This window comes from Mytilus trossulus, chromosome 13 (assembly GCF_036588685.1).
Source record: "Mytilus trossulus isolate FHL-02 chromosome 13, PNRI_Mtr1.1.1.hap1, whole genome shotgun sequence".
Lineage (NCBI taxonomy): Eukaryota > Metazoa > Mollusca > Bivalvia > Mytilida > Mytilidae > Mytilus > Mytilus trossulus.
Genome location: NC_086385.1, coordinates 37,159,232 through 37,303,410, shown reverse-complemented (window position 1 = coordinate 37,303,410; position 144,179 = coordinate 37,159,232). Strand labels below are relative to the sequence as shown.

Sequence of the window (144,179 nt, the reverse complement as noted above, 5' to 3'; positions counted from 1 at the left end):
AATGGGGACTAACTGTGCACCACTTATTGCGGACATCTTTTTGTATTGTTATGAGTTACAATTTATGACAAAGATAAGCAAAGACCCATCAAAACAACATCTGATAAACAAATTTAATAATACTTTTAGATATTTGGATGATATGTTGGCTCTCAATAATAACGACTTCAGTATGTATATTAATGAAATTTATCCTGGTGAACTTACTTTAAATAAAGCTAATACTAACAATGACCACTGTCCTCTCCTCGATCTTGATATCTATATCACTAACGGAAAGCTGAATACTAAAATTTATGATAAAAGGGATGATTTTTCATTTCCTATCGTTAATTATCCGTTTTTAGATGGTGACGTTCCCTTGTCACCATCTTACGGTGTTTATATATCTCAACTTGTACGATTCGCTCGTGTATGTAACAATGTTTTAGATTTTAACGAGAGAAATTTATGTATTACTGAAAAATTATTACACCAGGGTTTTCGATATCACAAACTAGTCAAAACATTTACTAAATTTTATCATCGGTATAAAGACATCATTCGTAAATATAGCTCAACATGCAGACTTCTTATACGTTCAGGTATTTCACATCCAATATTTTATGGAAATATTCTTTATAAAGCACAAAGGTGTCAGTATTCACCTCAGAAACTAACAAAACCTTTGAATAGACTTATTAAGAAGGGATATAATTACGATACTGTTGTCAAGTCATTAAAGATTGCATATGTTGGCGTTAATATTGAGTCACTGATAAGGTCTTTGCGTCGGAACTAAACACATTTATTCTAAAAACAGTTGTTGGCATGACACGGGTTATGTTCTTCTCATATATGTTATGATGGTATGATACTAAACCCCTAACGAGAAGGATTGTGCCTGATGTTCATATGATGAAATCATAATCTTTCAGTCAGTTTAATTGAAGTCTGGAGCTGGCATGTCAGTTAACTGCTAGTAGTCTGTTGTTATTTATGTGTTATTGTCATTTTGTCTATTTTCTTTGGTTACATCTTCTAACATCAGACTCGGACTTCTCTTGAATTGAATTTTAATGTGCGTATTGTTATGCGTTTACTTTTCTACATTGATTAGAGGTATAGGGGGAGGGTTGAGATCTCACAAACATGTTTAACCCCGCCGCATGTTTGCGCCTGTCCCAAGTCAGGAGCCTCTGGCCTTTGTTAGTCTTGTATCTTTTCAATTTTAGTTTCTTGTGTACAATTTGAAATTATTATGGCGTTCATTATCACTGAACTAGTATATATTTGTTTAGGGGCCAGCTGAAGGACGCCTCCGGGTGTGGGAATTTCTCGCTACATTGAAGACCTGTTGGTGACCTTCTGCTGTTGTTTCTTTGTTTGGTCGGGTTGTTGTCTCTTTGACACATTCCCCATTTCCATTCTCAATTGTATGTATGTTGGCTTCTAGATGAATTTCTGTTGTTTTTGTCGTTCGGTTGCTTTCTCATTATTGTCATTTTTTTCAAATCTCTTTCTATTTGTTTGAAAATCATTTATGGTGTCGTATTAATATCGAAGATCATTTGCTATAATTAACTATTGTTGCTTAAAGTCCGATGGCAAATATTTGCGTGTCCAGAACGAATCACTCAATGTTAATTTGTGCATTCGTAATTTGATATATATTTGTACAGTTACAGGTTTTCCATATTTCTTTTTAAAACACATGCATAATATAAATCATAAATGAAGGAGGATTTGAATCGGAGTCCTTCATTTTTGTATTTTTAACTATCTTAGCTATTTATCTGTTCTAAAAATGCATGAAATTATTGTGTACGTAAATGCAAACAAAAATCTATATTGTAAACTTTACTCTTCTCTGTTTTGTTTGTTATGAACATATCCACGTAAGAAGCCTGTGATTGTCGTTTGTTGCTGTATATCATATTATTTTTTTCATTCATTGTCATTCGTTAGTTCTCTTGTTTGAATTGTTTACTGGCATCTGTCCTTTTATTATTTTGTTATTTGATTTTGCCATGTAATTATGGACTTTCCTAATTGATTTTCCTCTGAGTTCAGTATTTTTGTGATTTTACTTTTTTTTCATATATGAATGGGGTATGCGTGTTGTTTATTGTTATAGGTACTTTGGTGACCTATATTCGTTAGCTTGTAATTCATTTTGTCTCTGAAAATAAGTTATCTTATTGGCCATCATACCACATTTTTTTAATTTTTATAAGTTATGTTTCATGTATGCAGTAACCAAACAATCTTAAAACACATGTCAATTCTGTACTATATTATTTTAACATCAAGTTAATTATCCTTGAACCCGATGCATCTTAAAATATGATTTACGGTTAGTTATTCTTCTTTCGTCAATATACATTTTTTCAAGGTCAATAGCTGAAAAACATCTTTTTTTTTTTGGTTTGGGTTTTTTTAACTTGAGACGTTTTACCGAACATTTAACTGTTTTGTACCGAATACAAACAGAAATATGGCCAAATATGGTTTTGATACTGCAGCTCAAATCCTTATATTATGGAGCCCAATTATTCTCTTTTATTTTGTCTTCATAAATTTCTCAATTCTTTGGACTTTTGGTCCATTTTTCATTAAGGTCAAGTAGGTTTCTCTTTTATCGTTGTATCATTGCTACATGAAGTGCTTTAGATATTTGCTTGATACCTGCTTAACGAATAAGTGTATTATTTTATGTCTATAAAAAAGAAAATATAAAAAACGCTGTGCCAAAAAAAGACGTGGTATGATTGCCAATGAGACTATCTACTAAGATTCAAATGAAGTGGATGTTAGCAATTGTAGGCAACCATTTGGCAACATTTAAGAACAACATATACCGTTCACTATCCAAGGCATCGAAATCAAAAAGGTTATACAATAGTTATCAAAGGTACCAGAATATTAATTTAGTACGTCAGACTCGCGTTTCGAATACATAAGACTCATTAATGACGCTCATATCAAAAACAAAATAAAGCCAAACAAGTACAAAGTTAAAGAGCATTGAAGATCCAAAATTCCAAGAAGTTGTGCCAAATACGGCTTAGGTAATTTATGCCTGGGATAAGAACATCCTAAGTTTTTCGAAAAAATCAAAGTTTTGTAAACAGGAAAATTATAAAATGACCATATTATTGATATTCATGTCAACATCGAAAAGATGACCAGTTGACTACTGGGCTGGTGATTCCCTCGTGGACAAAACGTCCACCAGCAGTGGCATTGACCCAGTGGTGTAAATAGTTATCAAAGGTACCGGAATTATAATTTAGTACGCCAGATGCGCGTTTCGTCTACAATAGACTCATCAATGACGCTCATATCAAAATATTTATAAGGCCAAACAAGAACAAAGTTGAAGGGCATTGAGGATCCAAAATTCCAAAAAGTCGTGCCAAATACGGCTATGGTAATCTATGCCTGGGATAAGAAAATCCTAAGTTTTGCGAAAAAATCAAAAGTTTTGTTAACAGGAAATTTATAAAATGACCACATTATTGATATTCATGTCAACGCCGAAGCGTTGACTACTGGGCTAATGATTCTATTGCAAAAACTCATGGCCTTACTTATAACAAAACAAAATCTGTATATCTATACTTTGTACAGTTTATTCAAGCATATAAAGCAGACGGGATAAATATAACTGCAGTTACAATTCAAAATGAGCCTCGTTATCAAACAAGTGACTATCAAACCATGAAAATGTCTTGGGAGATACATAGGGATCTTACTAAGTGGCATATGGGACCACAGTTTCGACAAAATAATATTAACACTAAAATTCTAATTCATGACCATAAATGGGATCTTCACGAGTATCAGGAATGCTTTCTTCGAGATAATGATGCGAAACAATAGGTAGAGGGCATGGCCTAGCATTGCTACGCTTGACACAAATCAGAACCGGAAAGTCTTTATTCAAAATATTCGAACATTGACCAGTATTTTACAGAATGTTCAGTTTATGCGGGATCTCCTGATTTAAAAGGCATTTTGAATTTGGACAATATTTTCCTTCATCAACCACGAAAATGGGCTAAAGCAGTTTAATTCTGGAATACCGCCCTTGATTAAAACCATGGACCTAGAGTCCAAGTTCAATGCTGCAAGAACAGAAGTGGTGTTGAAACAGTTTATTCCGGGTTTGAACGGTACCAAAAAGAGGTTAAATACTATATCATAGGTCATTTGACAAAGGTAGACAAAACTCAAGTAGTCAGAATCGATTCAACTGATAACGTAAATAGATTGCGATCGGTTGCGTTCGAAAATCCACTTGGAACCATTGCCGTTGTTGTCTTGCATACCTAAGATCAAAACAATCAATTTGTACTAAATTTCAATGGAGTCAGTTATTCGTACAAGTTGCCCGGAAAGTCAGTAGCATCTTTCCTTTATTATTCCTAATAAAATATATGATTAATGAATTGATGGATTTCGTTACCACTAACTTGTGAAAACCTTGGCCAAACTTGTTTCATAGGTACAGAGATTAGGTTTGAAAAGTTTGTCCATACTGGAGATTTCTTATAAAACATGGGGTATTGCATCCTAATAATTACGATTCTACTGTTTTTAATGTTTCTGTCTCTACCTTTTTATTGCATATAGTTAATATAATCTGATTTTACAGTTTGTACATTTGTTGTATTTTATGTGCTGTCTCAAGTGTAGTTTAGTGGGTATCCTTGATGCACGTCTGTCATATTTGTCATAAATTATGCACTTAGTTATGTCTTGAATTGGTTTACATTTAGTGTGTGTTGTCCAGTTATTGCAAACTATATTCTTATTTAATTTATCTCTAATTGCATACATTGCAAAGTACCATTTTAATAAGGAATGTTTAATGTCGTCATGTGTGCTTTTTGTGCTAAAGAACTCAACGTGTATCGAAACTCTTAGTTTGCAACTATACCTTTAACTAAAAGGTGACACTTAAAATAAACAGTTCTAAGAAAACAGACCACATTATTGCAAAAAGACTAAGGAAAAAGATTATTTCGTTTAATTGATCAACGAAGTATTCATCTCTTGCATACATATGATGTAATTGCAATCTAGCAACTATGTTTTATTTTGTTGCGGAAGCCTGATACAGTTGAGATGCGTGTATTATGTTTATTTTGACTGATACTTTTTTTTACCTGGCTATATAACGGCTAAAATAAGAACTAAGATAAAGTATACTGCCGACGCTTTTTCTTAATTTACCTTTGTCAAAATCATTAATCTGTTTCAGGAACGCGCACAATCAACAATCTACTTTAGAGAAGTTCAAAAGCAAAAATCAGCAATCACCGAATGATACATTCAAATAATACAAGATAGACAGTTGTTTTAAAAAAAAATGTACACCACATCTATGAATACTACGGCTGTATGCTCGATTCTCTGTTTGTTCAAGAAATTGGAATATGCGAGTGATTTTTTGATACAGCATATTTGTCCTTCAAGACCAAAATGCACCAAATAATCTGTCAAATGCCTTAATTTTTTTTTCATCTATATTGCTGTAAGACGTAAAAAAAAATATTGAACATCGTCTTGAGTATGTATTAAATATTTTACATGAAATTTACTTCATTCAAATCTCAGTTTATAACATTGTTAAGTACCACCTGTTTTCATATGACAATTAATAAAGTAAGAATGATTCGGTTTAACACACACATCATATGCTTATTTTTTTCTAATATTTCTCACAAAATATTGTAAACGAAAGCAATTAGCGAAGTATTTGCGACAAGTAGTTTCTTATTCTCTCCATCAAGGAAAATAGCAGAAGGAGAAGATAGACCATCATCTTCGGTCAGAAGTTCTTTGTGATGCTTTCCATCGCTCGATATAAGGACAACATTCGACGATGTTTCTCCAACAACATACACGTTACCATTATTATCAACAGCGATGCCTTCCGGTTCTTTCAAAACCAATTCATCTTTAAAAGCCCAAACACGTGATCCATTACTATTACAACAAACTACACTGTTATCTATGTAATTAGTGTAATATATCTTGTCTTTATATACAGCTACGTAGGGACATGACGGTAGGCTACAACTGATCACGCGTGATGTAGTATAGTCCAAAGTATTAATTTTGTATATACCACGTTCTTCTACACAAACAAACAGCGAGTTGTGACCTCTTGTGATTCCCCATGCTCGACCAGGAAGTTTGATGAACTTTATTTTGCTTCGTTTTTTAACATCTATGATATCAATACCGATATTCACTTGTGAACCTCCAGTTGTAATAGCAACCCTTTTCCCGTCAATGAGTGTTATGTCAAACCCCCAACTAGGACCTAGTGGCAATTTATATTTGAGTTTATTTTTTGATGCAACTACTGTTAGGCATCCATTATCCATTAGATTATCTGTGTATAAAATATCCCCCTCTTCTGACATACAACAACCTCTAATATCGCTCCCGTTTATTGTTATCTCCTGTTGTGAAATCAATTTCACATCGTCAATTGTCTTCTTCGTCTTCACTACTTGTAACTGTGCTTGTGTATCTTTCGCTCTAATGAACTCGAGGCTGTTAGTTTTAATTGTCATTTCAATTGAGCCAAAATTCTTTAAACTGTTTAACATAATTTTCAAAACTGGGTCTACATTAAACGCTAGGTCAAGCTGCTCCAAACTCTTTGCTTCTTTCAATGACTGCAGATATTGTTCATCTTCGTAAACTTTTACCTCAATTTCGTTCATTCCAAGAAATGTTTGAAGATCGGATGCATATTGTTTGATGCTTTTGAAATTGGTCTGACATTGAGTTACCATGGTTTCTTTTTCTATGACAGATGATAAAACCATCTGAATACTCCCTTTACTTTCACATTCCTTCTTTTCTAGATCTTTAATAATTTGTTTCTTAAGATTGTCTAAGAGTTTATTTATTTCCGCTTTTTTCTGTTGAATTTCTTTAACAATTCGCGTTTTTGTTTCTTCAATGCTACTCACATTAGCATTTCGGTCCTTTTTAATTTTATCGATGTTTTTTAATAAGTCGTTAAGCCTTGCCTCCAAATCTAGAAACTGTTCAGATGTCTTGACATTATCGATGACTTTCTCAAGAGTAGTGACGTTACATTTACGATGGTCAGTGATACATTTGTAACAAATAGGTAACGCATGTTCAAGGCAGTATTGTTGGTATTGTTCATTGTGATAGATACACGATTGCTGTATGTCAGATATAAATGACGGAATTGACTTGTAATCCAAAATTGGTATAGGTTTATGACTTTGTGTGACTTTTAGTAATTTATGATGATCTCTGCACTCATCACAAAGAGCTTCTTCACATTGCGGGCACCAATGGTTAGATGTGTTTGTTATCTTTCGAAGTGAACATATGCCACATATATTGGTGTTAGCGGCCATTCGGATTTCTGGAAATAAAAGAAAAAGCATGACAATCACTATTCCATTGTTTTGCAATTCTTATCAAGTATCTTGCTCTTTTCTTATTTCTCATATTTATAAATTTGTTTACTGGCTTTTGAAATCCTTTTGGAAGTCGTTTGTTTTTTAGGGTGTATACATTAATTTTAAATCGCTGTTCTGGTATGTTTAGTTATCTTATTTTCTTGAGGTTTTTGGTACTTAAAGATTGGGGTTTTATTTGGCAGAATTTCTTAAATTGCATCTCCATGTAAAATTCAAACCGTTATTTATTGTATCATCATCTAAATGCCAGTGATTTAACCGATGATGTACGTATTTTGTTTACAACGCTTAAGCAATCCCCTGGTTGTCTTCATACCATATTTGACTTTAGTTTAAAAATTTGAATCAATCGCACTTCCTTCTACGGAAGGGAAGAAAAGCATATGTATGAGATATATGTAACTTTAACATAATGATTTATAATATTTTTATAATTAACTACATATACGCCTTCAAAGAGGTACTATGTGGTATGTGCTTTACTTACTGTTGAAGGCCGTAGAGTGACTTATGTTTATTTATTTCTGTTTCAATTCGTTTCTTGTGAAGATTTGTCTCATATCATGAGTTTCACCCATGTCCGTCAGTAATTTAGTCGTCACGAATTTGGTTTCCATTTTCTAATTTTAGTTTGCCTCAACCAAATGTTATGAAACATATACATCATTTTGTACATAATGCTTATTACTACAAAACAGAGCTCAATTTGAATTTAGTTGGCGTCACTTTAACTGTTCCCGAGTAGTGCCCGTTTTGCATTACTTTTCTTTGTTTGATACTTTAGTACTTTAGTCGTCACGAAGTTGGTTTCCATTTTCTAATTTTAGTTTGCCTCAACCAAATGCTAAGAAACATATACAAAATACTTATTACCACAAAACAGAGATCAAGTTTGAATTTACTTAGCTGGCGTCACTTTAACTGTTCCCGAGTCATGCCCGTTTAACGTTACTTTTCTTTGTTTGATACTTTCAAAATTGTTAAAACTGAGAACCAGATCAGTTTCATAGGCGGATCTTGGGTGGATATCCCCCCCCCCTTTTCGTGGGAAAAATATGGTTGATCATAAAGGTAATCACTGAAGTGTAACTGGAGCAACCCTCCCTTTTTACACAAAGTTCAGGATCTGCCACTGAGTTTAAAACTGTATAGTTTACCTTTAATGACCTGGAAAAGTGAAGAAATATCTAAGTGACCATTTGATATTTAAGAAAACCTTTCTGAACCCTTTTTTCTGTCATACATACCATATAATATTTTTTCGACTTTCATGAATTTATTTTTTTATCATTTCGGTTGAAATAAAAAAAAAATTGTAAGGGTTCCGCGGAACCCAGTGTCTCGCCTACTTTTGCTGAAATTCACAGGCTCAACAAAATGAGGAAAAAAATCAATAAAAATATTCCTCTTGATACTATCTTTTGATTTTAAGTAGCTTCTGTCCAAGTTTAGAAAAAATCCAGGATAGTTTATGAATCTAATAAATGTTTAAAAACTTTAACTGCAAACTGTATGTAATGTTAACTGGAAGAAAACTTAGTCCATTTATAAGTAAAATACAGATACACAGGTACAAAATATTATCAAAATTTCCTTCTAAATACTAGCTTATGATCTTAAACAAGCTTCTGTCTAAGTTTGGTACAAATTAAAAGTAGCAAAAGAAAGGTTTTTTTTTTTAATTTAACCACAGAGTGAACATGTTATCTCCTGGCAGAAAATCTAAGTCCATTTAAAAGTAAAATACGGAAAAAATGGATTTATTTTTTTACAAAATTTCCTTATGCATATTATCTTTTCATCATAAACTAGCTTCTGTCTTAGTTTGGTACAAACCCAGGATAGTTTAAGAAAGTTATTAAAATTTCAAAAACTTTAACCACAGAGTGAATATTTGTGGACGCCGCCGACGACGACGCCGACGACGGAATGTAGGATCGCTTAGTCTCGCTTTTTCGACAAAAGTCGAAGGCTCGACAAAAAGAAAGATGTGGTATAATTGCCAAATTGAAACAAATCTTCACAAGAGACCAAAATGACACAGAAATTAACAACTATAGGTTATCATAAGGCCTTCAACATTGGGCAAAGCCCATGCCGCATAGTCAGCTATGGAAGGTCCCGAAATGACAATGTAAATCAATTCAAACAAGAAAACCTATTTATTAACAAACAAGGAACGAAAAACAAATATGTAACACATAAACAAACAAAATCCACTGAATTACAGGCTCCTGACTTGGGACAGGCACATACAAAGAGAAGGTGGCAGGGTTAAATATGTTAGCAGGATCCCAACTATATATAAATTAATCCTCAAGAAAATCTTTATATAGATAAATCAGTAATAATTAAGAATTTGACATAATGTGTAGACACCTATAACTTCTAGTATTGTTGAAATCTTTATGTTGCCTATTTAATGTCATTAGTTGGGGTTTTTTTTCGTTTGATTGCTGTGTAATTGACGTATAACCTACATCTCCTACTGTTTTAGTTCCATTTTGGTGTACTTACAAAAAGCTGTATGCAAAATCATAACCAAACATAGATGTATTGCTTTTCGTCCCTTAGGATATATGCTAAGAGAAAGATGAACCAATGAGAAATGTACCTCAATTAAGAAAGTTAAATAAACTGAAAAAAAAAATTCACTTTGCAATCTCAAACTATCCCCATTTTTCGTTCAATAAATTGTTTATATTTATTGACGGAAGTTCACTTTTAATTTGAGGTCACGGATAAATGTGATTTTAATCATAAAAAGGGGGAATATGCCAGTTTTCAGACAATGCTTTGAGCAGTTATGAAACTTTGGTGACGCCAGGTTTACATCTATCAACATAACCTCCCATTAGTTTTTCATGAATTTGTGATATAACATTGAGAAAATATTAATTTTTTTTAATATTCTTTGAAAAAGCGACGGGCGTAAAATGTGCTCATGGCGCAGCTGTTTATTTTTATTTTATGGAATTATACCCTTTCAAAGTCTAGGATCAGTTAAGAGCACATTTGAACTTTGCAGTATATCTGAGGTAGTTAATGCACACCTTAGCCGTGCATGATCCTGATTTATGAAAGATTCAAACAAAAACTACCCAACCTCCACTCCTCCTCCAAAATGCAAAAGTGTATATATTAAAATTTGTTAAGTCTTTTCAATGAGCAAAGACAGTCATGACAGTACTGAGAGTGAAACAAAGCAAAACATGCAGTTATATTCCCATTAGAAAAAAATGAACATTACTAACATAATTATATGTAATTTTTTACATAAACTATATCATACATCATTTGATTGACTGTTATGGGTGATATTTGTCACCATGGCAACTGTTGTAATAATACATCACGATTGCAGTTTAAGGCTCATATATATGCTTCAATGCATGTCTTTTCATAAGGGTTTGGAATTAATTGAGAACATTGAATTCCCCATACCGCAGAATTCAAATTAATAATAACTCTGTTTCCAAGGGGAAAATACGTTAACATGGTGATAAAATTCATGAGAGCCGCACGCAATGTTTTATTTATTTTTGTCAGGTAGTATTCATACTTTGATATTACAATGCTAGAAAGATTTACATATTCTCAATTTTTGGAAAAACACAGGAGAAAATTTGATAATTTCACAATACTTCATAATTTCGAAAAAATTTAATGTTTTTTTAAGTATTTTTAACAAAAAATCTAAACGTTGGGGTTGAACTGCAATACTAACTAAGCTCTGAAGCTAAAACCAAGTTATATCGATGTTATACATGTATATGAAATTTCTGAAAATAAAATTGATTCTATTCATTATCATTATTCTATTCATAATCAGGCTCTCCGACCAAACGTTATCTTTTCAAGAATCTACATGTATGATTTTTTTTTCAAAATAAACCTACCCCCCCCCCCCCCCTTTTCCCTAACCTTCGGTTCTTACCTCAATGTTTCATTATATATTATATACGGACAAGACTGTGAGTGAAGCAAAGCATGCAGTCATATTCCAATTTGAATATAAACACCGTCTATATATAATATATGTATTTTTTTTACATAAATTTCAATTGATACATTTAAAATAGATGTTACTATGGGAAATATGTATTTCCATGGTAACTATTTAGGTCAGCAACTATTAACGATGGTAATTTTGAGTAAGCTTATGCTTAAATGTATTTTTGTTTATCAAGTATGGACCAATTCAGTACATTAAGGCTCTAAAACTGCAAAATTCTGGAAATAATAACTCCGTTTCCAAGGAAAAAATCGGTTGCTATGGAGATAAAACTAAGAAAAGTCCCAAGCCTTTTTCTATTTAATTTGGTAAAGTAGTATCCAAACTTCATCACTAAAGTGATAACTATGCTATACACAGTTGCTCTTTTTCTGAAAATAACCACAGAAAAGGAGTAGGGGCAATAAGGCCCTTATTTGGCCCAAAATTACTGCAACTTTTAAAGTTATCATACATATTCTTAAATTACTGAAAACTTGTCTAAGTTATAAGGTACAAACAAAAACACCAAAAAATTGACATCAAACAAGTTACCATGGCAATAAATCATAACCTAATTTGCATGTTTTGTTAAATTTCGTGATTTTCCTTGTTTTTTCATCAAATTTTAAGTATATTTTAGACTGAAAAAGTATGTGCGCACCCAAGAAACAACTTTATATTTGATGAGATAATGCCAATAGTTATAATAAAGCTTTTGTTAAATTATTTTGTTGTTTCTCGGCTGCGCAGGATGTTTCCACAACGGAAATAAAGTCAGAAAACGGCATAAATTCTGTATTTTTCATGGTTTTTGTGAAAACAGTACATATTATGACGTAATTGTGACGTCATCAGATAAAATTTTTATTGTTTTTCATTTGTACTTCTTGACCCTGTGCATTTCTAAACATTATGTGCCAATTTGAAATAGTTATCAAACATTTTTATTTTCTTGGGCCAAAACTAGGCCTTAATGCCCCTACTCCTTTGATAATTTCGCAAAAATCCCAAATTCAGAAAAGTCGAAAATATGCATTTTTTTAGCAAAATTTTTCAAAAAAATTACAAATTTGGTTTACATGCAATCTAAACTAAAATGATGCTAAAACCAAGTTGTATCAATGTTACATATGAAAATTAATGAAAAATGCTTAATTCTATTCCTAATCAGGCTCTGAATTGTAGTGATTTAGCTGATTTTTGGAAGATTTTACCATGCTTCACAACCAAAAAATAGAGTGACCGTTACCATAGCAACCACTTGTATTTTCCCACTCATAATTATTTTTTGAGCAGTATTCAGTGACTGCTTCTTCTAGGCCATTTATAGATAAAATCTGAAACCCTCATAAATCACATGTATATGGCACCCTGCCTGGTTCTTACGAAGAGCTGTACTTAAACCATATTGCACTGTCATCAACGTTATCATTGTAATGCAATTTTATGCGACTGTATAAAATATATAAAATATAATCCACCATTTTCAACATAAGAATGTGTCTATACCAAGTCAGGGATGGATGACACTTGTAATTATGGACCGGCACTAAGTCGGTTCATTATATGATAAGGGTTGGAGATTGTTACATGAGTTTCTAAGGATCTACGTCATTATTTTCCGTGGTATATGAAAATAACAGATTTTTGATAATTGAAATAAATACATTATTTTATTAATTTTTATATAGGAAGAAGAGAAGAAAATGCAAATATTTATAACAATGCATGTTCATTGTTTTATTATGCTCAGAATGCGTGACCCGTATTTGGGGATTTCCCAAACCAGGTTATTTTTAGAAATGTAAACAAGATACAATTTTAAAGTCCCTACCATGTACTGGTAACCAAAATTACACACAAAAAGACATTTAAATTCCGTTTCATCTCCGCTTCGAAAAAGTGTTTTACTACTAATTTATCAGTGCTTCTACACTACCTCCCTTACTACTATCAAAGAACTGGATATTAACTTTTGTAATAAAGCTTATGAAAATAATGGAATTTGTTATTTTTGGAGTGTTAAAAATTCTTTAGAGGTTTTAGATAAAATACAAGCTTTCGATAGTCTTTACAAATCTGTTGACAGATATGATTTTACTGCTCTGTACACTACACTTCCACACAATCTTATAAAGAAAAAATGTTTTGTATCTGATAAAATGGTCTTTCGAAAAATCCCATTGTAATTTTATTTGCTGTAACTCGTTTAAAGCCTTTATCTGTAACGAAAAAGGAAAGTATGCTAGATACACTTACTGGAAATGTGAGGATATGATTGAAGCTTTCTGCTAGATAACATTCATGTAAGTTTCGGCGATAAAGTGTATCGTCAGGTAGTAGGTATTCCTATGGGCACTAACTGTGCCCCTTAAATAGCAGATTTATTTCTATATTACTACGAATCTCAGTAAAAGTGCACACACTGAAATGTCTCGCCTTCTTTACTAATCATCGATATTATGTTGATAGTCCAAATTAGTATAAAGCTTTATTACAACCGTCACATAAACTCAACATTAACCAAGATAACTAAACAGAGACCAATGAACCACGAAAATGGGGTCAAGGTCAGATGAACCATGCCAGGCTGACATGTACAGCTAACAATGCTTCCATGAAACAAATATAGTTGACCTAATACTTATACATGTAGTTTAATAAAAATAGACCAAAACACAAAAACTTAACACTGAGCAATGAACTGTGAAAATGAGGTCAAGGTCAAATAAAACCTGCGCGACTAATATATAGATCATATAATATTTCATATGCTTAATATAGTTGACCTATGGCGTATAGTATTTGATAAAAAGACCAAAAATGAAACTAGAGGCTCCAAAGAGCCTGTGTCGCTCACCTTGGTCTATGTGAATATTCAACAAAGGACGCATTTGAATTCATGACAAAATTGTGATTTGGTGATGGTGATGTGTTTGTATATCTTACTTTACTGAACATTATTGCTGCTTACAATCATTCTATCTATATTGAACTTGGCCTAAGAGCTTCAGTGGAAAATGTTAGTTAAAATTTACAAATTTTATGAAAATTGTTAAAAATTGACTATAAAGGGCAATAACTCCTTATGGGGTCAATTGACCATTTAGGTCATGTTGACTTATTTTTAGGTGTTACTTTGCTGTACATTGTTTCCCTTTACAGTTTATCTCTATCTATAATAATATTCAAGATAATAACAAAAAACGGCAAAATTTCCTTAAAATGACTAATTCAGGGGCAGCAACCTAACAGCAGTTTGTCAAATCCATCTGAAAATTTCATGGCAAATAGATCTTGACTCGATTAACAAATTTACTCCCTGTTAGATTTGCTCTAAATGCTTTGGTTTTTGAGTTATAAGCAAAAAACTGCATTTTACCCCTATGTTCTATTTTTAGCCATGGCGGCCATCTTTGTTGGTTGGCCGGGTCACGCCACACAATTTTTAAACTAGATACCCCAATGATGATTGCGGCCAAGTTTGTTTAAATTTGGCCTGGTAGTTTCAGAGGAGAAGATTTTTGTAAAAGATTACCAAGATTTACGAAAAATGGTTAAAAATTGACTATAAAGGACAATAACTCCTAAAGTGGTCAACTGACCATTTTGGTTATGTTGACTTATTTGTAGATTTAACTTTGCTGAACATTATTGCTGTTTACAGTTTATCTCTATCTATAATAATATTCAAGATAATAACAAAAAACAGCAAAATTTCCCTAAAATTACCAATTCAGGGGCAGCAACCCAACAACAGGTTGTCCGATTCATCTGAAAATTTCAGGGCAGTTAGATCTTGACCTGATGAACATTTTTACCCCATGTCAGATTTGCGTTACCATAGCAACCACTTGTATTTTCCCACTCATAATTATTTTTTGAGCAGTATTCAGTGACTGCTTCTTCTAGGCCATTTATAGATAAAATCTGAAACCCTCATAAATCACATGTATATGGCACCCTGCCTGGTTCTTACGAAGAGCTGTACTTAAACCATATTGCACTGTCATCAACGTTATCATTGTAATGCAATTTTATGCGACTGTATAAAATATATAAAATATAATCCACCATTTTCAACATAAGAATGTGTCTATACCAAGTCAGGGATGGATGACACTTGTAATTATGGACCGGCACTAAGTCGGTTCATTATATGATAAGGGTTGGAGATTGTTACATGAGTTTCTAAGGATCTACGTCATTATTTTCCGTGGTATATGAAAATAACAGATTTTTGATAATTGAAATAAATACATTATTTTATTAATTTTTATATAGGAAGAAGAGAAGAAAATGCAAATATTTATAACAATGCATGTTCATTGTTTTATTATGCTCAGAATGCGTGACCCGTATTTGGGGATTTCCCAAACCAGGTTATTTTTAGAAATGTAAACAAGATACAATTTTAAAGTCCCTACCATGTACTGGTAACCAAAATTACACACAAAAAGACATTTAAATTCCGTTTCATCTCCGCTTCGAAAAAGTGTTTTACTACTAATTTATCAGTGCTTCTACACTACCTCCCTTACTACTATCAAAGAACTGGATATTAACTTTTGTAATAAAGCTTATGAAAATAATGGAATTTGTTATTTTTGGAGTGTTAAAAATTCTTTAGAGGTTTTAGATAAAATACAAGCTTTCGATAGTCTTTACAAATCTGTTGACAGATATGATTTTACTGCTCTGTACACTACACTTCCACACAATCTTATAAAGAAAAAATGTTTTGTATCTGATAAAATGGTCTTTCGAAAAATCCCATTGTAATTTTATTTGCTGTAACTCGTTTAAAGCCTTTATCTGTAACGAAAAAGGAAAGTATGCTAGATACACTTACTGGAAATGTGAGGATATGATTGAAGCTTTCTGCTAGATAACATTCATGTAAGTTTCGGCGATAAAGTGTATCGTCAGGTAGTAGGTATTCCTATGGGCACTAACTGTGCCCCTTAAATAGCAGATTTATTTCTATATTACTACGAATCTCAGTAAAAGTGCACACACTGAAATGTCTCGCCTTCTTTACTAATCATCGATATTATGTTGATAGTCCAAATTAGTATAAAGCTTTATTACAACCGTCACATAAACTCAACATTAACCAAGATAACTAAACAGAGACCAATGAACCACGAAAATGGGGTCAAGGTCAGATGAACCATGCCAGGCTGACATGTACAGCTAACAATGCTTCCATGAAACAAATATAGTTGACCTAATACTTATACATGTAGTTTAATAAAAATAGACCAAAACACAAAAACTTAACACTGAGCAATGAACTGTGAAAATGAGGTCAAGGTCAAATAAAACCTGCGCGACTAATATATAGATCATATAATATTTCATATGCTTAATATAGTTGACCTATGGCGTATAGTATTTGATAAAAAGACCAAAAATGAAACTAGAGGCTCCAAAGAGCCTGTGTCGCTCACCTTGGTCTATGTGAATATTCAACAAAGGACGCATTTGAATTCATGACAAAATTGTGATTTGGTGATGGTGATGTGTTTGTATATCTTACTTTACTGAACATTATTGCTGCTTACAATCATTCTATCTATATTGAACTTGGCCTAAGAGCTTCAGTGGAAAATGTTAGTTAAAATTTACAAATTTTATGAAAATTGTTAAAAATTGACTATAAAGGGCAATAACTCCTTATGGGGTCAATTGACCATTTAGGTCATGTTGACTTATTTTTAGGTGTTACTTTGCTGTACATTGTTTCCCTTTACAGTTTATCTCTATCTATAATAATATTCAAGATAATAACAAAAAACGGCAAAATTTCCTTAAAATGACTAATTCAGGGGCAGCAACCTAACAGCAGTTTGTCAAATCCATCTGAAAATTTCATGGCAAATAGATCTTGACTCGATTAACAAATTTACTCCCTGTTAGATTTGCTCTAAATGCTTTGGTTTTTGAGTTATAAGCAAAAAACTGCATTTTACCCCTATGTTCTATTTTTAGCCATGGCGGCCATCTTTGTTGGTTGGCCGGGTCACGCCACACAATTTTTAAACTAGATACCCCAATGATGATTGCGGCCAAGTTTGTTTAAATTTGGCCTGGTAGTTTCAGAGGAGAAGATTTTTGTAAAAGATTACCAAGATTTACGAAAAATGGTTAAAAATTGACTATAAAGGACAATAACTCCTAAAGTGGTCAACTGACCATTTTGGTTATGTTGACTTATTTGTAGATTTAACTTTGCTGAACATTATTGCTGTTTACAGTTTATCTCTATCTATAATAATATTCAAGATAATAACAAAAAACAGCAAAATTTCCCTAAAATTACCAATTCAGGGGCAGCAACCCAACAACAGGTTGTCCGATTCATCTGAAAATTTCAGGGCAGTTAGATCTTGACCTGATGAACATTTTTACCCCATGTCAGATTTGCTCTTAATGCTTTGGTTTTTGAGTTATAAGCCAAAAACTGCATTTTACCCCTATGTTCTATTTTTAGCCGTGGCGGCCATCTTGGTTGGTTGGCGGGGTCACCGGACACAATTTCTAAACTAGATACCCCAATGATGATTATGGCCAAGTTTGGATTAATTTGGCCCAGCAGTTTCAGAGGAGAAGATTGTTGTAAAAGTTAACGACGACGGACGCAGGACGACGGACGACGGACGAAGACGGAAGACGACGGACGCCGGACGCCAAGTGATGAGAAAAGCTCACTTGGCCCTTCGGGCCAGGTGAGCTAAAAAATAAGTTTGACCACTGAACCATGAAAATGAGGTCAAGGTCAGATGAAATCTGTCCGCTAGACATGTTCACCTTACAATCATTCCATACAACAAATATAGTAGACCTATTGCTTAAAGTATGAGAAAAACCATCTTCGCTAGCCAAGGGTTACGATCCACTCCCGCTCTCTTCACCCTTGGCGGATTGAGATAAAATTTCGGAGACACAAGGTAAGGATTTGTATTGGTTGCAGTCAAAACTCGCTGCATCCAATCAAAATGCGCCTGTAACATGATCACGTGTAAATGTAGAAAGTGTTTGTAAACAATTGCCACGTGTTTTTTGTGCAACAAGCCTTTACATCCCTAAACATACGACTATATTTAGTGAACACTTGAATGTTTTTAATCAACAAATGGAAGTTCCTGTGTATGTTACATGCACAAATGCATGAATGTTGACGTATGCTTTCATTTCCGGCTTTACCAAGTGTGTAGCATCTAGACGCTACCGTGTTTTTACCTCCAAGCTGAAGAGTTCAAGTGCTACCATTGGTCAATACTAATGTATTCGGAATTGGCGTGGTTTTTATCTTCCGATAGATGGCGCAACATTGTTATCACAAATGTTGGCTCAATCCGCCAAGGGTGAAGAGAGCGGGAGTGGATCGTAACCCTTGGCTAGCGAAGATGGAGAAAAACAGACCAAAACACAAAAACTTAACTATAACCACTGAACCATGAAAATGAGGTCAAGTTCAGATGACACCTGCCAGTTAGACATGTACTCCTTCCAGTCCTTCCATACACTGAATATACTAGTCCTATTGCTTATATTATCTGAGATATGGACTTGACCACCAAAACTTAACTTTGTTCACTGAGCCATGAAATGAGGTCAAGGTAAAGTGAAAACTGTCTGACGGGCATGAGGACCTTGCAAGGTACGCACATACCAAATATAATTATCCTATTACTAAGTACTTATAATAAGAGAGAATTCAATTAACATTACAAAAAATCTGAACTTTTTTTTCAAGTTGTCACTGAACCATGAAAATGAGGTCAAGGACATTTGACATGTGACTGACGGAAACTTCGTAACATGAGGCATCTATATACAAAGTATGAAGCATCCAGGTCTTTCACCTTCTAAAATATAATGTTTTTAAGAAGTGAGCAACATGTAACACCGCCGCCACCGCCGCCGCCGTAGCCGCCGCCGGATCACTATTCATATGTCGAGCCTTCTGCAACAAAAGCTGCAGGTTCGACAAAAATACCTACCGTTATCTGGATGATATTTCTTCGTTGAATAATCCAGAGTTCTCTAAATATACTTCAGAAATGTACCCAAAAGAACTTACTTTAACTAAATCTAACATAAACAGCAACAGTTGTCCTTTTCTAGATTTAGACATTTCTATTTCAAACGGGAAACTTCAAACTAAAATTTACGACAAAAGAGACGATTTTTCATTTGTTAATTTTTCTTTTTTAGACGGTGATGTGCATTTGGCTCCTTCATACGGTGTATATATATCCCAACCCGTTCGGTTTGCCCGTGTGTGTTCTAATGTCATACATGTAGCTTTTAACGAACGGTATCAATGCACCACCGGGAAATTGTTGTGTCAGGGATTTCGATACCATAAATTACTTAAAACTTTTACTAAATTCTTTCATAGATTCAAAGATTTGATTAGTAAATTTGGCTAAACCTGTAAAAAAAAAAACTCATCAAAAATAGTACTTCACATCCTAAATTGTATGGTAATATTTTACTTAAAGCAATGAAATCCCTATGTAATCCGTGTAAACTCATCGAACCCCTAAACAAACTTATAAGTAAGGGTTATCGTACAAATATTGTAATTATATCTCTGAATATAGTTTACATTGGAACTAATATCGATTTTGTCATTAGTAAATTAAAACATAACTAAATTGTATATTCTTTTGAGGCGGGATGTATAGAGATATAGACACGTTAATTTTTATCTCTATAGAAGTCGCTCCTCACTATCCTACTACCTGTCGATACATTTTTTTTTGGCTTTGCACAAATCATGTCTTCTGTAACGGTTTTATGACGTTAAAATACTAAATCCCTGGGATGTGTTTTAGTTGATTTAAGTCTCTGATGCATGATTTTTTATTATTAATTTTGTTTAACTTTTAACTAGCTGTCAGTAACTGCGAGTACTCTCAAATCGTATTTTCTTGTTGATTCGACCGGTTGATACTGTTTGTAATGCTTTTTGTATTTTATATTTATATGGATCTTGTCTAAATACCAGCTTTGGAATATCTTCAAATTTTCACGTCTTCTTACTTCATTTGTATAAACTTCAAGATTTACCTGTATTATTAAAACCGGTTTCTTACTAAAGTGAATATTTTCGAAGGGTTAAATATTTCGCAGTGGTGTCTTGCCATGGCTTTGTTTGGACTTAGTTGGTTTGCTTTTTGGCCTTGAATGTTTGTCCCTAACATTTTATTAACTGTGAATTTGCATTCAAATATTGCCGATCAAATATATTCGTTCATAGTGTATTAATTTACGTTTTTGATTAAGTTAGGCCTGCCAATTGATATTTTATCGTGTGTTTTTCTATGATGTGATGTTATGCAATTGTCTCAGAAAAGGGGAGAAGGTTTGGATCCATTAAAACGTTTAATCCCGCTACAAATGTTTGCACCTGTCCTAAGCCAGGAGTTGTCGTTTGTTTATGTAATGTATACGTGTTTCTCGTTTCTCGTTTTTTTTTATATAGATATAGGAAGATGTGGTGTGAGTGCCAATGAGACAACTCTCCATCCAAATAACAATTTAAAAATTAAACCATTATAGGTTAAAGTACGGCCTTCAACACGGAGCCTTGGCTCACACCGAACAACAAGCTATAAAGGGCCCCAAAATTACTAGTGTAAAACCATTCAAACGGGAAAACCAACGGTCTAATCTATATAAACAAAACGAGAAACGAGAAACACGAATATATTACATAAACAAACGACAACTACTGTACATCAGATTCCTGACTTAGGACAGGTGCAAACATTTGCAGCGGGATTAAACGTTTTAATGGGCCCAAACCTTCTCCCTTTTTCTGAAACAATAGCATAACATCACAACATATAAAAACATACGATAAAATATCAATTGGCAGACTTAACTCAATCAAAAAACGTATGATTAAACAATGAAATAAATTTGATCTGCGATATCTGAATACAAATGCACAGTTAATTAAATTAGACCGTTGGTTGCCACGTTTGAATTGTTTTACACTAGTAATTTTGGTGCCCTTTATAGCTTGTTGTTCGGTGTGAGCCAAGGCTCCGTGTTGAAGGCCGTACATTGACCTATAATAGTTTACTTTTTTTAAATTGATATTTGGATGGAGAGTTGTCTCATTGGCACTCACACATCAAGATACAATGTTCTTACAACAACTCGTAGTCGGACCATGGACAATAATTTATGGATTGTGTTATTTTGTCATTTTATATTTTTTTTCATTATTATATATACAGTTTTTATCATTTAGAATAATAATCATTATAAAGATATTTTTACTTTCAACGTAAACGATCTCGGCAGTTTTTATAGGTAACATGTTTCAGTAACCATGGTAGCTGAAAGTGATTTCAACCTCTCAAATATGCACTTGGTGTTAGTTAATACTTTGCAATAATTATGCAACCATACAGATCGGAATGACACATTTTGTCAAGAATTTGCCAGTTGAAATAAAAACAATAATGTTCTATACTGTCTGAAGTTTTCTGATTTTGAGTTGTATATAGAAGCAGCTAGTCGTATACTAAACGAAAATATGTAGGAGAGTAAATGTACATGAGACAATATTGATATGGGGACGAAGTCCCTTATTACAGTAGAAAAATAAATAAAAATATTGTTTGACTAGTGGGTTGATCGACACATGTTTTAAACTAGATACCCTAATAATTTTGATCAAGTACGTCTTAATTCGACTCAGTAGTTTTAGAGGAGAAGATATTTGTAAGATAACAATAAAATTACAAAAAATTGGTAAAAATTTACAATAAAGGACAATAACTCCTTGAGCGGTCAATTGACAATTTTGGTCAGGCAGACTGATGTGTCATTTTGGTCTCTCGTGGCCAGTTGTTTCATTGGCAATCATACCACATCTTCTTTTTTATATTATATATACAGATCTTACTTTGCTGAACATTATTGCTTTTAACAGTTGATCTCTATCTTTAATAATATTCAAGATAATAACCAAAAACTGCAAAGGATTAAGACCCTTTTTGGCCCAAAAGCATAGCAGTTTTACAAAATTGTTAAAATGTAAATTTTTATATATTTATTGGGAAGTAAAATGCTTAAGCTACATAAACATGATAAATATTGGCTGTTTTTGACCATACAATGCATATATTTTGGGTACTAGCATCATTCAGTCAAGCTAAATTACTGAAATCTTCACAATTTGAGCATTTTAGTAAAATTTTAGACGGTTTCCGTCTTAAAAGGAAGTGGCCGCATTTTTGTTCATTCTTAATATTGAAAAGTCAGTTGTATTTGATGATAAGGTAGAAATACACAGTAAGGAAAAAAACTTAAAATTGACCCTCATAATTTTTAAACACCCTCTTTCCCCTCCTGTCTAACAAAGCAGACTTTATATGTGTGTTGTGCATGTATATACTTATAGAAAGAGAATCTTCCATATATTTGATTTCTAATGGTCATAAGGGTGAAATATAATCCCTTTTGGGTGTAACCATGGCAACAATCTGCATTTTGTAGATACAAAAAATAGCAAAAAAGGGGGGTGTACATGTCACAAAAGTCTACAAAATTTGGTCTAAAGGAAAATTTTAGACAATTACAGTGATACTTTTTCTGAATCCATAGGTTTATATCTTTTAAGTGGTAAAAAAATCATATGCATTTCTGCTCGTTTTTCTATAAAGTTAAATTGAAAAGACCAAGCGTAAAATCTTTGTTGATAAATATAAAAAAGAAGATGTGGTATGATTGCCAATGAGACAACTACCCACAAAAGACCAAAATGACACAAACATTAACAACTATAGGTCACCATAAGGCCTTCAACAATGAGCAAAGCCCACAACGCATAGTCAGCTATAAAAGGCCCTGATAAGACTATGTAAAACAATTCAAACTAGAAAACTATTAAACGGTCTTATTTATGTTAAAAAAATGAACGAAAAACAATTGTGTAACACATAAACAAACAACAAACACTGAATTACAGGCACATACATAAATAATGTGGCGGGGTTAAACATGTAAGCGGGATCCCAACCCTCCCCCTAACCTAGGACAATAATTTATGGACCTACATGTATGGACAGTATGGATAGGAAAATACTGACTGTCAAACATATAAATGGCCTATAAAACATGTTACAAACAATCTTAATGTTCATATAAACCCACTAAGAAGGCTATATTATTCTTCAATTCATATTTAAAAAATTCATAATGCGAAACTAAACTTATAACTGTGTATTGCTACCTAATACATAACATGTATAAAGGTTGAGGATGAACACAGATGCGGCCACTTTCATTTTGACCAATAAAAAATTTGAAAAGTGACATTTTTTGGCATATTTGATAGATTTTGAAGATTTAAACTAGAATCAGAGCGATTTTAGTGAGTAAATCAGTTAAAATCTTTCAAATAAACTAATTGTATGAACTGAAATAGACACTTTAAAAAGTGTTTAAAAGCATCCAAAATCTTTCGTCAGATGATGCTGCAATTTGAGGTCAAAATCTGCCCTTTAAGTTACCGGACCTACTCCTTTCGTTAAAATAATCAATCCAGGGGTAGCAACCCAACAACTGGTTGTTCGATTCGTCTGAAAATTTCAGGACAGATAGATTTTGACCTGATGAACAATTTTAGCTCGGTCAGATTCGCTCTAATTGCTTTGGTTTCAGAAATATAAACCAAAATCTACATTTCACCTCATATGTTCTATTTTTAGCCATGGCGGCCATCTTTGTTGGTTTGCCGGGTCATCGAACACATTACTTAAACTAGAGACACCAATGATAATTGTGGCCATGTTTAATTAAATTTGGCCAAGTAGTTTCAGAGGAGAAGATTTTTGTTAAAGTCATGATTTGATGAAAACAATAAACAAAACATGTGTTGCGTTTTTAAAGTCCGTCAGTATACTATCACAAAATTATTTATGACCGACTTTAACATAGACAATCTCTTGAAACGATTATCAATGGGGCATAGTTTTAAACAAATATACAAGGTGTACAGATAAAGAATAATTTTGTAAGTTTATTGGTTATTTCATTTCTTATTTCGTGCAATTTTTTACGGCATGTTATATGACCCGTTTTTATTTTGGTCATCTTGAGTATAAGTTTGAGACACATTCTTTGGAAGAAAACTGATAATGAATTAAAAATCTGTCCCAAATTATTTAAAAAAAAGCATATGTATAAAATATATGAACAATATTAAAGAGTGTGTACACCTTACCTAAATAATATGCTCAAAGAATCAGATGTAATCATCCATTCGTCTTTAACAAGGAAGAAAAAAGATCACATGATCACATGATACACATTGATATACTGACGGACCTTTAAAACGCGACACTAAAATTATTCGTTTAAAAATGTACTTTCAATGCCAGTAAAGTTATGCAAAACTTGAAAAATTTTATTTGATTATTGTTTAGATGAAGTTTGCAGATCAAAAAATGAATTGATTTCGTGATGATTAATATGTTTATCATGTTGTACAATGTACATGTTGTAAATTCAGACACTACATATATATAATATATAACATGTTTACACGGTACTATATTCATACAAGTACATCAAACATACATGCATAACAAGAAATTTTAAATAAACATTGTATGTGACATGCGCGTAAAAAATGTAACTACTTTTACGTCAAAACGCCCGGGCGTACACTTGAATTTGGTAAAAAAAAATCATCTAAATAGAAAAAAAAGAATTGCATTGTTAACAGTACATCAGCCTTCTAAGTCTTTCTTCATTGGCTTGTAATTGCGAATAAAAATGACGAAAATTAGTATCATATTATTTCTGTTCAATTCTAAATCTACCGTGAATTCCGGCACGGGACGTTTGCGCTTTTTCATAGGACAAATGCGCTCTTTTATTTGGACATTTGGACACTTGCGCTTCAAAACATATGACATTTGCGCTTTTACAATATTTGGTTGTTATGACTTCCATCCTCTTTTCCGGAGTTAGGTTCGGCAGGATTGTATCTTCCTCAGACTTCCCAGTCAACACAATAAATACATGGGGAATATGCATGTAAGTCTCTATAACTTTAATAAACTCTAAGTCTAAGACTTTGTTAATGTGAACTAACTAATGCCAAATATAAGTTGATTTTATTTACGTAATGCTTACTTCTCACTAAAATTACAGGTATACGACTATAGGTAAAAAGCGCAAATGTCCGGTCAATTTAATACAGGTGAATCAAAATTTAAACCGCAAATATACTCACTTTCACACCCTTTTTTTAAACCAATTCATTATGAGCTGAAATTCGATATTTGGTTTGCCTTTTTGTTCAAGCCATTGAAATTTATGTAGCGAAAGGAAGACATTTTGATCCTAAATTTCGTCGGCGGTGCCAATATTATAACTATGTACATGTAGGTTTCATAATGTAGTTTAAGTTTTAAGATGTCACTAACTTTGTCAAACCTTCGTAAAATTTTACGGTAGCTGGACAAAAACTGTTTATGGTCAAACGAGTATCCAGAGCATATTGAAGAAAATATATTAGTTTTCCCGTATTTTATGGATTGACGGAATTTCTTTCAGCATTTACTGTCTAGAATTAAAATTCATTACATATCAATTACTTTGTTAAACCTTCGTCGAATTTAATTAAAGGGATTAGGGGGGAGGGGGTAGTGCATCATTTCTATATTTCTATGTTCTGTTATTCTTTTGGTCATTCTAATCTATTTAGTAAGAAATATGCTTAGAATTATGTGTCCCTTTTGAATTTGCCACTGCACTACACAAAGTAAACCATTAATCAATTTTGATTTATATCGGATTGCAACATAACATGGAAAAATATAAATATTTCGATTTATTTGTGATAAGTTGGATATCGGAGGAATAACAATCAGTAAATTCAGCTGAAATTAGTCATGTCCCGCTTATCCACTACCAGCAGTTTCTTTGGCCTCACCGAGGTTTGGGCGTACACGTAGCAATGACCTAGCTATGCCAATAGCAGTGCCAATCTTATACGATTTATGCGAGACTGTACAAGCAATATCGAAAAACATTTCGAAAAAATGAATGTACATATCACTTACAATATGTATTTGATTAAGAATATCACTTAAATACATCATAAACAAAAATTCTGATCAAATGTTATAGCAGAATATGACGACACTTTCAAAAACTTCATTATTATTGAATAAAAAATATTTTTTTCATTATATGATAAAACGGTTAAATCCACATAAAAGTTTGCAGCTTCATGAAACAATATGTGTCTAAGATTTTCGTGTAGTAGCCATTGTAATAAAACATGTAGCTCATCTTTAATACTATTATCACAAAAAAAAACATATTCTTTCATGTATTTCTTTTCTTTCATATCTGATAATTTCTGCTTGTTTCTATTTTAACATGTATAAGACGAGCAACTCCGCATCTAAATTTAACAAAGCACACCTATATGTAAATTTGGGAACACTCCGACTTGCAATTTATTGGTTATACACTGTTTATGTATATATGTTAGCGGCAATAAGTGAAATTAGGCATTAAGCTTAAATCCTAGGCAATAAGCTAACGCCTAGGCATTAAGTTATTGCCTGAAATTTCCAGGCATTAAGCTTATTACCTGACATTTGGTGATGATTATTCATCCTATTGCCCAACATGATTTTAGGCAATAAGTGAAATTTTAGAATTTATGTGTTTTTAGTGATTTTTCTTGAAATAAAGTATTTTCTTAATTATATTCCTAATATTAATATACGTTTATCTGATAAATTTTCAAATTTAAGTACTTTTCGTATCTAAAACAGAATTAACTCATACTTTTTTGTGGAAGTACAAAAAAAAAAGATTTAAAAAGAGATTGTATCCCATAAAAAAGGGAGATTCTTATATATAATCCTTATAATAATTATTTGAAAATGTTTACACTTCACTGGAATGACTGGTCAAGCTGGTTTAAACTGGTCAAAAGAAGACAAAATTAAGATATGATTTTTTGCTCACACCATTTTATTGGATAAGTAAATTTTCTTTGTTAAAATATTTGTTAAATACTCTCAGGCCATCTTGTCTATTTCACTTCTTTATCTGGATTATTCGCATTGAGTGATACCATGTCTATCGAGGAAAACATTCTTGAATCTTTATAGTCTAAGTTCGAATCAGGAACAACAAAGGAGCATTTACCCTAGAGTAAAGTACCATGATCTTTTGGCAAAGATTAAACTTTTGGAATCATCAGAAAAGAAAGTGACAAAAGACTACTACAATTTAAGAAGGACATTTTTAACATTGGTGGTTTTGAGAGGTTGATACTAAAGTCAGCGAGAATGACGAGGGAAATTTCAAAATTTATGTCTTTCTAGAGGAAGTCTATATGGTATTTTGGAAAAGGCACATACAGAACAGGTCATGGCGGCAGATATCGCATGATACATGTATAACAACTAAATAATGGATATGCTAACATTTCTCGTGATGCAATTGAATTATTTCTGTCACTTTGTGAAAATTGCAATATGAAAAAAAAATATATATAGGGAAAGGAGTAGTAGTAAAACCCTTTTTATCTAAAAAAAAAACTTTAACAGTAGAGGACAAGTTGATTTGATCGATTTTCAATCAAACCAAGATGGGAACTATCAATGTATTATGATATTTTAAGACCACCTTACACAATTCTTTAACGTTAAAGCCCTTACCTCAAAATGTGCCTCAGAGTGGCGTTTATTCTAATTGATATTTTTACAATTTTTGGTGCGCCCCATGTACTGCAAAGTGACAATCATCGGAAATTCACAGCTTTGGTCATATCCGAGTTAAAATTAAAGTGGCCAGAACTTGTTATCGTGAATTAATTAATTAATTGTGAAACAACTTTAAGTGTACGTGAGGCAGCAACCCATCAGTCATTATCCGGAGGTCAAGGATATTTTAAAATATTCTTGTAAATCTAAATGTTTTTTTAGTTACCTGTGCAAATGTAAGAAAAACGAGAGAAAGTGCAATAGTCAGTGCCACATTTGTACAACCTGTGATAACAAATGATTTTAACATAAATATGTATCAAGTTTTCATGTTTTATATGTAATATCTGATGAGTTTTGATATAAAAAACATATTTTATCTGTGATTTTATTTCCAGTAGTTGACATTATAAACTTCAGTTTTCGTAATATTATTATGTAACACATGTTTAATTTTCATTTAATTGAATAAACGTCTTTTATTTACTCGCATTTATACTTTAGGCATTAAGCTTAATGCCTGGACACATTTTTCAGGATTTAAGCTTTAATCCTAGGATTTAAGACTAATGCCTAACATCATTTAGGCATTTTACTTAATGCCTAGGCATTAGCTTATTGCCTAGGATTTAAGCTTAATGCCTAATTTTACTTATTGCCGCTAACATATATATATATTTCTATAAGAGCAAAATATAAGGTAAATACACAAAAGATAATATATAAATAGTTTATGCAAGCAATGTTTAAAGTAAAAATGCAGTGACACATCATGTATTGACACATCTAACAACACTGTCTAAGAGATCGACTATATTCTGCTACACACTGGATAACATTTGCATGACACAGCTTGAGAAAATGATCGGATTCATCTATGCTTGAAAAAATTGTCAGTGGTTTTCGACCGAGTAAAATTTGAAACAGGATTTCGTCGTCATACATGCTTAATTCACAGTAAAGCTGCACTGAAAAATTGTTACTTAAAATGTCCCACCATACTTCGCGCTGTTCATTAGTACTTGGGCAATTGCAACAAGCGTGTACATAAACATCTTTAAAATTCCTTGTACATATATCACAAGTATTACTTGTTGTATTTGATATTTCAGTTAGTAATTTGGTGATTAAAAAGGAATTTTTAATCTCCTTAAAAGAACTTGAGTGTTTCCAAAATTCCGTAATTGTCACTGATGTGTGAATATTCCTGAAACGTGTGAAGTTGTCATCAGAATTGACACGGTTTAACCAATTGTTTAACTGTATACCATCAACTGCGCTATAAACGATAGACTTCCAAATTTGTTTTGACGGAAATGTTCCATCTTCAATATAGTCAAGAAGGTAACGCATAAGTCCATACTGTTTTAAAATCTCAATGATATCAGAAATAAATCCGTATTGCTTCCTTTGAGAGTCTATAAAGAAAGTAAACAACCTGGTAAGAAATATTTTCTTAGAAAGAGAGGAAATGTCTAAGGTACACAGTTTTTGTAGGAATATGAGTTTTCTTTTGTCAATATATCCTGTTATAGGATGAATACCAAGAATACTTTCGCACATATCAGATCGAGTCGATGTTTTCAAGTTGAGCATAATTATGTTTCAATATAAAATGTTGAAACCGGTTTAAAGTAGCTTTGTCATAAGATTTCATGTTATTCCACATATCACACCCGTATAATACACTGGGTAGTATCACAGTTTTATATAGTTTGAGTAATACACATGGATTCGTTGCGTTTGTCTTTATACCATTCAATGCGAAGTATGCGTTTCTGCCTTTTCTACATGAACTTTCAGTACTTTGATTTGATTTAAATCGAGAGTTTAGTTCTATACCTAAGTGTAGATAGTTATTTGCTATCGGGATACGTTCATTACCAATAAACCATGGAAAATTGACATTGATCTCTCTCGTATTCACAGAAAATTGAATGATACACGACTTATTTGCATTGAAACGAAAACGCCATTTCTTTGAATATTGGTTACACACATTAAGCATACGTTGCAAGGAAGCTGGAGACGTGGCAATACATGATATGTCATCTGCAAGAGCAGGTGCACAACAATTGGTATTGAAAATACCATTTGGATTAAATTTTCCCAGATCACAAATTAAATCATTTATAAAAACTAAATACAATAACCCTGAGAGCACACCTCCTTGTCGTACACCTTCTAATACAGGGAAAAAATCTGATTGACATTGATTGACAATAACTGCACTTTTCGTGTTATAATGACAGTCATTAATAATTTACCATAGTTTACCATTTACACCAAGTTTAAACAGATTGTACATTTAACCTAGCCTCCATACCGTATCAAGTGCTTTCCTGCTATCCAGGAATGCTACAAAAATTTTACTAAATAATTCAATATTATGAAATATAGTTTCATGTAAATTAAAAGATGCAGTGAGACATCCAAGATATTTCTGAAAACCTTGCTGCTGAGGGTTCGGAAAGACACTTCCATCGAAGACATATAACATCAATCTTGACTTAATGATATGCTCGAACTCTTTGAGAACACATGGAAGTAAGGTGATTGGTCGGTAACTGTCCGGTGAAGTCTTAGGTTTATTGTTGCCTTTAAATAATGGAACAAGAAGACCTAGTTTCCATCCATTAGGGATACGACCTTTACTCACAACTAGATTGAATAACGATGTTAAGCATCGGACTAAAGAATTTCCACCAAACAACAGATGTTCATGTTGAATTTTGTCATGACCACTAGCTTTTCTACGCTTCAAGAGTTTGATTATACCATCAACTTCACTTTCTTGGATAATACCACCGGGTAAATACACGTTTTGTTCATAACAAGATTTTAATATTTATTGTAATCAAGTTCAATCTGCTGTTTCGTGTCATTATCATACATTTCATCACTGTCAGGTTGGTAAAGTTTCGAAAAATAGTCCATAAATGCATTAGCGATGCTTTCGGGAGTGTTGCATATATAATCATCTTGGATTATTTCGGGATAAATTTTAGACGAGACAGTTTTATTACTCTTAATGAGTTTCCAAAAAAGACGGATATCGCATTCAGCTGCCTTATTAATGTCATCGTTAGTTTGTTGTATATATTGTTCATACGCAGCCTGTTGTATATTTCGGAATTCATGTTTTGCTCTCTTGTATAACTTATATGAATCGTGATGCATACCTCTAGGACGACCATTAATAACCCAGGCTTTTCGTAATGATCGTTCCTTCTCGTGGGCAATCTTAACACCAGATGTCCAATACGGTTTAGTAAAAGGATTAAATTCACACTTCGGGACTGTTTTATCAGCGGCAGCATGTAAAATAGTCACCATATCGTTGTATACAGTATCAATATCTGCATTATCTGAGTCCATTTTCTTAATCAAAATTTGTAAAGGTTCGTGTAAAAATTGTTTGTACTTTTCGATTTGATCGTCCGTTATTTTTCGCCATGCTGGTAGCTTATTAAATGAATTCAATATTTGATGAGGATTATGTTGCAACTCAATTTCGGCTAAAACTGGTAAATGATCGGATGTGCTACTGACCGAACCCTCGCTAAGTATTTCTTAAGACTTAAGCTGCCTATATATACTATCATTCATAAGAATATAATCAATCATTGATGTCTTATTAATAAATGTATAATCTGGCCCTTCATGTTTAATTTTTCCACCTGAAAATAGCAATTGATATCTTTTAGCTCCACTGATTTGTACCTGTTTGAACATAATTTATCTTTCTCAAGACAACTGGCATTTAAATCCCCTGCGATTATAACGTTTCCATAATTACTATAATGAGTATATAATGTATTTAATATATTACGTTCAGTTCTATAGTTATCTACAGATTCCTCAGATGGTAAATATGCACCAAAGATAAATAATGACCCTTTAGATGGGGTTTTGATCTCAAGACCAACAATTCTTTCTGAGTTCGTATCATGCATTTCATTAATTCAAAATTGAAGTGTGCTCTTATATAGGATGGCAATACCACCTTTACCATGATATGCGTTATAAAAATTAGGTAATGAATCAGCTTTACATACACAATTATATCCTTGTTCAATACTTGACAAATAATTTAAGGATCTGGTTTTAAGTTTATGTTCAGAGATAATACAAACATCACAGTCAGTACTTCTTAATAAATTACTCAAACATACAGTAGAAGACATAATACCTCTTACATTCCATGCTAAAAGTTTTAGACCAGGCATTATATGAATCAAGGTAACAAGGGAAAATAAAATTTTACACTGCATTTTAATTGTTTATTATGAGTCTGGTTCATGATGAACATCATCCGTAAAGCGTTGATTCCATTCACGGTTGCTTAACCATTTTCTACAATACACGCCTTTCGGCCAAAAGTTTTCTGTTTCAACAATTTCTGCACAATTTTCTGTGATGTTAAGCTTTGCAGCTATCCGACGATCATTGTTCCTTGTGCTAAACATACGTAAGTATGTTACGTGTACATTTTTATTTTCTAAGTAATTTAAAATTCCAACTCGTGTAGATTTTGAGTCAATTCCTGACATGTAATACCTAGCCGTTCTGTTCTTCGTAACAACCGTAAAAAAGTTTTCATTTGTCGTTTCAACATTGTTAGTGACTCCTTCAAGTCGAACAGGAATTTTATAAGTAATTTCATTGTTTTCCGTATTTTGTTTCGAAATGTTTCTGTTTCCTTCGCTTTGCGTTTCATGTTTCCTGTGCGGCAAACCTGTAACAATATCACTATTAGTATTAATACCGTTAGAAGAATTGTTTTCTATGTTTTGTTTATAAGTTACGGGTGATCGCCTTTCTGGTATTTCTATAGGTGATAACTGACCACTTCCCGTACGTAAGCTCATCTGTATACCGGTAGTATGCGGGCTACCTGGGGTTCCCGGTGGGGTTACTTTAGATGCATACGATTGTTTTGAATTCCATTTTAAATCGCTAATATTCTTTTGTAGACTAACGCACAATTTACTATGTCGTTCAAGTTCGGAGTCAAACCGTTTCATATTTACTGTATACGAATTAAAGTCAAATTCCCCAATAGCTTTGGATTGCTGATTTATTAGCTTGTGGTTTGCGTAATACTGTGTAAATTTACGTTCGCAATTGATTAGGTGTTGGTTTAATCGCTCATTCGTGCTCGAAAGTTCTGTTTTTAATTTGTCGTTTTCAGTTTTGACGTTTTTTATTATTCTTTTATTTTCGATTTCGTTTTTCTCTAATAGTACTACACTTTCAAGGAGAGTTTGGACAGTTACCCTCATTTCAATGATATAACATTCATGGGTCACAGTTTTGCTTTGTCACTAGTTGAATTATGGTCAACTTTTCTGAAAACATCATCAATGCTCGAATTGTCACCGTTAATGAACATATATATTATGTAGCAGTCTTTTGCATATTTTTGTGTAGAGGAACTTCTGTAAGTGCTTTTTCGGGTAAAAAAATTTCCTGTCGGACACCCCTGGATGGATTTCGCTCTACTTATTAAGATAGTACGATACCAAGTTATCGTATTCTCAGAATCATGGGTCAACTCAATGAGTTTTGATACATATGCATCTCTTGGAAGATCCGAGAGTTCTTGATTCGGTACAAAATCGGCTATTTGAAAGTTCTGAGTTTCTGTAGAATTTGTCAATGGCGTCATTGTTGTTTACATATGAACGACTGGGGGTGTTTATCTCGGTCAAAATTTGGACAATTTGGCTGTTTTGGGGTAAACACTCCCTGAAAGTATCATCGTGAACTTCTTGTAAACCATCGGGCTCATTTTCAATGTTTGTAGTTCTATTCAAATCAGACAATTCACTGTTGAAATCACCAGACGGTACAACACGACCATACACGTCGGCAGCCATCTTTTTCATTTAACTAGTCGAATCTGTAGTTTTCCCTTTTTGGCATTTTGAGTAAGTGTAAATTCGAATAGTGAATGATGCACGCATACCAGGACACGCTTACGATGTTGATGCGTCAATATATGTTCCTTTTGAAGTTATTGCCATTCCCACATTGTTTGTGTGCTAACTTGATTTTACATAAATACATAAACATAGGATATTTGATAATATGACAGGAATCAGCTAATAATAAAGTTATAAACTTATACGCATGGGTCTACATGTATGATATGAATCACTGATTAAAAATTGCATGCTTAAGAAGATCCTGCTGTAAACAGTTGAACAAATTGTCCTTAGTCATTCAATCTGAATTTCACTTGCTGGTCTATGCGATTTATGTAAAAGTACCAAAGGGACAATCAAAATTCATGATTAAAAAAAATTCATAGTGAAATCTTCATTTTTGCAACTAAAAGAAAATTCTGTCATTTTTTTTATATATCCCTGAACAACCTTAATATAAGATCATTTCAGGAATAGATTACTTTGACTGTAATTGGCAAAACTTTTAGGAATTTTTGTTCTCAATGATCTTAATCTTCGTACTTTATTTGGCTTTTCAAATTTTTGGGATTCAAACGTCACTGGTGAGTCTTTTACACATGAAACGCGCATCTGGCTTAATTACAAAAAATGCAATCCCGGTATATATGATAACTCTTTGAGTCCGATTTTCTGAATTCTTTCTCTTACATTTTTAATTGATCATTCGAAAACTTTTACTGATGTTTGAACATCTTGCCCAGTGTCTAAATAATCTTGTTCATAGTTTGACCGAAAGTGGTGTTTTAACTAATATCTCATTATATGGTAGTTTAGTTTAAACATATTTGTTTATAGTGGATTAGGAAACAAGTTTTGCAACTTATATTAATCCCTTTCCACTTTGCGGGTGCGAGTGCTGCCTTGTAGCGGCATTAGCCTACTCTTTTTCGAAATCTACAAGGGTGTCTTTAACGTGCAAGAGATATGGCTCTCTCTTAACACGGGTCAGCCATTTTTCGTCCCTTCCGACGGACTATCATCGTTTCCTCAAGACCATACTCGAAAATGGTGTCGAGGGAGAGCCGAAAATTGAGTTCCTGAAATTTTCATCCCGAACGGGAATCGAACCAGGAACCTTTGTGTTAGTAGTACGATGCTCTAACCACTACACCACTATACCATTATATGCTATCATTTGGATTATATTTACCGACACCCGTGAAAAGTCTAACGGATTTGTTTGGATAGAATTAATACTTGAGTAAACTCAATAACAAAGTAACGATGGTATGCCGACATATGAGCAATAAAGCAAGTAGTCGAATCTGTAGTTTTCCCTTTTTGGCATTTTGAGTAAGTGTAAATTCGAATAGTGAATGATGCACGCATACCAGGACACGCTTACGATGTTGATTTGTCAATATATGTTCCTTTTGAAGATATTGCCACACCCATATTGTTTGTGTGCTAACTTGATTTTACTTACTTTACTTACTGCCCTTGTACGCCATGGGCGTGTAGGGCAGTAACGAAGATTTTCCACTTTTGTCGGTCGTTGGCAGTTTTTTGTAGTGTGTCCCATGTCTGTTGGTATTTGTTAGATTCTGCCTCTACAGTTCTTCTCCATGTCATTTTGGGTCTTCCTCTCTTTCTTCTATCTTCCGGGGTCCAGAGGGGTGCTGTCTTTGTGATATCCTCCTGGTCTTTCCGTAGGACATGCCCAATCCACCTCCAGTGTCTTCTCATTTTTGTTGTGGCTATATCTTGTTGTTGGCATCTGATGAAAAGGTCCTTGTTTGAAATTTTATGTGTCCAAAAGATTCGCAGAATTCTTCTCAGACTTTTAGTATGAAATACAGACAGCTTGTTTTGGTCTTGTTCTGTCATCCTCCAAAAGTCAGAATCATACGAAAGTACAGGCAAGACACAGCTACTGTAACGTTTGAGTTTGGTCCGGATGTAGTATTGACCAGATCTCCATACAGCCTGCAGGTTGTAAAGAACTGTCCTTGCCTTTGATAGTCTTCTTTTGATGTCATTCTGCTTTTACATAAACACATAAACATAGAATATTTGATAATATGACCAGAATCAGGTAATAATAAAGTTATAAACTTATACGCATGGATCTACATGTATGATATGAATGACTGATTAGAAATTGCATGCTAAAAAGATTTTGGTGTAAATAGTTGAACAAATTATCCATAAACCTTTATTCTGAATTTTACTTGAGGTTCACGTGCAATTATTGTAAAAGAACCATAGGGACAATCAAATTCATAAATAAAAGCACAACCGACACATACATACATGGTAAGAGCTAAAATCAGACGAATACAAGTATTCTTTTATACAACACAGTACATAAAGAAGGAGGAACATTGACCCCAGAAAAAAACGTGGATATCTTGGATTATCAGGAAAGTTGAGCAGGTTATATGAGTTTTTCATGATAGGACAAAGTTCATTTTTTGCAAAGTATGCTCTGAATTCCATAAAATATCAAAGGACCGTAATCTTTATCTTAAATTGATCTATTTCAAAAACCTAACAAAACAAATATTTACATAACAATACTTTTAATGCTCATAATTCGGCATATTTGTTATCTTAAAGTTCGTTTTTGTGTGTGATGCATTGTCGGTTTTTTTTTGCACTTCAGTCTTTTTGTTGTTTAGTTGTTTTCCTCTTTTGGTTGGTGTGTTTCCCTTTGTGTTAATTTGTAACTCGGATTTGTTTTCTCTCAATCGATTTATGACTTGCAAACAGAAGTGAACTACTGTTGCTTTTATTTGTAGATTCTTTTGTGCATTCACAGACCTAAAGACTTTAGGAAAACCTTTGCCGCAACTTACGATTCAAAATAATGTGCAACAAAAATGTGTCAAGGTTGATACATGAATATGATCTTGATAAGGGATGTCGACCATAGTAGTTTACTATCAATCTTGTATAAATTATAAAAATGTTGAACCAAAATTGATCATTGTATAATTAAGGGGTCATATCTTTAGAATTGGTAGTGCGAGGTGACATAAGAAGTTTAAATATTAATATCACCGATAGTTCTTATTAAAATCTTTTACAATTTGGTCTAATGTAAAAAAAAAAAAAAAAAAAAAAAAAAAAAAATGTTATTGCAGATTTTATTTATTCGTGAACCTACACCTTAGGGCAGGTTGTTTTATTATCTCATTTCTGAAGATTTTACTTATTTTTATATATCAAAGTCGAAACAATGATAAATACATTGATAATTATAGATTGAATGTCCTCAATAATCTGGGTGAATATTTAGACTTAACATCATTTGAAATCATTGTCTAGATAACAAGGTGAAGAGATAGGATTGATTCAAGAAGTTAACACCAAGAACATGGACCCTTCACAATCTTTAAGTAAGTAAACAATTAGTTGTAATTAACTTCAAAATACAAATAAGAAGATGTGGTATAATTGTCAATAAGGCAATCCTCCTTAACAGACTCATTGGCAAGAGACAAAAGCAAATGACTAATCAATGAGTAAATCCCATACTGCATATTCAGCTTTAATAGGTTTCGAAATGATATTTAAGATTATAACAAAATTACCGAACTCTAAGGGAGCTAACATTTGATTTTTATGGGGGGCTAGGATAAAATTTGAAAAAAAAGGCAGGACAGGAGTTTTGAGTAAAAAAAAAAAGGCAGGATGAGACACTTGCCAAAAAAAAGAAGTCAGGATGACAATTTATGTAAGAATAGTCAGGATAAACTAAAAAAAAATAAGCAGGACCGGATAGAGAGATAAATAAAAATGCAGGACAGAGATTACAACTAAAAAAATGCAGGACAAAATTTTTCATCCTAGCCCCCCAACCCCCCCCCCCCCCCCTAAAAATCAAATGGTAGCTCCCTAATGCAAATTCAAACAGAGAAAATCTCCAATTTAGGCAGAGGAAGTCCACAAAAACTGGCGAAACCAAACGCTATCAAACACTGCCATATCCTTTTTTATATTGCATGTTTTGTTTGCAATTAAAAATGACAAAAAAATTTATTATATCCGTGTTGCTTTAATTTATTAGCAAACATGTACAAATGCCTTGCTTTTCAACTTGATTTTATCATATTTACTATAATATTATCAATACTATCTTTGGTATTTCGAGAAACCAAAGTTTTCAAAACAGTTAATTTATAATTAAGACCATATCATGCAATTATTATGCATGTCAACACACACGAGTACTGAATACTTGACTGGCGATACCCTCGGGGAGAAACGTTGATAAAATTGAGAATGGAAATGGGGAATGTGTCAAAGAGACAACTACCCGATCACAGAGTAGACAACAGCAGTAGGTCACCAACAGGTCTGCAATGCAGCGAGAAATTCCAGTACCCGAAAGCGTCCTTCAGTTGGCCCCAAACAAATATATATATACTAGTTCAGTGATAATGAATAGAATGTTGACATTCTTTGATTATTTATATATAGAATAATCATACATTGACTTGAAATATCCATGTTATTTGTACAAGGCTTAGAAACAGGTAGAAAGCGAGGCTGTGCTAAACTGTAATGAATGTTTATGTGTTTTATCACAAGATAATATCGCTTTAGATAATGTTGAAGTTAAAAAACTTCTCGGAATTCATATATATTGATAGAAACCTATCATGGTCAATTCAAATAGAAAATATGCTAAAGTATTTCAACCATAATATATTTATTAAAAAGGTTGAAACGTTATTTACCATTAAAGAGTCTTATTCTTTTTTTTACAATATCTATATATTACCCATTATTGACTACTGTATGGGGGCTTACCACACACATTAATCTGGAGAGGATACATAAGCTCCATAAACGTGCTGCAAGATTAGTTTTATATGTTTCTTTTGATTTTCCATCAACAGTAATGTTTAAAAAAAAACTTGCATGGATGACTATATTTACGAGGATACACACTATTGTCAAGCTGTGTTAATGTTTAAGTGTATGAATGGTCTAGCACCTGATTATCTATCTATTAAATTTACTGCTTGTGCTGATCTTGATAATTATTGTCTGAGGTCGACAACATCAGGACTTCGTCATCATGTTCATGTACCAAACCAAATTCTGATTTTTTAAAAAGAACATTTAAATATTCTGGTCTTATTACCTGGAACAATTTACCAAATAATATTAAAGAAATAGATAATTTTGATACATTTAAGACCAACTGTTCAAACTATTTTCTAACTGAACAGAATAAAGATGCACGAAACTGATGGGTTTTTTTTTCTTCTTCTGCTGAATACATATGTACTTATTCAATATTTAAGCTGCTATATTTTACTGTATTATGTATTTTATTTTGTATGTATTTTTGTCCCTTTTTTATTTTTATTAATAGTTTTGAAGGCCTTATAGAAGATTAACATGTTATAATGTGTTACCTTCGTTGAATAAAGATTTTTTTTTATTATTTATTATTTAATGAGCTATTATTTATAGTTACAAATAGTTGGACTATTATCTAGTCCTAGGTAATAATATTGAGATTTAACAAAAACCCAATTACATAAAATGGGAATAATTTTGAGTTGCATTTTGAAAATGTCTACCGAGCGAGTACTCGAGTATAGCTCGGTAAATCCAACGAGTAATCGATTAGTATTTCTTCACTGATTTGGCATCCCTAGTCTCGATTAATGGTAAGCAGGATACGGGATTCTGATAAAAACAATTAGCGGAAACTGTGATCAGACACCATCCCTAAATTAGACCCCCTTGTTTTCCAACAGTCACACTTTTAATGAAATCTAAACGAATTAAAAGAAGACCACAATTAGGACCTCAAAGTAATCTTGAATGCAACCATTCGCCCCGATAGAAGCAAGATACCAGTAGACTTTAAACGTATACTTCATCTATTTGTATAGCCACATGTTATGTGTAATACGGGTATTTAGAATTATCTTCCCTCCAAAACATTTCTAGTAATGTTATTGGTTTTAAGAAAATCACGAGGAGACCCTGTGTAACATGTTAACATAAGTTTAGTGGGCGCAATTTATTTAATATACTTACTGGAAGTTTGATGAGATAATTGAAGCTGTTAATTTTCTCCTTGATAATGTTTATGTACATTTCGGCAACACAGTTTATCGACAGGTTGCAGATTTCCCTATGGGCACTAATTGCACCCCTATTATAGTAGATTTGATTTTATACTGTTATGAATCACAGTGTTTGACTAAACTCAGTAAAGACCCATCGAAATTACATTTAATTGATTAATATTTGTTCGTTAAATAATCAGGAACTTTTTCAATATACTGCTGAAATTCACCCCAAGGAACTTTTAAACGGTGATAACTGTCCTTTTCTAGATTTAGATATTTTGGTTTTAAACAGGAAACTCCACACTTAATTTTGGATTTTTCGTTCCCTATTGTTAATTGTCAATTTTTAGATGGTGATGTTCCTTTGGCACCCTCTTACGATGTTTATATTTCACAGATCGTTCGCTATGTCCGTGTCTGTTGAGCCGTTTGTTAATATTAACGAACGTAATCTATGTAGTACTGGTAAATTATTAATCCAAGGATTTCATTACCATAAATTACTTAAAAACTTTTATCAAGTTTTCCATAAATATAAAGATTTTGTTTTGGAGTTAGGTTGTACATGTAGAAAAACTTATTTCAAACAGGATAGCACATCAGCAATTTTACGGAAATGTTGTTAACAGTGCGCGGAAATTTAGAAAGGATCCTGGTAAACTTATCGCTTCTTTGAATAAACTTCTTTTAAAAGGGTACCAGTGCAACCATGTAATAAAATCATTGAATATTGTTTTTATGGTGTAAATATTGATTTTGTTAATGAGAAATTAAAAGCAAACTAAATATTACAAGTATGTTATATACATATATACATTCATGGATCTACAATCTGTAGATACCTGTATCTTGGCATTGCACAATATCATGTTTATCTTTGACTGTTTTTGTCGTCTTTATACTAAATCCATTGGATGTTGGATGTGTACAGATTGATATTTTAGTCTGAGATGCATGATTTTTTGGTTAATTGAAAAAATATATTTGTAAATTGTAGTGCTAGCCATGATGATTAACCAGGTAATATCGTAAAGTATTATCACATATTTTGACGTATATACCGGTGTGTTTATATTTACAAATTCAGTAGATGTATTTAGTATATATTTTCTAAACCAATCGTATTTATTTTCAGCCTTTCTGCTTTTTATGGGTGCTTCATATTTGATTCTAGTTGATGCTCAAACTAAACATAAAGTACAGGTGTTACTTACTACAGGAGACCAATCAAAACTTCTGTCTCAAGAACCAGACTTACTTCCAAGTCCTACTAATGGCGACGGACCGGAAATAGTAGTAGATAAAAGTAAACAATATCAAAGAATGGAGGGATTTGGTGCAGCGATCTCAAATTCTGCCGCTTACGTCATTTATCATAGTCCAAAAAGACACGAGATTATGCGAGATCTTTTCAGTCCGGCAGACGGAATAGGTACATATTTTCTATAACTCTAAATGAATGAAAACAAAATTCACTAAACATAACTAGGACTATGGTATTTTTATCAATGAATTCATGATATCATGGGAGTTAATTTGAGATAAGACTCAATTAAAAATGTAAATTCTATAGAAAACAGTCAAGATACTCCTATGAAATAGCAGAAACAAATAAATATACATACATGTATTGTTAGATATACTGTTCCCAGGAAATAGCAACTAAACGAAAGAGGAACCCTTAAACATGTTAAATAATCTTATGTGATCTAGACGACATTAAGTGCATTCATCAGCTTCAATTTGGTGTCTATAAAATATATTTTAATATAAACCATCCAGAGTTTTTACATGTAACTAACTAGAAACTAAAAGGTCTGCCAACAACACCAATTATCCTTCAAACACCAAATTCATAGAGAATGGCATAAGACACCAATAAAACAGATTACTAATTTGAGACAGACCAATGATTATATGTCAGGTTAAACTATTTTTCATCACATCTCCTCATCTTTAATTACATTTAGCGAATTACAAAAATATTGCTCAATCCTACCCAATCTACTCGCGCTTTTCTCTGAAAATTAAAAAGAGAATTGTCATTTTTAAAGGATAGTTTAACTCTGCAGATATTTGATTAAACAAAATTTAGAACTCATCGGGTAGGGCTTGTCATACCAAGCCAAATTTCGTGGGGTGGTAATATGCACAAAATAAAACTGCTTAAAAGGTCAATCGCAAAATATTTACTGAACACCTTTCAGAGACTTAATGTGGGAGATGTTTTCCAATGTTTAGTTGATGAATATAGGATCAACAGATTCCTTATATCCTGCTTAAACTTGTTAAGTGAAATTTAAATGTTATTTGTAACCATTTTTCCCGTAACTACCTCAAAAATTAACAGTAACTCATTGTAGTTGACATGTACAAAATTCCTTTACCAATCTCACAATAACTGAACTTTTGTTGTAAAAAGCAGTTCAATAGCATTGACCTTTTTCAACCTTTATAAACAATCAAGCACATACCTTTATAAGTGATGGTTCTGGATGAAATTTGCAGAATACCGAAAAATGGCCAAATATTTCAGAGAATAGAGAAAAACAATCAAAAACACTATGAATAGAGCATAACGTGGTGCAAAAGTATAAGATACTAATATTTCCGGGGTTTTCGTGGGTATAGGTTAACCACGAATGCAAATGTTCTACGAATTACAAAGTTTCAAAAGGCTTTGTATGCAGAGATTGGCAAAACCAAAAAATCAAATATCCACGATAATTGGAACTTACAAAAATAAAGGAATCAACAGTATACCGGTATATCATACAGTCTCCCTTAAACAGTCAGACTCTCGAATATAAAACTGCAAATTATAACCGTCTATGAAAAACAATATAGAACGTTTATGTAATAACACATAACACATTTGAAAAGTTTTTGTTAACATTTTTTTTACGAATTTAAGACCCCTGGAGTCAGAAATTATTTTACAATTAACAGTTTCATTCCCATTTTGGCAATACAACGCGTGTGTTAAATATCGTGCTAATGTTGTATTGCAAAAATGGGAATAAAACTGTTAATTGCAAAACAATTTCCGCCTCAAGGGGGTCTTAAATTCGTAAAAAAAATAGTTAACAAAAACTTACGTTTCATTAATTTACCTAAATCTATTCTAAGAACAAATTAACGTCAACTATATCACATAAGATCACATAAAGGCTGAATACTAAGTAAAAATTAATGTGCATGTTGCCTAACCCTAGTTTTCTACGCAGATGCATTGTAAATATGTATTGTTTTGTTAGGTCAATGTCTAGTTTCAAACTCCGAAACAGCGGTAACGTCCTCTTTACTACGCTTCGTTGACTTTAATGATAGTATAGCGATGCAACGTCACCACTGTTTTGGATTTTGGTCTAGTTTTTGTCGGTGGCAATTATGTGTTTTAATGCACAGAAATAATCTTATTCTTTCCAAAGACATTCTGTCATTTATAAAATTGTGCTGCTGGTTTATATGTTGTAATACATTAAAGGTAGACAACACATTTGCATATACATTCAGCTAAATGTAGATTAAGATGTTTAAATTCTATTAAGTGGGATCACAAGAAACATAGTACAATATATAACATTAATAAAATAATAACAAAAAGAAACGTATATGCGCAGTCACTGGAATTTATAGCATTTAAGGACTTCATCATGAAAACACACGACTAGTTTTATGATCTTGGTATGGTCAATATTGCCCCCCAAAAAAGGGAAATCCGATTTTTACAAGCTGTATGTCAACTTGTAAATGTCATAAATCTAAAACAGACGCAAAGCATACCATGGGGACATTTAAAACTCGCACTGACAATACTGTAATGAAGTCGCACTTCACGTTGTAAATTTGGGTATGAAACTTCTTATATATATGAATATAAAATGTATGAATTTGAACGTGATGCGGATAGAAATCAGGGGAAGCAACGCAACGATATAAAACTTTTTTCTCACTGGCAATAATTATACATCTTCATGACTTCGGTGTACTATTTTTCTATAAAATAGAAATGATATCGAGGTGTTTAAACAAGTCATTTAATCATTACAGTTTATTAAACAAGACACAAATTTCTTTATACAATTAAACTATGCTTATAACAAAGAGTAAAGGTATTACTAAGTTTAATTGAAATTAGCAAATACTTACAAAGACCTGTCCGACATCATTCTTCTAAACGTCAAACAAAATGTATTTGATTATATGTCATAAATTTTTATGCCAGTATTTCACACATTATCGTGCTGCTTAGACTTCCGATTTTTGTTAGAAGTGTTTTGGGAACTTGTTTATTATTTCGTTTTTTATGAGTTTGGGATTGGGGTTTTTTTTTTTTTTTTGGGGGGGGGGGGGGGGGTTGTCATTGTCAATTTCTTACTGGACTTCTTCTCGATATCTTCCGTCTCTTTTAAATGCTGGCAGATAACTAATTGTTTTTTTTACATTTCAGGAGTATCTTTCGTCCGAATAACAATGGGTGGTTCTGACCTACAAGCTGTACCTCCGTACACCTATGATGATATGCCTAACGGCCAAACAGATTTTAATATGGACCATTTTAGTGTTGACAAAGATCGTGAATTCTTTATACCTATCATCAAGGAGGCATTGAGTCTAAATCCAAAGCTGAAAATACTTGGATCACCTTGAAGTCCCCCAGCTTGGATGAAGTCAAGTAATTCCCTTTACGGCGGTGATTTTCATGTGGATTATGACGGAAAATACCAACAGGCGTTATCCTTGTATTTCGTAAAATTCATTCAAGCGTATAAAGCAGAGGGTATAGAAATTCACGCCATTACGATCCAAAACGAACCCAGATACCAGACGACAGGTTACCCAACCATGACAATGTCTTGGCAAATACAAAGAGATTTAGTTAAATGGCATATGGGACCGTTATTTCTCAGTAATAATATTTATACTAGAATACTAATATTTGACCATAACTGGGACATTCATGCATATCCGGAAAACATTTTAAAGGACCATGATGCTGCCCAATACATTAGCGGTGTGGCTTGGCACTGCTATGGAGGAGACAAATCTGAGTCAGCAACATTTCACAGCAAATTTCCAAACGTTGATAATTACTTTACGGAATGCTCCGGTTTTGCGAGCGCACCTCATTTTAGTGATAATTTAGTATGGAATTTGGACGTTTTGTTTATTCATCAACCGACGGTCTGGGTTAAATCAGTCGTTCTTTGGAATATAGCCCTTGACGACCAATGGGGACCCCAAGTTCAGGTTTCTGGATGTAAGAACTGTAGAGGAGTAATCACTGTACCACGTGGAAGCAACGTTTACCGGAAGGAAGTAGAGTATTACGTCATCGGCCACCTATCCAAAGTAGCCCAGACCCAATCAATGAGAATAGACTCTACTGACAATGTTGACGGTTTACGTTCAGTTGCGTTCGAAAATCCTGACGGTACAATTGCAGTGGTCATACTAAATAAGCAAGATCAGACCAAATCGTTTAATGTAAATATTGAAGGCAATATTTATCATTTCTCCTTGAATGGAAAGTCAGTTGTTTCGATGTTATATTCCCCTTAAATTTCAACATAATACTGCAATAGTTATTAAATAGATAAGTATTTCGAAATTTTTGTGCAGTGTTTTATGTAACAAAACTATAAACCCCTTCTTTGTGATCAAGAACGAGCGTTAATAATGTGTTGAGGAATTATCTTGTCAAATCAATGAGTTTAGCTCCAAATGTAAGCTACAGCTATATTTCATTCCATATCGAAATTCCATGATTACAACTTATACTACTATTTATACAAAATAAGAACTCAAATACTTCGTCAATTGTGCCACAAGTGTGGCAGAATCAATCGTCTGAGTCTCCCGTAGCACATAAGATCATCTTGCTAGTTTAGTTTACTAGTAAAAGGCGCTCTTGTTAATGATGCTCTAGTTTTTTTAGTTTTGCTTATTGTGCTTTCAATTTTTTTAGTGAATGTTATGTATATACCGGGAACAGTCTTTTGTATCAAGTTTAATGTAGTTTCAATTTCAAAATTCCACATTCTGTTACTAGTAAGTTCCGGGGTTTAAAACTTTACATGACCGATGGTTTATGAATGTGATGTCTTATGGTTGGATAATAGTTGAGCGGTATAATCATGGTTAGCCCTTTAATACATTCATTTTGTATGCGCCTGTATACGGACTATATCTCAAAACTTGTATTCTCTGTCATGATTTCCTTGATAGAGGGTTGCTACTTATAAGGAAGCTATTAAACAAGAGTTCCAAATGACGAAGTTGAAATTATCCCTTCGTATAAGTTTTACGGACAACATCACGAGTTGGTTGGGCGTTTTGGAATATCCTTTTCACAGATGATATCGAATATGATCCTTATGTTTTAACTTCAACCCATTGCCTTTTTATGAATGTGACCTTCCGAATTATACTATTTACCGGGTTGTAATAATATGAGCAACAAGATGGATGCCACACGTAGAGAAGGATCTGTTTACCCTTCCGGAGCACATGCGATCAACACGAGTTTTTGGTGGGGTTGGTGTTGCGTAGTCTCTAGTTTACTATATGTTGTGTCGTTTGTACTATTATTTAATTGTTTGTTTTTCTTTTTGCCAAATATGTAGAAGGATCTGCTTACCCTTCCGGAGCACCTGGGATCACCTTTAGCTTTTTTTGTGGGGTTCTTATTGCTTAGTCTTAGTTTTCAGTGTTGTGTCTTCTGTACTACTGTTTGTCTGTTTGTCTTTATATTTTATAGCCATGGCGTTGTAAGTTTATTTTTCGATCGATGAGTTTGAATGTCCCTCTGGTATTTTTTGCCTTTCTTTGATACAAATCAGCAACATAACAAGATGAGTGAAGTTTGGTTTTTTTTTTATTTCTGTGTGTTTTAAATCCTCTTAAAAAGATTGACTGGACAGAAAAGAAATTTGAAAAAAGACACGGCCTTTCTATTCTTTGATCTTAGCACAAACAAAGGGTTGTATGGGATGACTGAGTACTGTGTATTTAATCCGAATAAGAAGCAATAGAAAAAAAAAGATTTCAAATAAGTTGATGTAAAACAAATTAAAGGTCAATGTATGGCTTTGGACAATGAGAAGTTTGTTTACTCCGATTGCAATACATTTTGTTCTTGTTTTTTTTTCTTACTGATATTTTGTTTTCTTTTTAGTACAATGTACATGCTTATATAAAATGTGCGGATACACATTCACAATTTTAGTCAATTTTTCATAGACTTCAATAGATCAGCTTTATAAACATACATAAAGATATGATCATCTTGCAAGAAAAAATGTCTGCCTTTATACTACAAAGTTACCTGTCTTCTGGCAGTAGAAGTTCCCTCCTTTTATCCTGTTCGACACCCACCTAATATAGATTAATTGTTTAAATACCATAGTATAGCATTATGGGGACAAAGTTTTTAACTGTCATGAATAAGCATGAAATATTTGCCACTGGATATATATAAAAAAAAAATCAACACAGCGGGCAATCCCGCACCCAGAGTCTCCAAAGTAAATCTATAAACTTACATAAAACAAAGTTGCATACCATTATTGAAGTCTTGAAACAGTAACAACGGCAAAGTCCATTAGAAAATCATTTAATGTGCTGTAACGGATCCTTAACTAGTCTAGAATGATTTTTTATTTTAGTTCATTAATATATTTCGGAGTCCATTCACCCTCTCAATCGCTCGCTCATTCACTATTTCACTAATGAGCTCATTTATTCGCTGGTTTACTCGCTCTACTTTTCCTTGCTAACACGCTTGCTCATCCTCGCTATATCTCAATCGATCGCTCATTCACTATTTCACTAATGAGCTCATCCGTTCGCTTGTTCACCTTCTCTACTTTTCCTTGCTAACACGCTTGCTCATCCTCGCTATATCTCAATCGATCGCTCATTCACTATTTCACTAATGAGCTCATCCATTCGCTTGTTCACCTTCTCTACTTTTCCTTGCTAACACGCTTGCTTATCCTCGCTATATCTCAATCGATCGCTCATTCACTATCTCACTAATGAGCTCATCCATTCGCTTGTTCACCTTCTCTACTTTTCCTTGCTAACACGCTTGCTCATCCTCGCTATATCTCAATCGATCGCTCATTCACTATCTCACTAATGAGCTCATCCATTCGCTTGTTCACCTTCTCTACATTTCGCGCTAACACGCTTGCTCATCCTCGCTATCTCTCATTCACTCGCTTATTCACTTTCTCACTAATGAGCTCATTCATTCTCTTGTTCACTAGCTCTTCTTTTTCTCGCTAACAAGCTTGCTCACCCTCCCTATCTCTCATTAACTCGCTTCCTCACAATCACTAACACATCAAATCCCTCTCTCTCATTCTCCTATTCACTAACTTACTCACTATTTCGCTCACTGATTCACTAACTTACTGGCTTGTCTATCCGCTGTCTCGTTCTTTCATACACTCGATCATTGTTGTACTTTCACTTGCTCGTCGCTCGCATGTCAACACACGCACTAGATTATCCATTCTCTCTTTCACTCATTCAGTAACTCGCTGTCTCACTCATCGATCAATCACTTGCTCGATCAATCCATTGAACTCATTCTAATACGCTTCCACATTGCCACCTATACGCTTACACACTCACCTTATCGCTCACTCCTCTTCTCTTTGGCTTGCTGGGTTATTCATCATCTATTCGCTTGCTCATTCGTCTACTCGTTCATTCATTAATTCGCCCACGCACATGCTTATGTATTGCTCATTTCATCAATGACATCATTCATCCACTCACATTTAACCTTTTCATTCACAACCCCATGGGCAATTTACAGCCCAACAGGACTTGCCAATGAGACAACTGTCCACATGAGTTGTATGGTGTCTGGGTATGACATTGTTATGTTTTCTCTGTCAAGTCTAGTATCACTTAACCCGATTCATCCAAGTCAACTTCAATGCCTACAAGTTTGTGAAAAGGGTGTTACATGTAGTTCAATCGTCAAGAAGGAATTTTGTGCTATGTTGCTGGCCTTCGGATGATAATTGTTTATCAATTTATGTAGTCTTCAAATACAAGTGAAGTATACGTAATAAGTGTTAATTGTTTAATGTGGTAACTGTCATCGGTTTTCTACTAAATTACAAGTTATTTAAGATAACATTTTTAAACACAGATCCATAAGTTGACACTTCGCAGAAAAAACAACCACATACATGAAAGATGTGACCTTTTCTTAAGAAAGAAAAGCAAAAGAAATTAAAGGGTCATTCAAACTCATAAATCGAATTATTGTTGAATCAATTTTACCCTCACCAACAAAGTCTAAAAAATAAACTCATTTTGTGTAATCAAATTCTTTTATACGTGTAGTTTATCCCGGTCATATCCAATTTAGTCTACGTTCCGAATAGTCAAAAACTGTTTTCTTACACCAAATATAGAAAGGAGGCCAGGAGGAAAAGGGAAAAAAACCAGCTCCAGATAGCATGAATTGGTAAAGCCACACGACAATTGTGGGAATGAACCTGTTTCATATCTAACTATCTAGACTATATGTTGTAAAATTGATGTAACTAATAAAAAAAATGTATCGTTCAACAACCAACACAATGAAAATGTATATGATAATAAAAAAAACAAGAATGTGTCCCAAGCACACGGATGCCCCATCCGCACTATCATTTTCTATGTTCAGTGGGCCGTAAAAATGGAGATAAAATCTCTTATTTGCCATTAAAATTAGAAAGGTCATATCATAGATAACATGTTAATTAAGTTTCAAGTTGATTGGACTTCAACTTCATCAACAACTACCTCGATCAAGAACTTTAACCTGAAGCGGTACAGACGAACGGACACACAGACCAGAAAACACAATGCCCATAAATTGGGCATACAAATGTACCGTTCAACAACTTGAGACAGGAAAACACAGAATGTGACAGGGCTTGCACCGAACCATCCGCCTATGCTAGACAGGTGGTGATAGTAAAGAACAACATAAGATCTAACTCTTCAATAAAAGAATTTACAAAGAGACTTACTCACCAGATCGATACAAAGCAGTAGGGCCCCCTCAAAGCACACAAAGGTTAATACTAAGCAGCAAAATTCTAATTAGAAACATTCCAGCAGCACCTGCATACAAGGTATTATATATATCTCCCAATTGATACGATATTCCCGTGCTTGCATTTCCTATCATGATTTTCTTGATAGAGGGTTGCTGCTTACAAGGAAGCTATTAAACCAAGAGTTCCAAATGGGGAGGTTGAAATCATTCCTTCGTAAATTTTATGGACGCCATCACGAGTTGGTTGACCGTTACGGAATTAACATTTCACAAATGATATCGGATATGTTCCTTACGTCGTAACTACAATCCCCTTCCCTTTCATGAATGTGACCTACCGATTTCTCACATAAGCAACACGACGGGTGTCACATGTGGAGCAGGATCTGCTTACCCTTCCGGATCACCTGAGATCACCCCCTAGTTTTTGGTGGGGTTCGTGTTTTTTATTCTTTAGTGTTCTATGTTGTGTCATGTGTAATATCGTTTATTCGTCTTTTTCATTTTTAAACATGGTTGTGTCAGTTTGTTTTAGATTTATGAGTTTGACTGTCCCTTTTGGTATCTTTCGTCCCTCTTTTAATGTAACAAAAATAAAAAAGTCACGAAGTACAGATCTGAGTGTACTCACAGTTAGTAAAAGCTAGTTCAAGGCCAATACCATCTGATTAAAATTATATTTTCAAGGCTAAGATACCAATCAGTACACATCAATCAACCAATGGCAATGGATTTAGTTTAAAGACGTCATTAACAGTTTGAGGAAAACTTGACCTTGTTTAAAGCCAAAATAGAGGTATCGATAAATTGTTTAACAATAATATGTAATTCATTGGTAACAACATTAGTTTTTATACAAATAACAATCTTCAACGATTTAATTACAATGTTTTAAAAATATAATTTAAAGGATTGGTAAGTTTTTTCCGGATCGTATCTACTTTGACGGGTTCGGTAAACCACATCACCGTAAACAAACAGATGAGCTTATAAGTTTAGTTCAAACATATTTATTTATAGTGGATTGGGAAACAAGTTTTGCAACTTATATTAATCCCTTTCCACTTTACGGGTGCGAGTGCTGCCTTGAAGCGGCATTAGCCTTCTCTTTTTTCGAAATCTACAAGGGTGTCTTTAACGTGCAAGAGATATGGCTCTCTCTCTCTTAACACGGGTCAGCCATTTATCGTCCCCTTCCGACGGACTATCGTCGTTTCCTCAAGACCATACTCGCAAATGGTGTCAAGGGAGAGCCGAAAATAAAGACCCTGAAATTTTCATTCCAGACGGGATTCGAACCAGAAACCTTTGTGATAGTAGTCCGATGTACTAACCACTACACCACGGCTTATAATTATTCTACTAATACCGTATAATAATAATAATAATATGTAAAACATGGTTACATCTTTTGGGAACTTTCAAGTTTGTTTTTTTTCTTGTCCCATTCAGAATTTTGCCGCCTCAACTTTTCCACACTGATAACGAACAAAGCTTTAACCAGAAAGCATGATTAGCTGTGTCAAAACACGTCGAAAAAGTTAAACACACAGTCAATAAAAAAAAGGTGCACCGTGCAACTACCAACACAAAAATCACTAATTAAAACAAGAAAATAATGAAGACACACCATTTGAGATTTTGATGCATTTCGTACTTTCTACATCAGGAAATAACTTATCTCTCATCGCTCCCGTTTCTGACATGTCGCGTGGGAGCGATATATTAGAAAAGGGAGCGATAAAAGATCGTTTTTTAATTAGATTGAACTAAAACACTACTAACACCTTCTTTTCAGTCTCCACATACAATTTATTTGACATCAGTAGTATTCGTAATTATCAAGATTGTTAGACAGTCGGAAGAAAAGTCAATTACTCAGTACATGTTTATCACACATGTTGCCCTTGTGGCTAAAAGATGTAAAAAATAAAATAAATACATACTTTAATAATTTCATGCGACGGATTTTTTTTTCTTCTGGAACTGTCTTCTTAAAGACAGCTAAAACCAAATCAAGTGGTGTATAAATACGCTGCAACGTCAGGAGCTAAAGCATCTCAAAAATCTTAATGGAATAGCATTTCTTCGATAAAAATTAAAATCTGCATTTTCATGTATTTGTACTATCTGTCAAATATCTAATGTGCTTCTTTGTAGAACAATTGTTTGTTTTTATAGTGATTATAACACAATGATGTACCTATATTTTTTATATGTTTACCTATTATGTATGTTTGTTTTGTTCACACATCCTTCTAAAAACGATGGCATTTGATGTGACTGCCATACAAGTGAGAGGTTAGCTAGCTATAAAACCAGATTTAATCCACCAATTTCTACATACGAAAATACCTGTACCATGTCAGGAATATGACAGTTGACTGTTATCTTTTCGTTTTACGTGTTTCAGCTTTTGATTTTGCCATTTGATTAGGGACTTTTTAACGGAGTGCAGTATTTTTGCGATTTTACTTTTTTCTGTAACAGCTATGATTCGACAAAAAAGTTTTAATATATTGTTTTTCTAGCATAGGAATGCAACATGAGAACGAAAATGTTGAAATTTTTCAAGAGTACAAAAAAAAATGATTTTTCGGGCAAAAGTCTCATTTCTGTTGTGAATTTGAATTCAACACGTAGCAGTTACAAATGTACGTTCGACTCCAATCTAATTTGACAAGGATTGATAGTTTTCCCGCTGAAGGTGTAAGTGGTGCTCTCCGAGCATTCTGCCTTCTTCGGCTTATATAAATAACACTGAACGCCACAATAAAGCCAAAAGACAACATTCGAGTTCGATGCATTTCCGTCAAAACCTTTGGTTTTTGTGAACGTCATTCGTGCGTTTAGGGGCGTCGTCACTTCCGTTCCAATGTTGAGCGAGTGGTTGGAAAACTATAATGCTATATTTAACGAATTAAACACCAATCAGTCAATGATGTCTGTCATATCTTTGTAAAATATCATACATCAGTCTGTTGGTTCTCTCGTTTGCACTGTTTCACATCCAGTCCCGTCTGACTACACAGTACCTTTTGCTCATTGTCGAATGTCGTACAGAGACCTGGAGTTAATTTTTCTTTCATGTTGTACATGCACGTCAATTTCATATTGGCTATCATACCAAATCTGCTTATTCTGATATAGTATTTGACACTTAAATTGTTTATCTTTTATTAGTTATGCATATCGATTCACTAGCAATATTCACGTACATTTCGATCAGTCCTAACGATTAAACAATACTTTCAGAGGAGAATTAACAAAAGAAAATCATAAAGAGGGCTTCTGACTGCATAAGAGGGGACCCGAAACAGTCATGCTTAAGTGAATCCTAAAATAATAAACCATTTTTATACACACAAAAAAATGTATGTGCTAAAATCCGCCTTTGATTTCACCAGTATTTTTTTACTTCTTTTTAGAAGCTGACTCGGAGTGTAAAAATACAACTTAATCAAATGAAAGGGGTTTAAAAAACAGATACAAAAGTGTGAAAAGAGCAAAACAAAGGATAAAACAGGCAAAAAAAGAGTAGTGAAAAATAGTATGCTGAAATGTAAGATGAGAAATGATTAAAAAGAAATAAGGATATAAGGGACTCTTAAATGTTTTTTTTCAATCCCTTTTCAAATTGATTGTTTGTATTTTTATTTGCTATGCTGTCTTATAAAATTAACGGTACCAATTTTCCCGCACCAGATGCGCACCTCGACAACACATGTCTCTCCAGCGACGCCCGCGGCCAAAATACCTGAAATCCAAAGCTTACACAAAAGACGAAGAGCTATAATCCAAAAGGTCCAAAAAGCATAGCCAAATCCGCGAAAGGAATTAGAGCTTTGCATTAGGGAGATACATTCCTTAATTTATAATAATTTCTAATATTTTGTAACAGCAAATTTTAATAACACAAAAAATCCGTATTTTCATGCCAGTACCGAAGTACTGGCTACTGGGCTGGTGATACCCTTGGTGATAATTTATACTGGCTTGTTAATGAACTTCACTTGAAGAGACGGGTTTTTTTGGTTTTTTTCCTAAAAAAAATATTCTGATTCCCTTTCAATTTGATTAAAAAGATATATTTCACCCACAAGTCATGATTGTTTAAAATTTAAAAAAAAATATTGATAGCGTCGAAAAACATTCAAAAAAAATGTGATTCGAACAAAAAACCAAACCCCCTCTCCCTTTGAACTTTTAATGGTTGCTGCCTTAGTAAATCTTTTAACACGTTGATTGTGTCTGACTGCTATTTGCCACAATGTGAATATATATTGTTTAGTTCATTTTATTTTATGATAAAATATTGTTAACATTAAACAGGTTGAAATTTGAAGAAACAAATTAACTGTCCTTTATAAGAAGACCAAAGGGTTTAATAGACAATACGTAATATAAACCTTAATTAAAAAAATCATATTTTCTACGCATACGAAGATGTTTTTGACGATTTTTGCTAGTTGAATGCCGCACAATACATATTGCATTTAACACAATATGTATTTTTATTCCATAATATGGCTGGTATTGTCAAGTGACCTTTTTGTTTGAAAGCAAGTGTTAATTTTAAAGACGTTTAAACGTTTCCATGGCAACATATTCAGTAGAGTTATCAAACCTGTAACTGAAAAAGATGTTATTTGAAGATGGGCAGTTCTTGCAGCAGTTCTGTCGGTGAGTTGAATTTAAATCATTTAAAATTTTGTGAAAGTGTCTATGACTTTGAATAACGAGTGTTTTCATAAAAAAAAAACGAATGATCCACTTGAAGGAATTAAGGTGAAGACTGTAAACATCTATCAATCTTTCAAAACAACAATTCAGTTCTGTTCAGTTTCTTGTATATATATGCCTCCATTAATTGTGGAGCACTACCCATAGGGTATAATTTTAACAACTATATGCACCTTAAAAAACATAAGGAAACATTTAATTATGTACAGATGAATTTAGGTAATAATTATTACTAGATAATTAATATCATAATCAATTCATAGGATATGAACTATCAATTTTATTGTTAAAGGCCATTGTTCCATAATAAAAGAAAAGTAGTTACCTCACATCTCTTTTTTTACTAAAATACTCTAGTACTGAAGATGGTTCGTAAAGGGTCGTTGCTGAATACATTTTTTTATCATGAAGATTCCACATATTTACAATTTCATATTAGAAAATATCGCTACTCAACATAAGACATGTTTGTTTGTTTCTTCAATTGGTGGAATTAAAACCCTTTAATAGTAATTCCGGTAGTTCTTTCATTAATAGAAATATTTGGATTTGAAATGTGACTGAACCTGTTGAATTCTTATAAAAAACGGGATATCATTGACCTATAACTGCTTAAGTTCGTGTCATTTTGGACTCTGTAGGATAGTGCCTTAATTTTACATCAAGACATGTAAGAAATGGCTGTGTTTACTTAGTTTTCATTATTTGCTTTTCCAACTAACATGTCGTGTATATGTTTCTTGTTTGTATAACATGCATATTGCCATATTTTCATATGGAAAAAATCCATTAATAAGTTTTTCATAATGAAAACATATCGCTATTCTACCTAAAATATATCGCATACACGTATTAAGAGAAAAAGGTATTTGAAAATTCTTCTTATTTCTCCTTACAAAAATATGATATTCGGCTGCAGTTTTCCCCACAGTGCCACTCATTTACAAAAGAAAATATTTTAATTCTATTTACACTTTCCATGACTGTTAATTTTCCTTCAGAGTTTATCGGTTATGAAAAGGGCAATCCCATAGTAATATACAGAGTATATAAATAAGACGTTTACACCATTCATCGACTGTCAGCTCATATTCAATTTGGTTTGTGAATAATAAAAAAATGTAGAATGTGTGTGCTAATAAGTACCGTGTAACGAATGGTTTCAAGAACACTGTGCTTTAACGGCCGTGGGTAACTTAAGTTACCCACAGCCCAAAATGGAGCCGCCTGGCTTCGGTTAGGAAGTTTGCTCGTATATAATTACAATACCATGAATACAAAAGAAATGTTCAGCAATTAAAAAGTTATATAAATCTTTTAGGGAAACTCTGCAATGAAAAACGTGGTTTGTTACAACAAAATAAACGATTACAGCACGATTTTCCAAAACACTTATGATGTCCGTAACTTCAAAACAGCTTGTCCGTAACTTTTTTCCTTATACCAATAGGGATGTCCGTAACTTTAGCATGATGTCAGTAACTTTCAAAGAATCTTTATTCATAGATGTTATTATAAAAAAAAGAAATGATAAATAACACAAATACCGAACTCCTAGGAATATTCAAACAGGAAGTCCTCTATGGAATGGCAAAGCCAAAAGCTCAATTTAACACACCAAACGAATGGAAAACAACGGTCATATTCCTGCCTTGGTACAGGCAATTAAAAAAAGTTAAATTACAAAAATGCTGAACTCTGAAGAAAATTCTAAAAGGAAAGTCCCTTATCAAATGAAAAAATCCAAAGCTCAACCGAATGGATAACCACTGCCATTTTCCTGACTTGGTACAGGCATTTTCTTATGTAAAAAATTGTATGGCAAAATTGATTTATCTTACATTCTACTGGCTTTATAGATTGTACTGCTTAAGTTTTAAATGATAAATCATGACATGCAGGTTATAGATCTCACCATTTCCAACTTTAGAAATTACATTAATGGTGAACATATGAAAATCACCTATAGTAAGGAGAACAAGTTCGGAGGTCAATCATTAGCAAAAATACATAGATGAATCAGTCCAAACCTCTAAAGAAGATATGTATGATTTGATACCCGATCTTATTGAATCCCTGAGGTCAATGAAACTTTCAGAAGATTTTAAATTTACTTTTATTTCTATAATAAACTGACATCTGTTCAACAATATAGCCTTCCATCTGTTCCTAGATATCGTCATTTCCCCCCTCACAATCAACAACACATCACACTAGATATAATGAAGAGACCATACTTTTTTGGCTAACAATTCAGAAATTATTTAAAGGAAAGGATATCAATTTTCCGCGGCTACACCGACTAAGAACTCGTCAATGAACAATCTATAAAGCTAGAAGAATGTTAGATAAATTTCGCCGTACCGTAAGATCCCGTTTTATCCCGGGAATAATTTTTAAAAATTTAACGGAAAATCCGTGACACTCTGGTTTGCTTTTTTCTCTTGTTTAGTTTGAAGCATATCGTTATTGTATAAATCTATGTAATAATTAAGGGGTTTGATAGTGTTTATTGTCCTTTAAGTGTTGAAATTGTTAATCTTAAAATTTGGAAAAAAAGTTACCCACATCCGAAAATAAAGTTACGGACAGTCTGATTATTTTTGACTTATAAGTTACGGACATCTTATGCATTTTTTAAAGTTGGCCTTGCGCTAAAGTGAAGTCAAAATTAACAAATTTGTAGTGATGGTAAGTGATTTCTTTATTCAAAAGTCCTTTCAATATTTACATAGATCAAGAAAAACGTTGCAAAAAGTAGATTTCGTATCAACTATAATCTCAACGAGTTTAGAGTCCGCAATCTTGGGCTGTGGGTAACTTAAAGTTACCCACGGCCGTTTAAGCACAGTGAAGAAGAAGCTTAACGTCACGTATTATTTGTTGAAACATATGAGTGAGATTTCTGTTTGCCAATATCAAAAGCCTCGTTGTCGTTGTTGTTGTTGTTTGTTGTTGTTGTTTGTTGTTGTGTGTTGTTGTTGTTGTTGTTGTTGTTTATTGTTTATTGTTGTTGTTGGAGTAAGTGGTGACAAATATCTACGAGAGCTACCATTTGATTTTATGGGGAGGGGTTAGGTCCAGGATGAAATTATGAGAAAAATACGCATCACACACAGGAGTTTTTAGTAAAAAAGGCAGGATGGCAATGTATGTGCAAAAGTTAGGCCATCTAATAAATCAAAAGGCAGGACAAAGATAACAAATAAACAAAAAATTCAACCTAATCCCCCCTCCCATAAAAATCAAATGGTAGCTCTGTTAATCAATCAATATCACCTTCTGTTTCTCAAGGTAATGATGTACAACAGACAACCAGTCCTCCTATTTCCTCATTGAAAAATTCTACTGCAGAAAACAGGATTGTGAGTAATTATCTTTTATTCATTTATAAAATGTACTGATTCATTTTTGTTTTGTTTACACATTTTCTAAACCATTATGATCACATTAAAAACTTCTAAGTATATTATTTAAATGATCAATGGTGAGATGATATGATACTAAACCCCTAACGGGAAGGATTGTGTCTGATGTTCATATGATGAAATCATCATCTGTCAGTCAGTTTAATTGAAGTCTGGAGCTGGCATGTCAGTTAACTGGTAGTAGTCTGTTGTTATTTATGTATTATTGTCATTTTGTTTATTTTCTTTGGTTAAATCTTCTGACATCAGACTCGGACTTCTCTTGAACTGAATTTTAATGTGCGTATTGTTATGCGTTTACTTTTCTACATTGGCTAGAGGTATAGGGGGAGGGTTGAGATCTCACAAACATGTTTAACCCCGCCGCATTTTTGCGCCTGTCCCAAGTCAGGAACATCCGGCCTTTGTTAGTCTTGTATTATTTTAATTTTAGTTTCTTGTGTACAATTTGGAAATTAGTATGGCGTTCATTATCACTGAACTAGTATAAATTTGTTTAGGGGCCAGCTGAAGGACGCCTCCTGATGAGGGAATTTCTCGCTTCATTGAAGACCTGTTGGTGACCTTCTGCTGTTGTTTTTTTTCTATGGTCAGATTGTTGTCTCTTTGACACATTCCCCATTTCCATTCTCAATGATGTTTCAATACATAAAATCCTCATAGATACATTTGTACCAGGATTAGGATTAAGTACGCCAGATGCGCTTTTTCTTCTCCAAAAGACTCATCAGACACGCTTAGCTACAAGGAAGATCAAAGTATTAAGTTGAGCATTCAATTTGAGAACCCATAAGTTTGCCAAATACAGCTAACTAAAGCTTAAGGTTATGTATTTCTAAGGAACAAAATTCTTAGTAAAAAAAAAGATTAATGTGTCTTTTTAAGGCTTTTCTACCTCAGGAATATATTACCTTCTCTGTATTTGGCAAATCTTTAAGGAATTTTGGTCATCAATGCTCTTCAAATTCGTACTTTATTTGGCATTCTTTTAAACTTTTCTTAATACGAGCGTCACTGATGAGTTTTTTGTAGACGAAACGCGCGTCTGGCGTAAAAACAAAATTTAATCCTGGTATCTATGATGAGTTTATTTAATCAAAGTTTGTATTACTAAACAGATAATTAAAAAGCATTACTGTATATATGATGATTATATTAACACGGAAGTGCTGACATTTTGGCTGGTCAAAGTAGACAGATTACTCATCATGAACAGAAAGTTGTGTTCTCCAAACAGCAGCGTCTGCATTAGGAGTATATATCTACCAGCTGAAACGATATTCAAGGGCTTGTATTTACTATCATATTTCCTGGAAAAAAGAGTGATACTCACAAGAAAGCTATTAAACCTAGACTTTCAAGTGGTGATGTTGATGTCACCCCTTGCTTTTACAAACGCCATCACGAGTCGGTTGACCGTTATTGAATACTATAGTATACATTTTACAGATGATAGCGGATATGTTCCAATTGTGGTAACTACAACCCTGTCCCACAATCCCCGATTATGACCTACCTATTATTACCGGGTTTTTACAAAAATGAGAAACATGATAGGTGCCACATGTGGAACAGGATCTGCTTATCCTTCTAGAGCACCTGAGACCACTCCCACTTTTGGGTTGGGATCGTGTTGCTCAGTCTCAGTTGTCGGTGTTTTGTTTTGTGTATTGTTGTTTGTGTGTGTCTGTTGATCACATGTGGCGTTGTCATTTTATTTTAGACTTATGTATGGAACGCAATGACTGTCTTCTGATGTTCAATATGTTCAGGGCTTTATACATAAGTAGTATTTATATTATGTTCAGTAGTTTTCATGATATTATGTTCAGTAGATTTGACATAATGTTCAGTAGTTTTTAGCATAATATGAATAAAACTACTGAACATAATATAAATACTACTGAACATAATGCATAAAGCAGCAAACACATTGAACAATCAACATCAGAAGACAGTCATGGCGTTCCATTCTTATGAGTGTGTTATCTCTTCGGTATATTTGCCTCTCTTCTGTGTGACTTTTCTGTCAGTTGTCTGATAGTAAATACATTCAAAAAGAGAAGTGGAATCCACTCACAATATATTCTATTTATGTATGAAACTTTTTTTTATTTCAAAATTAAACAAATTTCATTTCGTTTTAGAGTACCTGGTTTGACATCCACACCATTACCAAAAAACTGAGTTTAAAAAGGCGGAAGTACAACATACAACTAAGGGGATCTATTTATAGCTCGGATGATGGCGATTTTATAACGAGTCCCATAGCTATTTTGAAAATTAACATAGATGTAACAAAGAACTCGAGCTCGTCGTATAGTAAAATCTCACCAATCAAAAAGAGTCATGGTGTTCTTAAAGATCCATCTGTTGACTGGGGAGAGCTGCGCATCCAAAAACAAGGTACTAGTAGTTGATACGGTGACATCCCATTAGTCCGACAACCATTATTCCGACAGCCCATTACTCCGACAGCCCACTATTCCGACAGCCCATTACTCCGACAGCCCATTATTCCGACAATGCGTTTTTCTTATGTGTATTGGTAAATTTTCTTTAAAAAGACCAACTCCGTTCTTTATGATATGTGTGGTTGTCCGTCTTGATTACAATTACTTTTTCCATGCGGGATATTTGTCTCAGTATATTGGAGTTAATACACATGCTAATGGCAACTGCTCAGTCTTGACCCACGTCCCATATTCGTTTTAAGTGTAAAGGTACTTTATCTATCTTAATATTTCGTTGTTTGTGTGTCCACTATCAATCTGTGCTGTTCTAGTTCGCTATTTTTTCGCATGTGTGTCTCGATCTACCTTCTTTATAAAAAAGAAGATGTGGTATGATTGCAAATAACACAACCATCCACAAGAGACCAACATGACACAGACATTAACAACTATAGGTCACCGTACGCCTTCAACAATGAGCAAAGCCCATACCGCGTAGTCCACTATAAAAGGCCCCGATATGACAATGTAAAACACATCAAACGAGAAAACTAAAGGCCTTATTTGTATAAAAAATGAACGAAAAACAAATAAGTAACACATAAACAAACGACAACCACTGCATAACAGGCTCCTGACTTGGGACAGGAAGATACATAAATAATGTGGCGGGGTTAAACATGATAGCGGGATCCCAACCCTCCCCTAACCTGGGACAGTGGTATAACAGTTAAACATAAGAACGAACTATAAAAATCAGTTGAAAAAGTCTTAACTCATCAGATGGACAATACAACAAGTGAATGTGGCTGGGAACATGTACATCCCGACAACAAAAAGACATTAGGAACATATCTGAGAGTATTCGGAGTTATCTGAAAGCGCTGTAGTTCATAGCCACTAACAACTAATAAAAAAATCATGCATCTAAGACTTAACTAGATCTTCGGCTCCCCCTTTTCGCGTATCAGGGGAGTGATGTTTTCCCCACTATTAACTACATATAAAATAAATATATCGGAGTTTGATGACACTACCCGCCGTTTTTGTTCGCAACGCTTTCTCTCCTTGTATCACTCATCTGAGTTTTATTTAAATTAATTTTGTTGCAGAAATATACAGTCAACGCATTTTAATGCTCAAATAGAATGAGTGCAGTATGAAAGTCAATAACAAACTAGTAAAAAATCTAAGACAATGTGTGACATTCTTGTCCTGCTTGTGTCTTTGTCATATTGTCTAATTTTAAAAACTTAGTACATTATGTGTTTTGTTCGAAACTTGACATTTGTTTTTCATTTAAAGCATTTTTCAAGAAAAAGAAAAATATTTAGATATTATTGATTTTAAGACAGGTAGGTCATATGTTAATTCACAATCGGTGCTCTTCCATTACATTAAGAATTGGAAATGCTCGATACTAAAAAAATCGTTTTGTACAGCTGATAAAGTTGAGGATGGGAGTTATTTTTCAATCGAATAATAATTTGAGGGTGGAACTCTTTCACCATATTTCTAGCACATGTAAGAACTTTAAAAAGTAAGATAAATAAGATAAATTTTGTTAACACAAGAAAACATTACTATTATTGGGGAAAATGATGATTACATTCAATTTGTTAGTTCTTTTGAATTATGGATTACATGTCTTGATACTGACTGTTATTTGATATCCAATATGTGTTAGTTGTTTTTTTTCTATTTTGTCTTGGCTCCGATTGTGACCGAGGCTTATAGGGCTATAAAGATAATTATATCATATTAGTATTGTAATGTTTTAATGTCATGAATGTTGACCAAATCATTAGACCGCCGCTTCGAAAAAGTTGGGGTAGACTGTTTTACCTCTGTCTGTCGTATCGTCTAACCGTCCATCCATCAGTTCGTCCGTCCGTCCCATAAATATTTTCGTTCCATCTTTTTTCATGAACTACATTACAAGGATTTCTGAAAGGTTAATTGAAGTCGGCTGTGGCGTGTGATACTTTTTTCAAATTAATTACTCATTACATGTGACAGCCAAGTTGAAAACTGTCGTCACATTTTTCTCAGGAACTTCAAGAAATTATTTCTGAAATTTGATTTCAATATTTATATTAGTCAGTTATACTGTGTGATGCTTTTTCAGATTCACAACTCAAACACTTCCTGTCTACCGAAATGTTTGGGCGGGGGTGTCATCAGTAGCTCGTACCACCAATGGTTGTTCTTGATTTATACATGTATGCTCTTTAAGATCCTTTAATTTGGAAAATGACATATTCTTTTCTGTTTTATTCTATATATATATATACAGATTTCGAATTGAGTATATATAGAAAGTATTCGAACTACCTTAGCCTCATGTTATATATACGGGATTATTTCTTAAAATATGTTATTACATATCTAAACGTAATAATACAGACAGACACATTTTATTTTCCCCTGATACCATCAGTGTCGGACTTGTGGGTTGTCGGAGTTTTGTGCTGTCGGAACAATGGGTTGTCGGACTATTGGGTTGTCAGACTAATGGGTTGTCGGACCAATGGGCTGTCGGACTAATGGGCTGTCGGAATAATGGCGTGTAACCGTTGATACGCTGTGACGGAATGAAAGCGAGAGCGGGTGTGTTCGTCAAAGATGTACGCTATCCCCTTTCTCCGTTTTATCATGGATTTTTTTAGGGGGCATAAAATCAACCAAACAAATGTTCATTTGACATCATGGTGTTACATGTCTTTAGTTAATAATATTGGTTTTAATCATTGTTGAAGGTCGTACAGCGACCTACAAAGGAGTAGGTCCAGTAAGACCTCTTTTCGGCCTTAAAATAAAGCACTTTTACAAAATTGTTAAAATGTAAACTTGCAGTTATTTATTTGAAAGTAGAATGCTTCTGCTACATATATATGGGCTGTTTTTGACAATACAATGCACATATATTGGTTACTAGCGTCATTAATTCATGCTAAATTACTGAAATCGTCACCATTTTAGCAATTTAGTAAAATTTTAGATATTGAAATGTAAGTTGTATTTGATGATTCAATTTATACATAACATGTACATGTATATATAAACGTCGAGGAGGAACACGGATGCGGCCACTTTCATGTTTGACAAAAACCATAAGAAAAGTGACATTATTTGGCATATTTGATAGATTTTTCGTATCTATGCTGGAATCGGAGCGCTTTTAATGAGTAAATCAGTTAAAAATTTTCACATAAACTTATCGAATCAACTGTAATAGACACTTAAGTGTTTAAAATGTGTCCGAAATCTTTTGTCAGATGAACCTGAAATTTGAGGCCAAAATCGGTCCTTACCGGACCTACTCCTTTTATGATCTACGTCATTACGTCTCATTATGTTCGTTATACATGTACTGCAGCTATAATATTACGCATCCAAAATTCCAAAATTCCATTAGGCTTTGCCTAATATTACGCATCCAAAATTCCAAAATTCCAAATTGCTTTGGCTAATATTACGCATTAAAATTTCCAAAATCCCAAAGGCTATGGCATGTATATATGGCAAATACAGCTGAGGTACTAGTTATTAATAATATTATAATTCTTGGGATTGAAATTCATAAAATGTGAAAGCTGTCAACGTTTGGAATGGGTTTTTTTTTTTAATTATTATCAATGCTTTAACTCTCTTCTGAAACTCTAGTCTTAAATAAACTGATATATGAATTTGTCGGAAAACATAGTAATTGTTATGCATTAGAACGTGGCAGTCTACGCCAAGAGGTTAATGCGTAAGTGTAAATGTTTCATTCTGTTTTAAAAGATTTTGGATTCACTGTATAGTACCAAGATAGAAATATGACAATTTTTTCATTCATCTGATGTGTTTGAGCTACATGTATATAATGGAATCCATGTTTATGTTTTAAATTTTTATTGAGTTCGGTCTTTTGTTACTTAACTCTTTATATTACTTATAATAGCAAAGAGCTTTTCACAAATAAACTCACTAAGTTCAAAAATCTGAATATTCAACGATTATATATTATGTAAAAGGTAGAGTAGTTGTTAATTAAGGTGGTACCTAACACCTGAACTAAAATTAATTTGGCTCGTTTAATTTTCTTAAAATTTTGACAAAGTATTTACTTTGACCCTTTGGCAAAAATATAAAAATATCAAAAAAATTGAACCAACCGTTTAATCAGAAAAATTACACTGGTTATATAGCAGTTTGACAAACACTTATTTTGATCATTGAGAAGCTTTATATTCCCTAAAGAACACAACGTCATTCAAACGTTCTACTGATTTTACAGAGTTATCTCCCTGTAGTGTTAGGTACCACCTTAAACAGAACATCTCTACAGTTCAGATTTGATATTAACTTTTCTTAAATAATTTTCGCATTTTCGTCCTTTGAATGTATATATACTTATAAATGGAATGGGAAATTAACACTTGAAGTTCAAACGTTCACTCCTCGGACGCAATCTATTGAAATGAAAGTAAAAGTAAAAGTTAATGAAAGTTTGAATAAGATGCATTTAAACAAACATTGACCTACAGTTGTTAATTTCTGTGTCATTTTAGTCTCTTGTGGACGGTTGTCTTATTGGCAATCATACCACATCTTCTTGTTTTATATTATGATGGATGCATACACACAAACATATGAATACATTTTAGATACATACGAAAATATAGCAGGAAATAATGTTCATAATAATGTTGATATTTAAGGATGTTTTATTGTTTTATGGTTGCTTAACGTCCAGTGGCAAATAGTTCATGAACGTTCAGTGCGATTTGGATGAAGAAGATCTGAGTATAATAACTGACATGCATACCAATTAATAACCAAGTCAGGAGCCTGTAGTTCAGACGGTGGTTCTTATTGGTACATGTCCGTCATATTTGTTGGGGTTTTTTTTTGTTATTTTTTTTGTTAAAAATTAGGCTGTACGTTTTCTTTAAATGATTGTTTCGTATTTCTCATGTCTGTGTCTTTTATAGAGTATTGATTGTTCTCATTGACGAAGGCTGTTCGATTGCCTATAATTCTGTGTGTCCACTTTATTTGAACTTTGGTGGATTGTTATCTCATTGGCAATCATGCCTCATGTTCATATCGTCATGTCAAAGAATAATAATTGTAAAAAAAATATGTCTATTTCGATACGGCTATTAATTCTTGTTTCTCTGTATACTTGTATTACGAAAATGGGTCGAAGAAATGTTCCAGTTGTGGTTATTTTCTTATATTTAATAAAATTTTATGTGAATAGTTTTCTATAGTACTGGACAGGATAGAACTTTACTCATGCCAAGTATTTCTTTATTTGAAGCAAAGATAAATTCTGCACCTTTTTTGGAAGAGTGCTAATTTGACAAATACTAATAGGGGGAAATCAATGGTGGTATGACACCTACAAAGGAAACTGCTTTACTTATTCAGATATAATTTTATATATTTATAACACATATAATTTCTTCAAGCAGACTAGACGTCATTTGAAAATAACAATCATTGTTCAATACTTGTAGTACCGAGAAGCCTGCCACCAATATTACAAACAGGGGTAACAACTATATATGGCATTCTTGAAGAAGACAGCCCATTATTAGCAAATGTGACATTAACAGGCACAGTAGACAAAAATGAGGTAAATATCTCAATTCTTTCCCTAGAATCTGGTTTAAAACAATTTGTCATTTTAAATTTTTAACAAAAACTCATTAAAGATACAAGGTTTATAATTCCATAATCCAGATACGCGTTTTGTCTTCATAAGACTTGTAAGTGACACTCGATAAAAAAAGATAACATTTAAATAAAGGACGAAGTTAAAGAGCATCGAGAACCAAAAATTCCAAAAGGTTTTTCCAAATACCACAATGGTAGTTACTAAATTGCCAAATCTATTTATTAGGTAGAAAATCCTTATAAGATCGGGTAGCGGACAAATTCATTAGACACAAAAATTTTAAAAAATAATTTGTAAAAAATATTTCAATTGTTTCACGTGTCACAGCGACAAATCACAAAGCTTGTATGCTGATTTTGAAAATATTACCTTTATTTGTTATTCAATCAGAAATGACGTAATGCGTCCCAAGTATATATTTTGACGTGTACGTCATACCAAGGAAACAGCCACACTCTAGCACATAATTATATAAAGGTATTTAATAAATAACTTTATTCAACGGAATTTGTTACTGAATTAAATCTCAGTTAAACAGGTGAAGATAAGGAAAATAATTCTCCATAAAGCTAAATGTTAAACGTAATTAAGTTGGATTTGCTAGCTTATCAATACTTTAAAATTGATTGACATCTTTGCTAACTGTAAATGACATTTTAGATATCCATAATAACGTAAAATCAATAACAATATCCAATAGTATGGACAGTCATAACACATTACTAATTTTTTTTTCAAAGTTCGAGATTAGCGCCTCTATCGACAATGATTCCATTATATCTGAAGATGACGAATATGAACTACGTAAATATATACAGGTACTTCCTTATGTGTACGAGTTATTATTTATTTATGTGTACGAGTTATTCCCCTTACCTTAGGTCTACCTGAATTGTGTATTACAAGCGATTTATCGAAATATTTTAAAACAAAAAGGGAATTTTCGGTAATCGATAAAGAGACAGCAATCCAACAACAGCTTTGTCGAGGTTTGCATAGATACATTTGTAGGTCTATATTAAGTCATTCAAGACGTGCAAATCAACCCCAATCGGCACAATTCGGCATTTTAAGAATGGTACCGGAATCAGCCGATGATTGCCGATTACAGATTTCACAATTTGTGTATAAATTAGAAGAGAGAACGCACAAGTTGTTACCTAATGTCTGAGACCATGCAAGAACAAATTATTTAAAAAACATTAATTGCTGACTTCATTCTCAAAACGGATTTGAAATATTTACACGTGGCGATTATACTAGTCAGAGTAGTTTTCTGGCAATGTCGGTATATATAAGTTGAGGGAAATGTCACATGGATTTTTTTTTCAAAACGCTGTCATAACTCAGTAATGTTAGCAGTGGGGATATAGTATGTCTAAACACACTCTCGAAGATAAACAGGCGTATCGAAGAGAGTAAATGTACCACTTTTCGGTATAAATCTGATAGTATAGCTTTATCGGAATGGAATGGAAGTGGGAATGTGTCAAAGCGACGACAACCCGACCATAGAGAAGACAACAGCCGAAGGCCACCAATGAGTCTTCAATGTAGCGAGAAACTCCCACACCCGGACGGAGGAGTCCTTCAGCTGTTCCCTAAACAAATATGCATGCTACTTCAGTGATAATGGGCATCATACTAAACTCCGAATTATACACAAGAAACTAAAATAAAAAAATCATACCAGACTAACACAGGCCAGAGGCTCCTGACTTAGGACAGGCGCAAAGTCGCGGCGGGTTTAAACATGTTTTTTTTTAGATCTCAACCCTCCCCCTATACTCTAGCCAATGTAGAAAAACAAACGCATAACAATACGGACAGTAAAGATATGCTATTATCATGATCAGATATTCGAATTTCGTGTTTCCTGGTTTATCATAATGACTGCTTGCTTTTATAATACGTAAACTATTTATCTAAAATTGATTGTAATTTTATTGTTTTTAGAAAACGGAAGAAAAGGAGGAAAGACAAAAAAGTAAAACAGAAAAAAGTGAGATTTTGACATTTATATAAAAAAAATCAATTGCATGTTTTGGTTTGATAATGATTGCATGTGAACTATATTGACATGATTTAAATCTTTTACATATAACAATACCGGATTAATACCACTTCTGGTGGACTGGTAGTTCTTTAAAGGAAAATAAATATTTGGCGAACGATATTATATTTTTTTAATTTTATTTTTGTTATGCATCGTAGGACACTGTTAAATCAAATGAAAATGCTTGTATCAGAAAGACAATATTTCCATAAAATTTTGTTGTTGGTTAAAGACGTCCTTCTTACTCATGTTCTCATATATTGGTTAAACATTTCATGATCTGTGAATTGTCCTTTTCTATTTTTAGAATCTCTCATTAAACAGTCGAATGTGGATGCTGGATATGATAGCTGTCCAGAGACAGGCAGTCAAAGAATTTCACTTGGTATAATTTTATCTTATATAAATTATTTATTTAATTAAGTAATGACTGTAATATTTTTTCTGTCTATGAAGAAATAGCATAAAAAAAATGTGGGGCACACTGAATAACGCGCGTAGCGGCCGGGTTATTTAACAGTGTACACCACATTTTTATGTTATTTCGAATAGACAAGGAAAATATTACAGTCATTTCTTATAATTTAATTCTAAATTCTATCTTAAACCGTAGAAACCATGGAAAAACGTTGATGACGTCACGGTCACATGACTAAATTATGTATATGGGATGATAACAAAATAACGTCAGCCAATCAGAAGACGCGTTACATCCAAAATTAAATTATATATGTGTGTATTTTACAGAAGGCTAATCCTGCAGTTGGTGCGAGGACACATGTATCGTCCTTAGATTTTCGTTGTAGCTTGCAAATTTTGTGCATACACTTTCCAAATCTATTTCTGTGTATGTTATGCATAATATATTCAGTAAAGGAATGAGACTACATGTTAGTTATGATTTTTGCGTCTAAATCTAGAACGTCTGAAGCTGTAATACTGAAGTGAAAACCCCTTAACATATCAATATTATGAGCTGGTAAAAATAATTTCGATATTATGTGTCTCAATAGAAGTACACTACACTGTAGCACTTTATATTTTCAGCTTCTGTAAAGAATGCATTTACTGTAAAAGCACAAAATACTCGTAAAACAAGTATAATTGTCCACAGAAAGAAAACACCATCAACCTGCACAATTAACAACTCATTCAGAGAAGCCTATTTTAACTTACGGAACGACGAGGAGGACTTTGATTCTGCCATCAAACGATCTCGACGAGACACACCGGTTCATGGTCGACTCGGCGTACCAGTCAGTAAGTATGCGACCATCTGTCGAATAACATAATATTTGAAAACACCCACAATAGCTATTACTATTATTTCTTTATATATAAATGTTAATGCTAGATAAGATTGAGACATTTCTGGATAGCCAAAATTTATAACAACAAAACAACTATGAATAAATTTCCTTTTTTACTACATGATTATTAAAAAGACCAGAACTATTGAAAAACTCTGTACAGTAACCTATAGTTGCCATAGCTTATCAAACGGCTTTGCATCTGGTATAGTAAATATGGTACTGTTAATGTTATCACAGGAAATTACGAAAATTTAGCAAAAGTTGAGCACTATAATAAAACTTCTTTCAAATTTGTTTTTGTTTTTGTTAAATCTTATGCAGTTAAAATACTTCATATAACGAATTGGCTTTTTCCCATAGAAAGTACATGGCGTTCAACTTCGGAACTACTACGAGAAGACACTGTAGAGGAGAATGCATACCTTGGAATACCGAGAACGAGGCTGAGAAGTGAATCATTGATGCCGGCAACAAGTCTCTGCGGAAGTAACGATGCACTGTTACTGATACCCAATAAAAACGAAGAGGAAGAAGATCTGAACTATATTCAGCAATATAACCCAATAAAAACTGGAGTGTCAGAGAGAAACAACTCATTTCCGAATGAAACTGTTTTAAAAAGTAGGAGGAAAACAGTTACTTTCGGAATACCCTTGACGTGTGAGTATGATTATCATTTAAACGGAAACCCAACTTTTTTAGCTAAAATAGATTTGACTATCTTAATTTACATGAAAGTTTGACAAAATATTTGCTTTCATGCAGCTGTTGACAACAATATGCAATTCAATAAAATTGAACCACACAATTCAAAGGAATAATTTCAAAAGACACATAACAGCTATTTCAAAACATTCTGTTTGATCATTGAGTATCCTGGTTTCTCTTTTCTAATAGTGTGTGATTACAACGATCAGCTTATTTTTAAAGAGTGTACTCCCTTATGTATACTGTTCCCCCTTAATGTGAAACATTTTGTGAAAACATATTAGAACCAAATCTTTACTTTAAGCACCTGAATTGTTTCTTATCCCTGGCATTAAGATTACCTTATCCGTATTTAGCACAATTTTTCGGAACTTTACGTCTTCAATGCTGTTCACCTTTATAGCTGTTTGGCTTTCTTTCTATTTTGAACTGAGCGTCACTGATGAGTCTAAATTGATTTCAATAATCGAATTTGTTCTCATTATCGACCAATCGCAGAACGTGGATCATAATTAACCTATATCATCCAAAAATTTATATATTGTTGCTCAATAAAGAAAAGAATACAGATAAATACACTTTTGTATGAATCATCCAAATTATGTCGGGTCTAGGTAACCGAGTAGTCATAGTTGTCCGTCCACTGTTCCACAAGCCATTAACCACTGAACATGTGAGTTTATTAACCCTGAACGTGGCAAATGCGTTAGACTAATCTGAATAGACTAGGAATGTCAGTTTTCCAGCCGGGGGTGGTTGGGTCTCTTCTTCATGTTGGCTGCTCCCAGCAAAAAAATCTTACCACCACGAAGAAGCCAACACTTCTAACTTTGGCGTTGAATAACAAAACAATCAATCAATCTATGTTATGTTATTTTTTTGTAATTACAGTTGGAAAATCACGTAAAGAGAGATGTTTATCCCTTTCTGGAATAGACGGTAATTTCATGGGACTTATATGAAAAACAGAATACGCAATGCCTGTTGCCGACTACTTATGCCAGTTGCTGAATATGTATTGCCAAGTGCAACGAGTTTAATGATATTTATTGTTTTTTTATTTATTTATTGTATTATTAGATTCACTACATTTAGAAATCGAAATACCATTGAAATTCAGAAAAAAAATCCATTCAGCATTACACTCAAAGCAAGGTTTTCTCTGTCAGAATTAGTTTTTATTACAGAATGAGACGTTTTGTATTCCGGGTTTCAAGTGATAGTTGTCTGGTTGTGTCATATGAATTATACAGTTAAGGATATTATTCCTCAATTCATATTAGATTTAAATTTAAGAAATTAGATATCCATATACATCTTTTAAAATGGGTCAATATGCGCAATTCATTTCGGGTATGCGGCAATAGTAGCCGTTTCTTCCCTTTCTCAGTCTATATCGAAAACATGGATATGAACGGTTGCACTTTTTGAAGCTGGTACATTGTATTTGTCCAGTAGGTAAATTTGCAGGTACAATGTACGAAGTATACTTGTAATTGAATATTTCACAAATACATAACTCCAGAAAGACCGATGGAATGCGGCTTTCTGAGACGGATTTAGGGGAGGGGCCCAGGGGGCCCGGGCCCCCCCCCCTTTTTTGGGGAAAAATTTGGTTGCTTATATAGGGAATCACTGAAGCGTGACTGGAGCGGGCCCCCTCTTAGGTTAGTCAGTGGGCCCCCACTTTTGAAAATTCCTGGATCCGCCACTGGCTTTAAGAAAAAATATCCACATGTTTGCACAATTCAATTTCTGAATATTCAGTTCTAAAGAAAAATTTTCATAACTCCAAAAAATGTGTACACGCGTTATATCTGTGCTACAGTTTTAAAAACAAGATGCACATAACACGTCTTTTGTTAGTACAAACATCTGCACATTGGGAGAAAGAATATTTTCAGCATGTTTTCTTCTTTTTTTATTTAGATACAATTCAATTTGAGTTTGTACCCAATTAAAATATCCAAACAACTATTTGTTTCCTTCTGTCTTCTTTTTGAATGTCATAGAGTTGTCGCTTTTTTCTACTTTGCAGTTTGAAAGTCCCTTTGGTATCTTTGAAGACAGTACATTGACCTGAATATATTGTTTACATGTTTGTGCTTTGGGTCTAATAAATTGGCGGGAGATTTAAAGGCGGCATTAAAAACTTTTTAAGTCGATGAGAACCTGACATTGCTCAAAACGAAAGACGACAAAAAGGCAACCAAGTCCAAAATAACCCTCCGCTTATACCTTGAGTGATCTCAAGTGCTGTAGAAAAGATAGCATATCCTACTTAACTAGTAGCACCCGTCCTGATGCATATGGTAGAAAAAGAGGCAGAAGATACCGAAGGGTCATTCAAACTCTCTTTTGGAGAGTTGTTTCATTGGCATCTTTTTTATAATCATTAGTCGAAAATAAACTGACAACACCATGGACTAAAATGAAAAAAGACAAACAGACAAACACCAGTACGCAAGACACTATATTGAATCAATACCTGAGTAACATGAACCCCAACAAAATCTAAGGGTAATTACAGGTGCGTTGGGAGGGTTGACAAATCCTGCACCACATGTGGGACCCGTCGTGGTACTCATGGTATTAAAAATATAAACCCGGTGACAAGTCTAATTTGGTAGGTCAAATTCGAGAAAAAGTTACGATAATTAAAACGTTTCCGTTGTCATCTGTGAAAAAAATTATTCCATAACGTTCAGCCACCCAGTAATGGCGTCCGTGAAGAGTATGATTGGATTATTTTAAGTAAACATTCTTACGAATCTGTAACACAGCTATGCGTTTTGTCATGTCATTTTTTGTTTTACAAACCAATAATTTGAGTTGAGTGTTCTGGTTTTGCATTTGTCGCATAATAAGTTATCAAGGGAAAATATTCCTTGTGTAGTGAAATTCCGATTGAAAAGACAGCGTCATTGACTATCAATGATGGTTTTATTTAATTGAATTGACGCTCCTGCCATTTTTATCTCTACACATATTGTAAACACTGCTGCCATTGTTTGTTTATGTGTTATATATTTGTTTTTCGTTCATTTTTTTACATAAATAAGGCCGTTAGTTTTCTCTTTTGAATTGTTTTACATTGTCTTATCGGGGCCTTTTATAGCCGACTATGCGGTATGAGCTTCGCTCATTTTTGAAGGCCGTACGGTGACCTATAATTGTTAATGTTTTTGTCATTTTGGTCTTTTGTGGATAGTTGTCTCATTGGCAATCATACCACATCTTCTTTTTTATATTGATAGTAAAAGAGGACGAAAGATACTAAAGGGACAGTCATAAATCTAAAAAAAAACTGACAACGCCATGGTTAAAAATGAAAAAGACAAACAGACAAACATGGCACAACATAGAAAACTAAAGAATAAACAACACGAACCCCACGAAAAACTAGGGGTGATACCAGGTGCTCCGGAAGGGTAAGCAGATCCTGCTCCACATGTGGCACCGTCGTGTTGCTCCTGTGTTAACAAATCCGGCAACTAGTCTAATTCGGTAGGTTACATTCATGAAGGGGATTGTAGTTACGACGTAAGGAACATATCCGATATCATTTATGAAACGGTTTTTCGATAACGGTCAACCAATTCGTGATGGCGTCTGTAAAATTTACGAAGGGATCATGATTTTAGCTTCACCATTGTGAACTCTTGGTTTAAATAAATTTAGTAAATTACATATTTTACAAAACCTGCAGTTGTCTTATTTTGAATGAATGATATGATCATTCAGGTTATGAACAGATTTATTATTGGGTTTTTCACTAAAATACAAATTGCATTCTGTATGCTTTTATTAAGTTAAAAAACAATAATTATTCAATGAAAATTTATAAAACATTCTGTTATGTACAAATTTACAATAATTACATTTAAAAAAAAAGCCCAAGGTAAAATGACATGGTACACATATCTGCATCAGTATGCCTGATTAAGAATGTTATTCGTTTATCATGCTTATGCAGTTGATTTTTCCAATCCTATGCAAGGCTTTGATCAGTGACAAATTTCTTGGGGCTTTCTTCTGCTTCCAGATCCGTAAAATTTCCCTCGTCTGATTCAACAGCTTGTCCTTGTGTTCGTACTGTATGTTCTGTATCTCAGACATGGTCAGCCCAAGTTCTACACCTAACTGCATACTACTGTTTCCGATATGGTTTGCTAGACACTGCAATGTAGTGGTAGATGGTACTTTGGTCAGGATATCATCTGTAATTCCTAAAAAGGAAGTATGCCCATGTAGATTATATCAACATTTAAAAAACAAAAGGTGTACTATACGAATATACTATTAAAAAGTCATAAGTATAAGAGAAACTGACAAAGCCATGGTGAAAACAAAAGCCGACGAGAAGACTGATCAACACGAACCCTTGGGACATTTTTTAAAGTCCACCTCATTATAAGAGCTACCACTAGTGAATGTTATTGCTATCATTTGGTCCTCAACAAACAAAAATCAATAGGCTGACAAAACCCCTTTAAATAGACGATTCTTTCCGCGTCTCATTTTACTTAAATATAACTTGATCTAACTGTTAAAGCGAGATATTCAAAATTCCAAAATTAATGCGTGGATTTATCTTGATCATTGCGGAAAATAAGTAGTAGCACTTATAAAGGGACTCTCTTATTTTATGTCCCATTTATGGGCATTAAGTTTTCTGGTCTGTGCGTCCGTCTGTCCGTCCGTCCGTCTTTCCCGTTTCATTTTAAAGTTTTGGTTAAAGTTTTGGTTTAATTTTTTGGTCGAGTTAGTTGAAGTCCGATCAACCTGAAACTTAGCAAACATGATATGATCTTTCTAATTTTAATGCCAAACTAGAAATTTCATCCCGTTTTCATGGTCCACTGAACATAGAAAATGATAGTGCGGATGGGTCATCCGTGTACTTGGGACACATTCTTGTTTATATTTTTTTTACTCAAACTTGAGTCATTGGAATTGTTAAGGATCCACGTTTAAAACTAATAGTCTTAATATAACTGCATGTTCCCCATTAAAGTAGAGTATAAAGATATATTTTAATATACTTATTTTAGCCTGGACGGAAATCAAGTGAAATATCTCTCCATTGCGGGTTCGTACATTGCCATGATCCACATTGTTTGTTCATAATAAAAGTAGTGTAGTGTAGTGTTTAAATTTGCAAAGCCTACCAAAAGTTAGAAGTTTATTAAATGACGATAGTTTTCTGTTATATTCATGTTGAATAGCATTTTTATTACTATTTTAGAATTATTACACACTTATCAATATTGATACAAAAAAAACACGTAAGAGACAGCTAGCGATTAATACTCCTAGACACTTATTTAGTTTCATCATTCCGTAAGGACTATAAACTTGAGATTGCCTAGTCGCCCAAATGCGATACGTTGTTTGGCTTGCCGAAAATATATTTTATCATCATGATCGCCCAGCTGGTGACTAAATATTCTTATTGAATCCTATTCTACCTTTTCCCCTGTAATATTAGCAACACATAATTCCCGAACGGAATCCTGATTGTCTAAGCGTTTTATGGTTATGGTCCTACTATGTAAGTCTCATGCAGTGTGCAGTTAAAGTTCTTGAGAGGGATAAAACTAGATAAGGAAGATATGGTAATTTAGTTAAGATTGCAGCTTATGTATATCTTATTTTGACAAGTTGCATTTAAAACTTGCCTGAGGTATCGGGAACTACATCTCTAAAAACCTGAAATGAGACAACAATAGTTAAACATTCATAGACACACATTCATCGAGAAGTATTTTGTTTTTACCCACTAACGAGATAATGAACTGAATGTAACGAATTATTCAGATATAATTGAATACATTTACTTAGACTCGTACTTCAATTTAAGGTAAGATAATTGGCTGCTATTTTCCATACCTGACAAAGTAGATGTTTATCTAGTTTGCATTCTTCTAAGGCATAAATGATGTCTTGAAATGTTGGATTTCTCCTCCCTTCTTTCCATCTTAACATGGAAGTAAATTTGGAATCGTCAGGGTGAAGATGTTGGAACTGTTGATTAACATCTTCCCAAATACTTTTGTCCATTCCAAGTAAAAGGAAGAGCTCACGACAATGATCATGCGTAAGTCTTGCCACAAATCTGAGTAAGTGTTTTTCTTCGGGACATTGCTCTATTTCTATTTCACCAAGACCTGTTGGGATATACTGATTTTGGGTTTATGTTTCATTTTTATTGCGAAATGAGTGTAACTTGCAATACCTTTAACACATAAGATTATAAGAAGAGAAGTAATAAAAGTCTTATTTAAAATATTGTTTAATTTGCACGTGGTTTAAGAATATGACATTAGTTTTGTTCCATGTGTTTTATCATTCAAATGAATGTTTAATTGATTATCGTAATATATACTAAGGATTCAATAAACACTGCTTAAATTTATGTAAAAAGAATGTATAAACACATTGTGTGTAAACTTACATTAATTGAATTGACATTTTTGTATAACCTTTAAACGGAGAAGCTACGATCACTCCGGTTTTGTAAGGTGATATTTTTTTGGCAAAGTCTTCATTGTAGAATTATTTAGATTTTTTAGTGTTAAACTCTCGACTTTTTATCGTTTATCGGGATTTTGTTATGCAGTGCTTTTTTCGGTTTCCTTTCGACTAGTTTTCACTTCGGTATCGCCCGCTTATTTTATCTCGATTTGTAAGGCTAGTATTTGGTAAAACTTGACACATCTTCTTGCATCGTATGTAAAAACTTATTAATGTATCAAACATACCGTTACACGATTCGTCACATATCTCACAATAAATCTGTAAAATATTGAAAAAAAAAGATTGCACATAAAATTTATCAAAGGTACAAGACGTATGATTTAATTAACCATTACACAAAATGCAGCAGTTGTGCTCATATCAAAATAGATTAATAGCCAAATCAACTAAAGAACCTTTGTGATCACGCTCACAGACTCCACACCTCTACATTGTCACTACTCAGAAAACAAAATGTTACATGTTTTCTAATTTCAAAGACTGCTACAAAAATCAACTAATGAAGATAAATGGTGTATATGCACATCTACATATCATGTCCTTATTATCTACATTTCATGACATTTTATCAAATGGTTTCAGAGCATCAATGTTGCAGATGCAAATTTAGGAAAAAAATCTAACTTCTAAGAAGCTTAACTCATAGAAAAAAACTAATCATTATTTCCTGTCGATAATTGTTGGTTATCACAACGAGATTGACTTTTCGCTTGAGCCGATACGGCGAAAGTGAGAAAAGCAATTGAGTTAAAATGACAAACGATGATCGGTTTATCGCTAATTAGCCAATGACGACGTTGATATTTACATTGATAACTAGACAACGGCACGTGCGATCCTCAGTTTGTAGCGATAAATTTATACATCACTGTACTGTGCTGAAAAAAGAAATAATGGGTCAGTAAGATTAGGGGAAAGTTTAGTAAAATAGCGATTAACCAGCTATCTAGTATGTTCTAATTATCTACAGCATTTCATGAAATTCTGTCGTGTAGGTTCAGAGTATTTGCGATGACAACCTGTTGCATAAGGAGAATAAATAAGTGCATGTATTCGGTAAACAGGAAATGGATCCGCGATGAATCCGTAAAGGAATAACACAAAATTTAGCTCATATAAAGGGTGTTATTTAATTGAAGGGATCTCTTCTGTGAAGTTCCTTCGAAAAAGTGCGATGTCAACATTTTATCAGACGCGCCATAAGTAGGAATTAAACGTGGACGGACGTAAAACAGTATAGATTTATCCACTCTATTAGAGCTTAGGTATAACATGAAAAATACGTACTTTTTCAGAAAACCACAATTTAAGACAATTGACATCATGACTTTGCTTGTGGCAGCTGCACCGCAATCCTGGATCTTGACCGGATGCTTGCATATTTTTAGGTTGGAAGAAGCATAAAGTTTTTTGACAATGAACACCAAACTCTATATTGAATGGCATGACCATATGAGACTTCTGTTGCACTGTTTTGGTCTCCTCCGAAAGCGTTGAATAAAATTCAGAAATTCTGTAAACTGCTGCAGTCAAACATTCTTGTACGGAAGATGCAAGTGTTGGTACAATATCTTCCTTCCTCTTTGAATGGATGAGATATACCACAACTCTATTTTTCACTACCTGAACTGCAACATCGTGACTCTTATCCACTTCTACAACGGCAAGATCGCTGAACAACAATCTCTTTTTTTCTTTGTAATTTTTTACACCCCACATGGTGACGAATGATCCAAGGAATCTATATGTAAGCGCTGGAGGAATGACTTCTTCAATGAATGTATATGACATTATTATAGATGTTTTTGAAGTGCAAAATTTTTTCATGTACTTGGTTTTATTAGGCCTTGTTATCAAACATGGAACAAGAAACCTTGGCATGTCTTGAATGTTGCAATTCAAATTGTCATCGTGAGTTTGCGGAGCAACTAAGATGTCAAGATGAACTAAAACTTCAATCATAAATTCTTTATAGGGAAGAATTTGGTTAAAAGCGTCCTGATTCCATATTAGATAAATATCCTCACGTTCAATAAAGCCCGTATCTATCAATGATTTCAAGATACGAACAAACTGCTTCTCTTTGATCCAAAACTGCTTTTCTGTTACTATTGATCGAAGAACATCTACAAGGAAGGCTGGTCTAATGATGACAAAGTTACGAAGGGTATTTGTATTGAAGTAAAGAACCTTTCCCAGAGAATGTTGAACCAAAAGAAAAGTTTCTAGTTGCTGTTCTGTGAGTACCATTGATTTGTTTTGTACATTTAGCATTTCCAGTTGTTTTTTTGACATGACATTTATGCCCTTTTCTGCTTCCATTAATAATTGCAATTCCAGTGGAACCCATACTGTTGGCATAAGTTCTCCCCAGCGTGGATTCTCACTAGCGCTGTTCATCAGAGTCATTCGGAGATCTTCAATCTCTGGATCGTTTACATCTATAGCGTTGATAAAAATGAGTGGCCTGAAGTCAAGATGTTTGAGACCTGCATGTGATTTAAATAAATCCCCAATTTGATCCATGAGCTTGTTTCTGTGTGATTCCTGCTTTTTCTGAAAGGATTAAGTTACACATTAAAATTCAGGTTGTCATTGATAGAAACGTCAACAAATTGAAGAAGAATATCACTGTATTTCATTTCTATACATGTTCTTCATTTCTGTTCTTCGCCTTGCTTGTTATAAATATATACATGTATAATTCGACTATTTTCTTTTTGGATTTCCGCAACCCTTTCATTTTATTTCCTTAACTATATAATCCTAATTTGTTGCTTCAAGTCATTTACGTTCATTTATATGTTTCTGAGTTTAGTGAGACGGCCATTTTCCCTTAACTAGTACACATTTTTGTTCAGGGGCCAGCTGCATCCCGCATTCGCTTCGTTGAAGACCCATTGGGGGGCTTGGTTCGTGTTTTGCTCATTTATCGGGTTGTTTACTCTTGATACATTCCCAATTTCCATTCTCAATTTTATTAAATGATCAAACATGAATATACAGGATGTGTGACGAGCAATTCCAAACATACTATGATAAGGAAAGATTTTACAAAACAAACACTACTGAAACCGAGTTTATAATCATAATCTTATATTCATGCATATGCAAAAATCATTAGGAAATAATTCTTAAGTTATAGTTGTGATACACTGATGTTCCATTATCATGATTAAGACCTCGCAAATACTCCATAGCAAAAATCATAGTCTATTTTCCTTTTTGCTCTGATTAACATAGGTTTCACTGGTTGATATCTTACCAAAAAATGTGCACCAGTATCAGATTTAGAGAAAACATCTTTCAAATTATTTTTTTTTACCGGGACTGTATAGTTTTAAATCATAAACTTTTTTTGAAATTTAATGAAAATATTGCAAGTATTTATAATGTTGTTTTTTTTATACTTGTCAATTTTACAAGAAATATGGGACAACCTTTAATGAATATATATACCGTAAAAAGTGGGGGGGAAATACGGAAATTTGGTGAATCCTTTTGAGCTAACTATCGACAAGAGACAGAAAAGGTGCACATGAACATGACCGAAGCTGCATGTCATAGTACAGCCTCATTTATCAAGTGGCAATATATCATAGAATACTTTAAGTCAACATTTAGAGGCTGAAAAAAAATTGAATAAAGATTTTTATCTTTACCCTGCAAAAATACCTTTGAAATCTTATCTTTATGCGTAGCTACAAAAACTATTCTTGGAAATCCTCCATCTAAGCGTTTGGAGTATGTTAAAATGGAATTCACCCAGTGAATCAGATATACTGAAAATAACAGAAAGCTACAATAAATGAATGCATGATAAACAAATATCCATTTATCTGGTTTATTATAATAACATGATGTAAATGAGAAATACACTCAAGGCCAAATGGGTAAGAACCTAAGTTTCTCAAAAGTTTTTCTTAATTTGCAAGCAGAAAATCTAACAATATTACGTGATAAATTAAGTCAGGATCGAAGCATGAACTACACAGCTGATGATATCCTTTGGGGTTCATTAGCAATACCAACAAGCCAGTATATTTAAATAAAAATAATAAAATCTAGCCCTCGAAGCACTTTTCCGCACTATCCTGGGGAAACAAGGGCAGGAATAATAACATGAACACAAATAGCCTCGTTCTATTGATATATAAATCAACCAATCATAGATACCAGTATTGAAATTTTATATTTACGCCAGATGCGCGTTTCGTCTACAAAAGACTCAGCATTGACGCTCGTATAAAAAAAAAAAAATTAAAAATTGTTCTATTGATAAATAAGTCTCTTCATTCAGTAAAAACTCCATCAATCTGGTAAAGGAATGAAGGCTGATATTGATACGTTTTACTGTCATAGTCATTCAGTGTCAAATGATAAAATGTGACCGTGTCTTAGATTGTCAGACATCAGTACAGTTCTAATCACGTTAGGCGTTATTATAGAAAGAAAACTTGGTTAAATTCTTATTGAAAATTCTAGATACTGCGATTTTTTTATATTTATACAACAGGCGATACAATGTTTAATTTAATGAATAACGAACTTATAAAAGGCACCATCATCTCACCTGCCACTGAAGAATGTTTAGTGTAATGTCCTGACAGAAATGCTAAATCCCGTCTTGCCTTTTTTAAGTCAATGCTTCCGTTGAACATCAATACAAAAATCCCTCTGCTTGTAATAAAGAGCTGATGGGTCATATGATAATCTTTCTGTCCGCCAAAATCCCAGATATCTATAGGTATTACCGTTTGCTTATACTTTCCATCCGTTATAGCTTCGACAACTAGTTGGTGGATCTTTTGGTGAGATAATTCACTTGATATCTTTTTCTTTAACTGTTCTTCAAACGAAACACTTGGCACATTGTCGTCTTCTGGTAATATTCTTGATTCATTTGTTTCTTTGTTCACAGCATGACTAAGGGGTGAATTCCTTTTCGAAATAGAGATTCCTCTGTAATATTTTTTCGGAGCAACAGACACTTTTTTATTTTTGTCTCGAGCAGCACTAATTTCTAAACCAGAGGGAATACTACATTCATTTGTGGTTTCTTGCTCAGACACATATGCTCCTTTGTAATTATCACTGACGACAATTGAATCACTAGAGCTGGGAGTTTTACTAGCCGGCAAATTACTTGTGTCACACTCGAAGTTAGAAATACTGTTATCACTTTTGGTAATATTTTGCACATCGCTTTTTGAAATGGTTTCTCCGATAGATGGAGATTCTGGGCGTGCACTACTTGTATTATCTTCGATAACAGGTTGTATAGTAAATTTTGTTGTAGGGACCATTTTTATATATTCTGAAGTATTGAAATCAGATTTAGGCGTTTCTGTTCTTTCAGATTTAGAAATAGTCATTAGCATACTCATAAGTACCTCCTGAATAGCACAACCTGAAACAAATCAACCTTCTCATTGTATATGGCACAATCCATATTTATTAACTAGTATGATAAAACTATTGATTTTATCATATCCTTTTTAACTTAAATGCTTATTTTTTTTTACATATATCACCTAAAATTTAATGATAATTGCCCTGCTAATCAAAATGTTTCTATCATTCAATTATATATCTATACACATATAGCAAAGAAAAAAATAATAGGCAAAACAAAAACAAATAATAATCAGAACAAAAGCAATAGATATCACTTCTGGTTTATTTAATCTGTTACTTCAATGTGATGTTTAAGAAAAATGATTTGATGTACTCTTTCATTGAAATAAGCCACTTCCGGTTTAAATAATGGTATTCACTTGTATTATTGAGGAATAATCCTGATTTCATATACATAAAGGAAAAAAACTCTCGGTAATTTGAATAAATTTTTTTTTTATCAAAATAATTACAAAATTGCCTTTTAATACCATCATTGTCATATTCCCGAATATGAATGTTATACCGAGTATAAAATTGCATTTATATACAACGTATCTCTGTAATATGTACATCCAACACTCATGTATTTAATTTTGATGTTACTGTTAACCGGGCTGAAGTACGTCCATTATTCATAGTTCATTATTCATTATTCAATAATGAATAATGAAATAGTTCATTATTCACTATTCAATACTGAAAAATGAATAATGAATAATGAAATGGTTTATGTTTCATTATTCAAATTGAACCGGTGAATAGTGAAAAAAATATAAAAAAATTTGACCGTGACACTATAGCTACATTTTGATTTGCAATGACCATAAGAGGGTTTACGGACGACCTAAATGCAACAATATGCATAAAAATGAGGAAATATCAAAAAGAAGATGTGGTATTATTGTCAATGAGACAAACATCCACAAAAGACCAAAATGACACAGACATCAACAACTATAGCTCACCGTACAGCCTACAACAATGAGCAAAGCACATACCGCATAGTCAGCTATAAAAGGCCCCAATAAGACAATGTAAACAACTAACGGCCTTATCTATTTTACAAAATGAACGAAAAACTAATATGTAACACATAGACAAATGACAACCACTAAATTACAGACTCCTGAAATGGGACAGACACATACATAAATAATTCAGCGGGGTTAAACATGTTAGCCAATTTTGAATAATGAAATGGATATTTTGAATAATGGAATGGACTGCTGCGATCCTTTAACCCCTAATTATAGATAAACCTTCAACCACATTCGAAAGCTTATAACGAGACAAACAAAATGTATATAGTCAACATGTTACGCAACGCATATTAGAGGACTTAAATGTCGAAATACGCGTGAAAGTTAAGAAATAGCCAATTTTGAATAATGAAATGGATATTTTGAATAATGGAATGGACTGCTGCGACCCTTCAACCCCAAAGTATAGATAAAACTTATACCTCATTCGAAAGCTTATAACGAGAGGAACAAAATGTATATAGTCAACATGTTCCGCAACGCATATTAGAGGACTTAAATGTCGAAATACGCGTGAAAGTTAAGAAATAGCAAATTTTGAATAATGAAATGGATATTTTGAATAATGGAATGGACTGCTGCGACCCTTAAGCCCCTAATTATAGATAAAATTTATACCTAACTCAAACGCTTATAACGAGAGGAACAAAATGTATATAGTCAACATATTCCGAAACGCATATTAGAGGACTTTAATGTCGAAATACGCGTGAAAGTTAAGAAATAGCCAATTTTGAATAATGAAATGGATATTTTGAATAATGGAATGGACTGCTCCGACCCTTCAACCCCAAATTATAGATAAAACTTATACCTTATTTGAAAGCTTATAACGAGAGGAACAAAATGTATATAGTCAACATGTTCCGCAACGCATATTACAGGACTTAAATTTCGAAATACGCGTGAAAGTTAAGAAATAGCCAATTTTGAATAATGAAATGGATATTTTGAATAATGGAATGGAATGCTGCGACCCTTAAGCTCCTCATTATAGATAAAATTTATACCTAATTCAAAAGCTTATAACGAGAGGAACAAAATGTATATAGTCAACATATTCCGTAACGCATATTAGAGGACTTAAATGTCGAAATACGCGTGAAAGTTAAGAAATAGGTAATTTTGAATAATGAAATGGATATTTTGAATAATGGAATGGACTGCTGCGAGCCTTCAACCCCAAATTATAGATAAAACTTATACCTCATTCGAAAGCTTATAACGAGAGGAACAAAATGGATATAGTCAACATGTTCCGCAACGCATATTAGAGGACTTAAATGTCGAAATACGCGTGAAAGTTAAGAAATAGCAAATTTTGAATAATGAAATGGATATTTTGAATAATGGAATGGACTGCTGCGACCCTTAAGCCCCTAATTATAGATAAAATTTATACCTAATTCAAACGCTTATAACGAGAGGAACAAAATGTATATAGTCAACATATTCCGTAACGCATATTAGAGGACTTTAATGTCGAAATACGCGTGAAAGTTAAGAAATAGCCAATTTTGAATAATGAAATGGATATTTTGAATAATGGAATGGACTGCTCCGACCCTTCAACCCCAAATTATAGATAAAACTTATACCTTATTTGAAAGCTTATAACGAGAGGAACAAAATGTATATAGTCAACATGTTCCGCAACGCATATTACAGGACTTAAATTTCGAAATACGCGTGAAAGTTAAGAAATAGCCAATTTTGAATAATGAAATGGATATTTTGAATAATGGAATGGAATGCTGCGACCCTTAAGCTCCTCATTATAGATAAAATTTATACCTTATTCAAAAGCTTATAACGAGAGGAACAAAATGTATATAGTCAACATATTCCGTAACGCATATTAGAGGACTTAAATGTCGAAATACGCGTGAAAGTTAAGAAATAGCTAATTTTGAATAATGAAATGGATATTTTGAATAAAGGAATGGACTGCTGCGACCCTTCAACCCCAAATTATAGATAAAACTTATACCTCATTCGAAAGCTTATATCGAGAGGAACAAAATGTATATAGTCAACATATTCCGTAACGCATATTAGAGGACTTAAATGTCGAAATACGCGTGAAAGTTAAGAAATAGCCAATTTTGAATAATGAAATGGATATTTTGAATAATGGAATGGACTGCTGCGACCCTTAAGCCCCTAATTATAGATAAAATGTATACCTAACTCAAAAGCTTATAACGAGAGAAACAAAATGTATATAGTCAACATATTCCGTAACGCATATTAGCGGACTTTAATGTCGAAATACGCGTGAAAGTTAAGAAATAGCCAATTTTGAATAATGAAATGGATATTTTGAATAATGGAATGGACTGCTCCGACCCTTCAACCCCAAATTATAGATAAAACTTATACCTCATTCGAAAGCTTATAACGAGAGGAACAAAATGTTTATAGTCAACATGTTCCGCAACGCATATTAGAGGACTTAAATGTCGAAATACGCGTGAAAGTTAAGAAATAGCCAATTTTGAATAATGAAATGGATATTTTGAATAATGGAATGGACTGCTGCGACCCTTCAACCCCAAATTATAGATAAAACTTATACCTCATTCGAAAGCTTATAACAAGAGGAACAAAATGTATATAGTCAACATGTTCCGCAACGCATATTAGAGGACTTAAATGTCGAAATACGCGTGAAAGTTAAGAAATAGCAAATTTTGAATAATGAAATGGATATTTTGAATAATGGAATGGACTGGTGCGACCCTTCAACCCCAAATTATAGATAAAACTTATACCTCATTCGAAAGCTTATAACGAGAGGAACAAAATGGATATAGTCAACATGTTCCGCAACGCATATTAGAGGACTTAAATGTCGAAATACGCGTGAAAGTTAAGAAATAGCAAATTTTGAATAATGAAATGGATATTTTGAATAATGGAATGGACTGCTGCGACCCTTAAGCCCCTAATTATAGATAAAATTTATACCTAATTCAAACGCTTATAACGAGAGGAACAAAATGTATATAGTCAACATATTCCGTAACGCATATTAGAGGACTTTAATGTCGAAATACGCGTGAAAGTTAAGAAATAGCCAATTTTGTATAATGAAATGGATATTTTGAATAATGAAATGGACTGCTGCGACCCTTCAACCCCAAATTATAGATAAAACTTATACCTTATTTGAAAGCTTATAACGAGAGGAACAAAATGTATATAGTCAACATGTTCCGCAACGCATATTAGAGGACTTAAATGTCGAAATACGCGTGAAAGTTAAGAAATAGCAAATTTTGAATAATGAATGGATATTTTGAATAATGGAATGGACTGCTGCGACCCTTCAACCCCAAATTATAGATAAAACTTATACCTCATTCGAAAGCTTATAACGAGAGGAACAAAATGTATATAGTCAACATGTTCCGCAACGCATATTAGAGGACTTAAATGTCGAAATACGCGTGAAAGTTAAGAAATAGCAAATTTTGAATAATGAAATGGATATTTTGAATAATGGAATAGACTGCTGCGACCCTTAAGCCCCTAATTATAGATAAAATTTATACCTAATTCAAACGCTTATAACGAGAGGAACAAAATGTATATAGTCAACATATTCCGTAACGCATATTAGAGGACTTTAATGTCGAAATACGCGTGAAAGTTAAGAAATAGCAAATTTTGAATAATGAAATGGATATTTTGAATAATGGAATGGACTGCTGCGACCCTTCAACCCCAAATTATAGATAAAACTTATACCTCATTCGAAAGCTTATAACAATACAAACAAAATGTATATAGTCAACATGTTACGCAACGCATATTAGAGGACTTAAATGTCGAAATACGCGTGAAAGTTAAGAAATAGCCAATTTTGAATAATGAAATGGATATTTTGAATAATGGAATGGACTGCTGCGACCCTTAAGCCCCTAATTATAGATAAAATTTATACCTAATTCAAACGCTTATAACGAGAGGAACAAAATGTATATAGTCAACATATTCCGTAACGCATATTAGAGGACTTTAATGTCGAAATACGCGTGAAAGTTAAGAAATAGCAAATTTTGAATAATGAATGGATATTTTGAATAATGGAATGGACTGCTGCGACCCTTCAACCCCAAATTATAGATAAAACTTATACCTCATTCGAAAGCTTATAACGAGAGGAACAAAATGTATATAGTCAACATGTTCCGCAACGCATATTAGAGGACTTAAATGTCGAAATACGCGTGAAAGTTAAGAAATAGCAAATTTTGAATAATGAAATGGATATTTTGAATAATGGAATAGACTGCTGCGACCCTTAAGCCCCTAATTTTAGATAAAATTTATACCTAATTCAAACGCTTATAACGAGAGGAACAAAATGTATATAGTCAACATATTCCGTAACGCATATTAGAGGACTTTAATGTCGAAATACGCGTGAAAGTTAAGAAATAGCAAATTTTGAATAATGAAATGGATATTTTGAATAATGGAATGGACTGCTGCGACCCTTCAACCCCAAATTATAGATAAAACTTATACCTCATTCGAAAGCTTATAACGAGACAAACAAAATGTATATAGTCAACATGTTACGCAACGCATATTAGAGGACTTAAATGTCGAAATACGCGTGAAAGTTAAGAAATAGCCAATTTTGAATAATGAAATGGATATTTTGAATAATGGAATGGACTGCTGCGACCCTTCAACCCCAAAGTATAGATAAAACTTATACCTCATTCGAAAGCTTATAACGAGAGGAACAAAATGTATATAGTCAACATGTTCCGCAACGCATATTAGAGGACTTAAATGTCGAAATACGCGTGAAAGTTAAGAAATAGCAAATTTTGAATAATGAAATGGATATTTTGAATAATGGAATGGACTGCTGCGACCCTTAAGCCCCTAATTATAGATAAAATTTATACCTAATTCAAAAGCTTATAACGAGAGGAACAAAATGTATATAGTCAACATATTCCGTAACGCATATTAGCGGACTTTAATGTCGAAATACGCGTGAAAGTTAAGAAATAGCCAATTTTGAATAATGAAATGGATATTTTGAATAATGGAATGGACTGCTGCGACCCTTCAACCCCAAATTATAGATAAAACTTATACCTCATTTGAAAGCTTATAACGAGAGGAACAAAATGTATATAGTCAACATGTTCCGCAACGCATATTAGAGGACTTAAATGTCGAAATATGCGTGAAAGTTAAGAAATAGCAAATTTTGAATAATGAAATGGATATTTTGAATAATGGAATGGACTGCTGCGACCCTTAAGCCCCTAATTATAGATAAAATTTATACCTAATTCAAACGCTTATAACGAGAGGAACAAAATGTATATAGTCAACATATTCCGTAACGCATATTAGAGGACTTTAATGTCGAAATACGCGTGAAAGTTAAGAAATAGCCAATTTTGAATAATGAAATGGATATTTTGAATAATGGAATGGACGGCTGCGACCCTTAAGTCCCTAATTATAGATAAACTTTATACCTCATTCGAAAGCTTATAACAAGAGGAACACAATGTATATAGTCAACATGTTCCGTAACGCATATTAGCGGACTTTAATGTCGAAATACGCGTGAAAGTTAAGAAATAGCCAATTTTGAATAATGAAATGGATATTTTGAATAATGGAATGGACTGCTGCGAGCCTTCAACCCCAAATTATAGATAAAACTTATACCTCATTCGAAAGCTTATAACGAGAGGAACAAAATGTATATAGTCAACATGTTCCGCAACGCATATTAGATGACTTAAATGTCGAAATACGCGTGAAAGTTAAGAAATAGCAAATTTTGAATAATGAAATGGATATTTTGAATAATGGAATGGACTGCTGCGACCCTTAAGCCCCTAATTATAGATAAAATTTATACCTAATTCAAACGCTTATAACGAGAGGAACAAAATGTATATAGTCAACATATTCCGTAACGCATATTACAGGACTGAAATGTCGAAATACGCGTGAAAGTTAAGAAATAGCCAATTTTGAATAATGAAATGGATATTTTGAATAATGGAATGGACTGCTGCGACCCTTCAACCCCAAATTATAGATAAAACTTATACCTCATTCGAAAGCTTATAACAAGAGGAACAAAATGTATATAGTCAACATGTTCCGCAACGCATATTAGAGGACTTAAATGTCGAAATACGCGTGAAAGTTAAGAAATAGCAAATTTTGAATAATGAAATGGATATTTTGAATAATGGAATGGACTGCTGCGACCCTTCAACCCCAAATTATAGATAAAACTTATACCTCATTCGAAAGCTTATAACAAGAGGAACAAAATGTATATAGTCAACATGTTCCGCAACGCATATTAGAGGACTTAAATGTCGAAATACGCGTGAAAGTTAAGAAATAGCAAATTTTGAATAATGAAATGGATATTTTGAATAATGGAATGGACTGCTCCGACCCTTCAACCCCAAATTATAGATAAAACTTATACCTTATTTAAAAGCTTATAACGAGAGGAACAAAATGTATATAGTCAACATGTTCCGCAACGCATATTACAGGACTTAAATTTCGAAATACGCGTGAAAGTTAAGAAATAGCCAATTTTGAATAATGAAATGGATATTTTGAATAATGGCATGGAATGCTGCGACCCTTAAGCTCCTCATTATAGATAAAATTTATACCTAATTCAAACGCTTATAACGAGAGGAACAAAATGTATATAGTCAACATATTCCGTAACGCATATTAGAGGAGTTAAATGTCGAAATACGCGTGAATGTTAAGAAATAGCCAATTTTGAATAATGAAATGGATATTTTGAATAATGGAATGGATTGCTGCGACCCTTTAGCCCCTAATTATAGATAAACTTTATACCTCATTCGAAAGCATATAACGAGAGCAACAAAATGTATATAGTTAACATATTCTGCAACGCATATTAGAGGAGTTAAATGTCGAAATACGCGTGAATGTTAAGAAATAGCCAATTTTGAATAATGAAATGGATATTTTGAATAATGGAATGGACTGCTGCGACCCTTTAGCCCCTTATTATAGATAAACCTTCAACCTCATTCGAAAGCTTATAACAAGAGGAACAAAATGTATATAGTCAACATGTTCCGCAACGCATATTAGAGGACTTAAATGTCGAAATACGCGTGAATGTTAAGAAATAGCCAATTTTGAATAATGAAATGGATATTTTGAATAATGGAATGGACTGCTGCTACCCTTTAGCCCCTAATTATAGATAAACCTTCAACCTCATTCGAAAGCTTATAACAAGAGGAACAAAATGTATATAGTCAACATGTTCCGCAACGCATATTAGAGGACTTAAATGTCGAAATACGCGTGAAAGTTAAGAAATAGCCAATTTTGAATAATGAAATGGATATTTTGAATAATGGAATGGACTGCTGCGACCTTTTAGCCCCTAATTATAGATAAACCTTATACCTCATTCGAAAGCTTATTACGAGATGAACACAATGTATATAGTCAACATGTTCCGCAACGCATATTAGAGGACTTAAATGTCGAAATACGCGTGAAAGTTAAGAAATAGTCAATTTTGAATAATAAAATGGATATTTTGAATAATGGAATGGACTGCTGCGACCCTTTAGCCTCTAATAATAGATAAACTTTATACCTTGTTCGAAAGCTTATAACGAGAGAAAAAAAATGTATATAGTCAACATGGGCCGCAACGCATATTAGAGGACTTAAATGTCGAAATACGCGTGGAAATGAAGAAACAGCCAATTTTGAATAATGAAATGGATATTTTGAATAATGGTATGGACTGCTGCAACCCTTTAGCCTCTAATTATAGATAGACTTCGTACCTCTTTCGAAAGCATATTTCGGAAGGAACAAAATGTTTATAGTCAACAAGTTCCGCAACGCATATTAGAGAAGTAAAGAACGACCTAAATATCGAAATACGCTTGAACATCAAGAAATAGCTTATTTTGATTTATGGAATGGACTACTACAGCCCTTCAGTCCCTAACAAAGGCAAATTGTATTCACCAAATTAAAGCGTATTGATAGAGGAATAACTTGAGTATAAATGATATGTGCCGCAATGACCATTAGAGGGGTTACGGAGGACCTAAATGCCAAAATATGAATGAAAATAAAAAAATAGCCAATTTTGAATAATGAAATGCATATTTTGAATTACAGAACACTTGTCTTACAGAATGGACTGTTGTGAGCCGTTGACCCCAGGCCCTTATTACCTTATACCTCAATTGAAGGCTTATTAAGAGATGAACAGTAGCATGATTATGAGAGTTCTGCCACACACCCATTTTTATGTTGGAGTCGAGGGAAACGTTTTCTTTGTGGATGAAATAAACACACACACACAAAAATAGAAATTCACAGATATAATAAACACAATGGACTTTAAGATTACAAATATGTCTGGTCAGAGATAGTATACGGCACAAGAGGTAGAAATTCTGAAAAAAAAATGGCCGCTGTAAAAGCCAATCGAGAACAGCGCTGCAATGATGAGGAAATTATCAAATTGCGAACAGTAGGACAGGACTCAACCTTGATTGTCAAAGACATTAAATACTTCGACACGAAGTAAAGGCCTGCAAAATTATAACCTTGTGCTGGAAAGCGGAAACTATTCGCACATGGGGATATGAGAGATTAAATAAGCAACTAACTACCGTCTTGGCAAAGAGAGAACCGATGGAGCTGTGCAAATTGTGAGCTATGGGATGAAAAATCATGACGCACCGCGTACGTTTCTCGACTTTCTTATTTTTTATAAGGATTGTAGGATCGAATGTGTTCGAATATATATGTTTTGTAGGCCCGAAAACTGGGTCTAAAAACAGTAAATTGGGAATGGTGGTTTTTGGGTGACCTAAATTTTTTTTTTGTTATGATGAAGACATTGATCCAATTGAACATGGAGTTAGTAGTTGAAAACGTCAAATATAGCCAAAATGAACCACCTTCGAGGGTAATCCCGGTTGAGAAAATATCAGTTGGTTGAGAGTTGATAGAAACGAAGACAAATCTTAAAATTCATCGTCGTCCCAAACCCTACACGAGGAGGTTGTCACCCAGGCAAAACAACTTGGGTCGAAAAGGGTTAGCAGGCTGATCGACTGCTAAAGAAGGTTCAGGAACAGATTTTAGAAAATAGGAAAGCCATTGCGGATAAAATTGAGGTACATTCGCCGAAAAAAAACGTTTAAAGATTTATTTACTATCTGGAATATGACCCCGCTTATTGGCATGGACGTGCATACCACCCTTAGGGTCTCTCTGATGTCACGGATGTAAGTTAAAGGCGATTGTGCGTTTTAAGGGGCAAAACAATGTAATCATGCACTGTATGTACCTTTGTAAATATTAATCCAACAGGTAATGCGGATGATGAGAACGGGGGATACTTTCACTCGGGAAACTAGATTTTCACCGCGGCCACGGACTTTGTTGAAACTCTTGAGGAGATGGATAAAAAGATCGTAGGAGGCCGATTGGACATATGACAAAACTAGGGAAATGGTGAATACTTCCTCGGTCCAGCGGGGTGTATCCCTTCTCGAAAGTACCTTTCTGTTTCGGAAATTCGCGGTGTTTGAATGGGAGGGAAAGGTTCCAATACAAATTGTTTTTATGCTCCTTATGACTTACGACAACAGGGGCCATCTTGATAGTGGTGTTTGTTGGTATTGTACTGGCGAACAAGATCGTCCAGGACATCGATATAGGTGCGTGTGGAGTTGGCTGAAAAGTTTCGAACGTTTGACAATACTCGAATTGTCTTCGTTCCCGCTGGAGTAGATATCGATACCTTGCTTTTACGTGTTTGTTGTAAAATGTTTGCCTTTGTCTGTCGATAGCTTCTTGGGCACACCGCTTGGAATGCATTCCGCAATGTCACCCTTCTTTTTCTTGAGTGGTATAATCCAGCCATATTTGGAAAATACATCGATAATGCTCAGGATAAATTCATTTCCCTTGTCTCTGGAAAAGTCACTCATATCAAAAAGTTCGCCCGCCCAAGTCTCATCCACACCACCCACCGCTACACAGCGTTTATGAAACTAGCGTCGAACTGGTTTGTGAACCCCTCAGCTAGCTCATCGGTCCAGCGAACATTTTTTTAACACCCAGAACGAATCCAACTTTGGTACTGATGATGGGTCCGACGATGCTGCAGTCCAAGTGTTAAGCGAGGCTACATTGTAGCATAGCTTCGTGAACGATGGAGTTGTGTGCGGATGAATCATTGCACTGGGCATAACAAAGATCGTGGTGATATGCTGCCTCGTCAACTTGATTAATGGGTTTTGACCAAGCCTTCAGGGTGTCGTCGGGAAGTTGTCGCTTTCTAAGTTAAGTCCCTGGCCTGGTGAAGTTGTGTCCGGGTAGATGCATTTTCATGGGTAATCGGTTGATTAGATGGTTCATGAACCATGTACCGGTTGTAGAAACAAACTTAGACATCTTGGCATCGCACACCTTGTAGTTGCCAACCTTTCACCGTCGCCCGTTGCTGGTCATTACCTCGCTGGTGTTACCTGCGTCCATCTTCCTACGACTTTCACACAGAAACTCATCGCTATTTTATTTTAACAAATGAACATTAAGGACATTTCATAGAGTGCTAACGCCCACACGAGGAGTAATCACTACCTCCTACTTCAATGATCGATAAGACGGTCGATCATTGGGACTGTGGTAAGACGACGCAGCTAAACAACCTATTCCTGTGCGATGGATGGCTCCGATTACAACCAATTGTTCGTCTTCGGATAATCCATTCACCAGCCTATCTACCAGCTGTTGGAGCAAGCGCTGGAATAAAGCTTCCACAAAGAAGATATCCGAGACCTCCTACAGTGCAGGGCAAGTCACCCTTCTCGTTGATCGATGTGGTCAACACCTTACTACCACCACGACACCCGAGTATTGACACTTTTTTCTTCGAGCAAGGAAGTGATGTACTAGACCCCCGAGTATTTGATCACAGCCGCAAGAACCTCATGGTGAACCTCATGGTGTTCTACGATGTTGAGAAAACAGAACACGTGTGAAGACAATGACGACTGTTTCTACCTGTACCAGAACTACTTCACACTGCCCATCCAGTCGATCCCGGATAATGCCTACTTCTCCTGCATCTCCCAGCAGAACGCTGAGAAAATCGACCACATCCGACGCAATCACTGCAACGATCTCACCAAGAAACAGTTTGACGTTCTGTGTAAGCATTTCTGGTCCAAGGCAAATGGAAAATATCGATGCCAACTAAATGAGTGCTATGCGGTATAAGATAAAGAATGGATCAGCTCGAATATTTCTTTAGGTATAAAGAATATCTGGACACAGTTCGAATGGCCCTGCAAATACAATTTTGAGTGGATTCCAGTCGATATGAGGAGCATATGTTGAAAATGCGGTTGCGTGATTCTTCACCCGATCTAAAGCAGTGGAGGTGATTTCAACGCAAGGACTCCCACCATTATGGTAAGGTGGAGCAATTTTCTTAATACCAATGCCCTGCAAAGACGATTTGAGGCCATTAGTTCACATACCCATGACACGTGAATCTATCGAAGAAAAGGGATCCGTAACAGCTGTGTAATACCTTCATGTGCAACTCATAAATTAGGGCGTTCACACAAACGCTTAGGGTCGTGCAACAGCATTCGATCTACTAGTATTAGATAAATGACGTAAGTTGCAAGACACCAAACGGAAGATTCAATCCAGTTATATACAGCATCGTCTCGACAAGTCTGAACTTAGCTGGGACCTTTAAAAGGTGATCACGCCTGTGGTTGAGGCTCAGCGAGAGGCAGCTTCACAGATCATCGAAAATATGGCAGACCTTCCTGCAACAGTGCCAGCCAGCCATTCCTTCACCACCGCCATAGTTTGCCGACCCACTACTCATTACACGACATACAGACACCGTCCTCTGAGCTCGAGCACAGCAGCATTTGCAGCTCAGTATACCGACATTGGTATCTTCATCGGAAACTCACTAGTTACTTTTGACGGCGATAATGTTTTTATGGACAGAGTGAAGTAAAAAGGAACCCTTGGCTTCTGGGAAGTCATGGTAAAAAAGAAACCATAATCGTTCGAGCTCGACGACCCTGACGACTATGCAGAGATCCTTAAAAGTTCCGGTACTATGTATAAAGGAAATTCCATCCTTGCAAGAACCCCGAAGGCGAATAAGAAATACATGTGGAAGGGAATCGTGTCCCACATCTACCAGAAGTATTAGTTTGGCATTGAGCTGCAAACCATGTTTTTTTTCCACTTCAAGCAACTTCTCGATCGCTTGGAACTGTGTGCTGCAGCTTACCGAGCAGGAAATAATGGTGTGCGCAACGAAATTGTATCGATTTTCCATGCTATTAAAAAAGGTAGACATATCATGAAGAATATATGGCGCTTCATCATAGCATCCTATAAGTAAAGGTTGCAAATCAAGAAAGGTTACGCCTGAAAGTACGCATACGGTGGTAGATGTCTGTTTGAAACAATCGCCAGTTTGGCTGCACACATGTTTACTTCATCTGCCACCAAAACCACAGGAAGTAAGGCCGTGAGTGCAAACACCAATGCAGCATTTAAAGGTGTTGCAAAAGAGGCCCCAAAGCCGTCGACTACGTTGTTGATAAAGTCACCCGCCCCCGAAACCGCAGAATGTCCACTCAACAGTCCAGTGTTCAACGCAGCAAACCGCAGCAAACCAAGTTGAACAACCTGATCTCCGGTTCTGGCATTGGTACCATCCACGACTTCGTGCAGCGCTTTAAATAAATACATAATGTCCAACATCCTTATCACCACCGAAGGGTTGGTCTTCGACGAAAGTCTCCAAGAATATCAGGTTCACGAATACGAACCTCAAGCTGGTGCCAACCTGAATAATCCAGTTGAGATCCGAATCAACATCGAAACCCAAGACTTGTTCCTCCATCCTGCTGAAAATGATCTCTTGGTAGAGGGGTGACTGTACAATAACGACGGTAGTGCATCTGCTTATGCAGATCTAGTGCCTCTCATTCTTAATGGGATCATGTATCTCTTTAAGACCATCAGATACAATAAATGCAAGCTCTCAAGCTAGCTGATCGAACATCCCAGTCGTTGCCATCCTCATGCTGGGAATGTTGATTTATCCCAACAATTTCTCCAAATTCCAAGGATTCAACTAGCTGTGGTACAAAGAACCATCTACCGAAGCCGAGGCCGAAAACATAGGGTTTGCAGCAGGACATGGGTATATTATCAACTAGCCCGCAAACAAAGGATCGTTTTCATTCACCATACATCCGAGACACATTTTCGGCTTTGCAGACGATTACAACAAGATTGTGCATGGATCAAGCACGAATTGTCACTCGTACGCGACTCGGACGACAATGCTATCCTGCTACTGCCGTCAACGACGTGGCGAAAATCAACCTGTGGACGTGGCGAAAATCAACCTGAGTCAGATCTCTTGGTTTGTTCTCATGTCCTTCCTTCCTTCCGATGAAAACAAAACTGCGGTTAGTTTAAACATATTTTATTGTTCCAAAAAGAGACAAATGGATTAGACACAAGTTTTCCAACTTAGTAACGTCTTCTCCAATATATACATAAATATACACATGAATGAACATTACATAAATTTGACTTTAACCAATTATTATTTTAGCATGAAGATATAAAAAATAAATTACATATAAATTTTTAGAATCGAATCAATGGATATTTAACACTTAATATAACCAATCGAATGCGCCTATTTTCAGAAGAAATAAATACAAACACACCGAACTGTAAATTAAATATGTTAGTGTACATGACAAGTGACTTTAGTCATGTGTGTGTAAGAATTTGTTTAAATGTAAATTACACACTCATAGTTTATAGTTACGGATTAACAGAAAAACGGAATAAATCTTAACGTAATTGTAAGTATCAATTTTGTTTTTTACTTAAATCCATTGAAACGTTTCAGAATGCAAAAGTCAATCATAAAGATCATTCGATTATCGTTCCCAAAAGAGCATACATACATTGATCATGTTCTAGTAAGATCTGTTACAGAGTAAGGTTGTCAAAGTTGAGAAAAACGCTTGGTACTTTTTATATACTTTTGTACAGATAGAAAAACACTATCATTTTCTTCAGAACTCAAAGACTCATCACCAGAGAGCAATAACTCAATTGTAATATTGATAGCAAAAACATTGATTTCATTCATCATTAATAGTCTTTCTGATGAAAAATTGTTACAATATAATAAATAATGTTTAGCATCTTCATTGATGAAGCCACATAAACAATTGGCATCTTGTACTAAGTTTGCATTAAACAAATCAGATTGAAGAGTGCTACAACGGTTTCGCAACCTTGCATGTAATACAGATAGTAAGCGGTCTCCAGAGCAAAAATTACTCGGAGGTTTTTTATTCTTATAGTATAACATGTGCAATTTGCTTTTAAATGATGAAAATGTTGGACTCTGTCTAATAATAATATCTAAAGTGTTCCACAATGTTATGGATGCTGGGAAATAAGAATGTTGATAAACCGACAAACGATTCACTGGAATAGTGATATTGTGTCTGTTTCGTAAATTGTAATTACTAATATCAGACACAAATTCTGGAACCAAGTCATGTAAATAATCTGGAGCCTGCGGTTGTACAAGACCATCCAGAGAAAGAGTAAGATCGATTGTGGTTTCCGAATACTACAGTGTGATTCTACAAGTGTTACCCCAAACTTACAGTTCCACTGGTGTTTGTCTGCCAAGAGCGGTCGGGAAAAACCGAGATACATCATCGTAGTACGATCAGACTCAAAATGCAATCGTGTTCGACCACTGCCAGTTGCGAACTATCTACGTCACTCTCATCGCAGAACGCTACTCGGCGCTAGACTTCAATGGGAGTTTCATCCTAACAGCAACGATGACTCTCGCCAGACTCTATCAACGTAATCAATAGCATCAACACATCTTGGGATTCAAAGGGCAGATTTACACGTTCGGTTTGATCACAAACGGCTATACAAGACGGGGAGCTCATTGTAAATATCATCAGAATCAACAGCATTCTTGGGAATAGTGATATTAGTGCGGCAGCTACACATATATTTGAGACGATTTGTACACATCCTGCTACAAGCATGACATTTGGCATAGACCTTCCTCAACTATTACTCTTTCATTTCAGAAACAGAAACATCTGCAAAAAATGTCTCACTTCCGGTAAAATCAAAAATTAGGGTTATCATACTTAAATCCGCCCTTTATCGAAGGCTAATATGTGAAAAGGTGTTATTATCATGCTACTAACATAATATTAGGTACCAATCTTTGTTATCTACTACCTTTGGCTATATGATAGAGATTAATTATCTTCAAAAACCCTACTTCTGGTATAGTCCAACATGGCGCACATACTACTAGAATAAGCTTATCTTTAGGGAGGGTAAATAAAATGTGTTTTAATGTATTGCTACTATCATTACATTGTGCAGCAAACCTTTCTTTTGTGTCTCTCGTGGATACAATGTATAAGAAATATCTCTTTAAAAACATTACTTCCGGTAATATCCAAAATTGCGGACATAGAAATATCTATTTTCTATTTCAACATTCTACTTTTTTCAAAATAAAAAGAAAACGCTCTTGTTGTGGGTTTTGTTGCTTGTCATTAAACTTTGTTTTCTAGTTTTCCACTAAATTATTCTGATCTAAATTTTTAAATAACACTTCCGGTAAAAAAAAACATATGGCGTAGATTTAAGAAATGAGTCCCCAAACCACATCTTTGATTTAAAGTTTTAGAAAGATTGATTGAAACTTAAAATACTATAACACTAAAAAAAATCAAGTTACTACTTTTTGGCTAAAAAAACCATATTCATTCATTGTCACCACCACATGAAAACAAAGCAGTGCAGGGGAGACCCGATTTTTCACATTAACAACGACCGCGATATCCTCTGTATTTGTATCAGTATATAAAATTGAGAATTGAAATGGAGAATGTGTCAAAGAGACAACAAACCGACCGAAAAAACAACAGCAGAAGGTCACCAACAAGTCTCCAATGTAGCGAGAAATTCCCGCACCCGGAGGCGTCCTTCAGCTGGCCCCTAAACTAGTACTAGTTCAGTGATCATTAACGTCATACTCATTTCCAAATTGTACACAAGAAACTAAAATTGAAATAATACAAGCCTAACAAAGGCCAGAGGCTCCTGCCTTGGGACAAGCGCAAAAATGCGGCTGGGTTAAATATGTTTGTGAGATCCCAACCCTCCATCTATACCACGAGCTAATGTAGAAAAGTAAACGCAGAACAATACGCACATTTAAAATCAGTTCAAGAGAAATTCGAGTCTGATATCAGAAGATGTAACCAAAGAAATTGAACGAAATGACAATAATACATAAATAACAACAGACTACTAGCAGTTAACTGTCATGCCAGCTCCAGACTTCAATTAAACTGACTGAAAGATTATGATTTCATAGTATGAACATCAGGCACAATCCTTCCCGTTAGGGTTTTAGTATCATACCATCATAAAATAAATGAGAAGAACACAACCCGTGTCATGCCAACAGCTGTTTTTTGATAAATGTGTTTAGTTCCGATGCAAAGACCCTATAAGTGAATCAATATTAACGCCAAAATATGCAATCTTTAATGACCTGACAACAGTATCGTAACTATATCCCTTCTTAATAAGTCTATTCAAGGGTTTTGTTTGTTTTGAGGTGAATACTGACACCTTTGTGCTTTATAAAGAAATTTTCCATAAAAAATGAATACATTGTAGATACCAATTCTGGATTTAATATAATTGTGGAATGTCAAAACACTTAGAGTGATTCTAACTTGTTTTCCACAATATTTGTTGCGTGGTAATCTTCGAACTTATTGGCAGTTATGTTTCTCTTAGGACGTGCTTTTGTATAAATTCGTCTGGTTCAATAACGGGAATCAGCCCCTGAACCACTTTGTACATAAACATCAACTTCTTACTTGTTCGTCTTGCAATTGTAAAGAGGTCTTGTAGTTCCAGTTTGGCAATCATATTGGAGACACAACCGTCCTCTCTTGACTTGTAATAGATGGTGATGAATCTTGCCGCTTGCCGTTGTATCCTTTCTAGCTTATTTGTGTTTGTTACCGTGTATGGGTCCCATACTATGGCTCCATATTCCATCGTTGATCTGACGAGCGAAATGTTTAATTTGTGGGTGATCCATTTGAGGTCTTTCGAAATATTTAGGACTAGGAACGGGTCATGCTTGACTTGTTGAAGTATGTGTCCACTTAAACTGTAGATTGTATTGCTTTTGTTTCTGATGCTTAGGATGTAGAATCTTTTGCATTGAACCGCATTCCCCAGTACATCCACAATGTACAAGCTTCTGCCAAAATGATGAGGCATTAGAAAGAGTTATGAATAAGTGATCATATTTGTCCCTTCGCCATCCATTAGCGCCTCAACTGGGTAGCATAATAGCCAATTCCAAGCTCGTCCCCTCTAAACACCTGCCTTAGTATATTGCACGTTTTACATGCTGGAAAAGTCTAGACCAAGTTGAGGGAATACCCTCAATTAGTCTTCCCTATTGCGTAAATAGTTAGTTTCTTGAATCGTTAACCATGTTTGTGTGATCTTACAGTTAAACCTCGATGATTTATACTGATCAATCATCATTCTTTACCTTAAATTCACATCTTCAAATTGCCATCAATGTAGCCCACATTTTTTTCCTTTTCCAGCAATCAGAAAACTATATCACAACCGGTAATTACATGGATCACAATAAGTGTTTGTAATCACTCATTGCCAGGTGCATTTGAAAGGTAATTGATATACTAGTATATTTATAAAAAACTTTTTGCCCTCCAAACCACAACCCATAGTCCGTCTACCCTTGTCACAGAATAGCGAAACAGTAATGACAGCATCATCAGTAACGACTATTCGAATCATGACTCGTGCAAGTTCGTGTTTCATCACTTTAGACACATGCAACTTGATTCAATCGCAGCCTCTTAATGTGAGCATGGTTATTAACTTGAAATACATCACGAGGTAGATAAGATATAATATCAGGAGCATTTTTATAAGAATACACAGACGAACCCAGAGTCCAAACAAAATCCTCAAAATTGGCAAAGTGTTCTGAAAGATGACGACAATAAGTAAGAACTTTTAAGTTTTCATTCGCAATAGATTGCTCAAACTATTTTGAGGAAAAGGTAGTTGTAGCAACACTTACTCATGATGATGTTTCAAGCTTAGCACCATGTTCACACGAAGAGGCTGACACTTGAATCAAGATGCATGTGTCTGATGCAGTGAAACACAGACTTCAACTGAGTCATGGCTCGAAAGGTCGATACTGATGTTGCTGTCATTGATGTCTGGCTATTCAGTGAAATAGGGGCAGACGAACTTTGGCTTGAATTTGGAAGTGAGAAAGCCAAAAATTTAGTGACCAGCTAAAAAAACATTTTCTTTACATTGGGAAAAAAGTTAAATATTAAGATGAAATACAATATTTCTATGTCCATATTGGATGTATCCGGAAGTATGGTTTTAAAGAAATAATCTTATACATTGTATCCATGACAAGCAGCAAAGAAAGGTTCCTGCTCAATATATTGAAAGTAGCAATAGTTTAAAATACATTTCAATTACCCTCCCTAAAAGTAAGCTTATTTTAGTACAATGTCCACCATGTCGGCTTTTACGGGAAGTAGGGTTTTTGAAGACGTCTAATCTATAGCATATATCTGAAGGAGTACATAACAAAGGTTTGTACCAAATTTCATGATAGTAGCATGTTCATAACGTCTATTCACATACTAGCCTTCGGTATTGGGCTAATTAAAGAATGATGTCCGCCATTTTGAATTTTACCGGAAATGAGACATTTTTTTCAAATGCCTCACTATCTGAAATAAAAGAGAAATAGTTTAGGAAGGTCTGTGCCAAACTTCATGTTTGTAGCAGGATGTGCCCATTTTTTCACAAAGCCGCCATACTATATCAACCATATAAGTTATGTAAATGGTATTACAGCAGTCTTCCATCTACAGCTTTTTTCCCCGCAGACGGTCCTGGTATAAGAATCATTCAAAAACCCAAAAAACTAGTATACTTACCAGTGATCTTGTAAACCAGCAATCGCATGCAAACATATCTCAACGACTAAGACGGTAGGCAAATCGATCGAGAGGTATGAATAAATGACTTATTACGAATCAGAATTAAGAAACCGAATGGGTCCATCAATGCCCATGCTACGTCAATCTTCAAAGACCCAAATATTGCTAAACACCTATTCGACCTCCATGATAAATATGTTGTTGTCCCCGCAGACAAAGCCCCAAATAACATCGTTTTTGTCTGTAAAAGTCATTACATTAAATGCTTGATAAACGAATTAGGGACAATTCACTTGGAAACTCAACATATACCCTCACGACACTTTCCAAAGAGGAAATCCTGGATAATCATAGGTCTGTTCTTTGTTCCTTTAGTATTTCAACCAAAGATGAAGAACTGGATCTTCCATCACTGTATTGGATACCTAAACTACATAAGTGTCCTTACAAACAACGGTATATTGCTGGGTCTTCCATGTGCTCCACGAAACCCCTTTCTAAATTATTAACATCTATTTTATCAGCAGTCAAATACGGGCTTCAAAGTTATTGTGAAACTGCCTATTCTAGAGGTGGCGTGAATCAGATGTCGATACTTTAAAATTCCAAAGATCTTGTAGAGTACATACAATCTAACCCTCTTTCATCTTGTAACAGTATTAAAACATTTGACCTTTCTACTCTTTACACAAGTATTCCACATGCCAAACTAAAAGACAAATGAAAAGAGTTGGTATTACTTTGCTTCATAAAAAAAGAATGGCCAGCGTAGATACAAGTATCCTGTCTTAGGGAGGGATACATCCTACTTTGTAAAGAATCACTCTGATTCAAACAAAAAATTCTCCGAAACCGATATTATCAAGATGCTTGATTTTTTGATTGACAACATATTTGTTTTACGTTCGGAGGACGTGTTTTTCAACAGACTGTCGGCATCCCAATGGGAAAAAACTGTGCCCCTCTACTTGCTGACTTGTTTCTTTATTATTATGAGGCTGACTTCATGCAGGAACTTCTTAGGAAGAAAGAGAAGAAGTTAGCAATATCTTTTAACTCTACCTTTCTCTATATAGATGACGTCCTTTCACTAAACAATTCAAAATTTGATGACTATGTGGAACGCATCTATCCTATCGCATTGGAGATAAAGGATACTACAGATACAGTTGAGTCGGCTTCATATCTTGACTTACATCTGGAAATTGTCAATGAGGGTCGGTTGAAGACAAAACTTTACGACAAAAGAGATGATTTCAGCTTTCCAATTGTGAAGTTTCCATTTCTAAGTAGCAACATTCCAGCAGCACTTGCATACGGGGTATATATCTCCCAATTGATACGATATTCCCGTGTTGCATTTCCTATCATGATTTTCTTGATAGAGGGTTACTGCTCACAAGGAAGCTATTAAACCAAGAGTTCCAAATGGTGAAGTTGAAATCATCCCTTCGAAAATTTTACGGACGCCATCACGAGTTGGTTGACCGTTATGGAATAACCGTTTCACAAATGATATCGGATATGTTCCTTACGTCATAACTACAATCCCCTTCCCTTTCATGAATTTGACCTACCGAATTAGACTATTTACCGGATTTGTTATCACATAAGCAACACGACGGGTGCCGCATGTGGAGCACGCTCTGCTTACCCTTCCGGAGCACCTGAGATCACCCCTAGTTTTTGGTGGGGTTCGTGTCGTTTATTCTTTAGTTTTCTATGTTGTGTCATGTGTACTATTGTTTTTCTGTTTGTCTTTTTCATTTTTATCCATGGCGTTGTCAGTTTGTTCTAGATTTATGAGTTTGACTGTCCCTTTGGTATCTTTCGTCCCTCTTTTCTTCTACAACGGACTGTCGAGTCTGCATTCGTTTGTCCCATGCAAAGCTGGCTCACCTCTCTAAAGGTTCAAAAGATTACCAAGCCTCTCCCCAAAAGGTACTGGTGGAATGAATCGGAAGCTGAGTATCACCCAAATGAAGGTAAACGCAACAAGTAGGTGGATATCTACCCATGCTGGCAGGGCTGGGAATAAGGGCACTCCCCATGATAGCAAAAGACCATTCTACCAGCCTTGGGTGTTAGAGCCTTGAGCGGTTTGGGTGGTGAAGCCGTCAAGAAGGCCTTAAGGTCTGAATTGTACCTGTAGCGTGGTGGATGCGTTTGCGTAGTGAAACCAAGTGTCAACGGTCTCTACCTCAAATCCGCAAACGCTCGGATTACCTATGGGACTGGACTTTACTTGAAGCGTGGTCAGCAATTCCACGACGGAGCTGATCTGATCTTATATTTGGATGCTAACAGCCTCTTTAAAAACATTCCCCTCCTCGGTATGCTCCTATAAAATAGATGAACGATTTAGATTCTGGATACCGGCGACTATAGTCGAATGTGTGTAGAATCAACTCGATACAAAAATGGAAGGTATCAAACTACATTTAACGCCTATGTACGTCTGGACAAAGCTGTATCTGTAACACTGTGTGCTTGTTCTGTGGGTAGTTTGGTGATAACCAGCAGTAACCTGGGTTCAGCTTTGACCGGCATAGGTGTTAAAGCCACCCTTCCTCTGGGATTTATATCTTGCTTGAATGCTATCACCGTAATGGATCTCACACTATTTTCTAGGCATGTAACCAAAAAGAAAAAGAAACACCACGATACTTTGCGATTGGCCCAGTCCAAAAAGTCCTTGGTTGAACAATGTGTCAGATCGGCTTTAGCTGATGATGACCAGATCGATGATGAAGAGTTTGACTCAAAAACAACTACGACCTTAAAGATCAGATGCAGCAACCCATGTCAAGTTTCAGCGAGGATCTGTCAAAATGCTTCTTTTAGGTTTTTCCTACCCAATTCAATGGTTTGAACCCCATTTTCAGGCCTAAACAACATATTCTCACACTTCCAATCATACCATTTTTATTAAAAATATAAAAGTCGTGGTAGTCATACCCTAAGCGCCTGTTGTTAGCTCACCTGAGTGAGCTTTTCTCACCATTTCGCGTCCGTCGTCCGTTGTCGTCGTTAACATTTAACATTTTGAACTTCTTCTGGAGAACCACTAAATGGAATAAAACAAAACATGGCATGAATGTTCCTTGTGAGGTTTTGACCAAGTGTTGTTACTTTGTAGCCGATTCATCATTCAAGATGGCCGCCAGCGGGGGACTTAGTTTAACATAGGACCCTATGGGAAATGCATACAAATGACTTCTTTTAGAGAACGACTGAATGGAATAAAATCAAACATGGCATGAATGTTCCTTATGAGGTGCTGACCAAGTGTTGTTACTTTGTAACTGATCCATCATCCAAGATGGCCGTCAGCGGGGGACTTAATTTAACATAGGACCCTATGGGAAATGCATACACATTACTTCTTTTAGAGAACCACTGAATGGAATGAAACCTAACATGGCATGAATGTTCCTTATGAGGTGATGACCAAGACAATTAGTGTTGTTACTTTGTAGCCGATCCATTATCCAAGATGGCCACCAGTGGGGGACTTGGTTTAACATAGGACCCTACGGGAAATGCATACAAATGACTTCTTTTAGTGAATCACTGAATGGACTGAAACCAAACAAGGCACTCCTTATGAGGTGCTGACCAAGTGTTGTTACTTTGTAGCCGATCCAATATATAAGATGGCCGCCAGCGGGGAACTTAGTTTAACATAGGACCCTATGGGAAATGCATACAAATGATTTATTTTAAAGAAAATGACTTCTTTTAGAGAACTACTGAATGGAATGAAACCAAACAAGGCATGAATGTTCTTTATGAGGTACTGACCAAGTGTTGTTACTCTGTAGCCGATCCATCATCCAAGATGGCCACCAGTGGGGGACTTGGCTAAACATAGGACCCTATGAGAAATGCATACAACTGACTTCTTTTAGAGAACCACTGAATGGACTGAAACCAAACATGGCACAAATTTGTCTTATGAGATGCCGACCAAGTGTCATTACTTTGTAGCCGATCCATCATCCAAGATGGCCGCCAGTGGGGAAAATAGTTTAACATAGGACCCTATGTGAAATGCATACACAAGTCTTCTTCTAGAGAACCACCGTTTGTTTATATGATTTCAAAAACCCAAGTAGAATCAGGTGAGCGATACAGGCTCTTGAGAGCCTCTAGTTTTTCATCTCATAGCTCACGATTTGCACAGCTCCATCGGTGTCTCTCTTTGTCCAGACGGTGTTCAGCTGCTTGTTAAGTCTTTCACATCCCCAAGTGCGGATATTTTTCTCTTTCCAGCACAAGGTTATAACTTTTGCGAACCAACACTTCATGTCAATATTTTAAATGTCTTTGACAGTCCAGGGTGATTCCTGACCTACTTCTCGCCATTTGAGGGTTTCCTCATCAGTATTTTCCAAAATTTCTACCCTTTGCGCCATTAACTCTCTGATCAGACATATTTGTAATCTTACAATCCATTGTGTTTATCCTATCTGTGGATTCGTTTTGGTGTATTTTCTTTTTTCCACAAAATTACATTTTCCCACAACCCCAACACCCACTTTTCCCCTTCAAGCCCAACCAACAACGTTTTGCCCTCTTAACCTCGTCAACGAGCGTGCAAGATTTTCGGATTTTTAGGTGCAGTCCAAGCAGAAATTCCCCTCAAAATGTTCAAGCGTATTTCCATTTTTAGTCCCTTGTTACTGCGCAGAATAAATTGACTATATACCATTTGTTCCTCTTTTTATAAACTTCAGAATGAGGTAAAAGGTAGGTCTGTAATTAAGGACTGAAGGGTCCCAGCAGCACATTCCATTATTAAAAATATCCATTTCATTATTCAAAATAGACTGTTTCTTATTTTTCACGCGTATTTTGGCATTTACGTCCCCAATAACCTCTCTAATGGTCATTGCAGAACATATCGTTTATACTCAGTCTATTTCTCTATAAATAAGCTTTTATTTGGTGTATCAATTTTGCCTTTATTAGGGACTGTACGGTTGCAGAAATCCATCCTATTATTCAACATAAGCTATTTCTTATTGTTCAAGCGTATTTCGATATTTAGGTCGTTCGTTACTTGTCTTATATGCGTTGCGGAACTTGTTGACTATATTCATTTTGTTTCTCTCGTAATAAGCTTTAGAATGAGGTATAATGTTTATCTATAATTAGAGGCTTAAGGGTCGCAGCAGTCCATTCCATTATTCAAAATATCCATTTCATTATTCAAAATTGGCTATTTCTTAACTTTCACGCGTATTTCGACATTTAAGTCGTCTAATATGCGTCGCGGAACATGTTGACTATATACATTTTGTTCCTCTTGTTATAAGCTTTCGAATGAGGTATAAAGTTTATCTATAATTAGGGGCTAAAAGGTCGCAGCAGTCCATTCCATTATTCAAAATATCCATTTCATTATTCAAAATTGGCTATTTCTTAATTTTCACGCGTATTTCGACATTTAAGTCCTGTAATATGCGTTGCGGAACATGTTGACTAAAAACATTTTGTTCCACTCGTTATAAGCGTTCGAATAAGGGATAAGGTTTATCTATAATTAGGGGCTAAAGAGTCGCAGCAGTCCATTCCATTATTCAAAATATCCATTTCATTATTCAAAATTGGCTATTTCTTAATTTTCACGCGTATTTCAACATTAGAGTCCTCTAATATGCGTGGTAGTACATGTTGACTATATACATTTTGTTCCTCTCGTTATAAGCTTTCGAATGAGGTATGAAGTTTATCTTTAATTAGGGGCTAAGGGTCGCAGCAGTCCATTCCATTATTCAAAATATCCATTTCATTATTCAAAATTGGCGATTTCCTAATTTTCTCGCGTATTTCGACATTTAAGTCCTCTAATATGCGTGGCGGAACATGTTGACTATATACATTTTGTTCCTCAAGTTATAAGCTTTCGAATTAGGTATAAATTTTATCTATAATTAGGGGCTTAAGGGTCGCAGCAGTCCATTCTATTATTCAAAATATCCATTTCATTATTCAAAATTGGCTATTTCTTAACTTTCACGCGTATTTCGACATTTTGTTCCTCTCGTTATAAGCTTTCGAATTAGGTATAAATTTTATCTATAATTAGGGGCTTAAGGGTCGCAGAAGTCCATTCCATTATTCAAAATATCCATTTCATTATTCAAAATTGGCTATTTCTTAACTTTCACGCGTATTTCGACATTTAAGTCCTTTAATATGCGTTGCGGAACATGTTGACTATATACATTTTGTTCCTCAAGTTATAAGCTTTCGAATTAGGTATAAATTTTATCTATAATTAGGGGCTTAAGGGTCGCAGCAGTCCATTCTATTATTCAAAATATCCATTTCATTATTCAAAATTGGCTATTTCTTAACTTTCACGCGTATTTCGACATTTTGTTCCTCTCGTTATAAGCTTTCGAATTAGGTATAAATTTTATCTATAATAAGGGACTTAAGGGTCGCAGCCGTCCATTCCATTATTCAAAATATCCATTTCATTATTCAAAATTGGCTATTTTTTAACTTTCACGTGTATTTCGACATTTTAGTCCTCTAATATGCGTTGCGGAACATGTTGACTATATACATTTTGTTCCTCTCGTTATAAGCTTTCGACAATGAGGTATGAAGTTTATCTATAATTTGGGGCTAAAGGATCGCAGCAGTCCATTCCATTATTGAAAATATCCATTTCATTATTCAAAATTGGCGATTTCCCAATTTTCACGCGTATTTCGACATTTCAGTCTTCTAATATGCGTGGCGGAACATGTTGACTATATACATTTTGTTCCTCTCGTTATAAGCTTTCGAATTAGGTATAAATTTTATCTATAATTAGGGGCTTAAGCGTCGCAGCAGTCCATTCCATTATTCAAAATATCCATTTCATTATTCAAAATTGGCTATTTCTTAACTTTCACGCGTATTTCGACATTTAAGTCCTGTAATATGCGTTGCGGAACATGTTGACTATAAACATTTTGTTCCTCTCGTTATAAGCTTTCAAATGAGGTATAAAGTTTATCAATAATTAGGGGCTAAAGGGTCGCAGCAGTCCATTCCATTATTCAAAATATCCATTTCATTATTCAAAATTGGCTATTTCTTAACTTTCACGCGTATTTCGACATTTAAGTCCTCTAATATGCGTTGCGGAATATGTTGACTATATACATTTTGTTCCTCTCGATATAAGCTTTCTAATTAGGTATAAATTTTTACTATAATTAGGGGCTTAAGGGTTGCAGCAGTCTATTCCATTATTCAAAATATCCATTTCATTATTCAAAATTGGCTATTTCTTAACTTTCACGCATATTTCGACATTTAAGTCGTCTAATGTGCGTTGCAGAATATGTTGACTATATACATTTTGTTCCTCTCATTATAAGCTTTCGAATTAGGTATAAAGTTAATCTATAATTAGGGGCTTAAGGTCGCAGCAGTCCATTCCATTATTCAAAATATCCATTTCATTATTCAAAATTGGCTATTTCTTAACTTTCACGCGTATTTCGACATTTAAGACCTGTAATATGCGTTGCAGAACATGTTGACTATATACATTATGTTCCTCTCGTTATAAGCTTTCGAATGAGGTATGAAGTTTATCTATAATTAGGGCTAAAGGATCACAGCAGTCCATTCCATTATTCAAAATATCCATTTCATTATTCAAAATTGGCGATTTTCTAATTTTCTCGCGTATTTCGAAATTTAAGTCCTCTAATATGCGTGGCGGAACATGTTGACTATATACATTTTGTTCCTCAAGTTATACGCTTTCTAATTAGGTATAAATTTTAACTATAATTAGAGGCTTAAGGGTCGCAGCAGTTCATTCCATTATTCAAAATATCCATTTCATTATTCAAAATTGGCTATTTCTTAACTTTCACGCGTATTTCGACATTTAAGTCCTCTAATATGCGTTGTGGAACATGTTGACTATATACATTTTGTTCCTCTCGTTATAAGCTTTCGAATGAGGTATACAGTTTATCTATTATTAGGGTCTAAAGGGTCGCTTCAGTCCATTCCATTATTCAAAATATCCATTTCATTATTCAAAATTTGCTATTTCTTAACTTTCACGCGTATTTCGACATTTAAGTCCTGTAATATGCGTTGCAGAACATGTTGACTATATACATTATGTTCCTCTTGTTATAAACTTTCGAATTGGGTATAAGGTTTATCTATAATTAGGGGCTAAAAGGTCGCAGCAGTCCATTCCATTATTCAAAATATCCATTTCATTATTCAAAATTGGCTATTTCTTCACTTTCACGCGTATTTCGACATTTAAGTCCTCTAATATGCGTTGCGGAATATGTTGACTATATACATTTTGTTCCTCTCGTTATAAGCTTTCGAATTAGGTATAAATTTTATCTACAATTAGGGGCTTAAGAGTCGCAGCAGTTCATTCCATTATTCAAAATATCCATTTCATTATTCAAAATTGGCTATTTCTTAACTTTCACGCGTATTTCGACATTTAAATCCTCTAATATGCGTTGCGGAACATGTTGACTATATACATTTTGTTCCTCTCGTTATAAGCTTTCGAATGAGGTATGAAGTTTATCTATAATTAGGGGCTAAAGGATCACAGCAGTGCATTCCATTATTCAAAATATCCATTCCATTATTCAAAATTGGCGATTTCCTAATTTTCACGCGTATTTCGACATTTAAGTCCTCTAATATGCGTGGCGGAACATGTTGACTATATACATTTTGTTCCTCTCGTTATAAGCTTTCGAATTAGGTATAAAGTTTATCTATAATTAGGGGCTTAAGGTCGCAGCAGTCCATTCCATTATTCAAAATATCCATTTCATTATTCAAAATTGGCTATTTCTTAACTTTCACGCGTATTTCGACATTGAAGTCCTGTAATATGCGTTGCAGAACATGTTGACTATATACATTATGTTCCTCTCGTCATAAGCTTTCGAATGAGGTATAAAGTTTATCTATAACTAGGGGCTAAAAGGTCGCAGCAGTCCATTCTATTATTCAAAATATCCATTTCATTATTCAAAACTGACTATTTCTTAATTTTCATGCGTATTTCGACATTTAAGTCCTCTAATATGCGTTGCAGAACATGTTGGCTATATACATTTTGTTACTCTCGCTATAAGCTTTCGAATGAGGTATGAAGTTTATCTATAATTAGGGGTAAAGGATCGCAGCAGTCCATTCCATTATTCAAAATATCCATTTCATTATTCAAAATTGGCGATTTCCTAATTTTCTCGCGTATTTCGACATTTAAGTCCTCTAATATGCGTGGCGGAACATGTTGAATATATACATTTTGTTCCTCAAGTTATCAGCTTTCGAATTAGGTATAAATTTTATCTATAATTAGGGGCTTAAGGGTCGCAGCAGTCCATTCTATAATTCAAAATATCCATTTCATTATTCAAAATTGGCTATTTCTTAACTTTCACGCGTATTTCGACATTTTGTTCCTCTCGTTATAAGCTTTCGAATTAGGTATAAATTTTATCTATAATTAGGGGCTTAAGATTCGCAGAAGTCCATTCCATTATTCAAAATATCCATTTCATTATTCAAAATTGGCTATTTCTTAACTTTCACGCGTATTTCGACATTTAAGTCCGTTAATATGCGTTGCGGAACATGTTGACTATATACATTTTGTTCCTCTTGTTATAAGCTTTCGAATGAGGTATAAAGTTTATCTATAATTAGGGACTTAAGGGTCGCAGCCGTCCATTCCATTATTCAAAATATCCATTTCATTATTCAAAATTGGCTGTTTCTTAACTTTCACGTGTATTTCGACATTTTAGTCTTCTAATATGCGTTGCGGAACATGTTGACTATATACATTTTGTTCCTCTCGTTATAAGCTTTCGAATTAGGTATAAAGTTTATCTATAATTAGGGGCTTAAGAGTCGCAGCAGTTCATTCCATTATTCAAAATATCCATTTCATTATTCAAAATTGGCTATTTCTTAACTTTCACGCGTATTTCGACATTTAAGTCCTCTAATATGCGTTGCGGAACATGTTGACTATATACATTTTGTTCCTCTCGTTATAAGCTTTCGAATGAGGTATGAAGTTTATCTATAATTAGGGGCTAAAGGATCACAGCAGTCCATTCCATTATTCAAAATATCCATTCCATTATTCAAAATTGGCGATTTCCTAATTTTCACGCGTATTTCGACATTTAAGTCCTCTAATATGCGTGGCGGAACATGTTGACTATATACATTTTGTTCCTCTCGTTATAAGCTTTCGAATTAGGTATAAGGTTTATCTATAATTAGGGGCTTAAGGTTGCAGCAGTCCATTCCATTATTCAAAATATCCATTTCATTATTCAAATTTGGCTATTTCTTAACTTTCACGCGTATTTCGACATTTAAGTCCTGTAATATGCGTTGCAGAACATGTTGACTATATACATTATGTTCCTCTCGTTATAAGCTTTCGAATGAGGTATAAAGTTTATCTATAACTAGGGGCTAAAAGGTCGCAGCAGTCCATTCCATTATTCAAAATATCCATTTCATTATTCAAAACTGACTATTTCTTAATTTTCATGCGTATTTCGACATTTAAGTCCTCTTATATGCGTTGCAGAACATGTTGACTATATACATTTTGTTCCTCTCGCTATAAGCTTTCGAATGAGGTATAAAGTTTATCTATAACTAGGGGCTAAAAGGTCGCAGCAGTCCATTCTATTATTCAAAATATCCATTTCATTATTCAAAACTGACTATTTCTTAATTTTCATGCGTATTTCGACATTTAAGTCCTCTAATATGCGTTGCAGAACATGTTGGCTATATACATTTTGTTCCTCTCGCTATAAGCTTTCGAATGAGGTATGAAGTTTATCTATAATTAGGGCTAAAGGATCGCAGCAGTCCATTCCATTTTTCAAAATATCCATTTCATTATTCAAAATTGGCGATTTCCTAATTTTCTCGCGTATTTCGACATTTAAGTCCTCTAATATGCGTGGCGGAACATGTTGAATATATACATTTTGTTCCTCAAGTTATCAGCTTTCGAATTAGGTATAAATTTTATCTATAATTAGGGGCTTAAGGGTCGCAGCAGTCCATTCTATAATTCAAAATATCCATTTCATTATTCAAAATTGGCTATTTCTTAACTTTCACGCGTATTTCGACATTTTGTTCCTCTCGTTATAAGCTTTCGAATTAGGTATAAATTTTATCTATAATTAGGGGCTTAAGGGTCGCAGAAGTCCATTCCATTATTCAAAATATCCATTTCATTATTCAAAATTGGCTATTTCTTAACTTTCACGCGTATTTCGACATTTAAGTCCGTTAATATGCGTTGCGGAACATGTTGACTATATACATTTTGTTCCTCTCGTTATAAGCTTTCGAATTAGGTATAAAGTTTATCTATAATTAGGGGCTTAAGAGTCGCAGCAGTTCATTCCATTATTCAAAATATCCATTTCATTATTTAAAATTGGCTATTTCTTAACTTTCACGCGTATTTCGACATTTAAGTCCTCTAATATGCGTTGCGGAACATGTTGACTATATACATTTTGTTCCTCTCGTTATAAGCTTTCGAATGAGGTATGAAGTTTATCTATAATTAGGGGCTAAAGGATCACAGCAGTCCATTCCATTATTCAAAATATCCATTCCATTATTCAAAATTGGCGATTTCCTAATTTTCACGCGTATTTCGACATTTAAGTCCTCTAATATGCGTGGCGGAACATGTTGACTATATACATTTTGTTCCTCTCGTTATAAGCTTTCGAATTAGGTATAAAGTTTATCTATAATTAGGGGCTTAAGGTCGCAGCAGTCCATTCCATTATTCAAAATATCCATTTCATTATTCAAATTTGGCTATTTCTTAACTTTCACGCGTATTTCGACATTTAAGTCCTGTAATATGCGTTGCAGAACATGTTGACTATATACATTATGTTCCTCTCGTTATAAGCTTTCGAATGAGGTATAAAGTTTATCTATAACTAGGGGCTAAAAGGTCGCAGCAGTCCATTCCATTATTCAAAATATCCATTTCATTATTCAAAACTGACTATTTCTTAATTTTCATGCGTATTTCGACATTTAAGTCCTCTTATATGCGTTGCAGAACATGTTGACTATATACATTTTGTTCCTCTCGCTATAAGCTTTCGAATGAGGTATGAAGTTTATCTATAATTAGGGCTAAAGGATCGCAGCAGTCCATTCCATTATTCAAAATATCCATTTCATTATTCAAAATTGGCGATTTCCTAATTTTCTCGCGTATTTCGACATTTAAGTCCTCTAATATGCGTGGCGGAACATGTTGACTATATACATTTTGTTCCTCAAGTTATAAGCTTTCGAATTAGGTATAAATTTTATCTATAATTAGGGGCTTAAGGGTCGCAGCAGTCCATTCCATTATTCAAAATATCCATTTCATTATTCAAAATTGGCTATTTCTTTACTTTCACGCGTATTTCGACATTTTGTTCCTCTCGTTATAAGCTTTCGAATTAGGTATAAATTTTATCTATAATTAGGGGCTTAAGGGTCGCAGAAGTCCATTCCATTATTCAAAATATCCATTTCATAATTCAAAATTGGCTATTTCTTAACTTTCACGTGTATTTGGACATTTTAGTCCTCTAATATGCGTTGCAGAACATGTTGACTATATACATTTTGTTCCTCTCGTTATAAGCTTTCGAATGAGGTATAAGGTTTATCTATAATTAGGGGTTAAAAGGTTTCAGCAGTCCATTCCATTATTCAAAATATCCATTTCATTATTCAAAATTGGCGATTTCCTAATTTTCTCGCGTATTTCGACATTTAAGTCCTCTAATATGCGTGGCGGAACATGTTGACTATATACATTTTGTTCCTCAAGTTATACGCTTTCGAATTAGGTATAAATTTTATCTATAATTAGGGGCTTAAGGGTCGCAGCAGTCCATTCTATTATTCAAAATATCCATTTCATTATTCAAAATTGGCTATTTCTTAACTTTCACGCGTATTTCGACATTTAAGTCCTGTAATATGCGTTGCGGAACATGTTGACTATATACATTATGTTCCTCTCGTTATAAGCTTTCGAATTGGGTATAAGGTTTATCTATAATTAGGGGCTAAAAGGTCGCAGCAGTCCATTCCATTATTCAAAATATCCATTTCATTATTCAAAATTGGCTATTTCTTAACTTTCACGCGTATTTCGACATTTAAGTCCTCTAATATGCGTTGCGGAATATGTTGACTATATACATTTTGTTCCTCTCGTTATAAGCTTTCGAATTAGGTATAAATTTTATCTATAATTAGGGGCTTAAGAGTCGCAGCAGTTCATTCCATTATTCAAAATATCCATTTCATTATTCAAAATTGGCTATTTCTTAACTTTCACGCGTATTTCGACATTTAAGTCCTCTAATATGCGTTGCGGAACATGTTGACTATATACATTTTGTTCCTCTCGTTATAAGCTTTCGAATGAGGTATGAAGTTTATCTATAATTAGGGGCTAAAGGATCACAGCAGTCCATTCCATTATTCAAAATATCCATTCCATTATTCAATATTGGCGATTTCCTAATTTTCACGCGTATTTCGACATTTAAGTCCTCTAATATGCGTGGCGGAACATGTTGACTATATACATTTTGTTCCTTTCGTTATCAGCTTTCGAATTAGGTATAAAGTTTATCTATAATTAGGGGCTTAAGGTCGCAGCAGTCCATTCCATTATTCAAAATATCTATTTCATTATTCAAAATTGGCTATTTCTTAACTTTCACGCGTATTTCGACATTTAAGTCCTCTAATATGCGTTGCAGAACATGTTGACTATATACATTTTGTTCCTCTCGTTATAAGCTTTCGAATGAGGTATGAAGTTTATCTATAATTAGGGCTAAAGGATCGCAGCAGTCCATTCCATTATTCAAAATATCCATTTCATTATTCAAAATTGGCGATTTCCTAATTTTCTCGCGTATTTCGACATTTAAGTCCTCTAATATGCGTGGCGGAACATGTTGACTATATACATTTTGTTCCTCAAGTTATAAGCTTTCGAATTAGGTATAAATTTTATCTATAATTAGGGGCTTAAGGGTCGCAGCAGTCCATTCTATTATTCAAAATATCCATTTCATTATTCAAAATTGGCTATTTCTTAACTTTCACGCGTATTTCGACATTTTGTTCCTCTCGTTATAAGCTTTCGAATTAGGTATAAATTTTATCTATAATTAGGGGCTTAAGGGTCGCAGAAGTCCATTCCATTATTCAAAATATCCATTTCATTATTCAAAATTGGCTATTTCTTAACTTTCACACGTATTTCGACATTTAAGTCCTTTAATATGCGTTGCGGAACATGTTGACTATATACATTTTGTTCCTCTTGTTATAAGCTTTCGAATGAGGTATAAAGTTTATCTATAATTAGGGACGAAAGGGTCGCAGCCGTCCATTCCATTATTCAAAATATCCATTGCATTATTCAAAATTGGCTATTTCTTAACTTTCACGCGTATTTCGACATTTTAGTCCTCTAATATGCGTTGTGGAACATGTTGACTATATACATTTTGTTCCTCTCGTTATAAGCTTTCGAATGAGGTATAAGGTTTATCTATAATTAGGGTTTAAAGGGTTTCAGCAGTCCATTCCATTATTCAAAATATCCATTTCATTATTCAAAATTGGCGATTTCCTAATTTTCTCGCGTAATTCGACATTTAAGTCCTCTAATATGCGTGGCGGAACATGTTGACTATATACATTTTGTTCCTCAAGTTATACGCTTTCGAATTAGGTATAAATTTTATCTATAATTAGGGGCTTAAGGGTCGCAGCAGTCCATTCTATTATTCAAAATATCCATTTCATTATTCAAAATTGGCTATTTCTTAACTTTCACGCGTATTTCGACATTTTGTTCCTCTCGTTATAAGCTTTCGAATTAGGTATAAATTTTATCTATAATTAGGGGCTTAAGGGTCGCAGAAGTCCATTCCATTATTCAAAATATCCATTTCATTATTCAAAATTGGCTATTTCTTAACTTTTTTCACGCGTATTTCGACATTTAAGTCCTTTAATATGCGTTGCGGAACATGTTGACTATATACATTTTGTTCCTCTTGTTATAAGCTTTCGAATGAGGTATAAAGTTTATCTATAATTAGGGACTAAAGGGTCGCAGCCGTCCATTCCATTATTCAAAATATCCATTTCATTATTCAAAATTGGCTATTTCTTAACTTTCACGCGTATTTCGACATTTTAGTCCTCTAATATGCGTTGTGGAACATGTTGACTATATACATTTTGTTCCTCTCGTTATAAGCTTTCGAATTAGGTATAAGGTTTATCTATAATTAGGGGTTAAAGGGTTTCAGCAGTCCATTCCATTATTCAAAATATTCATTTCATTATTCAAAATTGGCTAACATGTTTAACCCCGCTTAATTATTTATGTATGTGTCTGTCCCAATTCAGGAGTCTGTAATTTAGTGGTTGTCATTTGTCTATGTGTTACATATTAGTTTTTCGTTCATTTTGTAAAATAGATAAGGCCGTTAGTTGTTTACATTGTCTTATTGGGGCCTTTTATAGCTGACTATGCGGTATGGGTTTTGCTCATTGTTGTAGGCTGTACGGTGAGCTATAGTTGTTGATGTCTGTGTCATTTTGGTCTTTTGTGGATGTTTGTGTCATTGACAATAATACCACATCTTCTTTTTTATATTTCCTCATTTTTATGCATATTGTTGCATTTAGGTCGTCCGTAAACCCTCTTATGGTCATTGCAAATCAAAATGTAGCTATAGTGTCACGGTCAAATTTTTTTATATTTTTTTCACTATTCACCGGTTCAATTTGAATAATGAAACATAAACCATTTCATTATTCATTATTCATTTTTCAGTATTGAATAGTGAATAATGAACTATTTCATTATTCATTATTGAATAATGAATAATGAACTATGAATAATGGACGTACTTCAGCCCGGTTTACTGTTACGGGTTCGGTTGAATGATCTGTTATGTCTTATCGTTTGTAGTTCAAATGATTAAATAACAAAATTGTCTTCCCATAGCACCATTTTCATGAAAAGTGTATTTAAGGATCTTTGTAATTTTTGTATACAGAAAAGATAACGATTTCCATAAATGTCTTAAAATGTTCTAAGCATCATGTGAACGAAAATATTGAAACAGTTCAAACGAGAAAAAAAAACAAAGGCCAAACTTATGATAAACCATTAAACGAAAAACTAACATGACTAGCAATAACAGACGACAACCATTGGCAACGACTCATCAAATGGTATAGCTGCGGTATCGTAGCTCTTAAGGTCCTTTTGTTATTTTTTGACTTTTTGCGGACCATAGAGTCCGCAAAAAGTCAAAAAATAACAAAAGGACCTAAAGAGCTACGATACCGCAGCTACAAATGGTATGGATATGTATGTAAACTTATCAATGTTTTGAAAAATTGCCTAAAATAATACCCAACAAAATCTACCTTGATTTTAAAATTAAATATAATTTCATGGATTTGTATAGGAAATACCCTCCCTCACTTAGTTCATGATATAGTTATTTTTACATGTTCTATATATATTGGTTTTATGGACTGTGAAAAAAATGCCATTTATTTTTGTAACTCCCTCTGCCGTTATAGAGCCTATTTATTAATCAGTTGACAAGATTTTACAGATCTTGGATAACGGAATAAAACGTATCGCTAATATTTTACATGACATGAACAACACGACATGTGCCATTGTATGTATGCATGTATGTTCTGTATTTCCCTCCTTTAATAGGAGAAATTAAAAGGAAGACATTTAACACACTGTATCGGTACAAATTTGATATGAGCATTTGTCTATCCAGTTTCCCAGCCTGGCCGTGACGGGTCTTAGTACCAGAAAGTTAACCTTCCCCAAAAAAAACAAGTACAAGGTAATAAAACATACGACAACACCCACTCACTTGATTCGCTCATCCTCAAAAAAAAATTTAAAAAAATCTTCATAGATATAGGGATTGAAATCTTATATTTAACCCAGACATGCGTTTTATTTACTTGCGTATGCCTCTTATATATTTTCTCCCTTTAAAAAGAGAAAGAATCATATTTGTTCCTTATAAATTCCGCAGTTTTACCTTTTGGAAAATATATCCATTTCTGTTTCTCTAGGTCCATGCCAGCCCTTCCAATGTATATCCATATCCCGTCAGTTGATTCTCGTTCTTTTGGAATCGGTTCACCGACTAGAATTTTTGCAAGACAGCTCTTGCCTGAGTTATAAGGTCCCACAAGATATATTCTGTTCCAGTAGCAATTATATTTACCAAATTTCAGCACTTCCAGCAGATCAGAAATTGTTTCCAAACCAAGTCCTCTCAATTCCTTTAAGACTCTACCTATTGAAAATCGTGTACATAATTTGTATATATAAATTTCTCAGTATGATAATTTTTCTATATCTGAAATTTTTTCCGGACAATATCAGAATATAAACCATGCGAGTATGGTCATGAACGTATGGGTATATTTAAGTTGTCATTAAAAAGAGTTTAAAAATCAAATGAGTCGATTGGCACGAACGGGCCCGCTCTCATACAAAAGCTTGAACAGTGGAAAATCGAAATCCCGTTATTTCGGCAAAAACTACCTCAGCAGAACCAAACGTAAACTCGATCTGTAACTCATTATAGTAGACTCACATACCAAAATTCATCTCAATGTATCATGTATATGAAAGCGATAATGATAAAAGAAATCGTAAAAGGTTCTGCGGAACACTGTCTCGCCTGCAATTGCTGCTGTCAGTATTTAAGATTAATGTTGACTAAAAAAGTGAGTTCATTTATCAGTAAAATACAGTATTTAAAAAAGAATTCAAACTTTTTGTTTGAATTCTATATCACGGTCTTTAATATTAGCTTCTGTCCAAGCTTCATAACAATCCATGACGGTTTCCAATCTATCATATCAAAAAAGTTTTATCTCAAACTAAGTGTTATATAATAGTTCTTGAAAAACTGGTCATTATCGTGATATATGGACTGCCCAGAGGACAGTGGTATTGACTAAGATAGTGATAATGACTGAGCCAAAGGCGAGGTCATTATTGCTGTCGCAGTCAATACCACTATCCTACGGGCAGTCCATGTATCACGATAATGACCATTTTTTCTAGAACCATTATGTTTATTTCATTGAGAAACCATGTTTTGGAAAATTCTCATAAATTCAAAATGCCTAAAGCGAACTCAAGTTGTTGTAGGATTTTGAATGACAAAGAGTGAATACCAGTCTTAGTATTACTGTCCTTCATTTTAGTGCCATTTTTAATATATAAATACTCAATCAAGTTATCTTTCATTTTATAATTAACGAAAACATATAATAAACAATTCAACTTCTTAAATATAAAATTAAAAACAGGAACATGTTTTATTAAAGGTACATCTCTCTAAACAGAGAAACCACGCCCCGCCGGTCATTAACAGAGAAACCACGCCCCAACGGTCATTATCAGACGGAAACCACGCCCCACCGGTCAATATCATGTAAAATTTTGTTAACGACCGGTTTTCTGGTCCGTTTTCTTCTGTTAATGACCGATGGAATTTATTACTGAAGAATAATGAATGTCATGTGACCCCTTTTTATCCAATAAGAGAATCTTATTCTCAACCGATATGAAATAATAATTGTTAACTGTAAAGACCTTAGTCCGTCTATCAGAAATATACTGGAAAGAAAAAAAATAATGTTTTTATAAATTATCTTTTTACATGAAAAATTATTCTGTAAAATATTTTCATAAACTTTTATGATATTTTGGGTAATTTAAAGATGTGTATGAAACTTTAACCCTATATTGTGTTTTTTAAATTTATAAGGACTAAGTAAATTTATTAGTAAAAATTAGTGTTGTCAACGGTTAACCGGTTAACCGGTTAATCGGTCGAACGACCGAATACCAAAAACGCTAACCGGTTAACCGGACTTTTTTCAATTTCGATAGATTTGATAAAAATTTGTCTGGAAAATCAAATCATTAAATAGTTATGTTTTATTTAAAAATTGTCGTCGTGGTAATTAGTTTGACAGATCAATTGTCCAGTATATTGATTGCCATTGTTAATCCTAAAAACATAAAATTAATTAGAGTTCGGGGCAGGATCTTTAAGAAACATAATTAGTAAACATGTTTTTTTAACAGTAACTTTAAATCAGTAATGAGATTTAATTTTTACTAATTACTTCATTATTTCGTTTTCGATCTAATGATGTGTAAACCTACATTTAAATGTGCAACCTCCGTAGTGCAAGGGAAAGTCCTTTAAATTCAGAAATTGTGAAATGCAAACCAATTTGAATGTACTCAATATATACGTGAAAGTACTAGTAACATGCTTAAATAAAAAAGCAGTGAAGAAACAGGTCGTACAGCATGTACAATGACCTATAATAGTTGTTAATTTCTGTGTCATTTTGGTCTTTTGTGAAGAATTGTCTCATTGGCAATCATACCACATCTTCTATTTTATAATTAATCATTTCAAATCGAAACACACCCCATTATTTTTGGAGACTCCAAGAGAAAAGGAAAGAATTATAAATTTCAGACATACATGTATAACATATTCAATTCTACGAGATTAAGATTTTTTTTAGATTTTTTAATCTGCGTTGAAAAAAAATCTGCGTTAAAAGTTAGTACAAACGCTATATTTGATACGGTGTATTTGATTATAAAGAGTCAAACTTCGCCAGGAATCCTCACAGACAAGCTTTATAATGCTAAATGAAACTTCAATTCTAAAAGCGTATTTATGACTTGGATGAAAGGTTGTCAAATTGACACTCATACCACATCTTATATCTATGTGTAGGGTTCTATTGATAAGGCTTTCACACACAAACTTAAATTACCGGTGAACCGGTTAATCGGTCGAACGATTATCCGAGTAACCGGTTAGGCAAAAGTGTACGATTTGACAACACTAGTAAAAATATGAATAAAAACTTAGTATTTTAAAAATTTGGTCTGTTTGTTGGTCATTTATAAGCTTCTGTTTAAATTACTTATCATTCCATGAAGGTTTGAAAAAGTAAATAATGACTGAAAAACTTAAACCTGAGACTAAATCTACTTGTCAACTGTAAACACAAAAGTCATTTTTTTCAGTAAAATATTGGAAAATAGATATAAAAAATTTCATAATTTGGCCCTGGATACTGTCTGTTCGTCTTAAAGAAGCTACATGTACTGTACAAATTTCCAAAAATTACAGTAAGTTTAGGAAAGTTTATTGATGACTTAATAACTTGAACATCAGATTTAATCAGAAGTTAAAAAAAAATCAAATGAGCTTAAAAAAATTAAAATTCTTGCCGATCGACTCATTTGATTTTTTAAAATTCATTTAATTTTTTTAACTGAAGTGAACTGTTACATTAATTTATCGGTAAAATACAGATAAATGAACATAACTATCTATCCCAAATTTGCCCTGGATTCTGTTTTTTGGTCGTACACAAGCTTTTGTACAAATTATATAATATTCGACTCAGTTTTGACAATGTTCTTAGCTTGGTGACTTAAAAACTTTAAACTCAAAAACTAAATGTAAAATAGAACATGTGGTATGATTGCCAATAAGACAACTATCAACAAAAGATCAAAATGACACAAACATTAACAACTATGGGTCACCGTACGGCCTTCAACAATGAGCAAAGCCCATACCGCATAGTCAGCAATAAAAGGCCCCGATAAGACAATGTAAAGTAATTCAAACGAGAAAACTAACGACCTTATTTATGTCAACAAAAAATGAACGAAAAACAAATATGTAACACATAAACAAACGACAACCACTGAATTTACAGGCTCCTGAATTGGGACAGGCACATAAATAAATAATGTGGCGGGGTTAAACATGTTAGCGTGATCCCAACCCTCCCCCTTAACCTGGGACAATGGTATAACAGTACAACATAAGAACGAACTATAAAAATAAGTTAAAAAAGGCTTAACTCATCAGATGGACAAAAATACAAGTAGACGTGGCAAGGTACTTATACATCCCGACACAAAAAGACACAATGAACAGATCTGAGAGTACTCGCAGTATGTTATGGACGAATATTCATACAAGATTGTTAAACATTTCTCATGCGTATTCGATTAAATACCTAAATTTTCTAAATACTCAAAATTGCAAGTTGGTGAATAACTATAAAATATAGATAAGCAGATGTGGAATGAGTGCCAATGAGACAACTATTCCATCCAGGCACATAAAAAGCAAGAACAAACAAAGATCGTGACTATTCCAATGTACACATAAGCAAGCATAAACGACAGCAATGTGACGAGTTCGTTGTGCAAAGAGGCATAAAAGTCGGGAACGTGACGAAGTAGGTCAAACTCCGTTCAGTGATCGTTTCCGTTCCGGAACTATTTTCTCTTACTCCATCAATCACTACCATCGGCTTTCGAAATTAGTAGAATGCCGACCCGAATGTGTATTGGAGCTGGAACTCCCGGGGAGTTTGGAAGCAGGTGTACCAGGAAAACAAAAAAGGACAAAAACGAGATGATACATTGTACACAGAAGCAAAAACATAAAATAACCTGGCGTAACAGATATAAACAATATTATTTCAATCTCATTTACATTTACTTTTGATAATTCATGATAGTCAATTTTTAATGTGCGATGGCAATATGAATTTGGGGTTGGCAATCCATAAATAATATAAGTATTACCTGTATCTAATTTTTCGCTTTCGGCTTTTTCCTAGGAAAAAAAAAGTTATTACGTTTTTAAAATTGAATAAAATATTGACACGGATCTAAATTATATAAGTCAATGGAGTCAAATAGTTCTGTGGTAGACCTTACAAAATCTGTCGTACAAAAACAGTTTTCAGGTAGGTCTGTCACAAACTATTTTATTAAATTGTTGTAATATAGAACTGTAAGTATATGTTGTATACTATTGTTTGTCTGTTTGTCTTTTTCATTTTTAGCCATGGCCAGTGTATATAAAGTGCGAATCCAGCTAGTTCATTTTTACTGTTATATGCGGGTATGTCTATTGTAGAATAAAGGATCATGGGAAAACTGTATTTGTTTACGTTTTGAAAATATCAAGTTAAAGGATTTTAAGTTAAGTTTTACTGACATATTTTCATTGTGATATGTCTTTATAATATACAAACATAGCATTAAAGTTCAAATAAGTGTTATAAAAGCATCATAATATAGCATATCGATTATTGAAAGCGATCCATTTTAACTATACATGCGATGAATTATCACTTTTAGTGCAGTCATTATTAATGTAGAATTTTCTAAGATGCGAGGAATTTTTATTGTAGAATTATGTGATAAATGCACTTGCAACAAATGAAAAAAACTTAGTTGATGACTTTAGGATTTATGATACATGTATTTTAAAATTGAAATACAAACTCCTCCTTCATTCTTCGTCAAATATATAGCTTTTCAAACTTGTAACAAAGCGATTCTCAAATGTCATATTGTATTCTTCAGATTACGTTTCTCCTTGATTTTAACTTATATAGGGAATCACTGGAGCGTGACAGCAGCGGGCCCTCTTAGGCAGTCAGTGGGCCCCTACTTATGAAAAATTCTAGATCCGCGAATGGATACTACCGCAGAGGTAAAACCATGCACATTTGGGTTATTGTACACGAAATGCATGCTACAATTCATTTTTGTTGATTTTAGACCCTTTGGAACTCTATGTGGGATATTTCAGCAACTAGGCAAAAAATCCCCAAATTAGATAAACGGTTAGATTCAGCATGTCAACGAATTCCAAATATCTATATTAAGGGACTTTTGTCTATAAATTTGGACCCTACAAAATTGAAAAAGGGACCCAAAATATAAAAAAATGCATGCATCGGATACATTTGTTATTGAAGGCATGACTGTAACAAAAGGATGAATATACAAAAATATCTTATTCTGGGGTCTAATTAGGGGGGGTTCTGATTCCGGATCCCGCTTACTGTTTTGGCAGATTCCCGTATTCCGCTCATTGTTTTGGCAGATTTTCGTATCCCGCTTATACTATGCAGTTCTAATTTTTGGTAATTATCCGTGTCCCGCTAGACTTCATTTCCCGTTTTTCACTACACAATCATTTGACTTTCACCTGTCACGCTTGCAGAAAATCGGCAATCCGGCGTGACGCTTATACCCAAATGCGACCCACTATTTTCCCTATTCTAACTCATATTAAGCCCATTATAAATATATTAAAAAAGTAGCGTGGATTTTTTTTATCCCTTTTTATCCCGTCTCGTTTCGTTTTTTAGCCATATATAGATGTCGTATGTGACAATGAGACAACTTTTCATCCGAGTCATAATTTATAAAAGTAGACCATTATACGTCAAAATACGGTCTTCAACATGGAGTCTTGGCTCACACCGAACAGCAAGTTATAAAGGGCTCAAGTGTAAAACCTTTTAAACGGGAAAACAAAGGTGCAATCTATATCAAGATGTACGTAATTAGTGGTGAAGTGTCATGGAAATGGATAAAAAAAAATTAAGGATAAAGATCCCTATACGCTTTATAAGAAACTAAATGGAATACATTTGAAATAAATGTTATTTCTATTGAATTTATCAGAGTGTTTTAAAACCTAACTTTTCTCCGTAAGTTAAATTTTATCAAATTTTTCTCTTACTTTATCTGTTGTTTGAGCAAGTCGGCTAAATTAAGGCTTTACAGCTAATTTCCTAATGCATGTAAAGCAACCCTTTGGTTGGCTTGCTTGCTTTGTTTGTATAATTGTTGATACAAACTTTGTAAATAAGATTGCCATTACTATTAAACAATATGAATAGGCATAGTTTAACCTGTATTTTTAATATTTGAATTAAATTGGGTGTTATCATAATGATTATCCAATAAAAAAAGCAAGCAAGTCAACTAAAGTCTTGCTCTACATGCTTAAAGAAATGAGCTGTAATAGATAAAAAAAAAATATACAGTGAAAATGCACCGCATATACAATACTAATGATTCGCTCCACAGTGAAAATGAAAGAATAGTATCATTATTCGACAGTAAACATGACTAGCATTACGAAATCATCATAGTGGAATTTAGTTAAATATGAAGAAACTGAATGACAAAACATATTCTACGTTATACAACTTTAATAATTGTATTAAAATGAATATTTTTTACTGCAACAACATCTAATCTGTTAGTTATAAAGCACCTGCACGATCTGTTCGTGAAATGTCCTAAATATTCACCAATTTTGGTATATATTTCACAGCTGGATGGCTTTAGGCGCGATAAAACCCCGCTCGCATCTCTTACTTTGTTTTATTAGTATTATGTATTTCTGAACATATACATTTTAACTAATTTTCTTCATTTTCTCCAAAAATAAAAAAAAAGTTCGTCTGTTTATTTATCATTCTACATTAGACATTTATGGCATGTACAGTAAAAATGATATTTTAGGATCCGCACTTTACATACACTGCATGGCGTTGTCAGTTTATTTTAGATTTATGAGTTTGACTGCCCCTTTGGTATCTTTCGTCCCTCTTCTGTAGGGTAGACATATCAAGATATGTTGAAGGGTAAGTAATGTCAGGATATGTTGTAGCGTAGAAATATTAGGATATGTTGTAGGGTAGATATGTCAGGATATATTGTAAGGTAGATATGTCAGGAGATGTTGTAGGGTAGATATGTCAGGATATGTTGTTGGGTAGATATGTCAGGAGATGTTGTAGGGTAGATATGTCAGGATATGTTGTAGGGTAGATATGTCAGGATATGTTGTAGGGTAGATATGTCAGGATATGTTGTTGGGTAGATAAGTCAGGATATGTTGTAGGGTAGATATGTCAGGATATGTTGTTGGGTAGATATGTCAGGATATGTTGTTAGGTAGATATGTCAGGATATGTTGTTGGGTAGATATGTCAGGATATGTTGTAGGGTAGAAATGTCAGCATATGTTGGAGGGTAGTAATGTTAGAATATGTTGTAGGGTAGAAATATCAGGATATGTTGTAGGGTAGAAATATCAGGATATGTTGTAGGGTAGAAATGTTAGGATATGTTGTAGGGTAGAAATATCAGGATATGTTGTAGGGTAGAAATGTTAGGATATGTTGTAGGGTAGTAATGTCAGGATATATGGTAGGTTAGAAATAATAGAATATGTTGAAGGGTAGTAATGTCAGGATATATGGTAGGTTAGAAATGATAGGATATGTTGTAGGGTAGAACTGTCAGGATATTATGTAGGACAGAAACAGCAGTAGTATTGTAGTATAGTTCTGAATGATGTACGTTAAAGTATCGATGATTATGATAAATTCTGACGTCGGTGAAGTCAAGAGAAGATTACTGGGTCTTATTTAAGTAAACGTAGCAAATGTATCATGAACAAACACATCTGAAAATTACTGAGAACAAAATCTCATAAGAGTTATTGATAACACTCCTGTCACTGAAGGCGACAAACATATCTTAAAATCTTAAAACACTTATGATAAATTCATACAAATGTTCTGACGTATTCGAAATTAGTTCTATGGTAAAACTGTTAAAAAATTATGAAGAATGGATTGGTAAAGAACTGTTTTATTGTAGAAATTTCCATAACTTTTCCGGCAGATAAGAACTGTGTTGTGGGGTTGGAATTTCCAACGCCGCCTAAGTGTAGAACAGTTATTGATGAGGTGAATTAAAGCAACTCTTCTCTGCGTATGATTTCAACCGGTATAACTTATTTCTTTTCGATAAAAGGATGAAAAAGGAAAAGATGAAAAGAGTCTCCTTATTACTCTCAATGAGAAGTTTGCTAATCCGTGTTTACTTTCTTGAAACATTGACATTGCACAATTTTTTGTACTCATGGTGTATGTGTTTTAGTATATTATAGTCAAGCTATGCAACAGTGTTTTACCCGATCCCTGAAATCGATGACACATCAAGTCAACCAAGTTCCAACGGAGTAACAGGACGCCTTTATAAGGTAATTAGCATAAACCGTCACGCGAATCCAGACTAACTTTTTCCTTACTTCCATATTGGAGCAGTTTTTGTTTATGGAGAACTTCTTTGCTACAAGTCCTCATTGTTTATTGGAATAAAAAACATTACAAATGTACCTGTATAAGTAGGTCCATGGACTCTAACACTGTTGAATCTAGTCCTTTAGGTTCAACTGAACTACCAAAAACTTCTTTAAATCTATCATACGGAGTTTTACCCTGTAACATACCTAATAGATTATCACCTTTCAACCTTAGCAATCCACTTATTAATTGATTTTCAAATATATTGAGTTTCCCTTAAGAGCAGGAATTCCTTTGATTTTTGGATCACCCAAATGTATATTCAAATCTTATATTTTACTTTGTTGTGTACTATTTAATGTTAATAATTTTGCCAGTTCCTTGACTTATGATTCGTATTTACAATTAGATAGAATATTTATAAAAGAATATAGAAATACGGAGATGATTTAGCATTGCACCTCCAGAGACCTTCTGACGATGACGTACAAAAAAATATAAGGATTCGGCCCGAAACGGGAAAAAAGCTCGACAGAGCCTCACATTTCCCCGTTTCTAAGCCTCATCCTTATATCGTTCATATGTCAAGTCAATGCACTATTATTGTCTATATATCAATTCACATAAAAAAAAATCTCGAATCTTATTCAATCGATTGACGCATCCTTATTTAAGAATTAAATACTTCCTTTAAATGAGGTTCAAACACTTTTACTGAAAGCTTTTCTTAAAATGTTAGCACATCAAAACTCTCAAGTCTGAAATTAAGCCTAATATTTTGTTTAACATTGAATAAGGATAAATGGTATGATTACCAATGGAACTACAATATATTAGAGGTCAGATGATGTTGTTTGAACAAGGTCACTACACGGCCTTCGACAATGAGCAAAAACAATACTGTAGAGTCATCTATAAAGGGTTTAACAATATAAACCACAGTTAAACAAGTTCTGCTGTATATGTATGTATGTATTATTTTTTTCCTTTTAATTAATACTTTAATCTTGTTTAAAATTCAAATGACGGAAACTCTCTACACAATATCAAGTCTCCGGCTTTAAAATGCAATGAGATATAAATATATACGTATTTTGTGATTTCGTATGACGTTATTCGTTCTTAAATCATGTAAATGAATAAATATTTAAATAAACTTCAAAAGTACCTACGCATTACACACATTATCAAACATATCTAGTATTCCTTTTCTGTATTATAATTTCATGAATAATATTACAAAATATTTACATAGAGCATACCGAAATATTTCTGATTGTTAGATCACTACCGGACTTCAACAATATTTTGAATATCTCCGGTTGTCGAAATTCCGCAGCCCAATGAAATGATGTTCCACCAAACTGATAAATAAAAAAGCTTATATTAGTCTTTGAATAAAAAAGAACTATGGGCTCCTATACCTAATCTATTTATTGAATAAAGATAGAATTGGCTCGAAATAGCATACCTTGTCCTGCAGATTCAGATCTTGACCTCGCTTAATTAATAATGAGACTATGTTCTGATGTCCACCTTTAACGGCATAATGCAACGGGGTTCTGTCATACTGAAATATAACATTTGTGTAATTTGAATGTAAATGTCAAATGAATGTCATGTTATAGAAATTATTATGTGACACTGATTATCCGTTGTTATACCGACAGTCGATACTATTCTCCTGGATAATCCAATTCCAAAACAAGTAGTCGCCATTAGCTATCAAAGAGTGCAGTATAGCACATAAGACCACCCCCAGTTTTGGTGGGGTTCGTGTTGCTAAGTCATTCATTTTCTATGTTCTGCTGTGTATATTATTTGTCTGTATGTATTTTTCTTTTTTAGCCATTGCGTTGTCAGTTTATCTTTGATCTATGAGTTGTAATGTGTCACTGGCATCTTTCGCTCCTCTTTCTTTAATGGGTATTACACACAAAAAATAAATCGCTTAATCTTTTCCTTATATTTTTTAGTGAACACGTTTGTTTTTAGATACGCCCAAATATATGTATGTAAGAATTTTTTTAATTATTTCAAAAAATGACAATGACATACTTATAATATGAACTATATTTTATGTCACAGTTATCTGCGAACATGTTTCATTTACATAATAGCCAACACAGCGTATGCCTTTTGTCAAATGTTTTCATAGAGCTTCGTCTGTGTCTGTTTGTTTTGTTCACGCATCATTATCAATATTATTAAATTTGATGCGACTGTCGTACCAGCGAGAGGTTTAGCGCTATAAAACCAGGTTCAATCCACCATTTTCTACATTTGAAAATGCCTGTTCTAAGTCAGGAATATGACAGTTGTTGTTTATTCGTGGATGTGTTTTATCCTTTGATGTTGCAATTTGATTAGGGACTTTCAGTTTTGAATTTTCCTCGGAGATCAGTATTTTGGGGTTTTACTTTTTCGATATGTGTGTTTTGGGCCTTGATCACCCTTCATATCTTATGTGTTATGGAACAAGAATCGAGCATGAAAGAGTATACTTTGTTCTTCATATTTGGATCACTGCCATGCTTCAATAAAATTGATACTGAATTCAAGTGTCCATCTTTAACAGCATAATGTAATGGAGTTCTGCCATACTGTAATACAATTTGAATGTCAATTAGACAAAATATCTTACAGATGAGTTTATTTCTTTTTTATCTGAAAAAATCCATATGACGGTTATATAGTTGGCATTCCTACCACATTGTCTTGTTTTATACGAACACATTACGTCAGCATAATTGATTGAGCTCCATTAACAAAACATTTATATAGCGACATAGATCGAGTGAAATATTACGATCAGCTAGTTATTCTAACTAAATGACTCGACAAGAAAGTAAAAGTTTTCAAGTGTCTGTTTGAAATGTTTTTGATAAAATAAAACAAATATTCAATTTTCCCGTTTCACAATGTAAACTGGATACGTTTGTTACCAAGTTTATCTTTTAAAAAGTGTGTATTTGAAAACTATTCAGAAATAAAGTAACCACTCAAACGTAAAGACAATGGCAAATTTACAATTAAAATTTTCTTATTTTTTTTATGTTAGAAGTGGTTTTGTACATGTTCACCATTATAATAATGTAAAATCAGAAAATTATTGCGAGGTTTTTATTTATGCAAATAATGTGACATAGTGATTATCCCGATAACTGAATTATAGATCTTTATGCAGATTTATTTTGTAATCGCAATAACTTAACCCGCATTTTAGTCAATTTGTGAAAAATCGTGATGCAACCAATAATTTCTGAATTTACAGTATATATATAACCTAAAAAATATATCGTACGATTTCGGTCAGGTATCTTTGGACAGCAATACTCATGTGATCCCGCCGAGGAGGGTTTGATGTGGACATGAATTATCATTGATATGGTTATATTCATAAATTAACTATTTACAAAACTTTTGAATTTATGCAATACTAATGTTGTTCTACCTCAGGATTAGTTTAACTAAGCTGATATTGACAAAATTTTTAGAAATTTGGGAACTCAATGCTCTTTAAGTTCGTACTTTATTTGGCCTTTTTTTACTTTTATGGATTCGAGCGTCACTGGTGAATCTTTTGTAAACGCAACGCACGTCTGGTGAAAATCCTGGTATCTATCATGAGTTTATTTACAACCACTCGGTCGATGTCACTGCTGGTGGAGTTTAAAATTCTATAGGGTATTACCAGCCCAGTATGCAGCACTTCTGTACTGACATGACTTATCATTCATTTGGTCATATTCATAAATTAACTGTTTACAAAACTTTTGATTGTTTTATGTACTAAGGTTTTTCTACCTCGGGAGTAGATTAACTTAGCTGTTATTGACAAAACTTTAAGGAATTTTGGTCCTCAATGCTCTTGGATTCGAGCGTCACTGATGAGTCTTTTGTAGACGCAAAGCACGTCTGGCGTTAATACAAAATTCAATCCAGGTATCTATTATGAGTTTATTTGGAAGAGAATAACATCAAAGAGAAGAGACTGAAACTGCTCACAAACTGTCAATAGCTCATGTTGTATTTTCCTATTTTATTTAAATCGTCATCAACAGTTAACGTATTTATCTATAAAAATATTATACCAAACGCATATAAATGAGCGTTAACTGGACAATGCCTTCATTTAAAACTTAGTGTTTTACAATAGACATATCGAAGGTAATCAGTGAATATATGTGGTATTTTACTGAAAGTATTTGTAACTATTTTTTCAGTTCACAAGTTAGATAATTCAAAGCATGACAGATTTTGGTCTTAATCCATATTTTCACTTGTTGGTTTATCTTTCAGTGTTGTACATTATTCTAGCATATCCTAGAAAGTTTATTTATTTTAGAAACACACATTTTAGTGTTCAAGAGCATACCTCATCTTTTCGAGTTTGGTCACTGCCTTTTTCCAATAAAAACCATATGATGTGCTTGTGTTCTTCTTTAATAGCATGATGCAATGGAGTTCTACCATTCTGTTATACAATGTTAAGATAAATGAGAGAAAAATGTCTAGTAGATTTGTATGGGCTTAAAAAGTTTATTCTGTTTATTTTTAAGGATTTCTATAACAGTAAAACTCTCAGCAACGACATACATTAGTTCGGTCCAATGTTACCTCTATATATTTCTTTTTGTTTGACTCTATATGGATTTTCCTCCTTGAGTATAACAATAGAGCTGGGATGTAACTACAGTAACTGTATTTATACTTAATAGTTGTACATCGTGAGATAGGTTAGTCTGAATTAAAAAAAAACGTCGGCCGGAGCTGGAGGGTTTCTTAATCAGACGTCTTATTCCTAGGTGTATGACTAAATTACACCCCATTCTAAACCCTGTATTTGTTACCATAGGTTATCAAATGAACAAAAAAAAACAATAGCACATTCATTGACAATATCAATCAATGACTTTTATAAAAATGCTTTTTATTACATGAAACCCCACTAGTAACCTTTCTTTTGTTATCTTCGTTCAAACTTTAAAAAGTGAGTATGTTTTACAAATGTCAGTGTTGTTTTGTATTTTCCCGTTAAATCCATGTTCTACTATGGTTGAGCAGGTCAAGGTTGACGGTTTCGTGATTCATTATTACAAACAAAAAAAGTTCATGCTCCTTGTATTCAGTTGTCAATATGGACGGGTATAAAACAGACGACATGTTGTGACAAGCGTTGGATTTGGTAGAAGAGACTAAAGATAAAGGCAATTTCTTCTCTTCTCGGGAATAAGCAAACATTCATATTTGAACATACTAAAGGATAGGCGTGTCTGCATTAGAAACCGGACTACCAGACACGCTCAACATACAATATTATTAAGTATAGAGGACCTCTCTTTTTGGGGGCATTTAGGGGTTGATCCAGGCGGGGATGTCCAATTCAAGAGAAAAAGGGGTGTGGGTTCCAACCATTCAAATGCATTGATCTTTTAAATAAAAGCCGGGTCCAACCCATGGAACCCCTAACACCGGATCGGTCACTGGGTATCCCGGGGGGGGGGGGGGGGGGGGGGGGGGCAGGGGGCGGGAGTTCGATTCCACATTTTTTAAGGATCAATATTTTAGAATAGAGACATATGACTGGGATAAAAAAAAAAAATGCCTTCAAACAAAAGAACATTTAAAAGAGCATTTTTGTATTCCAAATAGAGGCTCTTTGGAACTTCCTAAAATGTATTTTTTTAAATATCTTGAAACAAATCTTAGTGAACACTATTAGTATTTTCTTATGTTCACGCTATTTGAAAAATAATCAATTTCTATTGTTTCAAATAATAATGGACTTTGTTTGCGGGATGTAGAAGCAGGGGTTTCAAGAGCTCCGCTCATCACACCCTGTGGTAAAAATCTATTGTTATCCGTAATAATAGATCTATTCAATTTACTTTTGTTTCAGAAATAGAAACTATGACGTTTAACAATCGAACTGGAGTGTAAAAATATGGAAAATCATAACACAAATCGCAAACAAAAATAGATTAAACGATTAAGGGTTACAAGTCAAATGTAGTGTAAAACAGGTGGCATATCAATATTTGTCAGAGACCGTTATATGTAAGTGTCAGTATGTTTTTCTTCTAACGAATATTAATAGGAAAATTAGACTGTCATCAAAATGAGTCGGTTAGCGCTATAAAACCAGGTTTAATCCATCATTTTCTACATTTGAAAATGCCTGTACCAAGTCAGGAATATGACAGTTCTTGTCCATTCGTTTTTTATGTGTTTTGTTATTTAATTTTGCCATGTGATTATGGACTTTCCGATTGGATTTTCCTCTGAGTTCAGTATTTTTGTGATTTTACTTTTTTCTAACACAAGATACAATAAAATGCTAAATGTCTGTCTTGAATGAAATCGGTGTTCAGGATATGATTTTTTTTAAACCAAAATGATGTGTTTTAAAACAATAGAAAATTATTATGAATAATAACCCATCTTTTCAGTTGAGTGGGCCTTTCTAAATTGGTGTTTGTCTTTTAAACATGAAGGCGGTCGAATGATATAAATGTTCCGTCATTTTGTAATTAGTTATAATATTGTTTTCATTGTACCTTGTATATGATCTGTAGGTCTGGATATAGAATTTCTTTTTAATTCAATCATTGTCTTTAAACCATGTTGGCCTTAAGAATATTTGATTTCTTATCTGCCGGTGAATATAATGCGGACCTCTTTTCACAATGATTTAAACGAGAAGAAGGGTTCAAATTGTAGTCATCATGCTTATTGGCCTTGTGAATCATTTTTAAATTCAAGTTAGCATGTATTTTATTCAACAGTTATTATTGCCATTCCAGTTTAAATCTAAAAACTAATATTTAACATAAAAATCATAAAATTCAATTTTTCAATTCTTATAGATTAGTACTTCAAAGTCATAAACACGTTTAAGGATACTTCAAATACGTAATTTTGACTGCACATATACAGAATTACCTTATCTTGACAGTTTATATCAGCTTTGTAGTTCAAACACAGAATGACGTCATTCAATCTTCCGTCTTTTGCAGCATAAAGAAGCATCTAAGAAATAAAATATAGCCGTTAGTTAACAAAGTACTCGGACGTAGAAAGATTGAGTTAAATATTTCTCTGTATTTAATAACAACTTATTACATATAGTCTTGAAAATGTTTTGTCCTATTTATCTTTCTGGGGAGTCTTGTTCATTTCAACTGGAAAGAGCTAAAAGTGTTCAAGGAAGGGGTGTCGATTGAGTATTAAATTCGATATGAATCCTTAACCATTTTTGGAAATTATGAACAGATATATCATGTTATTGAGGTGTATATGCGAAAAATACCAGTAAAGGGACTATGAAATCTTCTGAGTCTTAAGGCGAGATAAATTTGATTCCAAGACTGGTGTATTCTATGGTGGCCGGTTAAGGCCATTTCGCGTTTTCGCGTTTTTGCCTTTCATATTCTACGCTAAATGCTAAAACGCGAAAAGGCGAAATATTATTTCTTTCCGATTTCGCGTTTTCGACTTTGCGTTTTCGCGATTTTGCCTTTTCGCCTTTTTGCGATTTACATTTTATTATAACATATCATTTTAGATATAATTCGAGACAAGACTACAACGTCATGCAATTGATTGTCATATAAATATTATATCTGTTACATATTTTATATATTTTCATATATTAGACAATTTCTTTCGACATTGCGTTTTCGACTTTGCCTTTTTGCTTTACATAGCTACTTTTGCATAGGTACTATTTCTGTACTAAAAATCTGTAGTACTGGAAATTTACTTCTAATATTCAGTGCTATTTTGTTACTTTAGAATTATTGTAATATTTTGGTACCTGTATTTTACAGAACTTAATTTGTAAATGAAATTTAGGTACTACAGATTTTTGGTTACTACCGTTACATTTTCAGCATTTTGAATTTTTTTCTATTTCAAATCTCTTAAAATTGTGATTTTCAAACATGGAATATTGTATTATTTCTGTACCAAAATATTTAGTACAAATCAAGTACTGTAAAATACAAGTACCTAAATATTACAATAATTTTAAAGTAAAGAAATAGTACTAAATATTAAAAGTCAATTTCCAGTGCTACATATTTTTAGTACAGAAAAAGTAACTATGCAAAAGTAGCTGTGTAGAATATGAAAGGCGACAACGCGAAATGGCCTTAACCGACCACCATCATATTCTGCATATACCCCTCCATAACATGATGTATCTGTTTAATAACACCTAAAATATTTGGATTGAAACTCTCTGTGCAGGTGAAAGGAAATATTTCTATTTTCAATAGTAAGCTGCAATTTATAATCATGTTAGTTTCTAGAATCAGTAGATATTATAATGGAACAGTGGGAATGTACATATATGCGCGCTGGCTCTATCTAATGTCATCTCAGAATATTTTTTTCGGATAGAAAGCTCGCGAGGGTTAAAACAGATTATCTAAAATGGCCGATACCACGACATAATGGGGAAATGTGAGGCATATTCACCCGCAGTGGTGTAAAATAAAGCCATACTCGCAATTGGTGTCAAGGGAAAGCCGAACATTCAAATGTGGATTAGAATAGCTATTTGGGTACTATTAATTAAAACCCTCCATTCCCTTCTAGTCTCTATCATATTTGAATAAAGCAAGTTATAAATACGTGTATAGTTTATATGTAAACTTACCTCGTTTAGTTTTTCCATTTCGACTATATCGTAGGCTGTAAAAATATGAACATTTGAATAGAATACATGGAAATGATCAAAATCGGAAAAATATATAACTTTTATGTTTATTTGTTTTCTACCTTTTTTTTAAATGTTTAACTATTGTTTCTGTTTGTTTTGTTCACGCAGCGTTGTTTATATACTGGTATTTTATGCGACTGTCAAACAAGTGAGATGTTTTATCTAGCTGTAAAAACAGATTCAATCCACCATTTTCTACATAAGAAAATGCTTGTTCCAAATCAGGAATATGACAGTTGTTATCCAATCGTTTTAAGAATTTGAGCTTTGATTCTCTCATTTGATTAGGAACTTTATGTTTGTTTTTAATCTTCCCCTGAATTCGGTTTTGTTGTGATTTCAGTTTCATGAAAGAAGATATAAGTTGACAAAACTAACATCTTCCTTTGCCGTTATTGGTCTTATGAGCGCTTATGACATCATACTTTGGAAAGTTGGGACTGGCTTCGTACAAACTGACAGTATATCCGTTTAAGTCAGTGTAAACGTGTCCAATTTTTACAATGATACATGCAAACATTACGCTATAACGTCAAAATAAATTTAGGGTTGGAGTCGGTTTTCTACTTGAAATCATAAAAATATTGACAAAAGCACGTTACGGTTGGGTGCGGGTGTCAAACTACAACAGTGTTTCATTGTTTTAGGTAAAATATTATTATATCAAAACATCTGTCTAACTCGCATAAAAAATTTCACGTTCATTGACTTTTTAATCTCCGTACCTGAATTCTACTGTTGAGAACCAGGCAAAATAAACGGTTTGATAATTCGAGACTTTCCGTTTTTAATGTTCCTCTGAGTTCAGTTTTTTTCTTGGGTAGAATCATGACAAGAGCAAACCTTCTGTAATAACATTGAAAACCGTAGCCAACAAGTGATCCGATTTATTCTTAGTATTTATACCTGAAATACAAAAATGATAAAATTCTTGTTTACTTTCCACAATATGTTATTTTTACTGATATATAAATAGAGTATAAATATAATCTAGAACCACCAATTCAAAAAACGGAACCCGGATTTGTTTTCTTTTAATCGATTGATGACATTTGAACAGCGATATACTACTGATGCGTTTAACGACAACTGCTGAACATTAGTTTCCCGTGCTTGCATTTCCTTTCATGATTTTCTTGATAGAGGGTTGCTGCTCACAAGGATGCTATTAAAGCAAGAGTTCCAAATGGTGAAGTTGAAATCATCACTTCGTAAATTTTACGGAAGAGCCATTACGAGTTGGTTGACCGTTATGGAATAAACGTTTCACAAATGATATCGGATATGTTCCTTACGTCGTAACTACAGTGTAGTTCCCTTTCATGAATGTGACCTACCAAATTAAAATATTTGTAATCACACAAGAAACACGACGGGTGCCACATGTGGAGCAGGATCTGCTTACTCTTCTGGAGCACCTAAGATTACCCCTAGTTTGTTTTTATTTGTTTGTTGTTGTTTTTTTGTGGGGGGGGGGGGTCTTGTTGTTTATTCTTTAGTTTGTTATGTTGTGTCATGTGTACTATTGTTTGTCTGTTAATCTTTTTCATTTTTAGCCATGGCGTTGTCAGTTTATTTTCGATTTATGAATTTGACTGTCCCTATGATATTTTTTGTCCCTCTCTTCTGACTTAGGACAGGTGTGAACAACTACAGTGGGTTTAATTAGTTATCAAAAGTACCAGGATTATAATTTTATACGCCAGACGCGCGTTTCGTCTACATAAGACTCATCAGTGACGCTCAGATCAAAATAGTTAAAAAGCAAAATAAATACAAAGTTGAAGAGCATTGAGGATCCAAAATTCCAAAAAGTTGTGCCAAATACGGCTAAGGTATTCTACTCCTGGGGTAAGAAAATCCTTAGCTTTTTCGAAAAATTAAACGTTGTAATAGGAACAGTGTAACTTGACTAATCCGACACACTGGGGGACAGAAAAAAATGTTAGATTAAGCAGGGAGTTGAAATACTCAGGTTTTTTCTAGTGTCAGGTATATTTTTGGACCATGAAAATATGTCGCTTAAAGCAGAATGTTGGAATACTCATGTGGGATTAGGCAGGTAAGTTACACTGGACCAACTTTCATGTTTTATTAAGTCAAGAGGAAGGACCTAACCTAGAGGTTACTTTACATTTAATGTCACGTTAATTTTTTTCAGTACCAATAATGTTAATTGTACTATTTGCAACGTCTCTCCTCATTTTTCCAGTGTTGAGGCTGACTGTGATCTGTTTACTGCACAATATTTTGGTAGTGTCTGATATTAGTTGATATAATTATAATTTTATGATATAACAAAAGAATTCACTCAAAGGGTTTATACTTTTGGGAACTAAACACATTAATAAATGAGATAAAACTTATTATCATATACTTAGACTAAATAACATATAATTTTTACCGTATGATAATAGCATTAAATTTAAGTATTTTCCATATTTTTCGAATTGGTGCTTAGCGGGCTGATATGAAAAGTTTATCACATGCTACGATTGTTATCACATGCCTTTCCGTAACGTTATCACATGGCATTCCGGTGATACTCGGCAAATTCCGGAAAAACACCTCAATGTTATGTTTTCAGTGAAAAACATTAAAAAGTAGTGTACAAAACAATTATTTCAATACTGGAAAGTATATTGTGTAAAATAATAAAATTGAATTAAAAAAAAATTAAAAAAAATAATTATGAAATAAATGCATTTTTAAAGTTTTTCTGAAACATAATTTAGAAAGTAACGTTAAAAAAGTTGACTTTTCCAAACAATGTTCATAACGTATATTGTTGAATTTTTTTGTCGACTTGTCCATATTAAAATGTGTTTTTTCTCACCGTTGAGGCATATGATAGAAAGATTTTTAAATTTTGGGTCCGATTCCGTGAACATTTTACTCTTTTAACTTCTTTTCGGGAACCACTTAAAAGGATCAATATATGAATCTGTTATTTTTCTCTACTGTTGAAGCATATGATAAAAAGATCATAACATGGCATTTTTCATATCGCATGTATGATCAGCCCTCGGTCAATATCAGCCCTCGAGCCACGCGGCTCTTGGGCTGATATTGAATCTAAGGCTGATAATACATGCGATATGAAAAATGCCATGTAATAATCTGATATTATTTGAGTTCTAACCCTCTGCTACAATTTTTGCCTCTTTCATGTAAAAGTAAGACATGAATTAATTCCTTATTTTCACTTTGTATGTGAACCTATCTTTTTTTATTTTTTCCATTTCATCCCTGTGAAATAAATTGATATTTATAAATAATACACGGAAATGAAAACAAAGTGAGAAGGACATAATTCGGTGAACATGAAATAAAACTACATCGATATTTTTATAGTCTTTTTAAAAGTTATCAAAAAGGGAAATATGATTCAGGGAGCCTTGTTGTTTACAATTTGAATTGTCGTCGTTATGTTTTTATAGTTGTTATATGTAGATTTATAATTAAAGTAATTTTATATATCTGAGGAACATGCAGTTTTAGTATTGATAACATCATGCTTACGAATGAACTTGTTTGGCTTTATAAATATTTTGATATGAGCGTCACTGATGAGTCTGATGTAGACGAAACGCGCGTCTGGCGTACTAAACTATAATCCTGGTACCTTTGATAACCTATTAAAAAAAACTTGGTTTCTATTTCCTAAAGAAAAATCAATATGAGTTATCATTCAGCGTACACAAGTTCCATTTTCCTTTATAAAGCACTCAGCTCATGTTATAGGATTGATGTGTAAAAATAAAACTCAAAAAGAAAAATAGTATAAAATCACGGTTTCTGGTTATGCTGGTCTGTATTTGAAATTTATAAAATACACATTAAAAAATAAAACACGTAATATTACACATAAATTTCTTTCATTTGGTGCATTTCAGATATAATAAATATATTTATAGATTGATTTATCTTACTTGTCAGCATACTTGAATTCAATGTGAATAATATTAATTATGATCGAAACTATATGAAAGAGGTTACTAAAACAAACGTTCATCGTACGGTCTTTTGATCCCAAGAGGGTTTGTTGGAGTGGAATAATCGTTAATTTCTTTATTGTTGTTGTAATAATGTTTAATTTATTATGCGAAATAAATATATACCAGAGATGCATTCGTTTTAATGACATTGTCTTGCATTTGATTAGCCAGAAGATTTCAGACTTGATCAAAAGTTTATTCCATTTTTTTTCCCTTTAGGGGACGGAGTCAACCAATCGTTGATGTATTATTTTTTTTTGCGTTTTATCAGGTAGATGTTGGTCCTGCTTTCCAAATAGCATGCCGTTTTCATATTAAATGTATTCTTGGGTTTGTATTAAATATCAAGACGAAAGACCGATTTCATATTGTGTCGTATACAGGCTAAAACATAAAATAACAAAAAGACTGAACTCGAAAAGGAAAGTCCATAATCAAATGGTAAAAGCAAAAGCTCAGACACATCAAACGAATGGCTAACAACTCTCACATTCCTTACTTGGGAAAAGTAACATCACAAAAATACTGAACTCAGAGGAAAATCCAATCGGAAAGTTCATAATCACATGGCAAAATCTAATGACAAAACACATCAAAAACAAATAGACAAGAACTGACTTGGTACAGGGATTTTTAAATGGCGGATTAAATCTGGTTTTATTACGCTAAACCTTTCATTTTTTTGACAGTCTCATCAATTTCCGTTATATTTACAATGATGCATGAAATAAACAGACATAATAAATAAAATATTCAAATTATGGGTACTGCAGTCCTCATCGTGTAACAATTTTAAAAGGAATAATATTATCGTATGTAAAACAAAAAGTGGATTAAACCTAAGAAATTACAAATGTATGGCTCACCTGAAGGATATAAATGTGAAAATTGATATTCCTAGATTATTGTTTGGTTCCAAGTTCTTAAAAAGAGGCTAATGCAACGACCATGACAACGTGTTTAACATTCAAAGTACGCAAGTATCTCTTTATCATTGAAATGATTGAATATTTGATTCTGATCGAACACATTGATATAGATTTTATATTGTGTATTTACGTGTGGTAGAACACAACTGGAACCCCTGGGTTAAGGTCATGGATTACATTTTAGTGAGGTAAATGTGTATACATGTGTGTATATGAGTATTTCAAATTATTTGTTTACTGTTATCCATATGCATAAAATTGAGAATCGAAATGAGGAATGTGTCAAAGAGACAACAACCCGACCATAGAAAACGATAACAGCAGAAGGTCACCAACAGGTCTTCAATGTATTGAGAAATTCCCGCACCCGGATGCGTCCTTCAGCTGGCCCCTAAACAAATATATACTTGTTCAGTGATAATGAACGCTATACTTATTTCCAAATTGTACACAAGAAACTAAAATTAAAATGATACAAGACTAACAAAGGCCAGAGGCTCCTGACTTGGGATTGGCGCAAAATTGCGGCGGGGTTAAACATGTTTGTGAGATCTCCACCCTCCCCTTAAACATCTAGCCAATGTAGACAAGTAAACGCATAACAGTACGTACATTAAAATTCAGTTCAAGAGTTATGCTGATATATGTCTTGCACTTCTATTACTATTATTACTATATTAATTGAAAACCCGGCTCAAGTATGGTAAAGGGTAAAATAATTCCAGGAGATCGAATTACGGATTGTAGGTGAGTTTTATTTTATCATATCAACTTTCACATTTTGACTGAAAAACTTGTTAAAAAATCTGACCAGTTGAACAATTTGGTTTAAAACAAATTGCTATTTGATCAAAATTTTGAATGAGTTGCGATTGGTGGAGAGCATGCAATACTAACAGTCAAGTCACTAAATTACCACGCAAATTATGTTAAAGGGAATTTATCGTATCTTTTGTGATCTTACTTTTTGACCAAGTGAGTAATAATTACCTTAATTAAAATCCAACGGTCATAGTATAAGATTTTTCCATCCCTTTTAGTTGACCTCTGATCCTTTACCAAGTTAAATCTATGTAACGAATATGTAGTAAGGAAGTTTATGTGAAATTTTGTTAGATGAAATTACGAGAACTAATATCCGCCCTTTGTTGATATATATCTATTTCCTTATAAAAGAACATGATGAATGATACATACGAAGTCTTAATCATTTATAAGTTCACTGTTCAAAATAAGATAGCTGTGCTAAAATGAAATCATCCTGAAGGAAATGTGTTGACTGCTGTACCCCTAATTTTGACATTTTTACCTGTTGTGTGTTGTGTCTGTTTCTTTTGTTCACACATCATTGTCAATATAATAAGTTTTTAATGCGACTGTCATCCAAGAGAAAGGTTTAGCTAGCTATAAAACCAGGTTTGGTCCACCATTTTCTTTAAAAAATGCATATCCTAAGT

General features: G+C 33.9%; 5 protein-coding genes across 5 annotated transcripts; 3 read left to right on the top strand and 2 right to left on the bottom strand.

The window, feature by feature from the left end:
• Nucleotides 1-5,708: 5,708 nt before the first annotated feature.
• Nucleotides 5,709-31,613, bottom strand: LOC134694352 (uncharacterized). Its single transcript, XM_063555357.1, has 2 exons — nt 31,418-31,613; nt 5,709-7,408 (listed from the first exon to the last, which is right to left on the bottom strand). The coding sequence occupies exons 1-2, from the start codon at nt 31,611-31,613 to the stop codon at nt 5,709-5,711; spliced, it is 1,896 nt and encodes a 631-aa protein (XP_063411427.1).
• A 9,042-nt stretch (nt 31,614-40,655) lies between these two features.
• On the top strand, nt 40,656-45,872 carry LOC134694351 (uncharacterized). The gene is made up of 3 exons (XM_063555356.1): nt 40,656-40,713; nt 41,384-41,680; nt 44,702-45,872. The coding sequence occupies exons 1-3, from the start codon at nt 40,656-40,658 to the stop codon at nt 44,899-44,901; spliced, it is 555 nt and encodes a 184-aa protein (XP_063411426.1). The 3' UTR covers nt 44,902-45,872.
• LOC134694350 (uncharacterized) lies at nt 45,097-45,813 on the top strand. The gene has a single exon (XM_063555354.1). It carries the CDS (start codon nt 45,097-45,099, stop codon nt 45,811-45,813), a length of 717 nt encoding a protein of 238 aa, XP_063411424.1.
• A 9,073-nt stretch (nt 45,873-54,945) lies between the features above and the next one.
• LOC134695103 (uncharacterized) lies at nt 54,946-72,511 on the top strand. Its single transcript, XM_063556288.1, has 10 exons — nt 54,946-55,006; nt 58,361-58,431; nt 60,642-60,900; nt 66,458-66,576; nt 67,359-67,436; nt 68,575-68,620; nt 68,982-69,059; nt 69,722-69,934; nt 70,348-70,647; nt 71,587-72,511. Exons 1-10 carry the CDS (start codon nt 54,979-54,981, stop codon nt 71,655-71,657), a joined length of 1,263 nt encoding a protein of 420 aa, XP_063412358.1. The 5' UTR covers nt 54,946-54,978; the 3' UTR covers nt 71,658-72,511.
• A 2,135-nt stretch (nt 72,512-74,646) lies between these two features.
• LOC134694349 (uncharacterized) lies at nt 74,647-100,934 on the bottom strand. The gene is made up of 8 exons (XM_063555353.1): nt 100,751-100,934; nt 81,809-82,645; nt 80,911-81,017; nt 78,523-79,791; nt 77,460-77,493; nt 76,588-76,865; nt 76,377-76,407; nt 74,647-74,924 (listed from the first exon to the last, which is right to left on the bottom strand). The coding sequence occupies exons 1-8, from the start codon at nt 100,932-100,934 to the stop codon at nt 74,647-74,649; spliced, it is 3,018 nt and encodes a 1,005-aa protein (XP_063411423.1).
• Between the last annotated feature and the right edge of the window lie 43,245 nt (nt 100,935-144,179).

Coding starts and splice junctions, on each gene's coding strand:
- LOC134695103 (XM_063556288.1), top strand. CDS start 54,979: ATGGGCAGTTCTTGCAGCAGTTCTGTCG. Junction 60,901..66,457: donor GCTGCGCATCCAAAAACAAG/GTACTAGTAGTT, acceptor CAATACTTGTAG/TACCGAGAAGCCTGCCACCA. Junction 69,060..69,721: donor CAGTCAAAGAATTTCACTTG/GTATAATTTTAT, acceptor TTATATTTTCAG/CTTCTGTAAAGAATGCATTT.
- LOC134694350 (XM_063555354.1), top strand. CDS start 45,097: ATGACAATGTCTTGGCAAATACAAAGAGATTTAGTTAAATGGCATATG.
- LOC134694352 (XM_063555357.1), bottom strand. CDS start 31,613: ATGGACTCAGATAATGCAGATATTGATACTGTATACAACGATATGGTG. Junction 7,409..31,417: donor TATTAATGGTCGTCCTAGAG/GTATGCATCACG, acceptor TTTTATTTCCAG/AAATCCGAATGGCCGCTAAC.
- LOC134694349 (XM_063555353.1), bottom strand. CDS start 100,934: ATGGAATATGGAGCCATAGTATGGGACCCATACACGGTAACAAACACA. Junction 76,866..77,459: donor ATGTGACGAATCGTGTAACG/GTATGTTTGATA, acceptor ATATCCCAACAG/GTCTTGGTGAAATAGAAATA. Junction 76,408..76,587: donor ATAAACATCTACTTTGTCAG/GTATGGAAAATA, acceptor GTCTCATTTCAG/GTTTTTAGAGATGTAGTTCC.
- LOC134694351 (XM_063555356.1), top strand. CDS start 40,656: ATGTCCGTGTCTGTTGAGCCGTTTGTTAATATTAACGAACGTAATCTA. Junction 40,714..41,383: donor ACGTAATCTATGTAGTACTG/GTAAATTATTAA, acceptor ATTTATTTTCAG/CCTTTCTGCTTTTTATGGGT. Junction 41,681..44,701: donor CAGTCCGGCAGACGGAATAG/GTACATATTTTC, acceptor TTTACATTTCAG/GAGTATCTTTCGTCCGAATA.